Source organism: Adiantum capillus-veneris, chromosome 1 (genome assembly GCF_014529385.1).
Source record: "Adiantum capillus-veneris isolate H3 chromosome 1, ASM1452938v2, whole genome shotgun sequence".
Taxonomy (NCBI): domain Eukaryota; kingdom Viridiplantae; phylum Streptophyta; class Polypodiopsida; order Polypodiales; family Pteridaceae; genus Adiantum; species Adiantum capillus-veneris.
The window spans coordinates 89,032,245-89,176,423 of NC_140931.1; the positions used below are offsets into that span (position 1 = coordinate 89,032,245).

At 42.8% G+C, this 144,179-nt stretch overlaps 2 protein-coding genes across 2 annotated transcripts; one reads left to right on the forward strand and one right to left on the reverse strand.

Moving 5' to 3' along the window:
* Nucleotides 1–30,052: 30,052 nt before the first annotated feature.
* LOC147465156 (nudix hydrolase 25-like) lies at nt 30,053–83,480 on the reverse strand. Its single transcript, XM_086518520.1, has 6 exons — nt 83,152–83,480; nt 83,009–83,059; nt 31,961–32,053; nt 31,730–31,824; nt 30,748–30,862; nt 30,053–30,664 (listed from the first exon to the last, which is right to left on the reverse strand). Exons 1-6 carry the CDS (start codon nt 83,446–83,448, stop codon nt 30,560–30,562), a joined length of 756 nt encoding a protein of 251 aa, XP_086374646.1. The 5' UTR covers nt 83,449–83,480; the 3' UTR covers nt 30,053–30,559.
* Nucleotides 83,481–135,206: 51,726 nt separating this feature from the next.
* LOC147465157 (uncharacterized) lies at nt 135,207–137,541 on the forward strand. The gene is made up of 2 exons (XM_086511170.1): nt 135,207–135,517; nt 136,956–137,541. The coding sequence occupies exons 1-2, from the start codon at nt 135,386–135,388 to the stop codon at nt 137,325–137,327; spliced, it is 504 nt and encodes a 167-aa protein (XP_086367296.1). The 5' UTR covers nt 135,207–135,385; the 3' UTR covers nt 137,328–137,541.
* Nucleotides 137,542–144,179: the final 6,638 nt, after the last annotated feature.

The following is a 144,179-nucleotide window of genomic DNA, read 5'->3' on the forward strand; positions in this document are numbered from 1 at the left end:
CCATAGTTTCCATAAAAATATGAAGGGCTTCAACACGTGAGTTCACATAAATTTAAATACACATATTTGTAATATATCTTGAAGGCACATCAACATCTTAAAACTTTACAAGCCAACTTAGCTATCATTCAATTCCCATGAGATTTGGCCAATCGTCCAAATCTCCCGCACGGAGCTTAATGAGGCACTACACTAGAGTCCACATGAGCTCATAAAAAATGAAATCTTGGCACTAGGATATTTCTTCTTTGCAAGAAAATCAACCAATTATCAAGTTCCTTGAGATTTGGCCAACCGTCCAAATATCATGCATAGTTATGACTTTGTCGTATCAACCCTTATCCCTTGACGGATGTTAATGCATTGAGACTAGATGTCAATGCATCCAACCTATCAAAAATTTCTGAGGCACATTTAAACTTAGTTTGAATTTTGGCATGGCTTCCATGAACATATTAAGGGCTCACATTAGCTCAAGTGCAATGGAAGCTTGGTACTAGCATATTTAATCTATGGAAGCAAAGTTGACTAACGATCAACTTCCATGAGATTTGGCCAACCGTCCAAATCTCATGAAGCATAGCTTTAATTTTGTGCTATATATACCCTCATTTCTAACAAGATCATCAATGCATACAAACCATTAGAAATTGGCGAGGCACTATGTATACATACATTGAATTTACCATATTTTCCATGAGCACATTAAAGGCTTCAACAGAAGAGCACATAAATACTAGTATACATACTTGTAATGAATTCACATCATTTCTAGGCAACAAAATCTTGGTGCTAGCACATTCAGTCTTTGCAAGAGACCCCATCTAACTCTATCAAGTTGCCTGAGATTTGGATGGCTGGCCAAATCTCAAGTATTGTTATGACTCTGTGCTATGAATTCTCATCCTTGTAATATTTGTAATGCGTCCAAATCATTAGACTTTGGAAAGACACTATGTATACTTATGTTGCATTTACCATGTTTTTCATGAGCACATTAGAGATCCAACACTTGAGTTCAAATGGGTTCTAGCACACATATTTGTAATCTGAGTTGAAGCTACATAATAGCACCTTGAACCTTTGCAAGCTAGCCTAGCTATCAATGGATTTCCAAGGGATTTGGCTAGCCGGTCAAATATCATGTTTAGACATTACCATAGCTATCAAGTCTCATCCTTTCATGAGTTTTAAGGCATCCATAGCACTAAATACAATGGAAGAGAAAATGCAAATCTCTTGTATAGTTCCAAATCGGTCCTATCAACCCTAATCTCTTGCATGAATATTAATGAATTTAATATTGACAATGCACTATATATAGCTATGTTGAGTTAGTTATATTTTTCATGAGCACATTTAGGGCTTAGGGTTTGAGGTTTAGGACTCAGGCCATACGGTTTATGGTTTAGGGATTAGGAGCCTCAGTTTGGGGCTCAAGGTTTAGGGTTTATGGTTTGCGATTTGGGATTGGGCCTTCAAGTTTGGGGTTTGGGACTTAAGGTTTAGGGTAGGGTTAAGAGATTAGAGACCAAAGTTTGGGACATAGGGTTTAGATTTTAGGGATTAGTATTTAGGATTTAGGGTTTTGGACCCTAAGATAAGGGAATAGAGCTTAGGGTTTAGGGTTTATGGTTCAAGGTTTAGGGTTTAGGGCTTATGTTTTGGGGTATAGGGCTTAGAGGTTAGGGACCTATGTTTGGGGCTTAGGGTTTAGGACTTAGGGCTTATGATTTAGGGTTTAGGTCCCTATGTTTGGGGCTTAGGGTTAATGATGTAGGGCTTCTGGTTTAGGGTTGAACGCCCTGAGTTTGGGGATTAGGGCATAGGATATGGCTTAGGGTTGGAAGAGAAAATGAAAAACAACACTATATATAGTTATGTTGAATTCATTATATTTTTCATGAGCTCCCAAAAAGAAAATACTTTAAGAAAAAAAGAATTTTCCTCCTCGGTAGCTAAACAAGAGAAGCAAAAGCTTTTTTGGTGAGTTTGGATGGTCTTTATGGCTCGTGGGGAAGACTAACATGAGAGCGGGGCCTATTTGTCGTTATTGCTGTGCGGAGTTTGCTGCTCCAAGACTGTTGCCCAGAGTTTTGAAGCATTACAAGAGATGGGCTGCTAGCGATGTTGTGTATGTATGGAGAAGAAGATGGGTTCTTTTAAAACCTATTGAGGGACTTTCTCTCAGCAACAAGTTTTTGATGTCAGCTTGGTTCAAGGTGATATGCTTTAGATACTCACGGTAAGTGAATGAGATCGATACTTACTTGATGCATTTTAATTAAAGCACCCAGATTGAGGGGATAATCTCATGCTAGGGTGGAGAGAGGAATCTTGTCCTAAAATGAATAAAATAGAAGATGATCTAGTATGTCCCTACGATTTAAGAAGAATCTTCAAAGGCTAGAGTCCACATAGATGCTTTCTACACAATTTCTTAATGTCCACGTGGCTCTCTCTATATCTTTCCACGTCCTTCAAGAAGTGTGTGTATCTCTCTCTCTCTCTCTCTCTACATTTGTCGTTCAAAGAATTGAGTTAGGTGCTACCATCTCTCTCTCTCTCTCTCTCTCTCTCTCTACATTTGTCGTTCAAAGAATTGAGTTAGGTGCTACCATCTCTCTCTCTCTCTCTCTCTCTCTCTCTCTCTCTCTCTCTCTCCCCCTTCAGCACAAGCTTGATTTTTCTCTCTCTATTGCAAGGCATCATTCCCTCTCTCCATCTATCATAAAGAGTATTCACGGTGGGATTGTTAGTCAAAGAATTCTAGGTTATTGGAGCGGTGGGTGGAAGGTGGGATGTAATTCAAAGAGGGAGGAAAGAGTATCACTTTTCTCACCTACGATGGCACCTTTGGTGCCAACAACAAAGTATTGGCCTTCATCCAACAATTTGATGTGGCCTTTGGAGACGAGGGCTTGACGGAGTCCTCCAAGCTACACCATGTAGCTATGCACTTCCAGAAATCTGCTCGTCAATGGTGGGCAAGCCTTCATGGCAATGGCAAGGCCCCAAAGACATGGAAAACTCTACGAGTTTCCATCATGAAGCAATTTCTTGCAAGCAATGCAAAGGAAAAAGTGCTTACCGAATGGCAGAGCTTGAAGTTTCTCTTCAACAAGTCTATCCACAAATATGTAGACAAGTTTTGGGATTTACATCTCAAAACTCTTCCCAAGGCAACACCAACCAACAACAAGAAGGCCAAGGAGAAAGGATCTTACAAAGTTAAAATTAAGCTACAAGGGCATTCAAGCTTACTAGATGGGAGTAGGTTTTGAGAAGACAAGAGTATAGATGAGGCTCACGCAAGGAATATTTGAGGGGAATATCAAAAGTAATCGAATTTTTTTTAGGGAGACCCATGACAACCTAGTTCATGTGTGAACACGGTCTTGAACAAAAGCCTAAAATAGAGCCTTGAGCCTTTGGCTTGCTAATTATAGCAAGAGTCGTTTGTCATACGTTGAAAGGCACAGGGTGGCCATCACCATTGCAGCATGAAGAGAGAGAGAGAGAGAGAGAGAGAGAGAGAGAGAGAGAGAGAGAGAGAGAGAGAGAGAGAGAGAGAGATGGTGAGGCTCAAGGAAGAGCTTCAGTGAGACAGACTTCAAATTCAAGCTTCTATTGTGTGTCGATGAGATTCTCTCTCTCTCTCTCTCTCTCTCTCTCTCTCTCTCTCTCTCTCTCAAGCTTACAGGTTCCTTTGGGTTGATGTGCTAAATCCTTATTTACTGTTTACTGTCTACTGTAAGTTGAACTCCTTACCTCGTGAACTGCATATTCTCGCCATCTTTTGATGAAGGAGCGCGCGCGCGCACACACACACACACACACACACACACACACACACACACACACACACACACACACACACACACACACACACACACACACACACACACACACACACACACACACACACACCATGAGGAGAGGTGCTCAGAACTCTCTCAATTGAGCAGTAAAACCACCATCCAAGCACCATCAACAAGTGGAGGTAGCGGCTTGCTGATGCAAGATATTGTGCCCTGCAGCTTTGTCTTAATGCAACCTTTACATCTAAATCCATCACAAACCCAAATCCCCTTGACCTCTTGATCTATGATAATCCTCACATCACTTATATCCCCATGCTTCCCACCATGTATACTGAAGAAATTCCACTTGATGTGTTTGATTGCCAAACAAAGCCTATGATAGACCATGTATAAGAAAGTTTTTGACTTGAGCCATGGCACTTACAAATATTTCAGCAAATAGAAGAGGGGATGCTCCATCCCCCCCCCCCCCCCCCCCCCCCCCTCTCTCTCTCTCTCTCTCTCTCGCTCTCTCTCTCTCTCTCTCTCTCTCTCTCTCTCTCTCTCTCTAATTTACTCTTAATCTAAATTATTACTACGTACAACTCAGTGAGCTCACTCGCACACACTGACCTAAAGCTCAATCACATACATACACATAGCTGGGTAAGCACTATTTCTAAGCATACTCACACTCATAGACTTAAATTTCAACCAAGCATAATATACAACTCTCTCTCTCTCTCTCTCTCTCTCTCTCTCTCTCTCTCTCTCTCTCTCTGGGTAAGCACTATTTCTAAGCATACTCACACTCATAGACTTAAATTTCAACCAAGCATAATATACAACTCTCTCTCTCTCTCTCTCTCTCTCTCTCTCTCTCTCTCTCTCTCTCTCTCTCAATACTATGCAGTTTAATATATGTACAACATTGGTGTCCAACGAACGAAGATGGCATCGAGTACCTTGAACCCCCCCTCTTTCTTTGGTTGACCGAAACCCTCCAAGGATTCATCCCGCTTTGTGCCTAAACTATAATCTAACATGCTTTTTCATTTGCTGAAATTGATTTTAGTATTAAAAAAAGCTAATGATTGCATATTACAAATTACTCAATTCAACAATGTACTAGAAAAAATATCATGCAAAGAAGAAAACAGATGTACTTACCCGTAGAAATACGTGGTTGGTTTGCCCTCTCAAAAACTATCGTCAGTTCTTCTTTCTATATTCCACTTGTCGATGTTGAAATTTTGACCGAGAAGTTTACACTTCAAATTTGACTCCTAGGTATATATGATTCTACTTGGACATGTGTCTCCTTGTCGACATATGAAAATTGTGGTTCTTGAGTTCTCGCCAACCATTCAAATCTCAATCTCTCCTAAAAGAGTGGCTCTTTAGTGGTGAAAGTGCTATCTCTTGAGATTTGGATGGCTGAAATAAGAAATTTGTGGTTCTTGAGTTCTTGCCAACCATTCAAATCTCAACCTTTTCTAAAAGAGGTGGCTCTTTGGTGGTGAAAGTGTCTCATGAGATTTGAATGGCCTTTGAATGGCCATCCAAATCTCAACCCTACCGGCCCCTCCTCATGAGATTTGGATGATGTTAAAAAAGAAGAGAGCACTTTCAAGAGGATGTCTTGCAAGAAACATTCAAACCTTAAGAGTCTTTTGGTGCAATTTTCGTGAAGGGCTATAAAAACCATGTTTGTCTAGTTATAGCAATTCAAAAGGAACAAAAAAATTATTTCTTTAGGCCTCCTAACATAGAGAGGCTTTTCCTTAGAAAATATCTGCTTTATTTAAAGACCCCTCAACCTAGGGTGACATTATCGTGTTATCTTTCGGTGGACTAAAAATTTTCAAAACATAATGTGGGATTTATTATTAAATCCTAAAATTGTTTGGCTAAAATATTGTCTTAGAGAGTCTTTTTTCAAAGAGGGGGATAGTAGGGTGCTAGCCTTGCCCTTGTGTGACTCTCAATGTTTGACAAGCAGCAACATAGTACCTTGTGCAATGTCTATCAAAAGGCAAGATAGCATGGTGCTACAATTGCCCTTGCTTAACATGTGGCCTTCGACAAGCAAAGATAAAGAGTAGCTTATACAATGTTGAGCGATGCCTTTCCCCCCTTAAATATTAGGATAAAGAGTAGCTCATACAATGTTGAGCGATGCCTTTTCCCCCTAAAATTTTAGGATGAAAAGTTTTGAAATTTGTCACACCGTTGTTAGGACAGATCAATTATGTGTTTCATTTGCATCCAAAAAACTTATGCCGTATAATGGTAGTGTTGTTTAGTAGTCATTTTAGACAAAATAGCTAGGGAGATGTTTATATTTAGATGGCTATCCAAAACTCATGTGCCACCATTGTTTATTCTTTGAAAACACAACTTTATGAGATGTTTAAAGTGGTAGAGACAAAATGCAAGGGAATGGAGATCTTGCACCATCATTATACACAAGATGCATGATATTTGGATGGCCATTCAAATCTCAAGGGTTCTATGGTGAGTTGCTATGTTACAGGTGATAGACGATCATGGATTGAGGTTGTGTTTAAATATTATTTGTCCATTCAAATTTTACTTATAGCAATCGCTGCAATGGTAGTAGATACTCTTTTGGGTGATGGTCTTTAAGGTGGATCTTTTTTGTCTAAATTATTATCTCGACATTTTTACACACATCCAAATCTCATGCCCCCTTGGGTACAATCCACTTGTAAGGAAGTGCTCAACCCCAAGACCCTCTCTATTACTAGTAAATGTAAAGTCTTATAGGCTAGCTAATGTATGTCATAGGAAAATAGGGAAGTTGAGGTTTGGACAAGAATACTTGGAGATGATGTGATTTGGACAACCTTTCAAATCTCAACTCCAAACTAAATTTAAAACTCTTAACATCTTTAATTGATACGAAAATTTATGAGATTAAATTTGGAAACAATCTAAATCTCAACTTTAAAACCGATACATTCTTGAGCATGTGATTTGGATGCTTGTTCAAATCTCATTGACTTGTGACTCATATGGAAACTTAGGAGATGAGTTTTAGGAAATTGTTTAAAATGTGAAACCCAAAGAGAATCCATGCTTGAACATGAAATTTGGGCAATTTTTTGAATCTTAGACTTTTCACCCATTGATTTAGAAGTCTTAGCATCTCTAATAGATACAAAAATCTATGGGATGATCTGGACAACAATCTAAATCTCAATCCCAACCCAAATTTAGAAAATCGTTGGTATGTTAAATACAAGCTTCAAAGCCTCGTAAGTTTGGTGCAACCAAATACCAAATTATCCATTAGTTAAGCTTACTTATGGGTCTTGCATGCGTTATGGTCGGTTATCCATTTCTCAAAGCTTATCTCAAATCCAAGACCCTTGATCCATGTTATTAACATCTTAATATCTGTAACAAATACAAGAAGCTGAGAGGCGAGATTTGGACAATTGTCCAAATTTCAATCCCAAAAAGGTCCATGCTTGAACATGATATTTGGATGTTTCCAAGATCAAGGATCCATGTTATTAACATCATAATATTTGTAACAAATAAAAAAAGATGGGGGACAAGATTTGGATAATCGTCCAAATCTCATTTCCAAAAAGGATCCATGCTTAAATATGATATTTGGATGTTTATCCAAATCTATATATTTAGAACAAGGTTTGGTCAAACGTCCATATCTCAAATTGAAGATTTAGGAAACCTTACATCTCTAGAAAATGTAGATACGTATAGGATGATGAGGTTTGGATAGTTGTCCATATCTCAACACCAAACAAGATTTGGACAGTCATCCATATCTCAACACCAAACAAGAGTTGGACAACCGTCCATATCTCAAACCTTTCTCATTGGATTTGTGGTAACAGAAACCAACATTAGGAAAAATATGAACCCAAAAAGGGCCCTTTAGGGTCAAATATTATTTTGGAATATACTCTCTACACCAATGAGAATGGGCTTGTGGCCACGGTCCCACCAATTTTTTCATTTTTTTTTTAATGGCCATCTTAAGCATTTTAACTTCAAATTTTTTGGACAATAGTGCATTTGGATCGCATTGCCGAGCTCTTTCCATAGATATGTTACATAATATAGTTTTGAGGTATGTAGATATGGGGTATCCATGCTCCCTCTTTTATGTCCCATTGTTGACTGAAATATGATTGGTTGCTCCTACAAGGCCCCTTTGGGGTTCTTATTTTTCCTAATAAATTCTACTTTGTTTGGTTTAACATAAGGGTAATTTACTAGTTAGGGTTGACTGTATAGTTCCCAAGGCTTATCTCAAGTATAAAACTGTTGATCACTAGTCTTTTCAACACCTTAACATCCCTAACAAATACTCAAACCTAAGGAATGACATTTGGACAATCATTCAAATTTCAATCGCAAATGAGTTCCATACTTGAATATGTGGACCCAGTGGATGATGAGATTTGAACACTTATCCAACTCTTAATCCCATATCAGATTTGGATAGGTGGCCAAATCTCAAATTCAAGATTCAAAGACCACATTTCTCATGGGTTTGTTGCAACTAGATTTCAAAGTATCTTTTTGTGAATTTTACCGAGGGGTCTTGCGTTAGTTATGGGCGATTTTTCATTTTTCAATACTTATCTCAAATCCAAAACCCTTGATCATGTTGCTTACATCTTAACGTCCCTAATAAATACACCGGGGATGAGATTTGAAAAAATCCTTAATTATGAATCCCAAAGAGGATCCATGCTTGAACATGGGAGCCAAGCCTCATAGTCTAGTTATCCAAAGATTTAGAACATGTAACATCTTTAACAAATATAGAGGCATGAGAAATGATGAGATGTGTATAATCATCCAGATCTCAATCCCAAGAAAAATTTGGATAATCGTTCCATTTTAAAATCCAAGGATAATTGGTGCAACATGATACCTAATTCTAGTTTTGTTAATTTTAGCTACGGGTCCTGCATAACTTATAGTGGATTCTACATTTTCAATGTTTTTCTTAAATCACAGATCCCTCATAAATCAATTTTGTTGACATATTAATGTCCAAACAAATACACAAGACCCCTCATCACTAATGTTGATATCTTAATATCCCTAAAAACAATCCTAGGGGATGAAATAAATTATAATTGTCCACAGCTCAAGGCAAAATCAAATGGATGCTTGAATATGGGATTTGGATGGTTGTCCAATTCTCATAGCCCTCGGAGGATTCACAATGTGATTTTGTATGGTATGGCATGAGCGGACGGAAGAGGGCTTTTAATAGAAGTACCATAAGTATATAATCGCCACTTATTTTTTATATCTATTGTAGGTGGGGTGGGGGGCGGGGGGGACCTCAATCTTGAAAGTCCACTAATTACCTCTCATGTTTGACAAATGTTATCTAATACTTCCAAATTTCTCTAGAACTTTTCCAAAACATCTAAAATATCCCTTATCTTCAATTTTGCAATTGTCTTGTTAGACCATAATTTTTGCACTTGCTTAATGCAAGAAGGACTTTTTCTTGCTAGAAGTAGATGCTTCATTATAAGGTTTGAACACTCTACCCTCATGTTGCACAATGCTAAAAAACTACCTTTATTGTATTATGTACATCATTATTAAGGCCAAACCCGTATACATATTATGGAGGGAGTGAAGTTGACTATATAAGCACCATACCAAGGGGGGGGGGGGGGGGGGGAGGGGGGGGTATAGAGGGTTTTTTTTGATATGGTTGCACGTAGGTGACATGTCCCCCAAGTATAAGTGAATCCCTCGGGTCGTAGACTTGTCACTCAAAGATTTAAGATTGTGGACGTATATAACAAATATAGAAATCGAGGGGATGAATTTTGAACAATGGTCCAGATCTCTATAATTGAATATGAGATTTGGATAGTTTTTCACCAAATCTCATAGACTTGTCACCCATTGATCGAGGACTCCTAACATTTCTAATAGATACAAAAACCTATATGATAAGAGATGGACAATGGTCTTGATCTCAACCAAATCAAAATTTGGACAACTATCTAAAACTTAAATCCATGCTTCAAAGACCACCTTTTCACATAGGCTTTGTGTAAAAGGATACCAAATTATTTGTTTGTTAATTTTAATTATGAGTTTTGCACTAATTATGGTCGATTGTCCATTTCTCAAAGCTTATCTCAAGTCAATGACCCTTGATCAATGTTGTTGACATATTAATATCCCAAAAAAATAAGCGAACTTAGAATTGAATCTAGACAATCGTCCAATCCTCAAATCCAACTAGGAACAATGATCGAACATGAGATTTGGACGCTGTCCAAATCTAATAGACTTGTCACTCTTAGATTAGGAAACTTAACATTCCTAACAAATATAGATACATATGGGATGCATCTCATAGATGCATTTTGTACTAGGCATGACCTATTTTGCAATTTCCAAGGCTTTTAGAAAGTCAAGGACCCTTCAACACTATTCTTTACATCTTAATATCCCTAAAAAATACTTAATCTTAGCGGATGGAATTTGGATAGTTGTCAAAATATCAACCCCAAACTAGATCCATACTTGAACATGAGATTTGCACGATTTTTCAAATCTCATAGACTTGTCAGTGATAGATTTAAAACTCTCAACGTCTCTAAAAAAGATAGAAACCTAGGATGAATTTTCAAATCTCATAGACTTGTCAACCATAGATTTAAGACTCTCACGTCTCTAACAAACATAGAAACCTAGGAGATGAGTTTTTGGGAAATCCTCCAAATCTCAAGCACAAACAAGATCCATTCTTGAACATGAGATTTGGACAGTTTGCATTACGAGATTTGTCACCTAATATTTATAAAAGAAAACCATCGTTAGAGAATGTAGTGATTTAGCTAGTAGGAGAGTTTGGAATAATGTGAAATCCATGCTCTTTCGCAGGTTACTTTATGCCATACAATCCAGAGACAAAGTGGCAACCAATTAAATTGAAAGAAATTAAGAAGGAAAAGCTTAACTTATATAGGTACTAGATTCTTGGGGGTCAATACTCAATCATGGCTACAAATATTTGAACACGAGCATAGATGAACTTGACATGCAACATTAAATCAATCTAGCAAAAAAGTTTGACAAGACTTGTTGATGATTGACCGCCATAATCTTGTGTCAAGATATCTAGAATGGTAAATTTAGAAAATTAATGTGTGTTGAAGAAAGAATTAGCTCTAGAGCAATTAAAGCATGTGAGAATTAGGTAGTGGTAGAGCTTTCAAGCTCTAAGGGATTGGAAATAAAGCTTCTAACAACAATTAAGAAGTAAGTACTTAAACATTTTTAACTTTGGTATGTTACTTTTTCTAAGTAGTGTGATTTCTTGAATGTTTTTGTGCTCTTGTGCAATTAATGATAGACATTAATTGATAAAATATATTCTCATGCATACCCATAGCCATGTATGTACCATCTCATATTCACATTTATCCTAATTTATTAGTTAATATGTTTTCCATTAGAATTGGATGCCCATCTATTGTTTGCCCTCTCCTAGTCTTTGTGATATCTGAACAGTCATCTATTACATATCATGATCATGATGCTAGATAAGGAAAGGTGTGCATGCATCTAGAGTTGCCATGAATCCTTGAGATATAAATTTCCATCCATTGTTTCATCTCAAATGGATTTTATGAGATTTTGAAAGCCATCCAAAACTCAAGAACATTAATTGGAGAATAAAAAATGCTCACCACTCTCATATTTTTTGAGTGTATTCCTTCTATCTAATTTTTTTTCACACTAAAAAAAACTCCACAAATTAGAAGTTTATAAAATATTCTTCATCAATTTTTGTGGGTGCTAGTTCCGTATTGACATGAGAAAGACACAATCCATCCACAAAAGTAAATTGTGAATACATAAGAAAGTAATAATTTTAATGTGAATAAAAACATGACTTTGTGATCTTCAATGGTGCATATGCATATTGAGTCAACAAGATGTTTTGAGATTTACTTTTCCATCCATTGTTGGCTCTCCCTTAACCTTTATGATATTTGGATGGCCGTCCAAAAGTCAAGAACACTAATTCAAGAATAAAAATTACTTGCACTCAATTTTCAAGTGTATTTCTTTGGTTTGATTTTAATATGTTAGAAATTTTAATTGCAAACAAGTTGAAAAGAACTATGTATCTAATATAAAGGATACAATCCATACACAAAAGAAAATTGTGCCCTATATAAGAAATACCACTATTTGAGCTAAACAAAGGACTTCTAAGGAAAGTCCCATCAAACTATAAATTAAAAGACCTTACTATGTTATATTATGCCACAATTTTAAGATACAAGAAAAAAACACTTCAACATCATGTTGCAAAGAATTACTTGAAACATCTTAAGTGTTATAATATCTCATAGTTCAAATAATATCTCATAGTTCAAAAGATATCTATTTTCTATCTTACTTGGAATGCTTATTGTTTTCAATGACAAGGCTCTATTCAAAGGTTCATATTTGTGTGGTAACATATTGGGAACCAATGTTGTATGTGGGAATACTTCAAGCAATTTGTATGTTAACTAAGGACTAAAAATCACTTGTATGTTAATGAATACTTCAAGTGATTTGTATGTTAATGAAGAACATGGTCTCATGGTTAAATCAATTTTCTCTTTCTCCTTTGTTTGGTTTGCATCTAGGTGTTTATCAACACCATCAATAAGATATGAGAATAATGTCCTCTTTAGTTGTTGGATTTTAAACACATAAAAACTATTCACTTGTTGCCTCAAGGCCTTCACACATGGAGAATAAATCTAGAAGACCTTTTTCTCAACGTGAAAAAATGATAGGATTTTTGGCTATAAAATTCACATTTATAGTGCTATCATGAATACTGCAAGTGACTTGTATGGCATCACATAACATAACCGCATTGTCTCATGGTGTACACACATGGAGAATAGACTTGTAAATAACTTTTTCTCAAGCTGAAAAATTAAATGATTTTTTTGTTAGACAACTCACATTTACAGTGCTATCGTGAATATTGTGTATGTTGGCATCACGAAGGATATGTTTTCATGGTTCAATCACTTGGTGATTTCTCCATTGTTTGGTTTGTATCTCCGTGTTTATCAACACCATCATTTAGATATGAGAATGAATTTCTCTTTCTCTAATGAGATGTACATAACAATTATTTAGTAAGTGCCTCAAGGCATATACACATTTTGGGGGGTGCGTCTTGGAAAACATAAGTATAGCATCTGAGTTCAAACTAAAGGATATTTTCTTTGCAAAAAATTAAAATTTTTGACTAAATTTTTAAACATGGATTATAAATTGAAATTTAAGAAGAAGCTATTAAGTTTTAAGAAAAGGAATCTATTTTACTACTCAATAGCATGTAAATAAAGCGTTTTCCTTATATCCTTTGAATGCATGTAATATAGATGATTTTATGTAAGTGAACCCCTCAAAACTAACACAAAGAATAAACCCAGAAGATCTTTTCTCAACTTACAAACATCAAGTAAATTTTGATTGTGAAAATCAAATGTATAGTGTCATTGGGAATACTTCAAGTGATTCGTATATTTCCATTAGGGAGGTTATGTTTCATGACTCAATGACTTTGTGCTTGATTCCTTGTTTTATTCACATCTTGATGTTTATCAACACCATCAATTAGGTATGAGCATGATGTCTTATTTGGCTATTGGAATCACAATGGACATAATTAGCTATTCATCCATTGCCTCAAAGTGTAACACATAGAAACTCGACATAGAAGTTCTTTTCCTCAACTTGTCAAAAATAAATAAAAAATTGTCATTATGAAACTCACAAGTTCTAAAGTGAGAATTTGGATTTTTCCATTTTATATAATATGGTTTTCCTAGTCTTCTCTCACATCCTTTCACACTTCTACACACACACACACACACACACACACACACACACACACAAACACTCCTTTCCATCCCTCACTCAAACTTGCATCTTCTATGGATTCTTTCACCCTCTTCACCATTACCCTCCCCTCTAACCTCCATAACTCTCATATGAACTCTACATACATACATCCTCTCTATGTCTCTCTCTATAACTTCCAAGTTACAATTTTATCTTACCTCTTCTTAAAATACATAAAATTCAGCATGTAAACCATTCCTAATCTCTGCTAATTGGGGATTCTCATCAACCAAAATCAATATCTTCATCATGGTCAACCTTAGTGGTGGCGACGGTGTAAGAAGAGAAGAAGAAAAAGAGGAGCGGTAGTCATTTTTGAGCATCTACACAAAGATGAATCCAAAACTTCTGCAAAGCTTCACTATCACAAGGATTCCCTCACTTCATTCACCCATCTTCTTTCAATCATTCAACTCATTCTATCCATTTTAAAGGTATTGCTAACTATTTGGTGATTACTAACACTAACCATTAACCTACAACACAAAAAATTCATTGACCGAACCGTACCTTAAAAGGCACCTCAAGACATGTACATAGTAAAAATTCTCTCTCTCTCTCTCTCTCTCTCTCTCTCCCCTTCCTTCCTTAACTCTCTAATTTCACCTTATCTAATAATGCCTTTCCCTTGAGCCCACATTCATGACTCAAGCAGACAAAGAAGGACTACTATATTTTGATACTCAAAAAGATCATAATCTCAATTTGATTAGCTTGTAAAGTAGAATTTCCATTAACATTAATGAGGGGTCTCCAATCTATAAATAGACCCCTCTCCTCCTTTTAATTTGTGAGAGTGCTAGGTGCGAAAGCGATGCACGGTGTGTGTGGAGTGCGAGGGAGTAGAAGACACATGTGTGGTTGGAGAAACCTCCAAGAATGTGGTGAGGAACTCCTTATTTCTTTGTGTATGTGAAGAACACAAATTTGTATGTACATACAGTGGGTGATTGAACACCGGACGTCCAACCTCGGACAAAGGCACAATGTCTTTATCCCAACAATCTCCCACTTAATGGTGATGTGCTGATACTCATGTTAGAATCTGCATGTAAATCCTGCAAACAACTCTGTATGGTTTGCAAAACTCCACTATGCATCATGCTAGTGTCAATCATTGTACGACTAACAGTCCCTGCTGCAAATGCTCCCACTGTAGTTGTTAGGTCGGGCCTTAACACTAGTAGGTTATACATGAGACGCTCAAACACTGGCAAAGTCTGTGCAAAACTTGTTGTCCTAGCCTCCCCTATGCTATCTGCATGTACTACATCATTAGGACTACCCATCACATATGGATGTATCAATGCCGACACTAGGATGGCTACATCCCTCTCACCCATAGGCTGGACTGTGTATCCTGGCACCAACTCCTCAGCCTATAGCATGAGTGTATCAAAGAACTCCATGTCCATCATCTCTGCCTGTGTCTCTAGAAAGTATACCCACTCTACATATGTCTGTACAAACCTTGACAACACCTGTTGTGTCTCATTAAAGCACTGCCGCTCTAACTTTGTCTCTAGAGAGTCTACTAACACGTCTTGCGTAGCTACATGATCTGTCTTGTGAGCATCGTAGAGCTCACCCATGAAGGAGACACATATCGTCTCTTGCTCAAAGCATGCCAACAACAAAACCGAGATTGTGCCATCTCGTACCTCAGATACATGCATAGAATATACCAAGCCACTGTGGGCTCCTCTGGAAATCACTAATGATCTATAATGCATCTGAAAAGAGTGCTCTCTAAGCAATGGCTGACAACCACAATCTTCTAACTGTCTCACTAAGATCAAGCTCTGGCTTAGCTGAGGAACATAGCGCACATGTCGTAGCATTTATGATGCACCACTGGGCAATGACAATCAATTATCTTATGCACCTGCAATGTCAAAGGCAAACCATCGGCCAAGTGTAGACAACCAAAGCTCCGACTAGAGAAGGTGCTAAACCAGTCACGATGTGGTGATATGGAAGACTGCATTCTCATCTAGCAACCAATTTGAAGAAGTGTCACCTCTCAAAGACATGTAAGCAGGAGGATTGCTAAAGGAAAATGTGATATCATTGTCACAGACATATAAAGCCACTTCTCTAGCATGTGTCAAAACCTCATGTGTATCATGCATAGATCTTTGCTACTGCCTCGTACATCGAAAACAACGATGTCTAATGTGCCCTGTGTGACCACAATGCTCTCCAACCACGACATAGAGAAGCAAGAAAAAACCCATGGACCCTGATCAAAAAGCGCATAAACCTTTTTGAGACCAATCCGTCTCAATCACAAATCCACATATGGCATCATATACCATAAGCATGGCAACTGAGATTACTCCTACATGAGTAGCTCTATGGACAACTTCACCTACTCGAAACACCTATATACATGTGAACCTGATACCTACGAGCTATACCTTACTCAAGCTATATCCGCAAATGCATACATAGAATAAATTGTACAAAATCGTGTTAAAACCACTCTCTAGAATGCCCCACACAGTCATACAATGCATACAAAATCGCATCCGGATGTGTAACAATCCGAAAGTCACATTCCAAAGCATCACTTGTATACACAAAAGCAAGGTGAAGTCCCTCTCAAATAGAACCACAATGTCTCATACATAGCCATAGATGCAAACCGCACCAATGCTCTGCAATAATGTACGAATCAAAATGCCAAGCTTAGATATGTCGAGGGTGCTGCTACTGCAGGCTGCTGCAAAAAAATAAGCTGCGTCTGAAATGTACCAAAACCCCAGGATAGACTCCTAGATCACATATATCCAACTCCCGGTGTGAGAGATATGCCAAAAATATCCGTTTTTGACTCAAAAATACAGACTTGGTGTGCTTACTTCACAACAAGATTAACAACATACCACTAGTCCCACTAGTGTGGGACTAGTGGGATTAGCGTGGGACTAACATGGTGGGACTTGGATTTAAGCTATTAGTATACCTGCAATGCCCACCTGTCAATTTTTCCCACCACAATGTATGCTGCACAGTTTGTAAGGCCCCCATAGGAAAAGAAGACAATAGTGCACATATATTTGGTGGATTATAGCTTGCATGTTGACAAGGTATTTATTTGTGATCCTAGATGCTACAAAGAAAATTCAAGAGCTGGACGTGGTTGAAAATTGATCAAAAGTGGCCGGTAGGTGGCCAGTAGTCAATGGTCGATGGCCAGATTTCAATGGCCAATAGCTAATTTCTACTTGGACCTGTCTACACAAGGGCGGCTACAAATGGGTGCATGGATGGATATATCTCATGAGAGAGGGTAGCCCGTAGAGGCCCCCTTACATCTATAAAAGCAGGCCATCTCCATGAGCCATTGTACACACATCCCACATTCCTGCCTACTTGCTCTACCTTGAGAGCGCATGGGTGGATGATGCCATGACTTTTGTAAAAATGCTAATCTAAATTTTTGATTTAGCATTATTCTACTTTGCATTATATCTCTCTGTACTCTCCTTGCTACAAGATCCTATTTTGTTTCGCATTTCTTACATGGTATCAGAGCATTAGGTGCTTGTGATAGCTAAGATTGTATGCGTACTTTTATTATCGTGCAAAACCAATCATGACGGCATTTTCAATTGTTGATGTCAGTACTACTCCACGACACATTTGTCCACCAGCCTTTATGGAAGGCAAGCTTGATGGAACCAACTACAATTTGTGGAAATTCAAAAATTTTACAATTTTGTATTCAATTGAATGCAAAGAGTGCAGAATTCATGGCTTGAATTAGGATTACTATGAGGAGAGTGTGCGACCTTGTGGCTATTCCTTCACCTCCTATGTGCATAGAGCCTTCACTTGCAGATCCTCCTCATGCATCATCTTCACCTTCTCAACTGTTCCACATTCGGACACACATGATATTTGTGGTTTACATCACCATATTTATTAAAAAAAATTATGTTCTCTATGTTGAGCTTGTCGTAGAGTTCTACGATGGTGACAAGAGAAACAATAACCTCTCAAGAAATGAAGACAATAATCGATAAAAAGATATGCAAATTTGAAGATTTATAGCAACATGTGGCATCAACCGAACCTCAATGTTTTGTACCTCAGCAAAATATTGGCAAGTATGTATTTTAGTAGAATAAGAAAGCATTGTTAAAAATATCAAGCATGGAGGTAGTAGTTGAAGCCACCAAAATACCATTTGATGGTACCATCATTAGGTAAGTAATCGATAATTTTGACTAAAAAATGAGCACATTCACCATCAATGGAAGAACTTTCCAAGTACCTATTGCCACATTGTCCCATGTTTTTAGTTACCCTTTGATTTGGAACACCAACCCTGCACAACGGATGCAATTAGCAATTTTTTGAAGGAAACCAGAAGAAATGCAAAGATGGTGGCCAAGGAATTCCAATCTCAATGCTAGAACATAGAGTAGTCTATAAATTTGTTGTTAAAGCTAATAGTATGAAGAACCACCCAACATATGTATTTAAATAGCTATTCAACATGCTTCAGGGTAGAACCATGCATACCAAGGTAGTGATTAAGCTCAGTTCCATCCTCTTCAATCATGTCATGACACAAACATCACTGAGCGCAAACGCAAGTTCTATTTAAAGATTGGAATGTATGGCAATTTTCTTATTGGGCAACCAATATATTAGTGTATGCAAATGTTCAAATTTCTATGCTAAAGATCAATGGCGTTGAATTATCCAAGGAACAAACCACTAGTCTAGAGTCTCAAGCAGAGCAAGAGCAGACTACATTGGTGACTATCAAAACCAAGAGAGATTTCTCTATGGGACAAAACAAGGATCTCGTCAATATTATCATAAATTTGATGCTTCTATGAGGTCTCAAGGTTTTACAAGGAGTGACGAAGATCATTACCTCTATACTAAAAAGGCTATAGATGGTATTCTTTTGATATTGATCATGTATATAGATGACATGCTTATCGTGAAAGATAGATGCATTGAAATCAAAGTTGCGCAAGAACTTTGATATGAAGGATTTAAGAGAAGCCTATTCACTTTCTAAGCATGAGGATTGTCAAAGATAGGTTGCCTCGTTTGGCTGACTTATTTTCGACCAGACATCTGTTACACAATTTATGTCCTCAGTTCCTTCAACACCCAGCCTCGTCAATGACATTGGTAGTATGCCCAGCATACTTTGACGTACATCAGCGGCACCTTGGACCATGGTGTGTTCTATGGTCGCTCCAAGGGTTGTACATAACTTGTTTGGTGCGATTCAAATTGGGCAAGAAATTCAAATACTCGGCACTCCACTACAAGAGTAGTTTTCACACTCAGCTCGAGACCCATTTCATGCAGCAATAAGCGGCAACCCACAGTTGTGCTATCTTCCACAAAGGTGGAGTACACAACAACTTTCTATGCTGCTTGTGAGGCCATATGGCTACGGAGATTACTAGGAGAGTTGTGTTTTCCCCAGACTGCTATGACTCGTCCTTTGTGCGATAATCAGAGTTGCATTGCTATTGCCAAGAACCCTATCTTTCACACTCGGACAAAGCACATTGAGGTGCAGTATCACTATGTTCGAGAGCCGGTTTTGGTTGGAGATCTTCATTTAGAGTATGTACCTACAACGGAGAATGCAACAAACATCTTCATGAAGGATGTACCTCAGTGGACCTTGGCTTCTCACCTTCAACTCATCTGTGTTGTCTCAGCATCCAGTGCTGAGAGGGGGTGTTAGAGTCACACCACCGGTGCTTCACCATTTTGTACGGCTAGTGATTGTCCTGGGCTAGCCACCCATTGCACATCATGTAGATTGCATGAGCAGACACTTTTAGCATGTGTACAACCGATCATTTTTTGAGCCTCTATGGGTGCACACATTTTAGCCATTTATATTTTTTGCACCAGTTACACATTTTGCCCTATCTCAACCTAACATTCTAGAAATAGAATGGTTAGGGTCTTATAGTCATACATTTTGTATTGAGAGCATTATTTGTAGAGCGCTTGTGTTTTGTCTCTCTCTCTCTCTCTCTCTCTCTCTCTCTCTCTCTCTCTCTCTCTCTCTCTCTCTCTCTCTCTCTCTCTCTAGCATTTTTGGCGCGTGTGGCTCACACCCTCTCCATTGATCACTCTCACAATAAAAAGGACAAATGCTTATGATTTGGGAGCAAGGAGGCATGTGTAAAAGGATATAAGTATAATGATTATGCAAGGAATGGTGACAATAGAAGGTCCAGTAGTGGTTATGTTTTCATACTTACTGGGGGTGGTTATGCTTTGGGAGCCAGGAGCAAGGAGGCATGTGTAGAAGGATACAAGTAAAATGATTATGCAAGGAATGTGGACAATAGAAGGTCCACTAGTGGTTTTGTTTTCATACTTACTAGGGTATGATACCATGGAGATCTCGTTTGCAAGGTTGCATTGCTCAATCAATCACTAAGGCAGAATATGTGGCCACCTTTGAAGCTTGCAAAGACGCTATTTGACTTGCTTGTTTAGTGGGAGATTTGGGCATTAATATTGAGATTCTGATATTGCATTGTGATAGTCAAAGTGCTATTGAAATAGCACAAAATCCTATGTTTCATGCAGAGACAAAGCACATTGAGATCGTGTCATTTCATTCGGGAGATGCTTGAGGACAAGTGCATCTAGCTTGTCAAGGTGCACACACCTGACAACCCTACTGACCTTCTCACAAAGGGTTTATCTCCTGAGCATTTTGCATATTGTCGTGACCTTATGGGCACTGGGTAGATCCATCACACTCTCCTTACCCTTTTCTCCGCTTATTGATGCATTGGCCTTTAAGTGGGACATGTTGGGGATAAAGGCCATTAAGAGAATACCACCACAAACAAATTTCTCACTAACCTTAATCTCATTCTTTCTTATTGATATTATAGAACAATAAGAATCTCCCAAATAGTGTGAGAAGAAGCTCCACCAAAACCTCTCTCTCAACCCTAATCTCTCAGTCCTTCCATCCTTTTTGCATTGCGTGCTCATCAACATAGTGTTCATGCCTACATTAGCTAGTTAGGCTTTGATAGAGCATCTACCTATGACATGGATGAAGAGGTAGAAGATGAGGAGAAGAAGCAAGATCACGACATGGGGACTGGGGTGAAGACTTCTGACAAAAAGGATGATGATGATGACCAACCCACTCCACCTCCTCTAGCTCCAGGGTCAGCAATAAGGGGCAACTAGGCTGGTGCAACGCAAGGTAAAGCGAAGGATTCTAGGGACCAATCTAATAATCAAGGATGAAATTAGGGTAATCATACCCAAGGGGATTAGACACAACCTACACCATATCGGTTAGTAGCCACACAGAATCAAAGTAGGGCACTCACCAAGGCAGATAAGGACAAATTTGTGTTAATTGAACCAAATCAAGAGGAGGACCAAGATTATTCTACCCAGTGCCTTAGTTTGATTAAAAGTCTAAGTCAGCAGAAGACCCCTCCAAATCCATAACTTCTTACATTATGACGATGCATGTTCAAATCTAGAGAGGTTCCATGTGCTATTTGTGGAGACAAAGAGAATGATCAAGCAACGGAAGGTAATCAGCTATCATGAACATGCAACATGCAGGCTACTTCCACATTCCAACACCATCCAAGTGCTAGACATGGTTCCAGGGTTTTTACTGACTAGAGATATATGTTGGTGAACCTTCAGGCTCATCAATTGAACACAATAAATGTTCAGGGCCTGGGTATACAGTTAATGTTATTAGGCAGTCGACATTCATATAAATGTATGAAGGATATCATATTGGAGATATAGGCACTATTGACCAAAATGCACATTGTCAAATGGCTGCTAGATTAGAAAGTGAAGATTTTGTTGGAAAACAATGCATCTAGCAACAAAGGCCCCAAGACCAGAACGAGCCTCCAGGAACAGGAAACTATACTAAAAAGTTTGTTCCATCTTGTTTGCATCCTATGGAAAATGGTGATGCAAGAGAACAGATTGTGACGAGTTTCATTGAAGTATTGTCTGACCCCTTTGTGCGCATGTATTCCTTGCCGATAAAAGATGATGAGCTTCCCAAGTTCTACCCTACCTTGTACCCTAAATATAATGAACTTTTTGATTAGCAAAGGAACATCATGATAGTAGACCACACGGTGCAAAGTAAAGCTCTCTAGGTTGCATGGAAAAATGTCCTCAATGACTTAGAATAGAAGACAATGGTGTCATAATTAAAGGATGAGCTTAACCATTTCAGAGGTATGGTGGCATAGTGGAGGATAAAGATCAGCATGTTGATGAAGTATACAAATGAGTTGCTCCAACTGTCACTTGATTGAGAAGGACCTCACCAACAAAGCCGACTCCGAACCCGAATTCAAAGAGATGGCATAAATAATGTTTGAGGCTCGAATCAAGACCAACCAACAAGATCCAGCTGGTTGGATAAACATGGCCGGCCGAAAGCTCATAAAAGAGCACTTGAATAAATATACATAAAATGTAATATCCTTTTGCAATAGCCTAGCTCGGTTAATCCTTTTCCACCTGTCAACTGCAATAAATAATAAATTATATGGCTTCAATATGTCATAAGTTGGCCAAAGCCAGACTCACCAAAGGGAATAAGACATTGTACTATGCTAACACAAAGGCCTAGAACACGCTAACAGCCTACGAAGTGGAAATGATGAATGAGTGCACGGACCAGTTGGAGCAAGAGGCCATGTATTGACTTATTTAGAAGGTGAATGCTAGCTCTAGTGCTTAAGGAAATACTCAACGTGGGACACTTTAGTCCCCACCCTAGATTGTTAAAAAGACAACACTAAAGAAGGCTCCAGATAAGTGAAAACAGAAGCGCTAACATTAATTCAACATGTAGAATTTTAGAAATATGCCAAACTTCAAAGAAAGGGAAGGAGGAATGCAAAAGGTGGGAATAGGCCTTATACATGCGCTTATACATAGCTGAATATGATATTTACGAGTTGTAATTATTGTGGTAATTGTAAAAATGTATAGTCAATCACAACCCAATCTAGGTACCTATAAATAGGACCCGCTACTTCATTGAGGGGCTATCATTACATGATCTATCTAGAGTCTTGTAATCATTGAGTTGTTTCTCTTTTACTTTCCTTCGTCATCTGAATATATCAGCTCCAGTACTTTGCGTCTAGTATCTGACTTTGTACTTTTAGTTCAATATTTACTTTCCTATGCTTGTCTGAACTCTGAATCTGGTTCTCCATTTGATCTGACATTTAACTATAAATCTCCAACCTAGAATAGCTTTCAACAGTGACTAACTCATTCCAATTTGGTGATCATGATGGAAATGTCAGATCAGATGCAGAATCATATTCGGACTTCAAACAAACATAGGAAGTTAGATGTGAGAACTAAAAGTACAAAGTCAAATATAGTTTGGTATGTCTATGTAGGCACCAACCTTATGGGTGAGGACATCAATAAATTTCTTAAGGGGGGATATCAAATAGAAACATTAGCTAACAATTTCTCTCTGGTCCAAGCACATACATTGATGGAAAATTATATTGTCTATGGGTTGTTGCAATGCCAAGAGGAGTGGTTGCTCCATCAAAAGGAAAAGGGGAGAGTATCGCACCTCAATTTTCACCAAAGCTGCATGAAAAATTCGATCAATTGTGGCACTTCAAGACCATGGTGATGGAGGAAACTTTGTTGAGTTTAGGGGGCCCACAAAATTTTGTAGAAAGGCATGGAGAAGGTGTGGTGATGTGGGGATGGATGAGGTGCATATTTATACAGAGCCAGAGTGCACACATGTTTTGACTTCATAGAGCCTCTTTCAAAGAGATGACCTTGCCTTGCATGAAAACTCTTGTTTTTTTGTAGTTATGTGTGTCTTAGGGCTAGCTAGAATGAAATAATGTTCATTCGTCAAGGGGTGATGGACGAGATTTGTCGAGTTTAGGGTGCCCACAAAATTGCAAGGTAGAAACTCACAAAGAAGATGGTGGGGGGGGGGGGGGTATACAATTGCAAATTTTTACAGAGTCCGAGCGCACATGTCATAACTTCTCATAGCATGTGTCAAAGAGGCAGCCCTACCTTGCTGTCAAACACTTGTTTTTGTATTGTTGTATGTCTTATGACTAAGCCAAAATCAAAATATGTTCATTCTTCAAGGGTGGTTCATAAGCGAGGCAAATATTTTAGATGCATTGTTAAGGCAAAGAACATTTCCCATTTTTGAACTATAGAACTCATTTCCCAACATGCATGGGCCACATCGATCCAAAATTGCATACTTGTTGAGATTTCATGTGGGCATTGCATACTTGTTGATATTTCATGTGGGCATTGACATGCACAACAATAGTTTGAGCAAGCCTTGGAGTCCCTTCGGAGATTTCTTGCTGAGATTTCATATGGGCATTGACATGCACAACAATAGTTTGAGCAAGTCTTGGGGTCCCTTTGGGGAAGCTGTCATTAGTTTTCTATGCATTTATCACTTGCAAGTAGAGCCATGGTTGTGAATCGGGTGCTTATTATGACAACTTTGCATACTATTTCATGTTGGACGTTGCCTCCACGAATTTTGTCTCAACTATGCCACCTGGTGTGCAACTTTCTCTAGGGAGGTCATGATCGCTCTAGAGACGCTCGTCCACAAGTAGCCTAGCCTACCATGATTATGTCGAGTCGTTAGGATGGTGGATTGTGTATATTCATTTTAAAAATCTCATCATCCAAGGCGTTTTGTTTTTATTTTTGGTGGCTTATATTGGGAAGCAATTTTTACGCCATGCATTGTCAATGGTGCAGCCAAGAGATGGTACTATAGACATGGATGGGCCATGGAGGCAGACTTTTCGGTTTACTTTTCATTAATTCTCCTCTATGCACAACTCTTGCATCCTCTAACATGCGACCACTAATGTGTATTTGATTGAATATGCAAAGAGAGGATTTATCAACGACAAAGATGTATCGAGGAGATTGAGAGGTAGCCCTTGATTTGGAATGCTTATGTCAAGGACTAGGATGGCCGTCAATTGGTTGAGAGGGCTCATATAGACAAAGCTAGATGGGATTTAGGTATGCCTTGTCATTGCTTCACTGCCAAAGGCTACATACAAGATTGTTGCAAAGAAAGTAAGACCAGTGGCTATACCTCTACCAGAAGGAAGTGATAGAGTGATTCAAGAGGCTTCACGACTGCCCCTATACTCAAAAATCCAAAGACCATTGGACATAAATTCACTAAGGAGACATTGCAATAACTGAAGATTAGAGAAGATGGTTTCCTCAACGGAGAGGAAATTCAAGTGCTTTCAAGGTATGCTCGAAAAACATGGTAAAGCTTTTGCTTTTGAGCCAAGTGAGACAAGGTACATCGATACTATTGGACAAGAGCATTCAATAACTCATGGAACATGCTATGGACACTTTCTCCATGCACTTAGGCTCCTTGATTCATGCAACGAACTAGCCAGTGTCCAAGTCAATGAGAAATAAGTCTTTCAAGGAGGAGAAGAAGGAAAAGAAGCAAAAGAAGAAATCCACACGGCCTAAATTGACAATAGAGTAGTGTGCGAAGTACTTCAAAGAGGAAAATTGGTATGGCTATGGTGAACAAGGCACATCTTGGCTAAGTGTCCCTAGAAAGAAACAAAGGAAAGAGCTGATGATAAAGCAGAATGTTTCGTAGACTCGCGATGATGTGTCGATGGACATGGAGCCAAAGCAACAACCACCAAGTCCTAGGACACAAGGAAAAGAAATAGAAGGGTAAGCTGGTCCACCCATATTTTGGTTAAGAGCATAGACTATTCAGTTCTTAATGAAAAGTGGATGGAGGAGGAGGACCTAGCAAATTCTCCTCGATTACTAGAGTTGTACCTTGAGGCTTTTATTTAGCATACTCTATTCCTTAAGAATCAATAGGTCAAATCTGGTAACGAGATTATGGATCAAGACGTCCTTGAAAAGATCAATGTGGTTTTGATGTGATCGCTAAATAAGTGACAATGATCATAATTTACATTTGAGATTCTCAACGAAGATGAGAATGACATTTGCTTATTCAATGGCTGGTGTGTTTGTGCAAGTGCTAGATGTATGTGCCTCTGTTTTGTTTTGCAAGCGTAGCCGAGAGAGATTACTCTTCTTTCAAGAGGGGGGTATGTCACAATGGTGATGACATGGCATAACCCTAATAGGTGACTAGGTCTAGTGTAGACCACTGAAGTGGAAAATTCCTAAAACCCAAAGCCTATCATTCACGACTTGGCTGAAGATCCTACAAAAAGCGTAGGGAATCATGGAGTCCTAACGTGTGGAATCCGAACATCAAAAATCTGACATGAAGACAAGGAGAGCACGCCCAGATTCAAGAGCCCTTGTATATGGGCCTAGGATGTAATCTGTCGCAAATCTTGCAGAACAGATTGCAGGGCGAGTCTCCTTGGCTGTTGTACTTTTGTGATCATCAAGCAAGAAAGAAATACCGAAATGGAAGCTAGTGCATCTGGAAGTGGAACTTCGGTGTTTCATGTCAAAACTAGTGCATCTAGAAGAGGAACTCCGGCATTGTTCTCCTTTGTCTCAACAACAGACTTGTGCAAGAATGCTCGTGAGGAAACTTTTCTTGAAGTACCTAGGAAGCTCAACGCCATTCACTTTGAAGCTATTGACTGGAAAGATCGATGATGAACTCTGCTAACACTCTATCAGAACATGCGATGTTGGATTCCAGCTCTGTGTAGACCTTCAAAACTAGGAACAAGTCCATCGCCCTGTCGAAAAGGGAATGCTGTGCTATATATATATATATATATATGTGAGAGAGAGAGAGAGAGAGAGAGAGAGAGAACCTTAGAAGTTGGTACATTCGACCCGTCATTTGGCTATCGGCCAATGAGAGGAGTTGTTGGCGCAGGCTGGTAGGGCAAATTATTCGGGGTGCAGGCGGCCAGGTTTTAGGTGAAGCAAGAAACGGGCCTGTAGGTGCCCCTTTCAATGGTGCTCCATGTAGGCTCAAGTCCATGTCAAAGCAGAGAACGACGGTCATCCAGCTGCACATCAGATACTGCATCAATCTCCTCCCCTCAAGAAACACCGGCCAGGCGCTGAAGAAAGGGGCGTGAGTCCACGTGTAATCCACTTTTTTGCTGGCCGGACGTGACCTCCACGGCCTTCGCGTCCACTCAGTGCAGCTCCCGCCTTTGAACATTACACGCGGCTCCCTCCTCTTCGCTGATCCTCACGGTCGCCTCTCCATGTGCTCAAGACTCTGCCACTACCGACCAGCTGCAAAGCTAGCCGAGCGGAGGCAGGAGGGGACCATGTGCTAAGGCTATCTCAGTGGAGGGGGTTGCCGGCCGGAGATAGGTTGAAGTCGGGCGGCGGGCCAGTGATGGGGCAGCGGGAGCTGACCCAGTGATAAGGCAGGGCGTCCGCGAGAGCGGCTGAGGGGGGACCGTTGGCAATCTGGAGACAGAGAGGGAGCTGGACAACAGGCAAACATGTCACACGGGGGCAAAGGAGCAACGCGAGTGCTAGTGTGAGACGAGCAGGACAGGAGCAGCAGAGAGAGAGAGAGAGAGAGAGAGAGAGAGAGAGAGAGAGAAAGGCTAGGGCGGTACTAGAATCCGTAGTCCAATAATGGGATGGCCCCCTCTTTTCAGACGAGCGACGTCGTATAAAATGTATGCTAAAGCTCCACTTCCGAGACAAGATGCCTTGGGAGATCAAGCGGCTACGAGGCGATTCTGATCTGTATTCTGATTGGTAGTACTTGAGCGAGGGTGCAAATGAGAGCTCTAATTTGTAATCCAAAAAGAGAGACATGCTTTCCAACTTGAGCTCTACACATCTATTCTCCTCTAGTGACTTTTTCCATCTGACCTCGGTTACCCTATCCATCCCAGATCTACTAGACCTTCCAACTTTAAATGTAATATCTTGCACATCGGAGCTCCGTTGGATGAGACATTTAGACCGGCTTCTAGAGCACATCAAACACTACATTTCATGGCACTCACTCACCACTTTGGGCACCTTTACCCGTCATCCCATCTGGACCAATCTTGGAGCCTTTTTTGGCCTCTCTGACGTGCTAAATGTCTTATACGTACTTCTCTTGCAATGATGAATAGGTAGCTCAATCCTCACTGTATTCTGATTGGTAGTACTTGAGCTCAATCCTTGCTGGCGCCTGCGTCTAAGATCTCCCCCCTTGCCTCGTTATAGCTACCCCAAAATTTTACACACAAAAAAAATGTCTCCAGTCGCATGCGATGTCAGAGGCGGCATCATACTCGAGATTCTTTTTGCAAGCAGCACTTCTTCCCACCTAACGTTTACGCAAAGCAGATCCCAAATCGCTGCAGCACCCATGAAACGCGACGGGTCCCTCCTTAAAGGTCCTTAAGCTAGGTGTTTTACCCTAGTGTCACCCAATGTTAGAAAAATCTCAAGGGCATAGCCCTAAGAGTCTAGATAATTATGGCCTCACGTAGTTGAAAGGAAACTAGTGACAAAAGTGTCTTCCCTAGGAGCCTGGGTGCATAGTCCTAGTCATTCTTCTTGTGCACTTTTTTGGTGTATGAGGGGAGCGGCCGAGAGTGCCCAATCCGACTCCTAAGCCAAAAGTGTTAGAAAAAAATTGGGGTACAATGTGTTTTAACCGGCTAATAAAATCTAAGATATTTGAGCTTGCCTTCAAGAAAACCGGCAAATTTACACAAGTGTGACAGGCCTCAGCACTATCTGACACGATTGGATCGACGACGAAGGGTGAAGCACACGATTATCTGGTGGGATGACGTGCGAGAAGTGAGACAAGAAAACAAAATAGACGCTCATCCGTTGGATGTGTCCGAGTTTACTTTTTAGGTTTTATTTTACTTTTCAAAATTTTTGTTTACGCTATATGTTTTTGTTTTCCCCACTTGGACAACCAAATGCATGCGTGCATGTGGTTAAAGCACCAGTCTCACGATGGCGCATGGGTTCAAATCCCATTCCATGCATTCACCACTGACTTTTTTGTTGTCATTTGTCACCCTCAAGATTCCCCCCCTTAAAACCCCTCCATTGATCCCACCGCTCGGGGGTCATTAAAGACCTAGTGCAACTTAGACATGTGGGTGGGGGAAAGGTGCATAAAAAAGTCGAGCGAATTATGGGGGGTGGGGGAAGGATACAGAAAAAAGTCAACGCCAGACGGAGACAAGGAGGTGAGATCTGAATCCAACGCCTTGAGGATGGGAACTAACCACGCATACATGGATGAAGGTTTTCCAAAGATGAACCCTTCCTCCATGGCTAATTGATGATGTCCCAAGTTCATCCTCCCAAGAGGCACTTCGATAGGAAACCACGCAACTTGACTATGTATATACCTAGATGAATCTTGGATAAGTCCATATTCACCATAAAGGGAAATTGCAAGGTATAGGCTCATGGTAATCATCCACAAGACAAAAATAACCATCAGCTCGATCATGTTTAGTTTTGAATAAATGCCACAACATTCCCGCTACCATCATCAATGCCCAACAATGCATGTAGAACTAGGTACCAATATATTCTCCTACACTCACACCACACACATGAACATGCATCAATACAAAGATGTATGTATCAATTTTTCTTCACAATTCTAGAGATGCAAGGCTAACTTAGGGCTATGTGCAGAGCAATTCAAAAGAGATCAATGGAATAGAAAGTGTTCCAAGTGCTAGGGAACCATTAGAGTGTATTGGCATGATGCTAAATATCGTTAAGATTACTTAGCTCTCTGGGGTTGCCCTTCTTGCTATCCCTAAAGGGCAGCAAGCTCCACTTAGGTCTACCCGACACTACAGAAGGTGGTCACCTAATTATTTAAAGTTCTTTATGGCTTTTGCCATTCAATAAAACTAATTTTCAGCACGTGATGTTAAATCACAAAATGAGGGCTCCAAGTACCATTGTCATTAGGAAGATTATGCCATCTGACTAGATGTTAACAGATAGCCCTACTTCACTTTTAAATTCTGCTGCTTAGCATATTCCCCCTTGTAAGATAAGGAATGCAAACATGGTACCCAGGGGGAGTACCATAAAAGAGCCAATTTTCTACATTCTTCATGATCACGAGTAGGGTAGAGGAGCTAGGTATGATACATGCTCCAAGAGGGAAACGTAGCCACCCCCAATTTAGGGACAAAATTTGGAATACTGCTTTCGTGTTACTTGGTGATTTGCTATAAAAGTTTACCATTACTATCTTTAATGCCTCAAGAAGCCTCAAAAATTGAATTTTCTAACATAGAGCATTGGTGTTTTAAAGGTGTACTATTTCACCTTTTCTTGACGGATCTAACACAATTTTCACATCTAAAAAATGACCATATCTGCAAGATCCTCCCAAAATTACATTTTGAACCAACACTGGCTCCTCTGCCCTACAAGACATGCTGGAACAACATAGATTTTCCTCCTAGCATGTTGCACCCAAGCAGATGAATTTACTTGACAGAACAGAACCATGAGCTCCAACACCATGAATGAAGCAGGAAAACGTGGTTGTCCCTTCATAACAGCGAAGACGTGGGTTTGAGTCCCCCCTTTCAAGACAACTTTTGCTTGAGTAAAGAATAGTCGTGGAAGTCACATCATTGGGCTCAGTGACATACAGAGAACTAAGAGGTGAAATTTTCACCTGACTCCAAGGCAGGTGCCTCAAGCTATCTGCGCTTGTCGGTGACACCAGCAAGCATGACAGCTCACATACCACTACAATCAATTAATCAAAGCATTTCTGTTTCAATAGAAATTCCCCCACTATCCCATTTCAAGGTTGGTGCAAAAGCCTCCAAAACTTTTTCGTACACCGGTTTTTTGAAATCGACCGCCTGCCAAGTACAGAAAGTATCACCATCACAATGCTCCAAGATCTGCAGAATATTATGTCTAGCTCAGTTGGCAATAACTGTACCCTTCCAAGAACTTCATTAGCTGAAGCCCACTTCCAATCTGAGAACTCCGCTCTTTCGATCCCATCCGCATTCAGATTTATCTCTTTTTCATCTCCTTTAAACCTGAACAGAAACCTGGACAAAAAGAAGTGCTCTTGAAGGATAAGTTCTGTAAGTACATCAATCAAGGATGATAATAAATCACAATAAATACAAATCAATTATATTAGGAAAACAAGAAGTTTCAATCTCAAGCAATTTCAAGCGGAGAAATCTATTGCCACAATGTGGAATTTCTCTGCGCCCTATGCCAATCCTACAAAAATTACAGGTTCTTAGCCCCAGTGATTGCTGTCGGGTGACTACAGGAGTGTTCCTTCTTTTTCCGTCTTCAAGTCGGTGGATCCAAAATTTGATGCAAATGTCAGAGGTTCAATATCATAGACGTTTCGGCCCGGCGTTGGCTTATGTGGTAATCTTTGCTTCCGGTTTCGGTAATATGATGGGTGCCAAGCCCCTTTCTCTATCTTAAGAAAAAAGAGGGGCATAGAGGGCTACCTTCCACAGCCACATTTCTCAGATTTTGGAGAAAGATTTTAGCTGCTCATCACCACGGTTTCCAGCCTCTACCAACACGGACGCCTAGCAATGGAGTGTTGCTATCACTCCTAGGCTTTTTCCATCCCATGTATTAGCTACATACGACTGACAATTTATGCACAGCATAAGGATGCAAAACAACTCCTTGCTCAAAAGAGCCCCATGATATGATCATTCAATTCCTTGCACTGCAACCTCTACAAGATCATTGAATACAAACTTATGCATGTTCTAAAATTATGTAGCTCTAAGCAGCACACTAGAACAATTGAAGGACCTCCACTTTAAAGCATGCGAAGGTAGCAAGGCCATCATCAAAGACAACAGACTACTTTGAAAATACAGCAGCAACCAATTAAAGATAAAGTTAACATTTTAAGAAACAAAAAAACATCAACCTACCACTTTTGTGCTTGCCCAGTCCATTCTTTGCCCCATATCTGTGAAATCTTTATCCTCACGTCTGGAGGAAAATCATATGTGACCCACTCCGCAATCTAGATTGCATATGCATACTAGAACTCAGAATTAATGACAACCTTTTGCCTTAAATCATAAAGAAAATGCTAACTTGTAAGTAAAGCTGAAAATTGCAGTTACACTCAGAACCATGAATAATAATGAATAATATACCTCACCAATGATCTCAGCTGATGTAACACCAGTTTCTTCCTGAAGCTCTCGCAATGCAGCTGATCGAGGTTCTTCATTTTCATCCACACCTCCCTGACACATACAAACAGTAATACTAGTTACTACACCGAAGCAGTATGAAACAAGGGGAACAAGATGTTGTGCAAACATATAACACACATAGCATAAGGTCAAAACCACCCACTGCTGTCCACTACTTTGCTAACCTTGGAGGCTTCAGTGAAGTTGTCCCCCAGAGAAAGCGGCATCAAACGCTAAATAAAGCAAGTGAACACTTCTTGTCTTGAGACCCTCAAAACGTGTCGATTTTAATGCTCGCGCCTCCTTCCTTGTAATCCTTTTGTTCTTCATTGCAGTAAACTGGCCGTACACATTAGAGCATAAGAGTATGCTGCCCCCTGTGTAGAAAGTAGTAGGCATCCCTCTTCCATACATGCCGGAAATCCCACCTTGGTGGAATCCATAAAGATATCCCCGCATGCCAGATTTGGTGCCAATCGTATGAAGCCCCTCTTATTCAATAATTCCCACATTATTGATAAGTGACATGCCCAGCCAAATAAAGTCACGGGGTTTTATCTAAGGTTGCCCTATGTCACTGCATGTCCTATAAAGGTGACCTTGGGATCACCACTTTAACATAAGTCAGTACCCAGTACCAGCACTCTCAACCTCAGCCTGGCGTTTTCCAGAAGCACATCAGCCCCAAGTAGCAGAGACCCTACCATTTTGAAGCACCTCCGCAGTAGAAGACTTCAGCCCTTATCACCATCAGTTTGCAGATTTAGCCCTAGATCCCTAGCGTTGGCAGTTTTCCGCGAAGCATTGCAGTCAGCCAGCACTTTCGGCATACAGCATCAACACCAGCCATACCAGATCAGCCCATTGCATCGTCTAGTTGTAGATCCCAGACAACATTCCTAGCGTTTTGCATTTTCAACCCTTAGCCTCTCAGATCCCAGCATCAATAGCAAGATCCCATCAGCATCTCAGCAGCTAGGACTATTCTATCAGCATTTGTGCAATCTAAAGCAAATATCTCTAGCGATAAGAGAGGGGGTCCCTTGAATGAAGGTTTAGGATCCCATCCGGTGTTAATCTTCTTTCTCTCTCTATCACTCATAGAACCAACAATCACAATATTTCTCTCTCCTCTCTCTAGTCTATTGCACATCTCTCTCATGAAATAAAAGGAACCTTGAGTACGCACTAAGCACGCATCCTGATTAATCGCCATAAACCACTTTCGTTGCACATTACTCAAGAGCTTTGTCAGTGTAAAATATCATCACTCAAGAAAAAGAACCTAAAGAACCACACAAAAATTCTTTTTTGAGCTTGCATGTAACCCAAGACCACTTGGGCGTGTTGGTCTCTCTAGTATATAATTTTAAAGAGTGGCAGGTAACTCAAAAAAGAAGGGCTTGTCTAGCCTCCCCTCATTCCTCTTCTCCACTAATTGAAAGCGAACCTTGCATATTGCAGCAGGCCAATAGACGTGAGGTGGGAAAAAGCAACCTTGGTGTGGGCACAAGGCCGCTAAGGGGTGCACCCGCAAGAACAAGTTGAGCTTGGGTAAGGAAAAGCCTTCTTGGGCCAAATTGCAAGTACCACAGGAACCCCAAGTACACAAGTATCCCAAGTCCCTCAATACTCAATGTGTGGTCATCACCAAAAGCCGAATGGATACTTTGCATGAAAACGATGAGACTAAAGGTGGACAAGAAGTCCCTGCACCAAGATGGCCATTACTCATCCTCCATCCCCATCTACACCACGGATCAATGTCACGGAAAACCCCCAAAAACCACCTCCAATAACATACGAAACGGTGAAACACCACCCTCTTGGCCTGAAACACGTTTCTGGACCCGAAACATTTCGAACTCAGAGGTGTAGCGCCACGTGGAGTTTCAGAAGGCAAGAAACGTTTTAAGTTTCCGTTTCATTTAGGTGACATTAAAAAAGGTCCTTTGAATTCTTTCAAGCCAGAGGAGCCAAAGGCAAATGAGCTTAATGCAACAGATGTCGGTGATCACTTCGTAGAAGTTGAAGAGGAGATCTCCTCATAGATTCATGCTCTCTACGTTTAGCAACAATTAATTGTTTATTGTTCTGATTAAGCCCTTGTCCTTTGAAATTTTATCTTCATTTTTATAATCTATCAAAATTTGTGTTTTTCTAGTATACCCGTGGTCGTATTTATAACATGGGTAATAGAATACCCTGACTGATGTAGCGTTTCCCCGTTTCAACCCTCTCAAACTTTGTCATTTCTGTTTCCATTTCCACGTTTCCTTTTCCCGCAACTCTGCCACGGATTGAACCTCTGTGAAGGCTTTGAGGAAGTCCGTGATGGAGTTGATGCTATAGCAAGAAGCTCAAAGGGCCCAATTGAAAGAGAGAATGGCTCTAGAGAGCGAACATGAAGATCAGTGCATACCCTGTTGAAGAAAGGCGAGACCTACGCACAAGAGTTTGTTTTTCATGTTCTCTCTTCAAAGAACGATCCATCCAAAGAGGCCGGCGAGTCATCACGTAGATCACGTAGAGACGACGACTCCAACAATCCAGTCATGGAAAGGTTGACTTTCCAAAGTATGATGGTAAGACGGATGCATTTGTAATTTATTCTTGGTTCCATCAATTTAATACTTACTTTGCAATAACAATAAAGTTTTGACAACCACCATGCACTTGTTGGGTGATGCCATTAATTGGTATCAAGCGTGGCAAAAGGCACAATTGGCCACGCACCTTGAGCATGCCGCGGATGGCGAACCACTGTCTTATAGTTGGGATGACTTCCAAGTCAAGCTCAAGGATCGTTTTATGCCACCGCAGTACCTTGAACGGTTAAAAGAGGACTGGAAAACTCACAAGCAAAATGGGACTCCCGTTATGTCTTTTTGCAACCGTATTTTGCGAAGTGGTGTTCAATTGCGCGAGTCGAACAAGGATCGCAAGGAAGGTTTCCTCAATTGGTTTGGACGAGTACATCAAATACAATGTGCAAGTTTTCAGCCCTACAGACTACAATGACCCCGTCACAATCGTTCTCGCATAAGAAATGAAGCACAACAAAGATAAGCCTAAGGAGACAAATTCAAGTACCCCACAGAACCCTCAGAACCAAAAGAACGATAAGAGCAAAGACAAGAATCACGGGACCTCTTCTTCTCAATCTTCCACTACACCTAGAGCACAGAACTCTTCACCTAACAGTGATAATAAAAGAAAGCCTAAAACTCAAGAAAACACTAGGTTGACAACTAATGAAAAATCTGCTCAAGAAATAGTAGGGTTGGTTAAGTCTTGAAGAAAGAACGGAGTATGGAAACGAAGGAAGATGTTTTCAAAGACAGCAAAGGTCACATGAAAAGAGCTCGTCTCAAGAAAGAACCCTCATAAATGAGCAAAGAATTGTGCCCCAAGTTTCTAATGGTCATCCTAAGAATCTCTCCGTAAGTGTTATGGTCATGAGAATGGTCAACGCATCGTGATCTTGTTTGATCACGGCAGCATGCATGATGTGATTAGTGATTCTCTTATGAAGAGTGCATGCTTAGAAGCCATTCCAATGGATCCATTGCAGCCTCGATTTGCTCTTGGTGTGTACTCCTCAATTACGCCTAAAGTACAAATCTCAATTCAAAACATAGCTTTTCGTCGTAAGTTTGTTTTGTCTCCTCTAGCTGGACGTGATATGATTTTCAATATTAAGTGGTTTCGTGAGCTTAATCCACAAGTTAATTAAGAAGAAAGCATGCTCACTCTCTCGATCGAAGGGGCCTCTCCGTGGTTATTCGCAATGAGTGGAGCATTCCGTCTGTGTCATTCATCTCTCTCTCTCTCTCTCTCTCTCTCTCTCTCTCTCTCTCTCTCTCTCTCTCTCAAGTTTTGAAAGGACATCAGTCAAGTAGCATCTCTCAGAACATTGTTAAACACGAACCATTCAATGCATAATAAGGAACTTCTCTCTGTCTTTCATTCTCTAAAGCATGAGAAGCATTTTTTATGTGGCAGAGAAATTGGAATCAGTATTGGTCATCAAGCCCTCAAGTGGCTCCATTCCTTGCCAAGGTAGGGCCAATACGTACGTATGGATCCTTTTTGTAACATACGTACGTTCTTTACGAATCCGTACATACAAAAAGGGCGTTTTAGCAAACCTAAAATGCGAAACGGCTGAAACATTTCACCCTACAGGTGAAACACCTAAAAAAAAAAGTTCTCCTTAAAGAATTTTACCATTAAAAAGTTAATTATTTATTTTGTATATAATATTATAAGGTTAACATAGAATGTCTCTATACTTAACTACTATTCTTGGTCCTTTTCTTCCTCGCTCGCTCTCATTCGTGCACACATCACATGCACTCATGTATACACTTGTCATATAGAGGGTAATTGGTGAACAAAACAAGAGCCTTTCTTGTATCTCTGATCTCCCCTCCAAAGTTACCAGGGAACGCTTGTGCATGGCTATGGAACGCCGGATTGGCGTTCCGGAAGGCGGGGATGGCATGGAACGTTCTGGAACGGAAAGGCGTTCCAACAGACACTGGCAAACCGCAACAGACCGGCACGGACGGACCGGTGGCCGAATCGTTGAATTCAGGCCGACGGACTCATTTCCGGCCAAAAGTAAAAAACGCGCAGAATTTTTGGACTTTTTTTTTTCGAAAGTGGGCAAAGGCCTATATAATGCTACCCCCCTTACCCCTTCCCCTCACAACTTACAAGTGAATGCATCATTGCATTGTTCTAACTTCTAGCCTCTTACCTATCAAGCTCTAGCCTCTTGAGGCTCACCGCTCTACCCTCTCTCCCTCCCTCTCTCTTCCTCTCCCAATGCTCAAGCCTCTCTCTCGCTCTCTCTCTCTCTCTCTCTCTCAAAGCTCAAGCCTACATGACGGCATGACGCAGATTTGCCATTGAAGATTCAAGAAGCTCTAATTGCTCAAGTCTCTTCATCTCTCTCTCTCTCTCTCTCTCTCTCTCTCTCTCTCTCTCTCTCTCTCTCTCAAGCTCTCTCTCCCTCCCTCTCTCCCGGGCCCCCCTCTCTCTCGCATTGTAACATTTAATGGCCTAGTAACTTGTGTGTAGCGGAAAATAGCATGAACATAGTGAGCATTTCATTAAAATAGATTCCTAATGAGAATAACAAGAGTGCTTGGGTGGAGAGAGCAACAAAAAGCATAACACCTAGTTAGATAGCATGAACAATGCTTCAAAAGAGAGAGCAATTAAGCAATTGACAACAGTTGAGGACCGGATTTGCATGGAGCCGGTCCCCCCTCCAAAAGGCTTTGTATTATGGTTTCTCCCATCAAGAGCGAAATTTTACAATACAATTCTTTGTGTTCCTTCAATACTAGCTAGTGCAATAAAGATGGAAACTTCAAGCACTAAGCAAAACACTTATCAAACACAACATCAATTCCCTCACGGTCTCAGACCCAAGACCTCACACACCTTCGAAGATGGTGAGAGCTAGCGGGGCATTAGATTGAGAGGAAGAAGTAGTCGTCTTACGAGAAAGATGTACATCTCCACACAATCACTCATAGTAGCATAGCTTAGCTTAGTACTTAGCATGGTAGAGGAGATGAGCATGCATTGAAGCTTGGCTCTTGGTTGGATTTGCATCACAAAGCCAAGAGTTGTTGGTGTAGGCCTCCCTTCTCACAAGCTTGGAGTAGGTGATAAGCCTTCTATTAAAGCTTGAGAAGAGAAAGAGAGTCTACACATGAGCTTGTGTGAATGTGTGTGGATAATTCCCTTTGAAAAATCAGCCCCCTCTCTCTCTTGGTCGACCCCTCTTGCTATTTGCTCTTGCTAGCACCTCATTGGACCTCCTCAAGCTTAGCCAATACGATTTCAGGAGTATAAGTGATAGTCTTCTAACATGTATCCCCCTTTCCCCTTTTGTGAGAGCTTTAGGTAATTAATTGATTCAACTAAACTCTCATTGGACCACTTTGCCTCCTAGCCAATAGGAATCAGGCAAGCCATTGGGCTGCTGAATGCTCATTGGACCCCTTGGGAGACTATCCAATAGTCTTCAAGAGAGCTTAATTCTTATTGGTTCTTTTCTTAAGTGTTTTTAAATTAATTAAACTAGATTTACTCTAGCCTAATTTTCATTGGTCCACCTCCATGGCCATCCAATAGGATTTCAGTACACCTTGTGGGCATCTATCTGGATTCTGGCCTAGGGAGCTGACATGTGTCCCTCTTTCCCCTTGTGTACAAATGAAGCTTGTGAGTGTGTGTGGGTGTTTCTCTCTCATCCCCTACTTCTTGGGCTCGCGCCCTCCAATGTAGGGACTTGTGAAGACATTTGTACACACACAAAGCATCCAAATTTCCTAAGCTTTGACCTTTGGACACAACCTTTGAATTTTGGAAACCTTAGCATTTTGGAAGTCTTAATGGGCTAAACCTTAGGGTCTTTTAAGCCCATTGTTACACATTGCTCTTTTGCAGATGGCCCCTCCCTTTGGATCCCTATTTTGCCTCCTTTGGATCCCTACTATGGCCGGTCTGCTAGCTTAACGAATATTCTAGCTTTTTCTCCCCTAGCACTTCCCCATATTAAATGATCAATTTAACATGAGAAAATCATTTTGGAGAATTGAATATTGATTATTATGACACGCATCATCCATGGCTTCTTCTTCTCGTACAGCCCCCTCCGTTCATGCGGGCAACACTCAAGCAGCGAAGGAATGGTCGTAGTGGGGTGAAGTGACCTCGGAGGGCACCTTGTTGACTGCGGGAGGTTCTCGTGCATGGGCATGCAAGTTATGCTCTTACACGCGGAAAGGGGAGCATGACAAAGTGAGGGCACACTTTCTTCGAGTGTCCGGACATGAGGTAAGATTTTGCACCAACATAAGCGTCGAGAAGAGGAAGGAGCTTGAGGAAAAGGATCGGTAATTCAATCATAAATTTAAGCCCGCACGCAAAGGTATCGACCCAAAGACCCTCTCTTCTTCTTCTTCTACCCGGTGCCGGTGGATCATCGGGTCCGATTCGTCACAAAAGGACCCTTGCCACCTCTTGGGACCCAAAGAAGAAGGAAGAGGTGGATGCCGCCGTGGCCCGATTCTTCTATCACAACCATATCCCGTTTGTCACGGCGAGGTATGCTTTATCGATCTTCTCTCTCATTTCTTCTGTTATTGTCGTTTCTGCCACTATGATCTCTTAAGTTTAAATTACCATACTGACCTCTTCTATGTGTGATCGAAATAGATCGGAGTATTGGAAAGTTATGGTGCAGTGGGGACAGGAAAGTACGGCACCAGCTATGTGCCGCCATCTGCAGAGGCTCTCCGAACCACTTTGCTCGATCGAGAGAGGGCAATCGTGGAGCAAGCAACACTCAATATTCAACGGCTTTGGGCAAAACATGGCGTTTCCCTCATTGTCGACGGTTGGAGCGATAAAAGGAAGAGATCTATCCATAGCCTCGTCGCATACTCGAGTGGAGAGATGTACTTTGTGCACTCTCATGATGCCACCGAGAGTGGCAAGTCTGCCAATGTCCTCTCTGCAGAGTGGACAGCAGCCATAGAAACGATCGATGAGCAACACGTGGTGGCCTTTGTCACAGATGGGGAGACATCAAACAAGGCAACAACAGCTATTGTTGAGAAACACTATCCGCATGTGACAGTGTGCTTTTGCATGGCACACTGCAACCTTCTATAAAACATTGGCAAGCTAGAATGGATCGCTTTAGTTATTGGTGATGCAGTGAAGATTGTTACTTTCATCAACAATCACAACTTGGTTAGGAGCGACTACCTCAAGAGGTCGGGCGGCAAAGTGCTTCTAAAGTATTCAAATACCCGCTTCGCATTCAACTTTCTTCTTGTGCGCAAGATGTCTCAATGTCAAAATGCGGTCCGACGGGTCATTATCAATGATGAGTTTACCACCTCCCCCTATGCAAAGACAGCTGCAGGGATTTTGTGCAAGGAGAAGGCACAGGATCTTGAGTTCTGGAAGGAGCTCAAGAGTCTAGACGCACAGGTACAACCAGTGGTTCATTTGCTTCGAGTTTTAGATGGCATAGACCCTTGCATTGACAAGGTTTATGAGGCGATGAACCGCATGATCGAGCAGCTTGCACAGCTTGAGCCGAAAGCAGAGCGATTTGAGGAGATCCATGCGCTTTGCAGCTCGAGGTGGAATTCATATGCCTCTCCTTTACACGGGGGAGCCTACATGGTGGATCCAGAGTTCCAAGGTGTAGGGCAAGAGACAAATAGAGAACTTAGAAGTCATGGACCAATTTACAAAGATCTTAAACAAGATGGTTCTAAATAGAGATGGTCGACGCATTGTCAGAGATCAATCGAGACAGTACAGAGAGATGCGGGGATCATTTGGCAGTCCAGATGCTTAGATTGATCGCAGAAAAATAGGTTCAGTGCTATGGTGGGAGGACTATGGCTATGATGGCCCTGAGCTTTAGAGATTGGCGATCCGCATTCTCAGCCAGTCAGTTAGTACCTCATGCTTGGAGCAATTGTGGAGTACCTTTAGCCACATTGCTTCCAAGAAGAGGAATCCGCTTGAAGTGGAGAAGGCAAATGATATTGTCTTTGTCAGCACAAATTTGAAAATGCTTTGCAAGAGTGCAGGTAAACAGACGGATCCTTTTACACAGTGGGAGATGGAGCAAGACGCTCCTCAGGCACATGGAGATACAGAGGCACCGACAGCAGGTACTTCATCCATGGCTGAGGTCGAGTCGGGCCTAGAGCTTGATGATGAGGAATGGGAGGAACAAGGGGAGGCCGGACAAGCACTTCGTTCTTGGGTTTCCTGTCAAAAACACGATTAGGAATCAACACACCCAAGTGGACTTGGGTTACGTGCGACCGAACAAGCAAAAGAAAAAATTGTGGTTCTTTCCTTGAGTGATACAGAACATTGTCAAAGCTATGATACCAATGTAAGGTGCAGCAGAAGTGAATGTTGAACTTTGCTCAAGATTAGTGCTCCGAAGTGTGCTCAAGCGTTACTTTAACTTACGGAAGGGAGAGCCTTCCGTTCCTTTAGTGAGAGAGTGCAAATGATCACAAACAAAGTGGCAAAACACTGGGAATAAAGGTGTTGAGACTGAGAGATACAAAACGAAGAATACGACACCAGAATGTTGTCAAACCCTCCTCCGAAGGCCCCACTCTCTATGGCGAGAGCCGTCTACTATTGATTGCACAAATCTCTACAATGCAATGGACTTGCCGATGATGTCGACGACGATGAGGATGACAACACGACGGGCTGAAAACTGAAAACGCTAAGGGCTGAAATCTGCAACTCTTGTATCTGCTGAATTCTGACTCTATGTCGGTGATGACGGCGATGCGACGACGACGTGCTGAAAAAAGAGATGCGGAAAACTGCGAATAGCGGGCTGAATCTGCAAACGCTAACTGATTTGACCGTGCGGCAAGGATCTGCTGCGGGAGGTGAGATCTGCGAGGTTTGGGGACGGAATCTGACTACTGAAAACTGAAAACGCTGATGCTGTGGGCTGTACTGTCGCCGAGGAATTGCAAAACGCTAGATAATCTGCAACTCCAAAAATGCTGGGCTGGACTTGTGCTTGCAAAAACACTAGGCTGAATGCTGGGATCTGCTAACGCCAGGGCTGATCTGCATTTGCAAAACGCCAAGGTTGAATCTATAGAAAAACGCTAGGCTTGATCTGTTGATGAAAACACTAGCTATCTTGATATGTTGGCTGGAAGACGCTAGGCCTCCTGCCGGTCCTGCTGAGAAGGTGCTTGTGAGTTGGACTCCTAGTGCCTCTTCTGCCCGAAAACACTAGCGCTAGCTTTTCTTATATACCTGCTTGGTCAAATTTCCCTACCAATTTCCCAACAAAGTCACTTATTGATAATAAGTGAAAAATGGCTAAAATAGAAAAAAAGGATATGTGCAATGTAAAAATGCTCCTGATGGGTTCTGATGGTAATTTGATGATCACGTTGTGTGCAACCAAAGGATATGCATCTACTCCAAGTGCCTGGACATGCACGGTCTACGAACAGACTCACAAAAATGCCAGAACACTTCCTAAGCTAACTAAAATGAACCCCTGTCATGAAGTAGCTTGTCCACGTACACATAGGGTTCGATGTGCACCTGACATCCCGAAAGCCGTTAGTCTTGGCTATTTCCGCAATTCATCATAGAAGCTTCGAGGAAATGGTTGATCAGTGCGCCACAGATCTAGATTTTTCGAATGTATTCACTCAAATACAGAATGGGGAGGTAGTAGCGGGATATTCTATACGGGATGGCTACTTGATGAAGAAAACGATGTTGCGCGTTACACAACCGTTGAGGGAAAAGGTTCTGATTGAATGCCATTGTCCACCTTTTATGGGTCACCGCAGCATTGACACCACCTTGAAAAGTGTGGAGCGTTACTTCTTTTGGCCGAGACTCAAGAAGGATGTGCACGACTTTGTACACAGTTACTCGGTATGTCAAAAGGTCAAGTTAGACAGGCATAAAGCACAGGGATTGTTATAGCCTTTACCCATTCCCACCCACCCTGGGAAAGTATTGCTATGGATTTCATTTTTTATCTCCCAAGTCACAGAGTGGGTATGATTGCCTTTGGATCAGAGTTATCCGGGAATGCCTAAAATCATGCCTGGAATGCCGGAACGGCGTTCCGGCCGCCTGAGATTGCTTGGAACGCCCCGAAACCGGCTACACGGTTCCAACAATCCGCCTCAAACCAGAACGGACGTGGGGAACGCCACCGGAACGCCGGAACGAACTGAAACGGCCAGCTTCGGCCAACGGTCATAAACGGACACAAAACGGGTAGAATCAAAAGTTGAAAAAACAGCCCCTCCCTATATATTGTGCCACCCCCTCACCCCTTTCCTTCACAAGCTACAAGCTCTCAAGCTCTCTTACTCTCAAGTTGAACCAACTTCTAAGTTCTCAAGGCTCTCTCTCTTGCTCTCAAGCTCTCAAGCCTCAAGGTTCAAGCCTCAATCCCTCAAGCTCTCAAGCTACCAAGGTCTAAGCTACCAAGCTCTCAACTTCTCTCTTGCTCTCAAGCTCTCAAGCCTCAAGCCTTCAAAGTTCAAGGCTCTCAACTTTCAAGCTCTCTCTTGCTCTCAAGGCTTCAAGGCTCAAGCTCTCTCATTCCATGGCCTCTTCCTCTTGTACAACCCCCTCCGTTCATGAGGGCAACACTCAAAAGGCGAAGGAATGGTCGTGGTGGGATGAAGTGACATCGGAAGGCACCTTGTCGGCGGTGGGAGGTTCTCGTGCATGGGCATGCAAGTTATGCTCTTACACGCGGAAAGGGGGGCATGACAAAGTGAGGGCACACTTTCTTCGGCGGGACATGAGGTGAAATTTTGCACCAATATAACCATCGAGAAGAGGAAGGAGCTCGAGGAAAAGGATCGGCAATTCAATCATAAAGCCAAGCCCGCAAGCAAAGGTATCGACCCAAAGACACTCATTTTCCCTTCTTCCTCTCTACCCGGTTTAGGTGCCTGTGGATCTTCATTGGGTCCGATTCGTTGTCGAAGGACCCTTGCCACCTTTTGGGACCCAAAGAAGAAGGAAGAGGTGGATGCCGCTGTGGCCCGATTCTTCTATCGCGACCATATTCCATTTGTCGTGGCAAGGTATGTTTTATGATTTATCAATCTTCTCTCTCATTTCTTCCGTTATCGTCGTTTCTGCCTTTTTGATACTAACCTCTTCTATGTTTGATCGAAATAGGTCGGAGTATCAAAAAGTTATAGTGCAATAGATAGGAGAGTATGGCACCGGCTATGTGCCACCATCTGCAGAGGCTCCGCAACCACTTTGCTCAATCGAGAGAAGGCCATCGTGGAGCAAGCAACACTCAATATTCGGCGTCTTTGGGCAAAACATGGTGTTTCCCTCATTGCCAACGGATGGAGCGATACAAGAAAGAGATCTATCCATTGTCTCGTCGCATACTCGAGTGGAGAGATGTACTTTGTGCACTCTCATGATGCCACCGAGAGTGGCCAGTCCGCCGATGTCCTAAGTAGATCGGTGAGCAACACATGGTGGCCTTTGTCACAGATGGGGAGGCATCAAACAAGAAAGCATCAGCTATTATAGAGGGCCACTATCCGCATGTGACAGTGTGCTTTTGCATGAAATACTGCTTGAACAGCCTTCTAAAAGACATCAGCAAGCTAGACTGGATCGCTCCAGTCATTGCTGATACAGTGAAGATTGTTACTACAATCACAACTTCGTTCGGAGTGAGTACCTCAAGAGGTCGGGCGGCAAAGTGCTTCTAAAGTATTCAGACACCCGCTTCGCATTCAACTTTCTTCTTGTGGCAAGCTCTCTGAATGTCAAAATGCGGTCCGACAGGTCTTCATCAGTGATGAGTTCACCACCTCCCCCTTTGCAAAGACAGTTGCACGGATTTTGTGCAAGGATAATGAGTTCTAGAAGGAGCTCAAGATCCTAGACGCACAGGTAAAACCGGTGGTCATTTGCTTCGAGTTCTGGATGGCATCCATCCTTGCATTGGCAAGATTTATGAGGCAATGGACCGCATGATCGAGCAGCTTACACAGCTTGAGCCAAAAGTAGAGCGATATGAGGAGATCCATGCGCTTTGCAGCTCTAGGTGGAATTCATATGCCTCTCCTTTACACGGGGCAGCATACATGGTGGATCCAGAGTTCCAAGGTGCAGGGCAAGAGAGAGATAGAGAAGTCATGAACCAATTTACACAGATATTAAACAAGATGGTTCTAGACAGAGATGGCCAACGCATTGTCAGAGATCAGTTGAGACAGTACAGAGAGATGGTGGGGTCATTTGGCAGTCCAAATGCTCAGATTGATCGCAGAAAGATAGGTTCAATGCTATGGTGGGAGGACTATGGCTATGATGGCCCCTAGCTTCAAAGATTGGCAATCCGTATTCTCAGCCAGTCAGTTAGTACCTCATGCTTGGAGCAACTGTGAAGTACCGTCAGCCACATCGCTTCCAAAAAGAGGAATCGGCTTGGAGTGGAGAAGGCTAATGATCTTCTTTGTCAACGCAAATTTGAAAATGCTTTGCAAGAGTGCAGGTAAACAAACAAATCCTTTTACACAATGGGAGATGGAGGCAGAGGCTCCTCAGGCATGTGGAGATGCACAACCACCAACACCAGGTACTTCATCCGTGGCTGAGATCGAACTGGGCCTAGAGCTCGATGATGAGGAATGGGAGGATGTGCATGATTTACAGCCAACTACTACGAATTGGGAGGCCTCTCAAGCTAATGGCTCGTGAAACTTGAGTCTTGAGGCTCGAGAGTTGCGACTTTAGAACTTTCATTATCCTTACCTTTTTGTATGGATGCTTGAGACTTTCCCTCTTTCGCATTTGTAGCTACTAGTATCTTTATGGTATTTGTCACCTTCAGTCTTTTGGTATCGTGGTCACTGTTTGGCCCCCTTGTAGTCTTGACTCTCATTATGGTATGTCACCTTTGATTTTTTTTTTAGCGCCTTGGCGGGCATAATTAAGCGAAAAGTGTTATCTTTGACTTCTACTCTTGCAATTATTTGAGAGCTCTAATCTATAATTACATATGTTATTCACAATTGTGTATGGACATTGTGTTTGTTAAATGTTGTGTATGTACTATGTACTCTCGACGCGGTGTTTTTTGTGGGTATTAGAGTCAAAGGACTCTAGTACTACTTGTATTCAAACACATAACGCTAAAAATAACAATATTTGGGTGTTTTTTTAGCCTCCCGTTCTACGCCGTTCCCGTTCCGGACCCCTTCATGTTCCCCCGTTCCGCAGGGAGGCCCATCGCCGTTCCCGATCCGCGTTCCGGGTAACTCTGCTTTGGACGGTCATCAACAGATTCAATAAGCAGGCTCACTGCTCTGCAGTAAAGAAGACAATTAAGCCCGATCCTTTGGCAAAACTGTTCGAATATATGGCATGTCTGGCTCCATTGTTTCGGACAAAGATCCCCGATCTACTAGTTGTTTTGGACGGCAATATGAAAGAACATTGGGACGTGGTTACAGTTCTCGTCCTCGTTCCACCCGGAGACAGATGGGCATTTTGGAAATAGCCAATTCAATGGTTTTGAAGTGTTCGAGGGTGCTAAGAAGCTTCTTGAATTTCTAAGCACCTAAAACAAGATTCTTTTGAAGAAAATTTTTGAAACAAAGTCTAGAAGGCATGGAAGGCCATCTAGTCGTTTAAGGGAGGAGAGGTCGTCCTCTTTTGACAATGACCAGATCAACAAGAAAACCAAGGAGTTCAAGGAAGGGAGTCAAGCCAAGACACCCATCGAGCCCTTGAGTTGAACAACAGTTTGACATCGCCTTCTCTGGAGCGTAGTCCTCAGAACATTCCAGGGAGCGAAAGGCGGCATCTTACTTGAAAAGAACGATGAATATGCAAGAGATGTCATCAAGCCTTGGCATCACTTGAAAACGACTGTGAGAAAGATACATTTGATAACTACTGCCAGAGATTTTGGGAAACTTGTCGAAGATTCTTTTGAAAGACCAGATTGAGAGGTTTTGCTATACTTTGCTAAAGAGATTCAAGACTATGCTTTAAACCAGAAGTCTGACTCCATCGGACATGACTAAGCAGCGAATTGGAATGCATGCCTGCTCATTGATTTATGCGACGGGCAAGATAGTATCAAAAAGGTAAGAGTTTTCCAGTGAAGAGAATGAATCAAGGGAACCAATGATACATCATCACAGGATTCTGGCGAATCGGAGGGTTTTGACAAAATAAGGAAACCTGATGCAAGTTCATCAAAGGATTCCAAAGAAAGAGGAATCAGATGATAGTGTGTCTTAGGGTTTCGATGATCGATTCTAATGTGCCAATGGACAGGGAAGCGGAAGACGCTACCCATAGATCCCAGGGCACAAGGAAAGAACGGAACAAGGGGATCAACTGGTAGATCAAAACATTCCCTAGACCCAAGATAAGATTTTTGAAACCGACCGGTACACGAGAGACTTGGACACTGCTTTTGCCAAGGTCCGAAAGGCTTTAGAGAAATCTCAAGAAGGACATATCAGGCAACAGATCGACATCGTCACGATTTGAAATTAAAGGAGGGATGATTGGGTACTCTTACGTTTTGAGAAGGCACGCCTAAGAAAACGAAAAGGAAAGGAGCGGCTTTTTCCAAAGCTTGGCATGAGGTATTATGAACCTTTCCAGATAAAAGAAAAGATAAATGATGTCTCCTTTAGACTGAAGCTGCCCGATACTCGGAAGATTCACATTGAAGCCTTCTAAAGGCGATGTGCCCGATGATGGGGAGCCTGATCAGCAACCAGAAGTGGAGGAAAGCAAGGAGATAATCGTTCCAAAACAGATATTGGCACACAAAGATAGAAAGATTAAAGGTAAAGTGATTAGGCAGTTCTTGGTTAAATTCAAGAACTATCCTGCATTGGATGCGAAGTGGATGGAGCAGGAAGACCTAGCAGATTCCAACTTTACCTTGAAACATTCGGTTTAGCATAGTCTACTTCGACAGAACCTCGATTTCAGCATGGGTGAATCTAGTGCAGCGGGCTTGCACAAGAGGGGAGTCACTACGCTCCTTTGTCAACAGATTACTCCGATTTTGATATAGAGTCATTGATGTCCCTTTGGGTTTCAGGGATACTGTTGGGCTGACAGTATTCTGCTGTAGACTTTATGAACTAGAATTCTCGAAAATGATATTGATTGATTTATACCTGACTTGTTTGAGTGCAGAAAATGAAAGACGAAATGACTGCGGCATTTCGATCTCATAAATCTCTATAGACATGATTGCAATAAAGATTAGTTAATCAGGCATCTGTGAGGTCCCGACTGGATCTAGACGCAATTACTAAATACGTTGCCGAACAATAGAGGGGGGTATGTCACAAATTGATGACGTGGCAGTGCAACCCAAACACACACACACAGCAAAGTGATGATGTGGCTGACTGCACAGAAATCCCTAATTTTGCGCTGACAACTGACGTGGCAATACTGTACGAAAATCCCTGATTTTGCGCTGACAACTGACGTGCGTTGGCTGTTGACGTGGCAGTACTGTACGGAAATCCCTGATTTTGCGCTAGCTGCTTTTTGCCAGTTTCTGAGGATCAATTGCTTTTGGAACTTTTTCTTTTGAGTTTGACTGATTTTGGGACTCTACTTCTGGCATACCTTGTAAGAATAAAAGAGCCTAAGGGCCTCACTCTAGAGAGCATATGTCACGAGGACGTGGCAATTGCTAACCTTAGTTGTTGGTTTCTTTCCAAAAAATTTTGTTTTACTTTTGAGACCCTCTTTTTGAAGTTGCAAATGGTTCGACATTGTATGGCCAATGTGAACGGTAGTTTCACCCGCAGAGGGGAAGTTGGTCGGTAGTGGAATTCATATAGTACGAGAATGTCTAGGCTCAGTTCAAGATCATGTAGGTCCCCGGTCGCACTTAGCAAGTTGGTGGATACTAGGAACTGAACTCAATAGAGGCATAGTGCCAAGGTGGGTCACCGAGGGAAAGTACCCGACAGCTGGGCCACATTGCATTTTTGGATGTGGTCCCAGTGGTGAAAGATGGTCAAATGACCAATGAGAATCCAATGGAAGCATCTCCTAAAATTTAGGGAACTGCTATTTTGGGCCACGAAATATGTTCGCATCATTAGCTCCAAAATGACAAGAGGAACATTTCATTACTCTGCCGCTAAGTCGACTGAGCAACCGGTTGAGATAATTTTAACCCAGAAGGTCCAAAGCGAGGAATTAATGCATGAGTACCACTTCGCACATTTTTGGGCATTTTCCAACTTAAGCGAGAGAGACGCATTTAAACAAAACGTGAGCTACATTTTCAGCCGTATGATGGATTGTTGCAGGTACCAAAGCTACTATGACTTATGTACAATTGTGTGGGTTCATGCGCGATTGCCGAGGCAAGAGCCTCTTGCACAGGTACTCGATAAGCTAGTTGTTAATCCCTCGCAGGTACAGGTGAATTCGGAGAGGTTTCACGTGTGAAATCTCGTCCGATTCAAAGGGCAAGTAGCCCTACAGGTGTGGGAGCTCGAGGATTTGCTACAGATGCGACCGGCTCGCGAAACAGAGCCCAAAACAAGGAAATACAGCCTAATGTGTGTTTTTGCAGGTTCAGGGTTTCGGCCCTAAACGGTCCCTAATACCCCCAAGAGGTTCACGGATGCGAGGGGGGACCGCTGTACAGGTGAATTGGCGCATTTTCAGGGCAAAAAACAGAGAATTCAGCGTGCTGCAGATTCTCGCCAGGTTTTGCAAAGTGTCCGTATGCGTCGGGAAAGTCATCTATTGCGTGGGGATACCTAGTATAGTTATGCTGCCAAAATCGGGCCAGAACAGGTCGTTTTCAGCTCGGCTTATGCGGGATAGCTTGTAGGAAATCACAGGTTTTATTCCCTCTATTAATACAATAAACAAATACCGAAATGGGTGCCAGTCTTTGGGGCCAACAAGTGTCCGCGTCTGCTTGGTAGCGCTCTAGCTTCCAAGCCGTGTGTGTTTTAAGTATCAATTCCCGTTCCAGGTTTTCTTTTGCAAAGTTTCTCTGCGTCCTAAAGTCTAAAGTAAAGTTTCGGGTGAAAGCCTACGTCTACCGCCCTACAGGCCGGTTTCATGGTTCCGTTGCCGAGACATAAATCACTTTTTCCTCAAGAAGTGAGCCTCGTTGTTTTGGGTATAGACACAGAGTACAGGAACGCGGGATTACACTATGGCTGACAAAGGGAAGGGCATTATGGAAGAGGGTTCCTCTTCGAAGGACAGACAGGAAATTCCTATGGTGTTCGAGATTGGCGAGAGCTCACGGCCACGCCTGTCTGTACCTCCTATTAATGTGAATGTCCCTCCAACACACGGATTTATGATTGGGCAACTTGAGGATGATGGGTTTAGGACTCAGTTAGTTGCCGTGGTGAATGTGTTTTCGCAATTGGTGCAGAACCCAAGGTTTATGGAGTTCTTGCAAGCGCCACCAATGCCCCAGCAAAATAGGCAACCTACACCGCAAACAGAGCTTCTTGAGGCTCAAGCACAAGTACTTCATGCGTCCCAGCAAGATAGGGACCATTCGCATGTTGCGGAATCAGGGGCTCCAAAACAGGTTCCTCCCGTCCTGGAACAAGTGGTTAGGACACCTATGCCGCAGGCTTTGCCAGTTCAGCCCGCCACCTTTCAAAGCCCGCATGCGCCCAAAGTATGGCTGGTTATGTGCCTGGAAGTCAGTCGTACATGCCAAGAACAGTGTTTGGGGGTATGCAAGGCATGATGCCAAACCCCATGTATGGTAGCATCGGTATGCAGCAAGGTTTTCAAAGCAACCAGGGGTAGTTTGGGGTGCCACAGGGTCATTTTGGCATGGCTGGTTTTTCTGGACAGCAGCTAGATATGGCCCCTCTGACGCAAAATGTCGATGGCCAAGACGTGCCGATGATCCCTACTACAGTGCCCATGTTGCAAACTATTCCTTATGACAATTTGGGGGCACTGGAAAAGCTGAAAGCTTACAAAGAAGGTGGTGCAGTTGTAAAGTTTAGCACTTTCAGTGGCTTCAAGGATAAGGCAAAGGCTCTTACTTTTCTCCAGCAGTTTGATACAGCTTATGCAGGAGGGAATTTTACAGAGGCCTATAAGGTCAGGAAAGCTGCCACTTTCTTAAAAGACAGTACGCTTACATGGTGGACGACATTGTTAATGCGACACGCACCCGCCACTTGGGTCTACTTCAAAGAAATGTTTGCATCTGCTTGGCTCTCAAATGAATTTGAAGCCAACGTCATGACAAGCTTACTTCGGCTACATGCAAGAGCTTGCTGGAGTACAATCGGAGGTTTTGTAAAGCGTTACTCTCAATGACCTCCTGAAGATTTGTGCCATTGACAGAGCAGATAGAGAAGTATTGTTGTGGGCTGCCTAAAGGGCTTCGTGGCTACTATACCAAGAACAGAGTAGCTACCCTCACCCAGCTCATGGAAGTTGCTAACACTGGTCTTGCCTTGTTGAAAGGAGAGGACAGTGGGTTTCCGAGCAACGAGAAAGGAGGAAAACATAAGAAAAATTCAGCGAAGAAGCCCTTTGTGAAAACGGCTCCTGAAGCGTCACAGGAGTTAGAAAAGGCCAACAAAGATAAGGATTCAGCCAAGACTTCTCGAGCACACGCAAAGAAACAAAAGGAAGCCTTCTGTGTGTAAGTCGCTCGAGGAAAAGAAGGTCTTAATGGCTGAAAACAAATGCTTTTTATGCGAGCAGCCTGGTCACTTTGCTACCAATTGTCCACAATGGAAAAGATCAACTAACTCTGATGATAAAGAGGACCCAAAAAGAGATTTCACCTTTTAGTCTCTTAAAGGAAAAGTTGACTTCAGATCCAATAATTGTTTTGCCAGATCTCAGGAAGTCATTTGTGGTCCAATGTGAGGCATGTGGCAGTAGCATCGGAGCAATGTTAATGCAAGACGGACACGTAGTAGCTTATGAAAGCCAAATTTTGCAAGGGCTAGAGAAGACTATGCAAGTCTATGAGAAGGAGATCTTGGCCGTGATTCATGCGCTTTCTAGTTGGAAGCACTACCTTTTAGGTGCTAATTTTGTTGTCTAAACAGACCATCAGACCTTGTCATACTTCTTGACACAGTCAAAGTTATCCGAAAAGCATATGCGATGGGCAAACATTCTTTCTATGTTCCGCTTCCAGATTATGCATGTGGAAGGCAAGAAGAATGTTGTGGCTGATGCATTATCAAGGAAGCCACAAATTTCAGCTGTGTCAATTCCTTATCATCATGAGTTGGATGACATGAAGGAACAGTATGTTGCTGATGAAGATTTTGCAAGGATTTTTGAACAGTTGCAAGAGGGGCAACATCATGAGCACTACCTCCTCAGAGATGATTTTATAATGATGCATGGCAGACTTTGTGTCACTAGGCCATTGCGACATAAGGTCGTGGAAGAGAGTCATGTCCAACCATATGCAACGCATCGTGGTATTGAAGCGGTAGTTAGAGCGATAGAGACATTCTTCTATTGGCCTACCTTGAGGAGAGATGTGGATGCCTGTGTGCAAGCATGCATGATTTGCCAAAAGGTCAAGTTTGACAGGCAAAAGGCGCCAAGGTTGTTACAACCACTGCCGAATCCGGATAAGCCATGGGAAAGCATTGCTATGGACTTTATCTTTGATCTTCCAAGAACCCCAACACGGAATGATGGTATATGGACCATAATTTTGAGGTTCAGCAAGCAAGCGTAAAAGACTTGGACACTCCAAGTCAAGAATGTACCGCGACACCACAAATAATCACTTCAAAACAGTTCACAGTACACAATTGATTCAACACTGGCTCAACAGAGTTCCATGCCTAGAGATATTGGCCCCAAAGACTGGCGCCCCTTTCGATATTTCTTTTTGTATTAATCTGTGTTCAAAGTACAAGAGAGTAGGCAAGCGCTCACTCTCAGACTTTGCGTCCAAATGCTCTGAGTTGTGAGGCCCTGCCCACATATTCAAATGTTTACAAGGGATGCTAAAAGCGGAGCCCAAAAGCTGAAAATCAAAAGCTCTTTTAAAATTTGAAGTACCTCCAATTTTCCTCTCACAAGGCTTATTGGTAAAATAAAGTAAAAGCTTTTTCCCCTTTTCTCTTGCATACTGCGTAGCCAGAAAAGCAGCCCAAGGCTTCCGTAAATTGTGCTGCAAAACGCGAGAGTCCGTACGACAAGCCACGTCAGTAATACTCGGTGTGAAATGTTGGGGGGGGGGGGGGTGGGGGGGGTGGGGGGGGGGAGGGATTGTACGGACCATGCCACGTCAGTAGTCTCAGCCGGTTCCCCCGCGGGTCTATCCAAGCCAAAGGGGGGAATAGGTGTGTGTGTGTATACTAGGCAACCACTTCACACAACTGGCCAACCACGTCACCAATTTGTGACATACCCCCCTCTTAAAAGCATTGTAATCGCCCTCGATTACATCTGCAAAACAGACAGAGGCCATAAACTCTCTTAGTAGACACTGACCGTTAGAACTGACGCACTGTTAGTACCGACGCACTAGGAACACACATCTAGCACATGTACTAATCGAAGTCGCATCACACGACATCACATGACAAATCACATTCAACATTCATTCGGATCTTAGACCATGATTTATTGGCAATGCAATTAGCAATCGCATCTAGATCCACTCAGGACCTCATAGATGCCCGATTGACTAATCCCTATTGCAACCATGTCTATCGAGATCATTCAGACCAAAATGCTGCAATCAGTTCATCTATCAATTCTTGCACAAGTCAAGAACAAATCAGTTTCATATTATCGGGATTTCCATTTCATAAAGTCATACAGCACAATACTGTCAGCTCTCAATATCACTGAAGCTCAAGGAGACATCAATGACTCTAGTATTCTAAAATCAAGGCATCTGTCGACAAAGGAGCAGAGTAACTCCCCTCTTGTGCAAACCCACTGCACCAGATCTCCGGCCAATCTGAATTCGGCGTTCCTGTCACAAAGTGATGACGTGGCTACCGATAGCAAAAACCCTAATTTCTGCCAGAAACCCTAAAAATCCTGCAAACCCTAATTTCTGCCAAAAACCCTAATTTTGCAGAAACCCTAATTTCTGGAAACCCTAACCCTAACTGCTGGCTGGAAACCCTAAAATCAGGCGGCCATGCCACATGGCAGCAGTGTACGGATTCCAGAAATCACAGAGGTGGGGGAAAAAAAAAAGCACTAGCGACGCAAATTGGGCTTTTTTTTGGCTACGCAAAATTGAGAGAGAGAGAGAGCTGATTTGCTTTATTTACAAAAGCCTCAAAGAGAGAGTTTGAGAGAGAGAATCTCTCCTTTTGATTTTAAGCTTTCGGGGCTCTGCTTTTGGGCATCCCTTGTAATCTTCATATTCGCAGTGAGGGCCTCACTTCTCAGAGCATCTGGACGCAGAGTCTGAGAGTGAAACCCTAACCGCTCTTGTACTTTGACATTGATTTAAAGAAATACTGAAAGGGGCGCAAGTCTTTGGGGCCAATATCTCTAGGCACGGAACTCTGCCGGGCCAATGCAAATCTATTGTGATCTGTGAATTGTTTTGAAGTGGTTATTTGGTGCTGTCGCAATTGATTCTTGACTTGGAGTGTCCAAGTCTGTTACAGTGGTATCAGAGCACGGCTGATTTCTCTTCTACGAGAAATCCGATCCCCAATTTTTTTTCCGCGGCACCTATGGCTTCACGCAAGGATCAGTCGACTCCCTCTGCATCTGAGATGCGGACAGGAATCACAACAAAGATTCCGGCAGAGAGTATGAGCCGCCTCGGCCTACTCAGGCAGAGCAAAGAGAGATGAAGCGTCGTCAATTGATCGACGATGCAACAAAGATGAATGTTGTTTTGCGAAGGATCCGAAATTGGCAAAATATATAAGCGAGACTTCTTTTCAAGAAGTGCATGCGCAGTGGCAGAAAACCACTACATCACCCCTGAAACCCGCTCTCAAGAAACCTTCTGATCACAAACAGTATTCAAAGAAGGAATTACAAGAGGTGGTCGATGCAAGGATTGCTCAGTTTTTTCACGCGCAAAAGAAAGCCAAAAAGCACGGCAAAAAGCAGAAGAAAGGCACTGACTTCGCAGGATATTTGGGTCGTCAGTCGACATTTGACAACGCAAAGAAACATAAGAAGCGTGTTTGATTTGAAGGAGTACCCAGTTCTTCTTCTTCTTCTTCTTCTTCTTCTTCTTCTTCTTCTTCTGACAATTCTTCTAGCTCTTCAGATTCGAGCAAAGAAGACAACAGAGGTAAAAAGCGAAGCAAGAAACAAAGCTTCGAAAAGGGCAAGAAAAAGGCAAAGAAGACTAATCTCGCCCAGAGACTGACAGTTCAACTGAGGACTCGTTTACAGACAGCTCAGATTCCGATGACGAAAACTTTTATGCGAACAAGAAGAATTTTTACAAAGCCAACCTGTATGACTTTCTCGAAGATAAAAGCAAGAAAGTCCGAGAGTGTAAGGAAGGTGGCCACTCGATCAAGTTTGATACTTTTTCAGGATACACAGATGCTTCGAAGGCTTTGTCTTTTATATAGCAGTTTGACGGATCTTGGAGGATCTGCATCGATTATAGAGCTCTCAACAAAATCACCATCAAGAACAGATTTCCAATTCCTAGGATCGATGATTTACTCGAAATGTTACAGGGATCCTCGTGCTTTAGCACGATTGACTTGAAGAGTGGACATCATCAGATCCGAATCGCGTCGGAGGACGTCTACAAGACAGCCTTTCGGACTACTATTGGATTATTTGAGTTTTTGGTGATGCGTTTTGGCTTAACCAATGCTCCTGAGACATTTAATCGGATGATGGACAGGACTTTTCGAGAGTACAGGCTATTTGTTGGCACTTTCTTTCACGACATCATTGTTTTCTCCAAGAATGAGGTAGAACACAGAGATCATCTCCTTCAGGTCTTTCAGGCATTACGAGATCACAACTTAGTGATTAACGCAAAGAAAAGTGAATTTTTCCTACCAAAGATAAACTTTTTGGGACACCTTGTCTCAGCACCAGGAGTGCAAATGGATCCGGCCAAGATAGAGACTATACGTTATTGGCCTGATTTGAAGAATGTCCATGAAGTTAGAAGCTTCTTGGGACTGTGTTCGTACTACAGACGGTTCATACGAAAGTTTGCAGAGGTTGCTTCCCCTTTGCATGTCTTGACACAAAAAGGAGTCCCTTTCTCGTGGGGATCCACAGAGGTGACTGCCTTTCGGACATTGCAAGAGAATTTGACTACGGGACCAGTTTTGACTTTGTCGGATTTGCAGAAGTCATTTGAAGTATATTGTGATGCTTGTGGTCGTAGTCTGGGTGCAGTCTTGATGCAAGAAGGCCATGTCATTGCTTACGAGAGCCGATTGTTCTCTAGGCTGGAGATGACAGCACAGATTTATGAGAAAGAGCTTTTGGCGGTTATCCATGCTCTTACTCAGTGGCGGCATTCCCTACTCGGAGCAAATTTTATTGTCTTTACAGACCATCAGAGTTTGCGCTACTTCTTGTCACAAAAGCAGCTTTCGGAAAAGCAGATGCGGTGGGCGAACATCTTATCACAGTTTCACTTCCAGATTGTCCATGTGCAGGGACAGAAGAATGTGGTGGCAGATGCTTTGTCTCAAAAGCCGTTGGTTCTAGCTATTTCCGCGATACATCATACGAGCTTCAAGGATACGGTCGATCGATATGCCACAGATACAGATTTTGCAGATATTTTCACACGGATACAAGATGGGGAGACAGTAGTGGGATACTCCATTCGGGAAGGCTACTTGATGAGAAAAACCATGTTGTGTAGCTGTTGAGAGAAAAGGTTATGATTGAATGCCACTGTCCACCTTTTACGGGTCACCACGGCATTGCTACCAACATGAAGGGGATAGAGAGATACTTCGTTTGGCCGAGACTCAAAAAGGATGTCGAAGAGTTTGTGCGCAGTTGCTTAGTATGCCAGAAGGTCAAGTTTGACACGCATAAGGCATAGGGATTGTTACAACCTTTACCCATACCTACCCGCCCCTGGGAAAGTATTGCGATGGATTTCATTTTTTATCTCCCGAGAACACAAAGTGGTCACGATGGTATCTGGACTGTTATTCACAGATTTAGCAAACAGGCTCATTTCATTCCAGTAAAGAAAACAGTCAAGCCGGATCACTTAGCGAGTCTATATGAGGCCTAGATCTTCAGATTACATGGCATGCCTGAGACGATTGTCTCCGACAGAGACCCCAAATTTACGAGTTTGTTTTGGAAGGCAATTTGGGAGAACATTGGCACGCGGTTGCAGTTCTCGTCATCGTTCCACCCGCAGACTGATGGGCAATCTGAGATTGCAAATTCACTGGTTCTAGATTTATTGAAGTCTTATACCTCAGATCAGAAGACTTCATGGGAAAAGTACTTACCTTTGGTGGAATTTGCCTACAATAACACGATACACTCTTCGACGGGGAAGGCACTATTTGAGATCGTTGAAGGTGCAGCGAAGGTTCCACCCTTCCTAAGCACGAAAGATAAGATCTTTGAAGCGGATGAATATACGCGAGATTTGGATACTACTTTTGCGAAGGTTTGCGAGACTTTGCAGAAATCTCAAGAACAACAGAAAAAGGCAACGGATCGCCATCGTCGCGATTTGAAATTGAAGGAGGATGATTGGGTGCTCATACGTTTTGAGAAGGCACGCCTAAGAAAGAAAAAAGAAAAGGAGAGGCTTTTTCCAAAGCTCGGTATGCGATACTATGGACCTTTCCAGATCATTGAAAAGATAAATGATGTCTCCTTCCGATTGAAACTGCCAGATACTTGGAGGATTCACAATGCATTCCATGTGAGTCTCTTGAAACCTTTTAAAGGTAATGTGCCTGATGTTGGGAAGCCTGATGAGCAACCCGAAGTGGAAGAAAACAAGGAGATCCTTGTTCCTGAACAGATTTTGGCACATAAGGATACGAAGAATAAAGGTAAATTCCGAAGGCGGTTCTTGGTTAAGTTCAAGAACTATCCTGCATTGGATGCGGAGTGGATGGAGGAGGAGGACCTAGCATATACTCCTCAGATTGTGAAACTTTACCTCGATGCTTTTGGTTTAGCATAGTCTATTCCAAACGGAACCCAGAATTCAGCTTGGCCGGAGATCTGGTGCAGTGGGATGCACAAGAGGGGAGTCACTCCTCTCCTTTGTCAACAGATGCCTTTATTTAGATACTAGAGTTCCTCATGTCTCTTTGAGCTTCAGGGATACTGAAAGCTGACAGTATTCTGCTGTATGACTTTAATGAAATGGAATTCCTGATTATGATACTGATTGGTTCTTGACTTTTCTGTGGCATATTGGTCGACCATATCGTCGAAGCTCCTATGATGTATCGCAGAAATAGCTAGAACCAATGGCTTCCGAAACAAAGCGTCTGCCACCAAATTCTTATGTCCCTGCACATGGACAATCTGGAAGTGAAGTTGTGACAAGATGTTCACCCACCAGTAGCGTAAACTCTGATGGTCTGTAAAGACAGTAAAATCCGCTCCAAGTAGGTAGTGCCGCCACTGAGTAAGAGCATGGATAACCACGAAAAGCTCTTTCTCATAAATATGTGCTGTCAATTCCGGCCTTGAGAACAATCGGCTCTCGTAAGCAATGACATGGCCTTCTTGCATTAAGATTGCACCCAGACTACGACCACAAGCATCACAATATACTTCAAATGACTTCTGCAAGTCCAGCAAAGTCAAAATTGGTCCCATAGTCAATTTCTCTTTCAAGTCTAAAAGGCAGTCACCTCTGTGGGTCCCCACGAGAAAGGTACTCCTTTCTGTGTCAAGATATGCAAAGGGGAAGCAACCTCTGCAAACTTTCTAATGAACCGCCTGTAGTACAAACACGATCCCAAGAAGCTTCTACCTTCATGGACATTCTTCAAATCCGGCCAATCACGTATAGTCTCTATCTTGGCCGGATCCATCTGCACTCCCGCTGTTGAGACAGTGTCCCAGAAAGTGTATCTCTGGTAGGAAAAATTCACTTTTCTTCGCATTAATCACCAACTTGTGATCTCGTAATGCTTGAAAGACTTAAGGCAGATGTACTCTATGTTCTGCCTCATCCTTGGAGAAAACAATGATGTTGTAAAAGAAAGTGCCAACAAATAGTCTATACTCTCGAAAAATCCTATCCATCATCCGGTTAAATGTCGCAGGAGCATTGGTTGGGCCAAACGGCATCACCAAAAACTCAAATAACCCAAAAGTCGTCCGAAAGGTTGTCTTGTAGACGTCTCCCGGCGCGATTCGAATCTAATGATATCCACTCTTCAAATCAATCCTACTAAAACACGAGAGTCCCTACAAACTGTCGAGTATCATCGATCCTAGGAATCGGAAATCAGTTCTTGATGGTGATTTTGTTGAGAGCTCTATAATCGATGCACATTCTCCAAGATCCATCTTTCTTCAAAACCAACAACATTGGAGAGCAATACGGTGAAGTACTAGGCTGGACAAGACTCTTTTCCAAGAGGTCTTTCACCTTGTTCATAATCTCTTCGTTTTGGGCTCGGCTCCCACGGTAAGGTGACCGGTTCAGTGGTGTGCTTCCAGGTATCAGATCAATAGTATGATCTTCAAGATGAGCGGGTGGTAACTCGTCTGGCAAGCCCTCTAAGAAGCAATCGGCATGAGAGTGGAGAAAATCTTGGCGTTCTTTATCAAGTTCAAACATATTTGTCCTATCCTCATCACTGAACTCTTTCAAAAAGATCGAGTACACAAACAAACTGGATTTCATTTATTTAGAAATGGCTGAAGCCGATACAATAGAGACAGACTCGCCCTTAAGTTTTATATCGAGTACAATGGTTCTGCCCTTCTCTGTAGTCAATGTCACTTCCCTCGCCCAATAGTCGACCACGGCGTTGTTCTTGTGGTACCAGGGAATTCCAAAGAGAACATCACAACCTTCCAAAGGCATTATGTAAAAGTCCTCATGCCCCAAATACCCCTGACAATGCAACCGAAGTTTGCCAATGACAGGTGTAATGGCTACGTCCCTGCCGGGTGTCGCTAGAACTGCCTTTGCTAATTCCGGTGAAATGAAGTTGGCCTTGGCTCCTCCATCAAAGAAGATCAGGGCTTCTTGGTCTTTTACTTTGTCCCAAGCTCGGCAAAGTTCTGTACTCTCGTCCATCGTGCTAGGATCAGTACCCATGCAATCTAAAACCAGTCTTGTTTTCATCTTGCCTTTTTTCGTCCACGTTTCTAAGCTCCTCTCGAACTCTGAGGCCTCTCATCGTCCTTGTCGTTGTGTTCTTTCTGTGCCTTTTTAGGGCACTTCGCAGAGATATGCCCAGTTTCCCCGCATCCAAAGCACTTCCCCTCCTTGATGTAGAGAGCTCTCTCTTGAGGAGTGAGTTTGGGTCGTGCATTCTTTCTTTTTTGGGTTGCTCTTTCTCTTTCTACTTTCATTTGTCGAAGTCTGTTCGGCCCGTTGCGTCATGATTTCATCTGTGGGGTAAATCAAACTGCCTGAGTGAATGGAAAAACCCCGTTTCCCATGACTCATCAACTTCTGAATGGAAGCTGACTTTTGTTCCAAGCACTGATCTCGGATCTCTGTCGTTGTGTTCTTTTTGTGCCTTTTTAGGACACTTCGCAGAGATATGCCCAGTTTCCCCGCATCCAAAGCACTTCCCCTCCTTGATGTAGAGAGCTCTCTCTTGAGGAGTGAGTTTGGGTCGTGCATTCTTTTCTTTCTTTTCTGGGTTACTCTTTCTCTTTCTACTTTCATTTGTCGAAGTCTGTTCGGCCCGTTGCGTCATGATTTCATCTGTGGGGTAAATCAAACTGCCTGAGTGAATGGAAAAACCCCGTTTCCCATGACTCATCAACTTTTGAATGGAAGCTGACTTTTGTTCCAAGCAGTGATCTCGGATCTCTGTAGGAAGACCCAAGGTAAACCGCTCATCTTAAATGAAGAGGCGGGTAGAAAAGAGCTCCAAAATCTCTGACAATAAATGTTCACTATACCCTTCTTGGTCATCCAAAGATGGGTCCAAGCAGTTCGTATGTCACGTTCATACTCTCAAGTCAGCCAAGAAGAAATAAAAAGCCTCTTGAATTTCAATCATTTGATTGGCGCTGTCTTGTTTAATTGAAGCATGGACCACCAAGTTCGAGCATTCCCCTTAGTGTAAGAGGTAGCCCTCCGAATCTTAGAGTGCTCTGAGTAACGCCCTCCTAAGAAAGCTATGTCAAATTGTTGTATAAAAGACAAAGCCTTCGAAGCATCTCTATTACCAGAAAACGTGTCAAATTTAATTGACTGCCCACCTTCCTTAAATCTTGGACTTTCTTGCTTTTGTCTTCCAGAAAGTCATACTGGTTGGCTTTATAAAAATTCTTCTTCTTTGCGTAAAAGTTATTGTCGTCACAGTCTGAACTATCTGAAGACGAGTCCTTTGTAGAATTGTCAACCACCAGGCGAGATTTAGACTTCTTTACCTTTTCTTGCCCTTTCCGAAGCTTTGCTTTTTGCTTCGCTTTTTGCCTTTTCTGTCTTCTTCGCTCAAATCAGATGAACTAGCAGAACTGTCAGAAGAAGAAGAAGACGAACTGGGTACTCCTTCAAATCAAACACACTTCTTCTGCTTTCTTGCCGATTCAAAAGTAGACTGATGACCCAAATAACCCGAGAAGTCAACGCCTTTCTTCTGCTTTTTGTCGTGCTTTTTAGCTTTGTTTTGCGCGTCAAAAAGCAGAGAAATTCGTGCATCAACCACCTCTTCTAATTCTTGGTCTGTGTACATCCTCGGAGTAGGAGGTTTCTTGAGAGCCGGTTTGAGGGGTGGTTTTGTGGTCTGTCGCCAATGCGTGTGCACCTCATCGAAAGAAGTCTGGCTCATATATTTTGCAAATTTTGGGTCCTTCACAAAATTAAGCATCATCTTTGTTGCATCTCCATCTCTTGCAGCTCCGCCGGAGTAGGCCGAGGCGGGCCATACTCCTCGCGTGAATCTTCTTCGTGCTCTCCTCCCGCATCCCCGGATGCAGAGGGAGTCGAGTGATCTTTGTCTGAAGCCATTAGTGTCGCGTAAAAAGAATCGAATTTCCCGGTAGAAGAGAAATCGGCCGCGCTCTGATGCCAATGTGACAGACTTGGACACTCCGAGTCGAGAATCTACCGCGACACCATAAATAATCACTTCAAAACAGTTCACAGTTCACAATTGATTCAACACTGGCCGGGCGGATATCCATGCCTAGAGATATTGGCCCCAAAGATTGGCGCCCTTTTCAGTATTTCTTTTTGTATTAATCTGTGTTCAAAGTACAAGAGAGTAGGCAAGCACTCACTCTCAGACTCTGCGTCCAGAGCTCTGAGTTGTGAGGCCCTGCCCACATATTTAAATGTTTACAAGGGAAGCTAAAAGCACATCCCAAAAGCTGAAAATCAAAAGCTCTTTTAAAATTTTAAGGCGCCTCCAATTTTCTTCTCCCAAGGCTTATTGGTGAAATAAAGTAAAAGCTTTTTCCCCTTTTCTCTTGGATACTGCGTAGCCAAAAACGCAACCCAAGGCTTCAGTGAATTGCACCGCAAAACTTGGGCGTCCGTACAACAGGCCATGTCAGCAATACTCAGACTGAAATGCAGGGGGGTGACTGTACGGACCATGCCACGTCAGCAATCTCAGCCGGTTCCTCCGCGGGTGTGTCCAAGCCAAAGGGGGAAATAGGTGTGTGTGTGTGTGTGTGTGTGTGTGTGTGTGTGTGTGTGTGTGTGTGTACTAGGCAACCACGTCACACAATTGGGCAACCACGTCACCAGTTTGTGACAACAGGCCCATTCTATCCCTGTTACGAAGAAGATAAAAGCTGATCAGATGGCACGCTTGTTCATGTACAATGTGTTTAAGTACCATGGTATGCCACAATCAATTGTCAGTGATCGTGATCCTCGCATGACAAGTTTGTTTTGGAGAGGATTGTTTGAGAACAGGGGCACCACGCTCAAGTTCTCGTCTTCGTTTCATCCACAAACTAATAGACAATCAGAAGAGCCTAATTCTACTGTCTTAGATCTATTGAAATGCTATGTGTCAGATAATAAGGGCAAGTGGGAATAGTATTTGCCTATGCTTGAGTATGCGTACAATAATACGGTGCATTCGTCGACTGGCACGGCGCCTTTCGAGATTGTTGAAGGTGGCAAAAAAGTTCCTGCCATTTTGCATACAAAGGACAAGATCTTTGAGGCAGATCGATATGTTGAGCACATGGATGAAATGTACAAATTAAAGTTGCCTTGGAGAAGACTCAGGCAAAACAGAAAAAGGCTGATGATCATCACCGTCGTGAATTGCTGTTATCACCTAGTGATTAACGTTCAAGAAGGCAAGGTTAAAGAAGATGAAGGGCGAACGGCTGTTTCCTAAGCTCAGCATGCGTTACTATGGGCCTTTTCAAGTGCTTGACAAGATCAGCGATGTGGCTTACAGGCTAAAATTGCCTGATGCATGGAAGATTCATAATGCGTTTCACGTGGGTCTTCCAAGACCCTTCGTGGGCGATGTGCCAAAAGATATGCCAGATAAGGATCAGCCAAAAGTTTAGGAACTTGATGAGATCGTGGTACCTGAGCAAGCTTTGGCACATAAGGACAGAAAAGTTAAAGGACATGTTACAAGACGCTACTTCGTGAAGTTCAAGGACTATCCGCAAATGGATGCAAAGTGACTGGAAGAGCATGAACTGTCAAAGTCACCAAATGTATTACAGCTTTACCTTGAAGCCTTTGGGTTACAACCTACCTATACCCTAACCCAACGTGTGCAAAGGAGGGCTAATGATAAAGTTAGCACATCAAATGTACATATGAATTCGGTGTAATAGATGGAAATGACAAAAGTACGAAGGTCTCATTGAGTCATTTGTATCTATGTGTTATGACCTTTCATGCAGATACATGCGATGATAAAAGAGTGCTAACAACACAAGATCATCAGTGGCGTGTATTTATGGTATGCAATCGAGGATGTTTGCAATTTCAAGAGGGAGGTGTGTCACGAGGCCATGGTAACTGTTAACTATGTCACGAGGACGTGGCAACTGCTAACCTTAGTTGTTGGTTTCTTTCCAATGATTTTAGTTTAATTTTTGAGACTCTTTTTGAAGTTGCAAATGGTTGAACATTGTATGGGTAATGTGAACGGTAGTTTCACCCGCAGACGGGAAGCTGGTCGGCATTGGAATTCGTATAGTAAGAGGATATCTAGACTGAGTTCAAGATCATGTAGGTCCCCCGTCGCACTTAGCAAGTTGGTGGATACTAGGAAGGGAAATCAATAAAGGCATAGTGCCAAGGTGGGGTCACCGAGGGAAAGTACTCGACAACTGGGCCACATTGCATTTTTGGATGTGGTCCCAGTGGTGAAAGATGGTCAGATGACCAGTGAGAGTCCAATGGAAGCATCTCCTAAAATTTAGGGAACTGCTATGTTGGGCCACGAAATCTGTTCGCGTGATTAGCTCCAGAATGACGAGAGGAACATTTCATTACCCTGCCGCTAAGTCAACTAAGCAACCGGTTGAGATACTTTTAACCCAGAAGGTCCAAAGCGGGGAATTAATGCATGACTGCCACTTGGCACATTTTTGGGCATTTTCCAACTTGAGCGAGAGAGATGCATTAAAACAAAACGTGTGTTGCATTTTTAGCCGTATGGTGGATTGTTCCAGGTACCAAAGCTATTGTGTGCTTGCCTACCCTCTATGTACAGTGAAGTGCAAGAACTGAAGCCTTACACAGCATTCACTGCTCTCTCTCCCCTCCGTGCAATGTGATGCTCCACAAGAGGGCTCTTCATTTTACTTATGTATAGTTGTGTGGGTTCATGCACAATTGCCGAGGCAAGAGCCTCTTGCACAGGTATTGGATTAGCTAGTTGCTAATCTCCCACAGGTACAGGTGATTACGGCTCGCAAAACGGAGCCCAAAACAGGGAAATACAGCCTGCTGTGTAATTTTGCAGGTTTAGGGTTTCGACCCTAAACGGTCCCTAATACGCTTAGGAGGTCCAGGAATGCGAGGGGACCGTTGTACAGGTGATTTGGCGCATTTTCAGGGCAAAAAACAGAGAATTCAGCGTGCTGCAGATTCTCGCCAGGTTTTGCAAAGTGTCCGTATGCATCGGGAAAGTCATCTATTGCGTGGGGATACTGTTTGTGAAGCGTCCTAGTATAGTTATGCTGCTGAAATCGGGCCAGAACAGGTCGTTTTCAGGCCGGATTATGCGGGACAGCTCGTAGAAAATCGCCAACAGGTGTCGGCGTCTGCTTAGTAGTGCTCTAGCTTCCAAGCCGTGTGTGTTAGAAGTATCGATTCCCGTTACAGGTTTTCTTTTGCAAAGTTTCTCTGTGTCCTAAAGTCTAAAGTAAAGTTTCGGGTGAAAGCCTACGTCCACCGCCCTACGGGCCAGTTTCAACATCTAGACGCAAAGTCTAAGAGCGGAGGACCCTGTGGAAGTTAAAAGAAATACCGAAACGGGCACTAGTCTTTGGGGCCAATACCTCTTGGCACAGAACTACGCCGGGCCGTGTCGACTCTCTTTTGAACTGGGATTTGAAGTGGTGAAGTACTTTTTGAAGTGAATCTCTACTGTGTCGCAGTAGAATCTTGACTTGGGGTGTCCAAGTTTGTTACACCCTTTTACTACTGGAATTCCAGTGCCAACCAACTTCCCATCTGCGGGTGAAACTACTATTTCAGACTGGCCATAAAATGTCCGGTCATTTGAAACTTCAAAACGAGGGTCCCAAAAACTAAACAAAAATCATCGAAAAGAAACCAACAACTCAAGTTAGCAATTGCCACGTCCTCGTGACAAAAGGTCAAGTATCACGCTACCCACGCAGCAAGGTGGACCGACAAAGATTTCTTCAAAGATTACCCGGTGTTGTTGGTGGACTACAAGACTCCATGCAGCACAGTACGAGTTTCTCACCTTGAAAAGGGGGATATCATGTGCACATCTAACCCTATGTGCATGTAGGGTTTAAAACAGCCTAGGAAGTGTTCTCACACCCTTGTACGCAAGACGTGCATGTCCAGGCACTCTCGAGTAGTTGCATACCCTCTGATTGCATGTCACGTGCACATTTAACCCTATGTGTACGTGGACACTCTACTTCATGACAAGGGTTCAGTCCAGTCCAGTCAGCCTAGAATAGGAAGTGATCTGGCACTTTTGTGAGTCTGTTCGCAGACCGTGCATGTACACTTGAGTAGATGCATATCCTCTGGTTGCACACAAAATGATCATCAGATTACAGTCAGAACCCATCAGGAGCATTTTTACAATGTGCATAGACCCTATTTTAGCCCTTCTTCACTTATTATTATTAAGTGACTTTTATTGGGAGACTGGGTAGGGCAATTTAGCAAGTCAAGTATATAAGAAACCCTAGCGCTAGCACTTTCTGGCAGAAGAGGCAGTAGGGACCTGACATCCACAATGCACCTTCTCAGCAAGACCCCCCCGACGGATGACCTAGTGTTTTCAGCCAAGAACAGCCAACGTTTTCTTCCATTGCAGACCAGCTCTAGCGTTTTGCATTTGCAGGACAACCTAGCGACAACAGGACTCCTTAGATCGTTAGCATTTTTGTAGCAGGACACACATCAGCCCTAGCGTTTTTGAATTTGCAAAGCTCCCTAGCGTTTTTGCAGATTCGTCGCGACAGGACCAAAAAAGCATCAGCGTTTTCAGTTTTTAGCATAGACACACCGGAGTAGAAGTCCCGAACCTCGCAGATCTCACCTTCCCATAGTAGATCCTCGCCACGGGGTCAGATCAACGAGTGTTTGCGGTTTCAGCCCGGAAAACGCAGATTTCAGCATCTGCGTTTTCAGCGCATCGTCGTCGTCGACATCGTCAGCAAGTCCAAAGCATTGTAGAGTTTTGTGCAATCAATAGTAGACCGCTCTCGCCATAGAGAGTGGGGCCTTCGGAGGAGGGTTTGACAACATTCTGGTGTCGTATTCTTCTGTCTCTATCTCTCAGACTCAGCACCTTCATTCACAATGTTTTTCCACTTTGTTTGTATTCATTTGCACTCTCTCACTAAAGGAACGGAAGGCTCTCCCTTCCGTAAGTAAAAGGAACCCTTGAGCACAGTTCGGAGCACTCATCTTGAGCAAAGTTCAACATTCACTTCCGCTGCACCTTACATTGCAAATGAGCAAAGCCAGTGTTTGCTAGGCATAGGGACTCGAGAGTTTGCAGTTAGTACCATGAATACAAGCCTAGGTAGTTATCAACATACAAAGCACCCCTTATTCAATAACTCCATATTATTGATAAGTGACATGCTGAGCCAAATAAAGTCATGAGGTTTGATTGGAGGTCGCCGTACCTCATCTGCATGCCTTGTAAAGGGTCACCACTTTAACAAAGTCAATACCAAGCACCAACACCCTCAATCTCAACCTAGCCTTTCCCCCATGGATTTCCTTTCCTCACCTTCAACCCTGGCATTTTCCAGCAGCACATCAGCCCCAAGTAGCACCTTTGCAGTAGCAAACTTCAGCCCTTATCGCCATCAGTTTGCAGATTTAGCCCTAGATCCCTAGCATTAGCAGTTTTCGGCCAAGTGTTGCAAATACAGATCAGCCAGTAATTTCAGCATACAACATCAGCATCCTCGACATCAGCAAGATCCCATCAACATCTCAGCATCTAGGACATTTGTCTCAGCATTTGTGCAATCTAAAGCGCATACTTCTCTAGAAATAGGGAGGGGGGCCCTTGAAGGGAGGTTTGGGTGTCAAAGCCGACGATGCGGATGCGTAGAGAGCAAGGGGAGTGAGCACGAGAGAGAGTGTGTCACAAACTGGTGACGTGGCTGGCTGCCCACAATTTGACATGGCTACTTGCGTCAACCAAGAAGAAATAAAAAGCTTCTTACATTTCAGCCATTTAACTGGCGCAGTCTTGTTTAAAAGAAGCGTGGACCACCAAGTACGAGCATTCCCCTTATAGTAAGAGGCAACTCTCCGAATCTTGAAGTACTCTGAATAGCGTCCTCCCGCGAAAGCGATGTCAAACTGCTGTATAAAAGACAAAGCCTTCAAAGCATGGACCACCAAGTACGAGCATTCCCCTTATAGTAAGAGGCAACTCTTCGAATCTTGAAGTACTCTGAATAGCGTCCTCCCGCGAAAGCGATGTCAAACTGCTGTATAAAAGACAAAGCCTTCAAAGCATCTGAGTATCTTGAGAAAGTATCAAACTTGATCGAGTGGCCACATTCCTTAAACTCTCGGACTTTGTTGCTTTTATCTTCGAGAAACTCATACTGGTTGGCTTTGTAAAAATTCTTCTTGTTCACATAAAAGTTTCGTTGTCAGAGTCTGAACTGTCCGTAGACGAGTCCTCTGTAGAAGTGTCACTCACTGGGCTAGATGTAGACTTCCTTGCCTTTTTTCTTGCCCTTTCCGAAGCGTTGTTTCTTGCTTCGCTTTTTGCTTTTCCTGTCTTCTTCGCTCGAGTCTGAAGAGCTAGAAGAACTGTCAGAAGAAGAAGAAGAAGAAGAAGAACTGGGTAGGCCTTCAAACTTGACGCGCTTCTTCAATTTCTTTGCCTTGTCGAATGTCGACCGACGACCCAAATATCCCGGGAAGTCAGTGCCTTTCTTCTGCTTTTTGCCGTGCTTTTTGTCCTTCTTTTGCACGTTGAAAAGCTAAGCAATCCGTGCATCAATTATGTTCTCCAGTTCCTTCTCCGTATATTTCTTGGAGGCAGAAGATTTCTTGAGAGCGGGTTTCGGGAGTGGTGTTGTTATTCTTTGCCACTCCATCTGTACCTCTTCCAAAGAGGTCTGGTTCATATATTTTGCCATCTTCGGGTCCTTGGCAAAATTGAGCATCATCTTTGTTGCATCATCAATCAATTTTCGACGCTCCATCTCTTGCTGCTCCGCTGGAGTAGGCCTAGGCGGGCCATACTCCGCGCCGGAATCTTCGTTGTGATCCCTGTCCGCATCTCCAGATGCAGAGGGAGTCAACTGATCATTGCCTGAAGCCATAGGTGCCGCGGAAAAAAAATTCGGGGATCGGATTTCCCGTATAAGAGAAATCGGCCGTGCCTTGATACCATTGTAACAGACTTGGACACTCCAAGTCAAGAATCAACCACGACAGGACCAAATAACCACTTCAAAACAACTCACAGATCACAATAGATCTGCATTGGCCCGACGGAGTTCCGTGCCTAGAGATATTGGCCCCAAAGACTGGTGCCCCTTTCTGCATTTCTTTTTATATTAATCAGTTCAAAGTACAAGAGAGTGGGTCGCGATTCACTCTCAGACTCTGCGTCCAGATGCTCTGAGAAGTGAGGCCCTCACCACTAATTTAAAGGTTACAAGGGATGCCCAAAAGCAGAGCCCCAAAAGCTTTTAAAATAAAAAAGCATAAGAGCTTAAAAGCTCTTCTCTCTCAAGTTCTCCTTTTTTTTTGTTTAAAAAAAAGCATTCTCTTCAAAAGCGAAATTCGCGTCGCTCATCACCTTTTTTTATTAAAAAACTATTTATTTATTTTTAATAGCCTCCGTGATTTTGGGAAATTAGGGTTTTTGGTAAAACTTAGGGTTTGGAGGAAATTTTAGGGTTTCTCGCAAAAATTAGGGTTTCTGTTGTCCGCCATGTCATCACTTTGTGACAATTGACAGCACAGATTTATGAGAAAGAGCTTTTAATGGTTATCCATGCTCTTACTCAATGGCTGCTATACCTACTCGGAGCGGATTTTACTATCTTTACAGACCATCAGAGTTTATGCTACTTCTTGTGAGAGAAGCAACTATCGGAAAAGCAGATGCGGTAGACAAACATCTTGTAACAGTTTCACTTCCAGATTGTCCATGTGCAGGGACAGAAGAATTTGGTGGCGGATCCTTTTTAACCGGCCTATACAACGAGACCGACACCCTGTAGGCCCCAAAGACTGGCGTCCATTTCGGTATTTCTTTATTGAAATTAAGGTAGACGATCCGACCACTTAGCACAAGCTTTCACAAAGCAGTCCAAACCTGGCGAGGGCTGAAAACGCAGGTTCGACCTGATTTCGGCAACATAACGACGCAAAAACCCCTGTAGGTCAAAAGCACCTGTCTAGGACGGATTCCCTCGCTATCTCGAAGCTTTCTGGTGAGCTGTCACAAAAATTCAGCGGGCTGTAATTCGCTGTTTTTCACTGCCGGGTGCCCAAAAGCTTGCACACACATCCCAAGGCTCTCACGAGGCTCCCCCGGTGTTCCCTTGCAGTTTGGGTGAGAAACCCTAAACCTGCAGAAAAACACAGCAGGCTGTAATTCCCTGTTTCGGATCGTTTTTAGCGGAGCGAACACGCCTACGCGTGTCCCAAGGGCTCCCGCACACAATGGGACAGTTTCCCTATGAATTGGACGATTTTCACGCGAGAAAACTCTCCAAACTCGCAATCTTTTGCGATGGAACTGTGCGTACATGTGGGGGATTAGCAATTAGCTAATCCGGTTCCTGTTCAGAAGGCTCTTGCCTTGGCAAACGCACATAAACCCCTAGAACTGTACATGTTCATATGAGTAGCCCAACTAGTCGGGACCTGCATCTACTACTCAAACACACTGTAGGTCACATAGGTGTAAAAATCTAGCCCCCAGCCTCAAATGGGCGCCTCCTCTTTCTGAGGTGTCCTGCAGGCTGCTCTCCTCCTGCCAAGTGTCCAATTTGCCCCTTTGAGTTAATTCCCTAGTTCCCACTGACTTATAAAGTTATAAGTGACTTTCCGAGTGGCCCAGACTTCATTTGGCACATACAGGCTTCCATACTCATTAGAATTCAGTGCTAGTTGGCCCAACCAGTTCCAAACTGACCGACCCAGACTCTCGATGTGAGAAACCAATTCGGCTGCAACCGTTTCACACTGGCCATGCAATGTCCACTTGCACCTTTTCAAGGGTTCCGGGGAAAACAAGTAAAAATAAAAATAAAAATAATTATATAGTACTTATTTATGGAAGGCAACAGGAAAAATACACCTCCTGGTGACACACCCCACCCTTGAAATACTGCAAGCGACCTCGCTTGCATGCCAATAATACATGCGGTATCTCTTGATATCACACATATTCTATGATGGGAATCCAAGGTATACAAGCTTCCGGAAATGTAGCGTTCGACGATTAACAATCCCACCAACCTGGTTACGACACATATATCAAGCATAGAAGTCTTCTAGTATACTCTCAAGCACAGACTTCTCTAGCTAAATTCTGTATGGAAAGAGTAGATACAATTGCTTAACTACTCTCTTGAGCATCATGAACCATGCATGCTCTTGCCTTGCTCCACAAAGGCTACATCAAGTCACTGTGAAAGGCTTCAAGATACAATTGCAAGAGCTGAGGTGAATCAACCAATTCAGACTCTTCCATCCATTTGGCATCCAAGGATTGATAGTTCTTGAATTTCACCAAATAGCGTCTTGCAACTTTTCCTCTGACCTTTCTTTCCTTATGTGCCAATATCTGTTCAGGAACAAGAATCTCATCCAATTCTTCCACTTCGGGTTGTTCCTCATCAAGCATATTCTCTGGCACATTACCAACAAAGGGTCTTAGAAGGCTGACATGAAAAGCATTATGTATTTTCCAGCCTTCTGGTAGCTTTAACCTGTAACATACATCGCTGATCTTTTTTGGAATCTGAAAAGGACCATAATATCGCATATTGAGCTTAGGAAACAAACGTTCCTTGCCTTTCCTTTTCCTTAACCTGGCCTTTTCAAAGCGCAAAAGCACCCGATCACCACGTGAAAATACAAGTTCACGACGGTGACGATCAGCAGCTTTCTTTTGCTTAGCCTAAGTCTTCTCAAGAGCAATCTTTATCTTCCTATATGTTTCATCCATATCTTGCACATACTTGTCTGGCTCAAATATCTTGTCCTTAGTCTGCAAAATGGGCAAGACTTTCTTCCCTCCTTCCACTATCTCAAATGGTGCCTTACCTGTTGACGTATGCACAGTGTTATTGTAAGCATATTCCACCAATGGAAGATGGTGTTCCCAAGTTGCCTTGTGCTCTGACACATAACATTTGAGCTGGTCCAGGACAGTAGAATTTGCCTCTTCTGACTGTCGATCAGTTTGCGGATGAAACGAAGAAGAGAACTTTAGCGTAGTGCCCATGTTCTCAAACAATGCCTTCCAGAAAAGACTCGTCATACGTGGATCCCCGTCACTGACAATTGACTGAGGCATCCCGTGATATTTAAAGATATTGCTTATGAATATCTTGACCATGTGTTCTGGCTTTATCTTCTTCCTCACAGGAATGAAATGGGCCTGCTTACTGAACCTACAAATGATAGTCCAAATCTCATCATTGCCTGTTTGCGTCCTTGGAAGATCAAAGATAAAGTCAATTGCGATGCTTTCCCATGGCCTATCTGGGATCGGCAATGGCTGCAACAACCCCGGTTGCTTTTGCCTGTCAAATTTGACTTTTTGGCAAACTAAGCATGATCTTACAAATTATCAACATCTTGACGCAAAGCTGGCCAATAGAAGAATGCCTCAACCCCTTTCACTGTCGCATCAATTCCACGATACCCAGCATAAGGTGGAGCATGACTTTCCATCAAAATCCTTGGCCGTAATTGTTTAGTAACGCATAACTTTCCATGCATCGTGAGAAAGTCATTCTTAAGCATATAGTGCTCATGATGTTGCCCATCAACAAGCTGGTCATAGATCCTTGCAAAATCTGAATCTTCAGCATATTGTGTCTTCATTTCATCTAGTTCACAATGGTACGGAATTGACACTGTTGTTTTGGGGCTTTCGTGACAACGCATTAACCACCATGTTCCTTTTCCCTTGCACATGCACAATCTGAAAATGGGACATTGACAAGATGTTTGCCCATCGCATGTGCTTCTCAGACAACCTTCGTTTGTGTGAGAAAATATCGCAAGGTTTGATGATTTGTTTGGACAACAAAATCAGCCCCTAGCAGATAGTGTTTCCAACTAGTGAGAGCATGAATTACTGCCAACAATTCTTTCTCATAGACTTGCAAGTTCCTTTCAGTCTTCAAAAGAATTCTGCTCTCATATGCGACTACTTGGCCATTCTGCATTAGAACTGCACCAAGACTATGGCCACACGCATCACATTGAACCACAAAGGTTTGGAAAGATTTGGCAAAATGATTACCAGATCTGAAGTCAGCTTCTCTTTCAAGTGTTTGAACGCTAAAATTTCCTTGGTTGTCCACTTGAAAGTAACTCCTTTTCCTTGCAGTGCATGGAGTGGAGAAGCAATCTAAGTAAAATTTCGGATGAACCTCCTGTAGTAGGAACATAAGCCTAGAAAGCTTCGAATGTCATGTACAGACTTCAAGTCTGGCCATGACCTAATTGCTTCCACTTTAGCGGGATCCATGCGTACCCCATCCTTTGAAACAATGTGCCCAAGGAAGTGAATCTCTTGCAAAAAGAATTCACTCTTCTTCGCATTAATGAGTAGCCTGTTCTTACGTAACTCATTGAAAACTGCAATCAAGTGATCCCTATGCTCCTCTTCAGACTTCGAGTAGACAATCATGTCATCAAAGAAGGTATCCACGAAGTTTCTATGTGGTCTAAAAATTTTGTCCATCATTCTATTAAAGGTGGCAGGAGCATTTGTGAGACCAAATGGCATAACAAGAACTCATAGAGACCAAATGTTGTCTTGAACGCAGTCTTATGGACATCTTCTCGCCTAATGCGTATCTGATGGTAACCACTCTTTAGGTCTATCCTTGTAAACAATGACGCTCCCTCAAGCCGATCAAGAATGTCATCTATCCTTGGTATGGGGAGCCTGTTCTTGATGGTTTTCTTATTTAAGGCGCGATAGTCAATGCACATGCGCCATGAACCATCCTTCTTCTGCACTAAGAGTACAAGCGAACAAAAAGGGGATGAACTGGGCTGGATCAGCCCCTTCTCTAAAAGCTCGTTGACCTGACTCATAATCTCTTTCTGCTGGGCTGCACTAACCCTGTATGGTGGTCTATTCGGTGGACTAGAACCTGGCACAAGATCTATAGTATGATCCTCAGGTCTCTCAGGAGGTAACTCCCCTGGCAAAGAGTTTGAAAAACAATCACTGAAACCACTCAAAAAAGTTGACCTGTCTTTATCTAAGGTAGACAAATTAGATACAACTTCAAGTACTTCCTTTGCAAAGATCAAGTACGCCGAAAGATTCTTTATTACAGATGAAATAGCAAAAGCAGAAACAACTGGAACAGACTCGCCTTTAAGCTTTACATCAAGGACAAGAGTCTTTCCTCTATGTACAAGGGTAATCTTTTTGTTGTAAGTATCCACCATAGCATGCAACCTGTAACACCATGGGATACCCAGTAACACATCACAGCCCTCAAGTGGCATAATATGAAATTCTTCCGCACCCACAGCAGACGAAGCTTTCCCAAAATGGGAGTAACAGGCTCTGAATGACCTGGGCATGCCAAACCTGCTTCCCCTGTCATACCCATCTCCTCTGCATGAATGCCCAACTTTGATGCCAATTCTGGTGATATGAAATTTGCACCAGGTCCTAGATCAAAGAAAACCAGCACTGTCTGGTCTCTAACTTTGCCCAAAGCTCTGCACAGCTCCGTGGCATCTGTGTTTGGCTGGTCTCCAACCAAATCTGGAACAAGTCATGCACTCGGCTTTGGCTTCTTCCCTTTACGGTCTGACTTGTCATCCTTATCCTGTGACTTCTTCTGTGGGCATTCATTTGCAAAATGTCCTTCATGTTCACAAATGTAGCATTTCTTGGCCTCCCTAAGAGCTTTCCTTTCTTCAAAAGTTTTGCCAAAAAAAAGCCTTTTTTGTCCTTGTCCTCGTCCCGAAGAAGATTTAGACAGCTTCTTGGACGTATCACCTTCTTCAGTGGAGGGCTAGTGGTGGGCTTCTTTGTGGGAGGCTCGAAAGCCTTTGCTGCAACATTGCCCTTGGCTGAAAACTGTTTGCCCTAGGACCCTTTCTTGTGACTATTAAATCCATCGGAATCTCCCTTCGACAAATTGCTGGCCACTCTTGCATTCTCAATCAACTGAAACATATTCATGATAGTAGTCTTTGTGCAGTAGTCCCTGATTTTCTTGGGCAATCCACAACAGTACTTCTCAATCTGTCCTGACAATGGGACAAACCTGTAGGAGGTAACTAGCAACAGTGCGGCCCAAAATGTTTATTGTACTCTTCCAGATTCACACACTGTTTAGCATTCAACTCGTACCATTCTGTCATCACATCCACTTCAAAAGTGTTTGTCAGCCATGCAGGCGCAAAAAGCTGTTTGAATTGGACCCACGTTGTTGGGGCTTGACCCTGGTTCAACAATGCGCTCCACCATTGAAGCGCATTCCCTTTCAAGAAAGTGGCAGCCTTGCGTATCTTTGAAGATTCCGTGAAGTTTCCTCCAGCATAAGCTGCATCGAACTGTTGTATGAAGGTCAAAGCCTTCAATTGATCCTCAGTTCCTCTGAAAGTTTCAAACTTCACTTCCTGCGCACCTTCCTTGTAATCCTTAGGCTGACTCAAAGGAGCCACATTATCATAAACAAGAGCTTGTAACAGTGGTGCTCCATGATTGTTCATTCCAACACTCGCATCAACTGTTTTCTTTGTCGTATCTACATTTTGTACATATGGCTGCGAAAAACCAGCCATACCAAATTGTGTTCCAGGCACTCGAAACTGGCCATAAGCACCCCAAAACCTGGTTGGACACCCATGTTCGCGTACATAGGGTCTGTTTGCATTGTCCCGAACACATTCCCTGGCATATAGCCTGTGGAAAGTCCAGCCATAGCTTGAAACACTGAACCACCTCCAAAATAACCAAGATAAGTAATAGGTAATGGAAGGGTCTGACGCATAGCCTGTTCATTACTCCCTTGACCATTCACAAACGGTTCATGTCCAGCTAAAGCAAGTTGCTTTGGATCATTGGACACCGCTAGTTGCTCAACCACATGGGCTTTTCCCTCGAGCATCATGAGTCCTCTACGCATTGGAAATCTCCTTTTCCTGCACGGCTCAGTCATGCCCTGTGTTGGGGGCTGAAAACCCTGTGTCGGAGCCTGTAAGAACTCCTGCATCCTTGGGTTGTTAGCCAACTGCTGAAACATGTCCATGCAGCAACGCAGTTGAGTTCTAAACAACCTGTCCTCGTTGAAGGAATTTTCTCCGTGCCATATGAGGAAGATCCCTCTTCAAGTACTTGGTCTCTCTTCTCTGCCATAACGACAAGCTCTGTGTTGCTTTCACCCAACAATCCACGCTACACTTTTTGAAGAAAAAGTGACTATCCCGGCGATGGAACCATTTAACCGGCCTATACAACATAGAGGGCGGTACTATTTCAATTACCTATTAACTTTACACAGAGCACTGAGAAGGGAAGAGAACACAATTGCGTCCAGCAACTAGAATGTCACTGCGCACACGAGACCGACACCCTGTAGGCCCCAAAGACTGGCGCCCCTTTTGGTATTTCTTTATTGAAATTAAGGTAGACGATCCGACCACTTAGCACAAGCTTTCACAAAGCTGTCCATACCTGGCAAGGACTGAAAACGCAAGTTTTTGACCTGATTTCAACAGCATGACGATGCAAAAACCCCTGTAGATCAAAAGCACCTGTCTAGGACGGATTCCATCGCTATCTCGAAGCTTTTTGGTGAGCTGTCACAGAAATTCAGCGGGCTGTAATTCGCTGTTTTTCACTGCCGGGTGCCCAAAAGCCTGTACACGCATCCCAAGGCTCTCACGAGGCTCCCCCGGTGTTCCCTTGCAAGTTAGGTGCGAAACCCTACACCTGCAGAAAAACACAGCAGGCTGTAATTCCCTGTTTCGGATCGTTTTACCGGAGCGAACACGCCTACGTGTGTCCCAAGGGCTCCCGCACACAATGGGACACTTCCCCTGTGAATTGGACGAGTTTTCACGCAAGAAAACTCTCCAAAACTCGCAATCTTTCGCGATAGAACTGTGCGTACCTGTGGGGATTAGCAATTAGCTAATCCGGTTCCTGTTCAGAAGGCTCTTGCCTTGGCAAACGTGCATAAACCCCCAAAACTGTACATGTTCATCTGAGTAGCCCAACTAGTGGGGCATTACCATATATGCCAAAGGGGAGAAAGAGAGAGATGCACGAGAGCAAATCATCGCGCTACATGAGACAGAGGAGAAGGCAAGCTTTCCATTAAAGCTGTAGACCTGCACCCACTACTCACACACACACTGTAGGTCACTTAGGTGTAAAAATCCAGCCCCCGGCCTCAAATGGGTGCCTCCTCTTGCTGAGGTGTCCTGCAAGCTGCTCTCCTCCTGCCAAGTGTCCAGTTTGCCCCTTTGAGTTAATTCCCTAGTTCCCACTGACTTATAAAGTTATAGGTGACTTTTCGAGATTCCCTAGTCTCGTCGTCTTTCCACCCGCAGACTGGCGGGCAATCTGAGATTGCAAATTCAGTGGTTTTAGATTTATTGAAGTCTTATATCTCGGATCAAAAGACTCAATGGGAAAAGTATCTACCTTTGGTGGAATTTGCCTACAACAACACGATACACTCTTCGACGGGGAAGGCGCCATTTGAAATTATTGAAGGTGCTGTGAAGGTTCCACCCTTCTTAAGCACGAAAGATAAGATTTTTAAAGGCGACGAGTACACGCGCGACCTGGACGCGGCTTTTGCCAAGGTCAGGGAGGCTTTGCAAAAATCTTAGGAAAGACAGAAAAAGGCAACGGATCGCCATCGTCACGATTTGAAATTGAAGGAAAATAATTGGGTGCTCTTACGTTTTGAGAAGGCACGCCTAAGAAAGAAGAAGGGAAAGGAGAGGCTTTTTCCAAAGCTTAGTATGAGGTACTATTGACCTTTCCAGATCTCCGAAAAGATCAATGATGTCTCCTTCCGACTGAAACTGCCTGACACTTGTAGGATTCACAATGCATTTCATGTGAGTCTCTTGAAACCTTTAAAGGTGATGTGCACGAAGATGGGGAGCCTGATGAGCAACCGGAAGTGGAGGAAAACGAAGAGATCCTTGTTCCTGAACACATTTTGACACATAAGGACAGAAAGAATAAGGGTAAAGTAAGAAGGCGATTCTTGGTTAAATTCAAGAACTATCCTGCATTGGATGCGAAGTGGATGGAGAAGGAGGACCTAGCAAATACTCCTCATTTTGTGAACCTTTACCTTAAAGCTTTTGGTTTAGCATAGTCTACTCCAAATGGAACCCCGAATTCAGCTTGGCCGGAGATCTGGTGCAATGGGTTGCACAAGAAGGGAGTTACTCCGCTCCTTTGTCAACAAATGCCTTGATTTTTAGAATACTAGAGTCCCTGATGTTTCTTTGAGCTTCAAGGACACTGAGAGCTAACAGTATTCTGCTGTATGACTTTTATGAAATGGAATTCCTGAATAAGAAATTGATTTGTTCTTGATTGCATGGTCTAAGATCCGAATGAATGTTGAATGCCATTGATGTCCTGTGATGTCTAGTGGTGTGATTGTCGATTGGTACATGTGCTAGATGTGTGTTCCTAGTGCGTAGGTACTAACAATCAGTGTCTGCTAAGACAGTTTATGGCTTCTATCTGTTTTGCACGCGTAATCGAGGGCGATTACAATGCTTTCAAGAGGGGGGTATGTCACAAACTGGTGACGTGGCTAGCTGCCCAGAGTTTGACGTGGCTGCACACATACACTACCCACAGAAAGGGTGACGTGGCTGCCTAGTACTCACACACACCCGTTGCAGCAGTAACGGAAATGAGGCAAAATTGTTGACGTGGCGATGCAGTACAGACAAGTACACGTGGCACTTGTACGGACCCCAGCGTTTCATGGAAAAGCAGAGCACTGCTTTTGGCCTTTGCTTTATTCTACGCAGTGAATAGAGGCAAAGAGAGAGCGCTTTATTTTTTGTGAAAGCCCTGCTTTAATTTACAAGCAAGAGAGAGAGAGAGAGAAAGAAAACCCTTTTTTATTTATTTTTAAGGGCAGATTTTTATGGCAAGCTTTTGATTCCAGCTTTTGGGGCTCTGCTTATGGCATCCCTTGTACTCTTTAAATAAGTGGGTAGGCCACTCCCAACTCAGAGCATCTGGACTCAGAGTTTGAGTGTGAGCGCCTACCCGCACTCTTGTACTTTGAACACAAATTAATACAAAAAGAAATACCGAAAGAGGCACGAGTCTTTGGGGCCAATATCTCTAGGCATGGAACTCCGCGGGGCCAATGTCAAATCAATTGTGAACTGTAAACTGTTTGAAGTGATTATTTGCGGTGTCGTGGTAGATTCTAGACTTGGAGTGTCCAAGTTTGTTACAAAGAGAGAGAGAGAGAGAGAGAGAGAGAGAGAGAGAGAGAGAGAGAGAGAGTCTCATGAACCAATCAACCTTGGCAATGAATAACATAATGTATATACAATGGAGGCAAGGGGTTGCTTACATAGCAAGCCTAGTAAATTGCCCTACCCAAGACTTCAACAAATAAGTAAAATAAACACCTAAAAGCCAAACTAAATAATGGGATCTTATTGGGCAGTTCACTTGAGATGCCTAAACTTTAACACCCTCTCTACACCTCATAGTGGATATCAATAATGAGACCAAGTCGATGAAGAAGCTACCATGGACACCCCAATAGAAGACCTTGAACTACTGGATACACCTCGGTGTTGCTCTCTTCAACTTTGTACCTAAAAGTAATGCCATCTTGAGCATCGGTTGCCTTCGTAGAAACTTTGAATTGTAGACCATACTACGTCCAATAATCCCCATTCGTGAACTGTGAACACATCACGTCCAAAATATATAACTCCAAGATAATATGTTGAAACACATCCTGTTCATAATCTGACCAACAACAATGAATTGGCTAGCCCATCCATAGTGTTTGACGTATGGTTAGTTTCCTACCAGATGCATGTGCATTGAACTCCGACCTACGGGTCCAAACACCCATAACTTGAACTCCAACACAAGGGTTGAAGGGTCCAAATTAATTATAGGGAGCAGTGCTTGCCTATCTCTGCCACTCACAAGCCTCTCTCTGGCTGAAGCTGGTGCTGACACCTGTCATTTGACTAGAAATCTGACGTCGAGGCCACTGTGGCCACCGCCACAAGTGCCATGCCAATCTCCTCTGCCAAATCTTTATTATCGTAATCTCTGTCCAGCTGCCTTTATCCTTGTCTTCCTGTGAGTTCCTGGTTTTGCCTTTTGGCTTCAAACTCTCGAGCCAAACAAAGCGTCGAATCACAATCATGATTGTGGTCGTTCCTCTTAGGTACTGAGACAGCTAACTGAGTACCAATATTACCATCCGTGTCCAACTAACCTTTGTCGTTGTTCTTTAGCGAACTTTGCAAACTCGAGCTAAACAATTTGTCGGGTTCCTTGAGAATTGTGCCGTTGCATACGCCGCTAAATGGATGGTTGACAATCCGTTATCCATAGCTTTTGTCTTTGGTCGATGTTGTCGCGCCTCCAGTAAGGTATGGACATATTGAAGTTGCAAGATCTGGTAATCAGGTACCTTCTTGCACTCCAAAAAATGATCGTACAAACCAAGCCGAAAAAGATGCAAGCTGCATCAACTTCACCGCAAAGGGAACTCCACACGCAATGGGCTCCGCACAATCTGCTATCCCTCTCTGAAATTTGAAACTCTGTTGTCGATATCCGCTCCGCACGTTTACCCTGTGGTAGGCCTCGAACAAATCCAAAGCTCCACAATAAACTGTGCATAGCAATGGACTCAGAATTCCATGCAAGCCCATAAAAAATTCTCAAGTCGCTCCGCACTCGCTGCAATCCGATTTCCCGTCCCTTAAGCTCCAAACAGGTCGCCTCTCCCGAGCCGCAAGATTGACATGAAGCCGCTCCCATGTACAATGCTCGCCGCACCCTCTGCTTCTATTGCCTTCTCCAAACTCCAAGTTGTCCCTCTCTTAAGGCCAAACTATGCCGCTTCATTTCCCAAACCACTCCACAATGTGCCTTTTCCAAGCCGCTCCTAAGGCTCGGCACGACCCCTCTCCACTGCTCAAAAGCCCCGAAGACTCCTAGGGGATAGCGTTTTGAAACGCTGCCACATCAAGGAGAAGGGGGGTGATTGATGAGTGGAGGGGAGGTTGGGCCGCCAGTTGGCGTTTCAAAACGCGCACGGATAGTGTGGGGGAGACTGAAACGAAGGGGAGAGTGACAGACAGTGTTTTAAAACGCAATAAAACTTGGGGGGGGGGGGGAGGGAGGGGCAGTGGCGGCATCGACAGGGCGTCTCAAAGCACACGCAGGGGATGGGGGGAATCCGGTGCCGGCAAGGCAACGTTTTGAAAACGTTGGCGAGGGTACAATATGGAAGCGTTTTAAAACGCTTGGGACAACAGCGACGCCAGGAGTGAGGAAAATGCCCAGCGTTTTGAGATGCTAGTGAGGATGGACGTCGACACGCAAGGGTTCATCTTCTCAAGCGGGTGCTCTCCTCCACGCCAAGCGCTTCAAACACGGAGCTTCACCAAGGGCTCTGATGCCATGTCAAAGTCGACAATGCGAAAGCGTACAGACCAAGGGGAGTGAGCGCGCGCGAGAGAGAGAGAGAGAGAGAGAGAGAGAGAGTCTCCTGAACCAATCAACCTTGGCAATGAATAACTGAATGTATATACAATGGAGGCAAGGGGTTGCTTAATAGCAAGCCCAATGAATTGCCCTACCCAAGACTTTGACAAAGAAGTAAAATAAATACCTAAAAGCCAAACTAAATAATGGGATCACATTGGGCAATTTACTTGAGATGCCTAAACTTTAACATTCGGTGTTAGTCTTATTTCTCTCTCTATCTCTCACATCTCTTCTCTCTCTAGTCTATTGCACATCTCTCATGAAATAAGCATAGAAATCCAAGAAAGGGTGACATCTGCCGCAACTACTATATCAGCTACTACATTTGATTGGCCATTAAGTCAAATTCCTTCTTGTTACTAGATGCTTTGGTTGTTTTTACCTTTTATCTTGCTTTCGCGGTGCAGGTTTGATCCTCCCCTTCTAGTATTTAATCATTGTGTTCATCAACTTGATTTTGATTTGCTTTGCATAGAGTGGATCTTTGGAATAAGTGAAGATGCTCAATAACAAACTTCATTTTCTCGAGCGTTTTCTTCATCAAAAGGATTATGTTTCCCTCTATCTGCCATGCATGGCCATTGTCATCACCAGCTTTATCCTTTTCTTGCTCTTCATCCTCAACCTCTTCTTCCACTTCCTCTTCCAATTCTTTCACATACTGGTACTCCTCTAAATCCTGATGATTAAGAGGTGTTGCTTCCATGGTTGAAAACTACATTTTTGAACCAAAATATTTTGAGGAGAACGATCATCTCAGCCAATAAAACTGGCAAGTCACCTGACAAGGTGACAAAAATCTGCAACAATATTGAACTATTCGGAAAAGGCAAACTCGAACTTAAAAATAAATTGTAGACAAGAGACACAAAGTGGCGGAGTTCCACTAGAAGATTGGCCTCTCAACTAGGTAGGCACCCCAAGCAGTATTTCTATGATGGGAATATGAAAGGTGAAAAACATAAAAATAGGGGGCTAACAAAAAGACCGCAATTGGCACACCGAACAAAATCTGGGAGAAATTCCCCATGATACCTAGTCTCTAGATTAGCCTCACAAGGCTGAGAACAGCCACAAAGAAGTCCTCACTTACAAAATCTAACCCCTCTCAGATCTTGGGTACACAACAAGACTAAAGACCTAGGGTCTCCAAGAGTGAAGAAGGAATGTGTGAGTCTATGCCACCACTGCATCAAGCACACCTCAATCCTTGCTAGAAACCTCACTCAGAGTCCGCCAAGCTCCGGAAGCCCATGTCAACCATATTGACTACATGTCATCAATAGCTAAAGGTTACAGGAAAAGTTAAAGATCGAGCGCGCCCCCTCTGGGAACTAGTTGACCCATCATGCTCCGAAGTCCGGTTCACAATGCGAGAAGCCAACATACACATGTTGTTAGAGTTTCGCCTTCCTGTCCGGTGGTGGTTCCAATATCACCAGCGACATAAAGCTCCCCCCTCAAATTCAAAGCCATCGTCGCATGAGCTCCAACTAGATGAAAAATTTATCCCCACAATGTCGAACCACATTGATACAAACATATTGCGCGGGAATGCTTTTCAAAAAGAATGTCCAGAATTTTGACCAGATACATAGAATTTAAAAAGCGTGTTATAAATGGATACCTGAGGCATTTGCCAAGAATCCGGCAGATCTACTCGGCGTGCTACAAAGATCTGCAAGTTTCCAGAGCATAAGAATCCATCCCAAAATGCAGCACGTTTTTATGAATGATCGCTCAGCTCAAACTACGAAGGAAAATAAAAACCTGGCCGATGTTATTTACAAGGCAAAGACCCACATTGGGCCGATAACCCTCTGGAGGACCATCGGGAGCAATCGACATAACGATGGAAAATGCAGAGGTGGGAGTTAGCGCTTGCGTGGCAGAAAATGTTGCGCTTCTGTGAAAATGGAGGGATCTGCGGGGCGCAGGCGCGCTCGCCCAAGACGGACGATTGCGAAAATTGCCGCGAGAGAATGAAGAAGGGTTACATGCGCTCGAGAGAAGCGCAGAAGTCGAGTTGCAGTACCTAGCTACGGCGACAATGGTGTAACTGGGCATATCGTAGCCACGCTAGAGTTTTGGGGGACATTTCGGCCGTTGGGGCTTTTTGACGGCACCAATCTATACTAGTGTGGCCGGCGGCCTTCGGCCGCCTCTCTCGCTTTCTCTCTCCCCCCCTGCGTGCGCACTATCCTCACTGTAGCCGGATAAAGGAAATTGCGACACGTGGCACTGAAAAACCAGTCTCCTTAATATATAGTTTAGATGTATTATCTATATGTATATGTATATGTATATGTATATGTATATTCTATAACAACAGTCTGAGTACCCTTTACACTTGTCAAAGTCTGCAAGCTGAAGGCTAAATGCCAAGCACGAGATAAAGAGGGGGAGCGAAAGAGAGAGAGAGAGAGAGAGAGAGGCTTCAGTGGGCGTCCGTACTCCTTTGCCAAAGGTCGCTTGTGACTAGGCCTACACCTCTCAGCACACTCACGTGGCACAATAAATCTTTTATTTGAGCACCTTAAAGCATGGGAAGCAAGCAAAAAAGGCATAAAAGCAAGATCTCGAGCATGGGATGGATGCAACACATAAAGAAGTGGTTTGGGAGATGGGATGCATTACACTTACTACATGATGCCAGTGTATTGCGGCTTGGGAGGAATCTGGTGGGTCACGCTTCATATGTTACACCACCCATATTGCCCCCAATTACAAAACCGTGTTCTTCACTAAAAGGGGAAACCGTACTCATCGTTATATGCTTGAGTCTATTCCATTGTCAATGATACGCACTATCACAACCATTCTTTTTAGCTTCCACTCCCTTCGATCCGAGATAGAGCATTAGGGCGATGGAGAAGAGTCAAATTGATTGTGCACATTATGCTCGTTGTAAGTTCGAGAGTCTAAGTACCACACACTACTCGAGTGCTCAGCTTTTATTCACATCCGAACTTGCTTCCCTCACATTTTTAGCTACATCACATGTAACTTTGCTCCCATATGTCATATTTGACCTCAAATAAAATCTATCTATGTATCTCTCTCTCCCCCCGCTTCTCCATCTATCTCTCTCTCTCTCTTCTCTCTTCTCTCTTCTCTCTCTCTCTCTCTCTCTCTCTCTCTCTCTCTCTCTCTCTCTCTCTCTCCCTCCAAGCTCACGGAGAGGTGGGTGTTAACTTGAGCTTGAAGGAGAAAGACAGAGAGAGGAAGGAGAGAGAGATCAAAGAGGGAGAGAGAGAGATAGGCTTTATTATAGTCCTCGAAGGTCAAATATAACCTATGGGACCAAAGTTACATGTGATGTAGTATGTGTGTGGCTGATGAGTGATTCTCAATGCTCCAAAATTGTGTTGATGAGAGTCGCAATGAAGAGCCCACAATGTGGCTAGGAAAGGACAGTGGGTAGGTCTAATTCATGGCTGAAGATGTGAGGGAAGCAAGTTCAGATGTGGCCAAAAGCAGAGCACTCTAGTAGCGGGGGATGGTTACGGAGCGAGCTTTTTTTCCCCCCTCCCATCCCACCACCACTACCTCCCATTGCCGCTCCTTAGAACCCATCACCACCACCACCCTTGCCCACACTGGTGGTTAGTGGTACTAACTTACTACCACCATGTACCGCCCCTACTCCTATCACCATCGCCCATGCCGCCCCTCCCTCTAGTGAAATAGCCAAGGACCTCTCTCTCTCTCTCTCTCTCTCTCTCTCTCTCTCTCTCTCTCTCTCTCTCTCTCTCTCTCTCTCTCTCTCTCTCTCTCTGTGTGTGTGTGTGTGTGTGTGTGTGTGTGTGTGTGTGTGTGTGTGTAAGTGTGCGCGTGTGTGTGTGTGTGTGTGCGTGCGCGCGAGTGTGTGGATAGTTTACATTTCTCCTTCTTTTCTCTCTCTAAAAGAAACCCAATGCCTTGGGGTTTATTAATAATCAAACCCCCTTGCCCCTCCCCCTCTCTCCCTCTCATAATCCCTCCAACCCGTTTCCTCTCTCTCTCTCTCTCTCTCTCTCTCTCTCTCTCTCTCTCTCTCTCTCTCTCTCTCTCTCTCTCTCTCTGTGGATAGCTTCGAACATCGTTAAAATTTGTTACCATATACATGTGGTAGTGATGTGTGTGAACACACTAGGACCGCCGGGGCATTTTTTCCCTCTTTAGGCGGTTTTTCCCCCGTGCATTGTATATACGCCCATCACTCTAGGGCTATCTATCTTTCCATTGCACACTAAGTTATACACTCTCTATTGTGTGCCTTGAGCTTCCTTCATCTTCTCCAAGCTGTGTGTGTTTCTTTGCAACCCTAATTCCAACAATTGGTATCAGAGCAGGTTGCGTCCTCTCGGGCTTAGTCGCCAGTCGCTCTAGTACACGCCTACTCACTTTCTCCGATTTCAGTGAGCTTTGGTGAGTGTTCGCAGGTCGACAACTACTTTGGGGGTACTCGTAGAGCTTGGTCTACTCAGATTTTCGATCTGGGCTCATTTCGGCCCTCGTTTCCGCTACAGGCAGGTTTGCACAGGCAATTTCGTCATTTTGTGCAGAATTTCAGTCAGTGCCGTTTTCTGCATAACAGGTGGTTTGTGCTATATAGCACGTGTTGTTCTTGCTCCGTTTCTCCTATTTTCGGGCAATTTTCACATCAGGTGCAACATTTACCATGGCTGACAACAACAACACAGATGTGTTCAAGATGTTTGCTGTTGAGGACAGGTTGGATGGGGACAACTACCCTATGTGGGCTTATATGATGCAGCATGTGCTTGTGTCAAAGGGCGTCTGGAACATTGTGCAGGGCATTGATGTACGTCCTAGTTCTGAGGATGTAGGCGATGTTGAGGATGTTGCAGGTCTTGTTGCAAGGATTGCAGCTGTTAGAGTTGTTTTTCCTACGGAAGAACAAGCTCGTTGGGATGTTAAGGATACGCAGGCTCATGCATTGATTGCGTTGTCTGTGAAGCACACCATTGTTCCTCACATCCATTCAGCAAAATCTGCAAAACAGGCTTGGGATATTTTAACAGGTCTTTATGCAAGTCGCAATGAGGCTAAAATTGCTTTGCTGCGTAAAGGGTTGGAGTCGAAGATTATGCATGAGGACGATGATATGGACACTTTTCTTGCTAGTGTCAAGGATATCAATGAGCAACTTATTTCTGCAGGAGAAGTCATTTCAGACAGTTCCCTTGTGCAGACTGTTCTTGATGCCGTACTAGATTCTTACCAGACTTTTGCTAGTACTTGGAGACTTATGACCCAAGGAAATCCTGAAGTTGTCAAGTTTGATGCATTATGCACATTGCTGTTGCAAGAGTCACTTTCCAGAAAAAACAGGACTAGGCAGCGTGCAGTTGAACAGGCTTTTATTGCTTCTCAAAGAAAGGGTGGTAACAGCAATGCAGCCACTTCTTATGGTTCTGCTGCTGCGAGCGGCAAAAATACTGTTCCTAATGCTTCTGCTGGCAGCACTTCATCTGGCAATTATGGTGATAAGGGCAACAAGAAGAGGCATTGCCATTATTGTAAAGCTAATGATCACTTGATCAAGCAGTGTCCTAAGTTGAAGGCAAAAGAGGCTAAGAAGAAAGAGGGTGGTTCCAGTGCAAATGCCGGTTCCACTACAAATGTAGCCATTGTTGAGTCTTCTGTAAAAGGAGACTATAATGCTGATGTTGATGCAGAATGGGCTTTTAGTGCATAGTGCACTTACAATCTTGTTGTCCATGATGCATGCTTGTCAGTTGCTGCAGATTCACATGTGTGGTATTTCGATAGTGGTGCTACAAAGCACATTACCTCACATCGTGAATTGTTTACCTCTCTCGAGTCTGTCCCTCATGGGAATTCAGTCACTTGTGCCAGCCTCTTATCCAGTTCAGGGAGTTGGAAAGATTGTGCTTACTGCTGCCAATGGCAGTTCTTTCACACTTGTTGATGCACTTTATGTACTTGGGATCAAGAAGAATCTCTTGTCTGTATCCGCACTTGCTAGACTTGGACTTGTACTCAAATTTGTGGATGACAGATGTATAGTTCATGATCTCAGTTTTGGTGATGAAATTGTTGCATCTGGCCTTTTGTGTCGTGGGATGTATAAGCTCACTTTGTATGACAAGTGTGGACAAAATTTTGCAAATGCTGTTGTTGCAGATTCAAGGGCTATTTCAGATGCAAAACTTTGGCATGCACGTTTTGGTCATCTGAATTTTGCCAGTTTGCTGCATTTGCAGAAATCTGATATGGTTGCTTCTTTGCCACCTCTTGAAGCACCTGTCAAACATGTTTATGAAGGCTGTATTTTGGGTAAGATGCAGCGTTCTAAGTTTCCAAAGGATGGTTCAGTTCGGGCCACATTCAAGTTGCACCTTGTGCATAGTGATGTTTGTGGGCCCATGCAAACTCCGTCCTTGGGCAATTACCTGTACTTCGTGAATTTCATTGATGATTACTCCAAGCATGCATGGGTATTTCCGCTTAAAGCGAAATCCGAAGTTTTTATGTCCTTCAAACAATTTATGGTTATGGCTGAAAATGTCTCGAAATGTACTATGGGCACCCTCCATTCCGATCGAGAGGGGGAATATATGTCTCATGAATTTAATGCATTTCTGGCTAGTCGTGGGATAAAACACCAATGTACAGTGCCTTATACACCTCAGCAAAATGGCGTTGCTAAGAGGAAAAATAGGTCACTGACGGAAATGGCACGATAGATGGTAAAAAGTCAAGCTTTGCCACATTCTTTTTGGCTTGAGGCCATCATGTGTGCCACTTATGTACTTAACAAGTGTCCTACGAAAGCTTTGCAGTCTATTACTCCATATGAAGCATGGCATGATAGAAAGCCTTCTATTGAGCACATGCGTGTTTTTGGCTGTTTCGCATATGCTTTGGTGCCACAAGTGCAGCGCAAAAAATTGGATGATAAGGCTGTCAAATGTATTTTTGTTGGTTATAGTGCTGAAAGCAAAGGTTACAGGTTGTATCATCCGCAAACAAAACGTATTCTGGTTTCACGGGATGTAGTGTTTGTGGAAGATTCTGTTCAGCCCTTGCTGTCATGTACTAGAGACAGTAATGTAAGCTCACAGGACATTTATGACACTTTGTTGCCTCTTTTCAGTGGTGGAAATACGTATGTAATTTCCAATGAGGCAAATGTACAACCTATGGGGGTTTCTGAAAATGTTACAGATCAGCCTATTACCGATGCAGATGTACTTGATGAGGAAAGAGTCAAAAATGAGCAGGCTAGAGGTATGCCAAAATGGCTGGTGCACACTTTGCGTGACAGTAAATTGGATGCACCTTTGTCTAGTCGTACTCGTTCAGGCTCTCACCATGCATCTTATGTATCAGATTGTTATGCTTTGGCTGTGTGTCTAGTTTACATGATGTTGAGGAGCCTCTGTCTTTTGATGAAGCACAGAATTCATAAAATTGGATGGCTGCCATGCAATCAGAATATGATGCACTTATAGAAAATGACACATGGACTTTATGTGATTTTCCTCTTGGCAAAAAGGCCATTGGTACGAAGTGGGTTTACAAGTTGAAACGCAAGCCGGATGGTGAGATCGATCGTCATAAGGCTCGACTTGTTGTAAAGGGTTATGCACAACAAAAAGGCATAGTTTATGAAGAGACTTTTGCTCCCACTTGTCGTATGACTACTGTGCGCTTTCTATGTGCATTGGCAGCTCGTTTTGGTTGGGATGTACATCAATCAGACATTGTTACTACTTTCTTGATTGGTGACATATTTGAGGAAGTTTATTTAACGTAGCCTCGCGGTTTTGTCATAAAAGGACAAGAGGACAAAGTGTGCAAATGTAAGAAGGCTTTGTATGGGTTGAAGCAATCTCCTCGTGCTTGGAGTGAGAAAGCTGACACTCATTTGGTTAAACAAGGCTTTCGTAACAGTCCAACAGAAAGCACATTGTATGTAAAGCATGAGGATGATGTACTTCTCATTGTGGTTCTTTATGTAGATGATTTCTTTATGTAGATGATTTGTTGATCACTGGACCAAATGAGAGACATATTGCTGAATTTAAGGCTGATTTGAATGCTATTTTCAAGATGAAAGATTTGGGGCTGTTGCATCATTACTTGGGTATACAGTTTAAGCAGTGTGATGGTGGTATTGCCTTGTGTCAAAAAAGTTACATAGAGACATTGCTATGTAAGTTTAGACTTGAGGATTGCAAACCTATTGCCACTCCCATGGAAACAGGTTTGAAGTTGAGTCTACATGATGTTGGCGATCTTGCTGATGTCACTCTTTACCAAACTATTGTTGACTGCCTCATTTATGTATGCAACACGAGGCCAGATATTCAGTTTGTAGTCTCACAGGTCAGCAGATTCATGCATAGCCCAAGGTCTAAGCATTGGTAGGCTGTCAAGAGGATTTTCCGCTACCTTAGTGGCACTTTACACCTTGGCTTGTTTTATCCCAAGGGGGGATCATTGCCGCCAGACTTACATGCTTTTTCGGACTCAGATTGGGCTAGTTGTTTGACACGCGAGTGTGCACAAGTGGTTTTTGTTTCATGCTTGGCAGTTCATGTATATCATGGTTGAGCAAGAAGCAACCTATTGTGGCCACTTCGAGTTGTGAGGCTGAGTACAGGGTAGTCTTCACAGCTACGGTTGAGTGTGTATGGCTCAGACGCCTTATGGCTGATTTGTGTGTTGGACAGGACACTACCAACTCTATCTACACTGACAGTCAGAGCGCATTGGCACTTGTGAGGAACCCAGATTTTCATGCTCGCACAAAGCACATTGAGGTGCATTACCACTATGTCAGGGAGAGGCTCTCAGCAGGAGAGATCAGCTTGGCTTATGTGCCAACACAGGACAACCTTGCAGATCTTTTCACAAAGGCATTGTCTCGTGAGAAGCTTGAAGCTTTCCGCAAAGCTTTGGGCTTACTCCCCTTTGTGGACTGATCATGTCCTCAGGGCATGGCACTTCCCTTTACTCATGTGCCAGCTCTCGTTCACCGCATCACTCCAGGGGGGATTTGTTACCATATACATGTGGTAGTGATGTGTGTGAACACACTAGGACCGCCGGGGCATTTTTTCCCTCTTTAGGAGGTTTTTTCCCCCGTGCATTGTATATACTTCCATCACTCTAGGGTTGTCTATCTTTCCATTGCACACTAAGTTATACACTCTCTATTGTGTGCCTTGAGCTTCCTTCATCTTCTCCAAGTTGTGTGTGTTTCTCTGCAACCGTAATTCCAACAAAATTTATCTTCTTCTTTTCTCTCTCTAAAAAAACCCAAGGTATTAGCGATTTTGCTAGTGCCTTGGGGTTTTTTAATAATCAAACCCCCTCGCCCCTCCCTCTCTCATGATCCCTTCAATCCGTTTCCTCTCCTGCCACCTTCTCCCCCTTCTCTCTCTCTCTCTCTCTCTCTCTCTCTCTCTCTCTTCGTCTCTCCGTCTCTCCGTGATGTCGACAAGCACATAGACAAGGCTTGGTGGAAACCCCCCCCCCTTAGAACACACCCCTCTCAAAACATAACTCGACCCACAAAAAAGGGCCTTGTAAAAAAACACCTCCTACAAAGAATGTGGGTGGAAAGAGAAGAGTGGAAACCTCATTAAAAGGGGGATCTATAACTGACCACTCCCACTGCCCTCACCTAAAATACAATAAAGAAAGACCTCCCACTCCTCCCCCCTTTCTTTGCATGGTTAAGTTTAGTCGGAGGGAACCAAGACCTTGGAGAAACCTATTGTAACATTTAATGGTCTAATAACTTGTGTGTAGTGGAAAATAGCATGAACATAGTGAGCATTTCATTAGAATAACTTCCTAATGAGAATAACAAGAGTGCTTGGGTGGAGAGAGCAACAAAAAGCATAACACCTAGTTAAATAGCATGAACAATAATTCAAAAGAGAGAGAACTTAAGCAATTGACAACAGTTGAGGACCGGATTTGCATGGAGCCAGCCCCCCCCTCCAAAAGGCTTTGTATTATGGTTTCTCCCATCAAGAGAGACATTTTACAATACAATTTCTTGTGTTCCTTCAATACTAGTTAGTGCAATGAAGATGGCAACTTCATGCACTATGCAAAACACTTATCAAACACAACATCGATTCCCTCACGGTCTCAGACCCAAGACCTCACACACCTTTGAAGATGGTGAGAGCTAGCGGGGTATGAGAGTAGATTGAGAGGAAGAAGGAGTATTCTTACGAGAAAGATGTACATCTCCTCACATAATCACTCATATTAGCATAGCTTAGCTTAGTAATTAGCATGGTAGAGGAGATGAGCATGCATTGAAGCTTGGCTCTTGGTTGGATTTGCATCACAAAGCCAAGAGTTGTCGGTGTAGGCCTCCCTTCTCACAAGCTTGGAGTAGGTGATAAGCTTTCCATTACAGCTTGAGAAGGAGAGAGAGTCTTCTCTACTTCACACATGAGTTAGTGTGAGTGTGTAGGTGATAATGCCTTTGAAAAATCGCCCCCCTCTCTCTCTTGGTCGACCCCTCTTGCTATTTGCTCTTGCTAGCATCCTATTGGACCTCCCCAAGCTTAGCCAATGGTAATTAAGCAGCATAAGTGATAGCCTTCTGACATGTGCCCCCCTTTCCCCTTTTGTGAGAGCTTTAGGTAATTATTTATTTCAACTAAACTCTCATTGGACCCGTTTGCCTCCTGGCCAATAGGAATCAGGCAAGCCATTGGGCTGCTGAATGCTCATTGGTCCCCTTGGGAGACTGTCCAATAGTCTTCTAGAGAGCTTAATTCTTATTGGTTCTTTTATTAAGTGTTTTTAAATTAATTAAACTAGATTTACTCTAGCCTAATTCTCATTGGTCCACCTCCAAGGCCATCCAATAGAAATTGGGTACACCTTGTGGGCATCTGGGCTAGGGAGCTGACATGTGTCCCTCATTCCCTTTGTGTAAAGGGAGCTTGTTGTGTGTGTGAGTTTCTCTCTCATCTCGTACTTGCAAGGCTCTCCCCCTCCTGTGTAGAGATTGCCAAAGACTTTTGGGACACACACAAAGCATCCAATTCCCCCAATATTTGACCTTTGGACACAACCTTTGAATTTTGGAACCTAAGCATTTTGGAAGTCTTAATGGGCTGAACCTTTAGGTCTTTTAAGCCCATTGTTGTAGATGGCTCTTTTACAGATGGCCCCCCCTTTGGATCCCTATTTTCCCTCCTTTGGATCCCTACTATGGCCGATCTGCTAGCTTAACCAATATTCTAGCTTTTTCTCCCCTGGCACTTCCCCATATTAAATGATCAGTTTAACATGAGAAAATCATTTAGGAGAAGTAGATATTGATTATTATGAAACCTTTATAAGGACGAGACTTCCAAAAAAATCATCGCTAGAGGATCTTATACTATCTCACCAAGTGTTGTACTTCCTGCAACGCTCCAAGCCTACACCATGGACCCTCTCAACCAGGCGTTGTCTCATGCATGATTTATTAGAGTGACATCAATAACATGTAGGCGTCTCTTACGACACCTGCCTTCCACCTTATGAACTAACTTATTCTTGTTTTTTATGGGGTGATGGTTGCAGGTAACAGGACTCTCCTCTCTCTAATCCATGTGCATGAAAGACATACATTACCAATAACATCAAAATCATTGTAAAATTTCTCCAAGTTGCTCTAAAATAGTCTCACTTTGCTTATGGATGTAGATTTTTTAATTACATGTCTGCTTATATGGGCATACATGTGTGATACATTCATCTCTACTCCCCTAAATTTCCAAGAAATTTTGAATTGTTCAGTTTAGTACTCTCTCTCGTGGCCTAGAAGGCATCGTACCCTCGGGCTACGCAAGTCTACCTAGCATCTGTAATCCTCAAAAAATTCAAAATCCTATGATTTTAGGCTTAGCCCCACTGGGCTATGACCTTTTTACTTGGCCCCTCTCGGTTGTGAACTGTTGGGTTGACCGTGGCCTCTCTAGGTTACTTGGCCTCACCTCTTTGTTTTCCTTTTTTCCAAGAGATCCTTGGGCCCCACTCGGCATACTGAAAGGCCGTAGTAGCGCGTGAAGAGATATATCATATCACACAGCCGTGAAGCCACCTATATCCCACCTACCAAAAGTGGTAGTCTAGGATTATGATGACCCCTGTGGCCCGAGTCTGCTGACTCCCGTGGCCCCTGGCTCATCCTCACTCGATGTCTCTCCCCGAGAACTGCTCACTCTACCTGCGTTCTTCTCGTAAAGACCAATACACCCTGCGCAATCTTCTCTGCTGCACATTTAGGTTTTTTGCAACCAGCCCTTGACCGGAGCTTGTAGACCCGCTCGTATCTCTCCATAGCTGACTATTGCAAGCTTAGGCACGGAGGAAAATAGGCCTGCACTGGCTATGAAGGCGTTATCGCTCTCTTTATCCCTCGAACGCGATGCCGAGCTTGCGAAGCAAGAAAGATGCGCGGTTTGGCAGTTCCTCTCTAACAACTTGAGATCCCTTATATAGTATCCCTCTAATCTATGTATCACTCATTCGACAATTATAGCACGATAAGGATCTTTATTTCCTATGCGCTCTTCTCTGCAACTTGAGCGCCCTTCTATGTAATATGGATCCGCTCTCTATCTCCTCTACAGCATGCGGGTGGGTTCTATTCTATACTATTGTAATGAGGCTTGATAAGGCTATGGTACAGAGTATTATGGTACCACCGCCATATTGTCTCTTCATGCTAAAATATTTGCTCTCTACTATTGTATGAGGTTTGATAAGGCTACGGTATAGAGTATTATGATACCACCACCATATTGTCTCTCCATGCTACAGAGTAACTTCTTCCTTGAATTCATCAATGTGTGTCTCAGTCATACCAATATTTAACAAATCATCCACATCACCCTCATGTTTGATGTACAAACTGCTCTCAATTGGACTATTGCAAAAGCTTTGTTTAACCAAATGAGTGCCAACTTTCTCACACCAAGCACGAGGCGACTGCTTCAGCCCATATAAATCTTTCTTATATTTGCACACTTTCTTCTCTTGTCCTTTCTTGACGAAATTGTGAGGCTGCATATACAGATACTTCCTCAAATATATCACCGTTCAAGAAAGAAATGCCAATGTTTGATTAATGTAAGCTTCCAATGCACACAAAAAATGAACAACAGTCATACGGCAAGTGGGAGCAAAAGTCTCTTCATAGTCAATGCCTTTGTGATGTGCATAACCTTTTTTAACAATTCTAGCCTTGTAGCGATCAATCTTGCCATCCGACTTATGTTTCAACTTGTAAACCCACTTTGTATCAATGGACTTTGTTTCAAGAAGCAAATCACATATGTCCATGTTTCATTTTCTATAAGTGCGTCATATTCTAATTGCATTGTAGCCATCCAATTTTCTGAATTCTATGCTGCATTGCAAGAAAGCGGTTCCTCTTCATCATGTAAACTAGAAACAGCCAAAGCATGACAACCTGACACATAAGATACATGGTAAGAACTGAACGAGTACGACTAGACATAGGTGCATCTAGTTTACTATCACATAAATGCACCAGCCATTTAGGCATACCCCTACCCTCTTCATTCTCAACCCTTTCCATATCAAGCACATCATGTACATCTGCATAAGTAATAGGATGATATGTGCCTTACATCAAGTAATAGACATATCAAGGATTATAGGCTCACATTTTTGTCTCTGAAACATGAAAACAAAGGCCGAAAAAAATCTTCCACAAATACAACATCTCATGAAACCAAGACATGTTTTGTTTGCAGATGGTATAACTTGTAAACCTTTGCCTAACATCCTTATCATCTAATTTTTTTCGATGCTTTTGTAGCACCAAAACATAAAGCTAAATAATGAAAGAAAGAGCATGTGATCAAAAGATGTCGTCTTATCATGTTGCGTTTTGTAAGGAGTCGTAGACTTTCAAGGCTTTGGTAGGAGACCTCTTAGGTACATAAATGGAAACTTTGAACATTGCATCTTTCCCAGAATACAACCTTCACAAATAAGCTTAGAAGGTGCTTTAAGAGGCGATAAAGAAGTGACCATATGAGATTTCTGCAAATGCCCGCAAACTGGAAAATTTCAGATGGCCAAAAATGTGCATGCCAAGTTTGGCATCTAAAGTAGCCTTTGAATTTAAAATTGCATTTGCAAAATTTTGCCCACACTTGTTATACAAAGTGAGCTTATACAAAACATGGCACAAAATGCTAGATGCAACAATTTCATCACCAAAAATGAGATCATGAAGTGTACATCTTTCATCCACAATTTTTTGTATTCTTGGTATACAAACTGCATCAACAAGTGTAAAAGAACTCCCATTTGTAGTAGTTAGCACAATCTTTTTAACTCTCTTGACCAGATAAGAGACATTGTTGGCAGAAGTGATTGTATTCCTATGAAGGACGGCCTTGAGAGAGGCAACAAGTCACGATACAAAGTAATGTGCTTTGTATCACCACTATCAAAGTACCAAACATGTGACTCCGCAACAATTGACATACATGTATCATGGACATAAGGATCATAAGTACACTCTGCATCTACATCAACATCACAATCTCCATTACAAAAGCTTCTAGAATAGTTGCACTAGTAGTAGATCCAACCTTTTTCTTCTTGGCTTCTTTTGCCTTCATCTTAGAGCATAGCTTTATCAAGTCATCATTAGCCTTGGAATAATGGCAACGCATCTTCTTCTTGCCTTTTTCACCAGAATTCTCGTATGAGTTGCTATCAGTAGAAGCACTAGACATAGGTGATTTGCTACTCACAGAAGAACCGCCAAAAGTGATTTCATTTTTATTACCCCCTCCTCTTTGAGCAACAAAAAAATCATGTTCAACTACATGCTATTTGCCCCTGTTATTTTTGAAAGTTACTCTTGTAACAAAATGCGCACAATGCATCACTTGATAGCTTGAGGGTTTCTTTGGGTTGTAAATCTCCTTGGGTCATGAGTGGAAACACATCGAGTGAACTCACAAAATAACTTCACTTGCAGAAACGAGTTACTCATTGATATCCTTGATACCAGCAAGAAAAGTGTTTTGCATAATCTTTGACTCGAGCTCTTTATGTAGCAATGTAATTTTAGCCTCGTTGCAACTTGCATAAAGACCAGCGAGAGTATCCCAAGCCTGTTTTGTTGAATTTTTTTTAGCAACTGTGAGGAGTAATACTGTGCTTCATAGATAATGCAATGAATGCATGAGCCTATGCATCTCTATTATCCTAGCAAGAGCGTTCAATTGTATGCAAAACAACTCTAGCAGCAACATATCTGTTAGGACCTACAACATCCTCAACAAAGCATGTATCCATAAAAGACAAACGTACATCAATGTCTTGCACAACATTCTAGATGCCCTTTGACACAAGAACATGCATCATCATGTAAGCCCACATTGGGTAGTTATCCCCATCCAAATTTTCCTCAACAACTAAACATCTTGAAAACATTTGTATCGTTGTCAACCATGGTGAGTGTCTACACCCGATGTGAAAACTCCCCTAAAAGAGGAAGAACGAAGGAGGACTAACATCTTGAAAACATTTGTGTTGTTGTTGTCAACCATGGTGAGTGACTGCATCCAATGTGAAAACTACCTTGAAAGAGGAAGAACGAAGGAGGACTAACACATGCCATATAGCACAACCCAAAGAGGACTATAAGGACCTATTCTATAGAAATCGCACTGACAAAAATTATGTATAAAAGGAAAACATTTCCTATGTAGTATTGCCTATAGTAATCAATATTTTTAGCACACCAAGCTCTATGAGACCTCTCAAAATACTAATTGAACTATTGACCCTCACCAGAGATTACCCAATTTCGAGAAAGTGAGCAAGGGGTGCTCGCTATGAGTGGTGATTATGCCCGAGAGGACACAACCTGCTATGATACCAGTTATTGAAAATTAGGGCTACAGGGATGTACATACAGCTTGGAGAAGATGTAGAAGCTCAAGGCTTAGTGCATAAATAAAAAGATAAGTGAGCCCTAGAGTGATGGGAATGCATGAGGGGAAAACCCTCCTAGTGAGGGAAAAAGTGCCCGACAATCCGAAGTGTGCTCACACACATCACTACCACACATATGATAGCATTCTGCTCTATGAACACCTGAATTGGGAGAATCTTCCTTGCATAATTTCAAATATGACAATAGTGGGATACTCATTGCCTTCCTCCCCTACATATCAAAATGCTACAAGACCTTGTGGGTATAAGATTCCCAAGACAACTCAAGAATTCCCTTTTTCTTGGCTCTCTTGATACACATACCAAGAAAATGATTTGTTTCACCCAAATCCTTCATAGAAAAGGTTTTGCTCAATATTTGCTTCAACTTGGTAATCTTTTGAATGGACTTTCCAGCAATGAGCATATCATCTACATATAATATGAGAATGAACAACAAACCATCATTGAGTTTTTGTGTATATAAGTAATGATCCTCTTAACTCCTTCTAAATCCTTGAGATTGCATACAAGGATCAAATTTATGATACCATTGCCTTGAACCCTGATTTAATCCATAATGAACTTTCTTGAGTGTATATTTAAGCTCCTCCCTTCTAGGCTATTCAAAACCTTCAAGTTGCTTCATGTGAACATCCTCTTCTAAATCCCCATGAAGAAAGGATGTCTTCACATCAATTTGGACAAGCTCCATGTCCTCAATGGCTACTAATCCAAGCATTGTATGTAGTCTATTCATCTTGACCATGGGTGAGAAGCTTTTATCGAAATCAACTCTCTTTTGCTACTTGAATCCCTCAGGAACCAATCTAGCCTTGTACTTAGGCTTGGGATCATTAGATGTAAACTTTTTTGTAAGCCCACTTGCAAGGTAAGACCTACTTTCCTTCTGGTTGAGGTCCCTTGACCTTGACCTCAAGCTATATCCACTTGACCTTGTCATCCATTTGCATGGCTTCTTTATAACAAGATGGCTCACTACAGTCTGTCAACATGACATAGTCCAACCCTAGCAATTCTGTTGAAATTGCTTAGGTGGATGTAAGATCTATTAGATCATCTCAAAGCTGACTGCTGCTCTTTGCCATGTCAATTGGAGCACTACTAGAGGAAGGTACATCTATAGTATTTTGAGTTTTCACAGACGCTGAGGCAATGTCCTTGAATGTGACTTTTCTATACTCGACCTCCTTGATAGGTTTTTTGTGCTTCTTCAACTCATTGAAGATAACATTGAACTACTTTTTAAGATTTTTGATACAAGAGACGATAGCCCATCTCTCCATCTGCACTACAATGAAGGAAAATGCACTTATGTGAGTTTGGGTGTAGCCTTTTTCAAAGATCTTTGGGCACATGTGCATATTCCTTGCATCCAAAGACAAGAAAATGATCATAATGTGGTTTCTTTTTGGGCCATAGCTCCTTGAAAATCTAGTATTTCAATGGAATACTAGGTGAACAGCTCCTTGAGAATTCAATATTTCAATAGAATAATAGCTGACCTGTCAATGATGTTTATCGTTGTCATTACTATCTCTACCCAAAAACCTTGACTCATATTTTCCATAGAAAGCATGGTTCTGACTCACTTGTGAATCGTTTGATTCATCCTTTTTGCAAATTTATTTTGATTGGGTGTGTAAGGTGCAACAAGCTGCCTCTTAATACCTCTTTTGCTACAAAAATTCTTGAATTTCTGTCATGCCAAGGGCAATGCCCGGTGGTCAAGGACAAGGGCCAAGGGGCCGACTGCAAGTGTGGATAGGGAATGAGGCCCAAGGGGCTATTTAATCGGAGGTTCATTCTCAAGGCAGTTCCACCTCGGGCCTTTCACTGGTATCAGAGCTCCGGTCTATTCTAGGCAAAGTGGGTCGTGGACCTCCACTTGATGCATGTTCATGCAACCTAAGGGCGAGATTTGGAGGCGGGCATGGCCGCTTAGCAGAGAGGGGGTCGAGGACGAAGAAGGAACTATGTGAATGGCGCCCTTAAGCCGGGGAGGAGAAAAGGTCCGACCTTTGCCAAAGTGAGTGAAGAGGAGCGCAACAGGATTGCGCGACCGAGGGGAGTACAACTCGACCTTGGGGCGCTGCAAGGTGAGCACCACACAGTCCGGGGGCGGCCTTTTTCTCTCTCGCGGCTGCTCTCTGTGCACCATGGCCGACTTGGAACTCGCTTCTTTTCATACATAGGCGCCCATAGGCCTTTGGCCTTAGGGCAATACATTTTTTACACTAAGGGTTGGTGCCCACAAAGTTCACAAGCAGGCGCCCCAAGTTGGGCACCGTAGCCATAAGGTACTTAGTTGCACATCAATGCAAAGCCCTTGGGGTTTCGTAGCCTCGGCAAACCGGATTTCCAGGTTTTTAGTCGCAGATACAAGAGATGTTGAAGCCTTTGGAATGGTGTGGTTCACAAAAACAAGGATCTAAGCTCGGCCTTGTTGACTCGAGCAACGATCGCGAGTGCAGCATTGTGAAGGTTTTGCGGTACCTTACGATATGCAAGAGATCTATCAGTTATGTAATGTTCTTGCGACTACCCTCAGCAAGGCCGGTTGGGTGGAAATTCTACTGTTTACATGGGTAACAAATTACAAGTTGAACAACGGTTTCTAGAGGAGTCTCAATGAGCATTTCTTGTCTTGTGAAGCCAACCATGAGCATGACCATGCTGAGATTGGCCTTGCATGGAATTTTTGAAAATACTCGTCATGGCCATGCGGCTAGCAAGGTAAGTCGACACAAGTCAGTAATGAGGTATGCATTTGTTTTTGAAGTTGTTTGGCAAAATTTGTTTGAACATGATGAGTGATTCTTGTCCCAGCAAGGCTGTTGTACAAGTGATCAATCTCCATTCATTTGCATAGTTTTGCTAGCATGAATGATCATCACTTGCACATGCAATTGAATTATGCCTATGATGTGCATGTTGCATTGTTACTTTGAAATTTACATAACATTTCAGGCAAGCAAGGCTTGCATTGCCTTCTAGCGAGGCTCACATGCAATCGAGGGGATTGCACTTTAGGCACTCCAAGCACAAGCACGGCTTATGACAACTGTTTTAAGCATTACAATTTTGTTGGCATGAACCAATGCTTAACCTGCCAACATGACTCAAGCATGGCAGCCCTGATCTGCTGCACGGGTCAATAGTAGTTCACTTTTGATGCCCACGGAATCTCAAGGAGATTCTGGCCGACTTCTTGTCACTGCTTCTAGAAGCCGGCAAAGATGCTCGCCACACGACACTAGCCAATTTCAGTTGAAATTGCTTGACAAGATCAATTCTTGTTTACCATGATCTTTGTATGTCGGTACCATCATCTGTTGACTACAATTTGTGCATCTTGCATTGAAGATTCCCGCAATTGGTCTATGCTATGAGCATACAAACTTGGCACGGGAATTGGCAATATGATTGCAGGTTATTTCATTATATACCGGACGGGCGTATATGATATACGAGGGTGTATATGATGGGTGTATATGATACACACAATAATTCTCTCTCCCGCAACGGATAGGGCTATGAGCTGCATTTGAGCGATTTTTTCTTTGACATCTCAAGACAACTGGTTAGAGAGGACAGCCAGGTTAGCCAAATTTATGTTTTGTTTGTTTTTTCATGAAAACATATTTACGTTGTTTGTTATGCTAAGCAATGTGCTTTGCTAGTTTCACATGAAGCAAGGCTTCTAGATCATGCTAAGATAATGCCCATTGACTTGGCACACAATTTTGGGGAACTAGTACAATCAAAAATTTGTTCCCATTTTAGGCGTAGTGACATCACGTTATGATGTATCAGTACCACTGCAGAATGTGCAAGGCACTTATGGTTTTGGCTCTTGCACTTGAGACCGTCACAGTAGCCAAGGGCTTACAACCTTACATTCAAGGCATGCTAGCCAAGTGGACTGAACTCCACCACATCATGGATTATGCTTCCGCTATAACACCAGACACTTTATCCATGACAAGATAAGTTCTGGATTGTTTCACATAATTTTGGTTACCGTCAACGCACAACAACACTAAGAAGAACCTAAAAATTGGACTTGCTTCATCGGCAAAGTGTCACTGCTACGTCATCATCATACAATCACGACCCGTGCCGGGTTGGTGGGTCAGGATATGTTTTGTGTTTTTCTATTACCTCTCTCAATGAGAGAGTCATACCAGAAAACAATGGTATGCTTATAGGATACGCTGCAAGTCAGGCATAAGATGCCTAAGAGCACACACGAGAGAGATTTAAGGAAAGTTCCTCAGCCCAGCATGCTCTACTTCTCTCTCTTTCTTATTCCTCTCAAAGAATAATGAAAACTTTCTAAGAGTAATGTCATGCCAAGGGCAATGCCCGGTGGTCAAGGACCAGGCCCAAGGGGGCGACTGCAAGTGTGGATAGGGAATGAGACCCAAGGGGATATTTAATGGGAGGTTGGGAGAATCATTCTCAAGGCAGTTCCACCAGGGCCCTTTCAATTCCTTGGAGACAAACTCTCCACCATTATCAATCCTCAAGCTTTTGATCTTCTTGCCAAACTGATTTTTTGCCAATGCTAGGAAATTGATGCAAAGGATAAACCCACACCTTTCTAGTGGAATCGTCTATAAAATTCACAAAATAGCTAGCTCTCCCTAGAGACTTGGTTGTCATAAGACCACAAGCATCCCTATGAATAAGTTCTAGTGACTGCAAGCACTTCCTATTCAATGACGATGAGGTGTTCCTAGTTTGTTTACCATAAATATAATGCTCACACATAAAACATCAAAATAAACACATGCAAGTAACCAAAATGAGCTAGTGTTTTCATTCCCTTTTGGCTCATATGGCCTAGTGAACTATGCCACAACTCAGTAGATGATAGCTCAACTATGGATATACAATCTTTTACACACGAGACAAACATAGAGTAAAGTGTTCCATTTTTTTGACCTCTAAGAATCATAAGATTTTCCTTTCTAATTGATACCATTCCCAAAGGTGGTCGTGTAACTGAAGTCATCAAGCTGACTAGCAGATATCAACTCTTTGCTAACTTGGGGACATGTATGACATTTTTGACTATGAATTCTATGTTATTGTGCATAACTAGCTTGATGTCTCCAACGCCATGTATCTCAAGCTCATAGTCATCAACGAGCTTCACTTTACGACAAAGGTTTTCATATGTAGAGAACCATTCTCTATGAGGTGTCGTGTGAAAACTGGCTCCAAAATCTATGACACAATAATGATCAAAGTTAGCATCTTGTGCAATAAGAGCATCTAAACTTAGATTTGCAATAGAGATTATAACATCTAAAGAACTTTGGATCTAAGATACATCTGCAATCTTAGGAGACTCTAGCACATTGAGCTCTTCAATCTTAGCTTTGCCCTTGCCACATTGTTAAAATTCTTATCGTCTTGAGACTTTTTCTTGTCTCTTTGCCATGCATGACAATCTTTCTTTAAATGCCTTGCTTGTGGCAATGATAGCATTGTAGCCAAATAACTATAGCATAAACAAGTTCAAAAGACATTACAAATTCTTCTTGAGGTTTAACTTTGGATTCGATTTCAGATACGTCATTACATGACACACATAAGATAAGTTCATGCATGCCTTGCATGGGATGATTTTGTGATCATATGTTACTTTGACCCCTCCTATAAATTTTGCTCTCTTTTGATTGTATTGGTTCTTGATTGCATAAGCAAAGGTTAAGGATCCCTCAAGTTATCCTCTCAAACGTCCTTTTAGATTAGCATAACAAAAGAGTCAATACAAGCACCTTATGCCACACTACAAGAGCATCTAACACAACCACCCAAAAGAATAATAAAGGATCATATAAGCTGCTCACATCACAAAGCAAGAGCATCTAGCATCCATAAAAAAGAAATACAAGGGATCATATGAAAGCCACTAGACGCATCAGGAGACATCTGATACAATAAGGCACATGAGAGGAGACATACCGCCACATATGGGGGGAGCCCAAGACTCCATCACTAGACGAGGAAAGTCAAACCAAAGTCGAAGAGGTGCAATCAACAAACATCGTAGGATTCATAGGGGAGCCTCACCCCTACCACCTCCATTTGACGATGCCACCTCTCCCATTAGCAAGAAATTGGGGGGGGGGGGTGCATATATGAAACTACCTTGGATGAGACTATTGGACCCTCCCTCTAGAAGCCCCTTGGGATCAACCCTTTCCCCAACATGCCTCCAAACCCTGATATGGCTGCACGACACATCCAGCCTACCATAGACATCCTTGAGCACCTTACTCGTGTGCACCTTGCAGACATCAGATGACCTGTCATGCAAAGCCCCCCCCCCCCCCCCCCCCCCCCCCCCCCCCCCCCCCCCCCCTCCCCCTCCCCCTACAATCGATTCCCTCCTCGTGAGAATTTTGTGGCTCGTAAATAAAAGCCTCTTGTAGAATTCAATTAGAGTCACCCCTATGTCAAAGAACTCTTCAAGGGTTCTACACAGAGAAGAAATACTAGCTCCCCTTCTTCGTCAACAAAGTTGTCACTAGGTCATAAAGGAGGGAGATTACAATGGTGTTGATAGAGGAGATTGATCCCTGTAAAGGGTGGAAAGGGGCTTGACCCATTTACTCCTTTGTTTTGGTGGAGCGCCACATGCACACATTGTGAGGAAGAGTGTTCAATGATATCACCAAAGTTCTAGATATTGTCTTTAGCAACCCATCCCATACAACAAGAGCCCAAAATCGTTCAAGCTTAAACTACAGCCATGCAAGAGGTAAGAAGCATCTTTAACACCCTCTTGTCACTTTACATACATGCATATGATAAGCAAGAGAGATTGAGCCTAGGAAAATATAATCCCATTTATCCCCTATTTCTAGGCCCATATATAGGGCTGCATCTTAGCTCCGCACTAGGGCCATTTTCTTGATAGAGCTTGTGGTGACCAGAGAGTTTTGAAGGTTAGGGAAAATTTAGGTTAGTACTTTTTTTGAGTCTTCTTCGCCAACTGAAATGTATAAGCACAACATCCAATCTTGGACAATGCTAGATCCTTTGTGATTCCTATCACTAATTCTATGATAAACATTAAAGCGTCTTTGGACACTTTAGTATAAAGTGCCCCATTTTCCCACCAAGTTGATTAGATGATTTCCTAATAGAAAGGATCACATCGAAACTAGAAAGAATTATTTGACACGTTATTGCTTATCTCACTTTGATTAAAACCGTTTCTTCAAACGGCTTGCACATAAATGCTATTGAGAGGCTAGGGGAAGTGAAAGTTTGTAGCTCATGAGTTATTTGAAGCCTTTTAAAAAATATATATTTATACTATACTAGTACGGCTAGCCGCCTTCGGCGGCCTCTCTCTCTCTCTCTCTCTCTCTCCCTCTCTCTCTATCGCGTGCAACTGGGCTTGTTTTCATTTTGGACTTTAGCCTTTAGGTCGCAGATTGTGACACGTATAAAGGGGAGCCCTTCCGCCATATTATGTTAGTAGATATTATGGAGGTTACAATATTCAAAGAAGGAGAGGACCTCCATGCGTCACGCACTGCTCACTTCAAAAAAACAAGGTGAGATTTCACGATGGCTTTCCAAAAAGGAAATCAAGATATGAGGGAAATAAAAATTATATATATATATATATATATAGAGAGAGAGAGAGAGAGAGAGAGAGAGAGTCACAATCGCTTGTTCTTGTGAAAAAAGCTCTTTACTCTTTAAAAGCTTTAAAAGTAAAAAAGGTACACAAAATAAAAGCAATGTAGTCCCATCCTAAGAAAAAAGAACAAGTATAAATTGTGTGTTCATGTTGAAAATAATATAAGACGAGCAAGGACAAAATAAATAAATAAGGCAAAGTCTTAAAAAGCCCTGTAAGGCTATAAAATGAAAAGGACCCATTTGACAAACTCCATCAACATTTAAGATGAGTCTCCATCGTTGGCACTGAAAACATTGGAAGAATGCGTAACTCGACTCAACACTAAGGCTTCTTTTAAAAAGCCAATAACTTACAATACATCTAATCTAAGCTGCAAAAAGTAAAGGGTAAGTTTATTTTATGGAGGTTACAATATTCAAAGAAGGAGAGGACCTCCATGTGTCACTCACTGCTCACTTCAAACAAGGTGAGATTTCACGATGGCTTTCCGAAAAGGAAATCAAGATACAAGGGAAATAAAAATATTATATATATATATATATATATATATATATATATATATATATATATATATAGAGAGAGAGAGAGAGAGAGAGAGAGAGAGAGAGAGAGAGAGAGAGTCACAATCGCTTGTTCTTGTGAAAAAAACTCTTTACTCTTTAACACTAGAATGGTAACATGACACTTTTATGTCCTTTTAAGTGACCATTTTGCTTGAATTATTTGAAGAGTATGAAAATGAATTTCTAGGTGCTATATATCCACAAAGTTGCCTTATGAGCTGAAAAAAACTTAGCATTTTTTTTTATAGTATCGATCTCACCATTAACCTAGCTCTTGCACAACATTTTTGAACCTAAACTGTGTGAGAAAACGGGTCCTGTTTTTGGCTTTTTTTTCAATTTTTGGCAACTATACCACTCTAAACTTCATGTTTGTGAGGTTTAGATGGCTAGAGGTTAGGCCTTCATAGTTCTCAACATGTTTTGATGCTTGTAGGGAGAGCTAAGTGTTAAAATTGAAAGTTATGACCAATTTACAAGAATTGCATAATCCTGTGTTTTGGCCAAAATTAGCACTTTTATGATTTTTTTGGTGGCTTTCTTGATATCCAAATTCAATTTTGATTGTGTAAGTGTAATGTATAACATAAAGCTAAACTTCCTTAAGTTTTGGGGGACCTAATATGCTATATAGCATAGTATACGATGATGGTTGAGTTTTTATTGTTGAAGAATACGATACATTTTAGAGTAGCAAGTATAACTTTCTCAATATTGCTAGTTTCTTAGGCCAATTGTGTGTATTTTGTAGGTAGTAACCATATCTAATCATAGACTACAAACTTGGCTAGATATTGAGTAGTTTCTATGGGTTCCTAGAGGTCATAATGCTAAACCCAATTTTTTCATGTTTGCTGTATTTAGCACTTTATCATTGCCCCCAAGGTTCCAATTGTAAGAGATCCAATATCCTTTTGACATGCTCCATGGCTCCTTTTGAATCCAGAGGCCCAAAGGGAACTAAGAAAACATGTATATAGTATCTGTATTGAGCGTGACTATAGAAACTTTGATGATAGGTCCGCAAAATGACAAAAATGCAACTTTTTTGTACCTATTTTTTTTGCCCAAAAAAAAATTAGTGAGGTAAAAGCAACCATATGTTTTGGTCACCAACCCATTGAAGTTAACGGGGCATTTTATCTCATGTCCTACAAAAATCTCCACTCTTATTTATATGCAATCAACCGTAAGAAATTGCTGTTTTGGACAAAATGCAATGGTCCATCAACTTTGGAGGCTTGTAGTGACCACGGGATGAGAAAAATTACAAGTTTCTCATTTTTTCCATATGTAGTAGTTATTGAACTATAAACTCATGAAAGGATTTTTTCAAAATGAGTGGATCTACTATGGTTTTGGAAATTTTTCCCAAAACCGTGAAAGAACACTTTTATGTCCTGTTAGGTTACCATTCTAGTGTTAAAAGCTTTAAAAATAAAAGGTACACAAAATAAAAGCAATGTAGTCCATAAGAAAAAAGAACAAGTATAAATTGTGTGTTCGTGTTGAAAATAATATAAGATGAGCAAGGACAAAAAAAATAAACAAGGCAAAGTCTTAAAAAGCCCTGTAAGGCTATGAAATGAAAGGGATCCATTTGACAAACTCCATCAACATTTAAGATGAGTCTCCATCGTTGGCACTGAAAACATTGGAAGGATGCCTAACTCGACTCAACACTAAGGCTTCTTTTAGAAAGCCAAAAAAGAACTTACAATACATTTAAACTAAACTGCAAAAAGTGAAGGATAAGTTTTAAAATGCAAAAGTGAAGGGTAAGATTGTAAGAAATGAAAAGACTTTTCAAAATGTGAAGTCGAAAGACTTTCTCTTTTACATAGAATAAATGTACCAACCTAAATACACATAATAAAATAAAGAATTATTTTAGTGAAAATTTTGTTATTTATTCAAAAATTCATTTTCGAAGATGTTTGGATATATCTTTTCAAGGGGCTTTTCTCGAGATCAATATTGATATTTTATAGAAATTTGTGCCAGTTTTCATTTCTTTAAAGACATTGAGAAAAAAGAAAAGTTCGCCCATCGATGCGTCAACTTGGGGTTGTCCACTTTGACATGCATGCAAATGAAAAGATTGTTATCCACGTTATTGACCATGACAGAGAGAGAGAGCACGGACTCCGTCTCACTAGGGTTACCCTTAAATTTTCAAGATATAGTGTAATTTTTAAGGGTAGCTATCATTTTTCACCCATAGAAAACAGACAAAATACCTTAAAATGGGTAAACTGCCCAACAACAACCAACCTTGACATTGGCACCCTGAATGGCAAGAGAGATTGCTTTGTTGACATACCTTTTGTAAGTTTGGTGATGTTTTTTCATTTTTATTTTGAGAGTTAAACTATGGGCCACATTGAAAAATCTATTCACATTAAAAGTTTCCTAATGCTTGACTTATTCACACATAGCCCTCACATTCTACCCATGCATAGTGCCAACAAGAGAGGATGCTCACATCCCAACATATCAACAAAGAGTGGTGGTTGTGTGTGTGTCTCACTTGACTGGTAATGTGCCTCTCTCTCTCTCTCTCTCTCTCTCTCTCTCTCAAAGCCCTTGAGACTCTTTCTAAGAAATACACAAGGATAGAAGCAAGTAAGGGAGTGGACAAGGGACATTGAGCTTAAATAATGGAGCTTATATTATATAATTCTATACTATATATGAAGCAACTTAAATTCAAGGAAGGTATCCAGTCAGCTTGATGAGAGCAGTAGCATCTATCCATCCGGGTGGCAGTGCGGGCATACTGAAGGCTTGTGTAGGTGAATCCAGGCATGCTGTTCCATGGGCCCACTTCCCACAAGTCAATCAAAGCCCACTTCTCACGTAAGCTCAGCCATTTAGACTTTTCTGAGCCAGCCAAGTAGACTGGCGGAGCCTGTTCTGTCCTTGCTTTTCTCTACCATATTGAAATCTCCAACCATCAGCCACTCCCCTTCGATCGGAGTATCCCTGAGCTGCATCCACAGTTTAGCTCTATCCTTTGCGTTGCAGGGGCCGTAGACATTTACTATGGTGATAGGTTGATTGTCCCATCTGATTCTAACACCAAGGACTCTTCCGGAGGGGTGGTTAAGAACCACCTTTGGCTCCAACTCTCTGTCAGCAATGAACAAGACACCACTGAAATCGTCGCTTCCTTCCTCGTTTTTTCCTATAGCCTGTTTTCTCTTGCACTGATCACATGCCATTACACTTACAACTCAAGAAAGAAAAAGAGAGGGGGCAATCCCTGAGAGGGGCAAAGACCCTCTCTTCAGAAGCATCACCAAGAAAGCGTTGGGAAAGCTCAATAAAGATGTGGGAATGAATAAACCTAGGGCTTGGAATGGATTTGTTTGGTGTATACAGAAAGCTATAAACTTCGGGTCCTTGGGTAAAAAAAGCCAATGAGGCACATATCAAACATCTCAAAGAGGAGGTAGCGCAAGTAGCCTCTAGGAAGGCTGCCGGACTGGCTACCGAAGATGAGCATAAGCGATGGCTCGAAGCTAAATCTCACCTGGCCAACGATCTAGGGAAACTTTCCTGCAACCAAAGCCTTCTAACCAAGCACATTTTTTTAGGGCTCTAAGAGTGAGGAAAAGTCGAGGCCGCGTGCAAGCGCTCGATGATGAGAAAGGGAATACAATTCAAAACCAAGATGAGATGGCTGCACTTATGCTCAAGTATCTCAGCCAAATTATCGGACAGCCAGAGGCCCGATCTTAGGAAGTGGAAGAAGCCCGGGTGTCTTTACTTGGAAGTGTTGAAAAGAAGGTTCCCCAGGAGGAAGCCAACCGCATGGAAAAGGCCTTCTCTGAGGAAGAATGCTCAGCGGCACTAAAAGCTCTTGACAATGAAAAGTCCCCTGGCTGGAATGGACTGACGGCTGAATTCTTCAAAGAATTCTGGGATGATCTCAAGGGTCCAATCAAACGGATGGCCAATCTAGCAGTTTTCGAAAAGTTGTTGGATGTAAGTGTTAAGAGAGGGCTTATCAAGCCCATCCCCAAACAGATGTGCTGCTCTCAACTTAAACATTGGCGTCCCATTACGATGATGTCAGTAGCATACAAAATTATTGCCAAGGCGATAGCTCTCAGACTTGCCCCCTCGTGAGTCGAATCATCTCTCCCCATCAACACGTGTTCATTAAAGGGAGATCTATATATGACAATATCTTGGCAGCACTGGTAGGAATAGAGTATGCATCCTTCTCCAAGCAAGAGTGCATCCTGCTGCAGCAGCTGGAACTCAACAAAGCCTATGATAGGATAGAATGGTCCTATATAGAAGAAGTCATGAAAGCCTGTGTAGCCTCATTCACACACTAGGCAGTGGTAGCCAATCAGAGCTCTTATTTAATGACAGAATTGTGGGATCTTTTGAGGTTAAAAGGTCTATTAAGCAAGGATGTCCCCTGGCCCCCTTGCTGTTCGCCATCGGGTCGCATCCTCTCATTACAATGCTCGAAGCCAGTGCTGCGCAGGGAGAGATTCAAGGTTTGGCACTGTAGGGCAACGACAAGCTACTAGCCAAAATGTTCGCAGATGATTCGCTCCTATTCTTAAAGGCGTGCCCTCAAGTTGTCAGGAGAGCTTTGGAGATTGTGCAAACATTTGCCGTGGCCTCGGGATCCAAGTGCAATATAGAGAAGTCAAGACTAATCTCCCTGTCGAAGAACGACTCTTTTGACCCTGTAGTATGGACAGGAGAGATTATCTCAAAAGGGTGTATATTTAGACACCTAAGAGCCCCCGTAGGGGTGGACGTAACCCACAAGCAAAGATTTCAATGGGTCATGGAAAAAATAAGCGCCAAAATGAGAAGGTGAGAGTTTGTTCTCCTACCTTTCCAAAGCCGGATCAGAGTGATCAATGCTTTTATGATCCTGTATATTGCTTTCCACAGCCCTGTGCTCAAGATGGCTAAGTGTAACTGAAAAGAATTCTTAAAACCAGTGAAAAGGTTTCTTTGGAAGAATAACACAAAAACCTCCCGGCCGTGGCAGTGGGCTAGATGGGAGGTAGTCGCTCGCCCAGTTGACCAAGGAGGGCTCGGCATTCTTAACCCTGTATTTCATGCTGAGGCCCTTTGTGCCAAATTTATGGTCTCACTGGCTAAATAGGACCAAGCTTGGGCTATCATGACCAAGGAAATGATTGATGTAGCAAAATTGGGATCGAAAGGGGGAAAGTGGAAGGGGGTTGTGATGCACGACAAACTGCTCGCCCCGAAGTGGCCTTATCTTAGATCTGGTGGACTCTCAGGGGAGCTGATGAGGAAGTGTAAAAGTGCGGCTAGGGTGTTGGAATGGGGGGAAGCAACCAGATACTTTAAGAACTCCATTTTGCATTGGTCCCCTTGGCTCTCTAAAATAGTGGGGCCTCCGCAAAGCCCCTACTGGATAGATATGGCCAGGAAAGTGAATAATAAGGGGCTCGTTCGACTATAGCAATTTTGGGATGGCAACAAGAAGTGCTGGAAAACTGCTGACTCTTTAGCCATCCAATTTCAACTGGATGGCCTTGAGATCTTACTAGTGTATACGGTGATTAAAGAGCTCGATAAGGTGGTGATGCCAATTTGTGAATCCAACTTTGAATGGGACGCTTGGAGATGGTCCGTGAGTAGCCTCTTTTGGAAACCACACTCTAAAGGCATCTACCATGCATTAATGTACGAGGCTGATTGGTGTAGCCCCTTAAACAAATTATGGAAGAGGCACTGGACCGAAAGACGGTGGGAGGGAGTCATGGAGAACATCTAGAAGCCAAGATGGCCTCAATATATATAGATATTTCTATGGAAAGTGATGTGGGGTGCTCTACCGCGACAGGCGTAAAGATACAAGAAAGAGGCATCGGATCCGATCGGTGCTCGGGGTGCAGAATAGCCAGTGAAGACCTAGCCCACCTGTTCATGGGATGCCAGGCAATTAGGGGCATGGCTGGGAAAATATGCAAGTGGATTCAAAGCACATGGCAAATTAAGTTCTTCAAGAATGATCTGTTATTTGGTAGTAACAGGATGGGAAGTCCTGCTCTTCTCGTATGCACTCAAATAATCAGGTACTACTTTTTCCACCATATTTGGCAAGCAAGGAACCGTCGCGTGTTTGAGGGGGATCTTGCTATGGCAAGATTTTGTGAAATCACGCAAGAGAGCAGATTGATGATCCACATGATCGGATGCAAAAAAGCCTCAGAGGACTGGTCTAGAACAATACATAACATATTGTAATGAGTAAAGCCGAGAAGTAGGAATGGTTTCTTTGCCAAGCAGATAACTTGTAATCCTTTGACCCTCAAGGCTCGATATGAGCTAGAGGATTGGTGTATATTTTTGTTCTTAATACTATTCGCTCACAATTGTGTGCTTTGCAAAAAAAACACAAGGAAGGAGAGACCCTCCATGTATCACTCACCGCTTCACTTAAAGAGAAAATCTCTCATTTCTTTGAAGTTTGGAATGTTGGATTGTGTGAACCTTTTCAACCTTTTAACTTTTAACCTTTCAAGTAATTAAAAAAAGGTTTGACTCTACTTTTTTAGACTTTCCTTCTTCTTTTAAAGCCAATTGAAGGGTGACTCAACTTTGTTTTTGGAAAGCCAATGGCCATAAAACTTTAGAACTTAAGAAATTATTCGTATGTATGCTGCCAAAATTTTACCGATTTACTTCAAGACGATTTTGAAATCTGGTTAAGATTTTGGAATTAATAGATTAAACCTCTATTTTAATTGAATATTGGTCTCAAATAGCCCCAAAATGGAAATACAAAATAATTTTTCTCAAAAAACTTAGAAAATCTACATACGATTACCGTAAGCATACACTCAAATACATTTCTAGGTGTGATTGCACTAAACCTAGCCCTTTTCTCTAGCATTGGAAGACACAAAATCAATGTTACAAGAGATGAAAGCTTTGAGACTTTTAGTAGAGAGAGGAAGGTGTCAAAGTGCCTTACACATTATTTGTTGAAGGTGCCATTGATCCAACATCTAATGATGATGGTGAAGAGGAAAATTCTCCCTCATCTAGACCTTGCATGATGGCTAGGGTAAAGGAGCCAATAACGAAACGAGAGCTAATACTGGAACAGCTTCAAATTAAACATCAAATATCTTTAAGAATCTTGACAATCATGATGCAAATAACATTGGGAACATGGAGTGCATTAGGTGAGCTATCTTTTCATGGCGCTTTTGTTCAAAACAAATCATCCTATCCCAAAATTGAATCATTTCAATTAAAAATGTCCCACTATTAACTCTTACGTTTTAAAGGTTTTAATAGTGGGTCCTTTACCCTAATACATTAATGGTTTTTTGAACTATTGGTTTGCTTGAATGTGGGGTGGGTATGGAGATGATCCTTTGAAGGCTAGCAGCCCAGCAACATGCTTCGATGTCTATAAACCATTCTTCGTCTCTTCCTACGTCAAGTTAGGGGCCAACCCATGGACTCCAGAATGTCGAGTCTCATGTATAAGTCATCCAATGAGCATACATGAGCTATGCTTCTTTTCATCTCTTCTAAAGGCTTGGAATCATTCATTTTTATCATACAACCTCGATGTGAGTGCAACCAAGTGGCGATAGTACTCCTCACAAGATGGCTCATTGGGTGGCGATAGCACTACACTTCTACACGTACATGGCCAATTGCATCTCTCATATGTGTTACACATATGCATAATTGTCTTCCATCTTGGCCAAAGTGTGCAACAGCTCCTTGGAAAAGATATTTTAAGGTTAATTTCTCCTCCATCATGGAGTTAGAAAGTTAGATGTAGCTCTTTTTTTCCTCAGACAATTAGACTCTCTCTCTCTCTCTCTCTCTCTCTCTCTCTCTTTGCTCTCTTCAATAGCTGTAAAGCACTCCTAGATCCATTGAATAAGGGCTAGATAATCCTACGTAACATGTGAGAACCTGTCAAGCTTGGTATTAAAGGAATATTTATTGCCTCTTCCATGTATAATTTTTTTTAAGGATCCATAGAGAGATGTTGTGAATCATTTTTTTGAAACGCAAAAGAGTGTACATGTAGAAAAATAGTATCTATATAATTTTTCACCTTTGTAGTTGTAAGAATAGAAGACATGCATTTTCTAGGCGCGGCAACGCGCAGGTCACATACTAGTACTATATAATGGAGCTTAGAATTTTCGCAAGCAGCTGCCGTAGAAGCAGTAGCAGAGAACTTTCCATGGCTTAATAGCATGGGGAAACACTACAAACACTGATTTTTGACTTCATCCCATTGAAGCGTTTAGTATATTAATCCTTCTAATGTAACCCCTTCCAGTATTTTCATTTTCACGTCAACCCCTTCAGTAAAACTTTGGTTAGTTGGACTGATTTCTACAAGTAGCTTCTAAGATAACTTATGACCAAAATATGGAGGTTGTGATAATCTTGCAATGTTGAGTGTAATCTTAACAAATTGGTGGCTTGGAAAAACAAGACCCCAATTATCTTACCCTTGTCGTGAACCCCCAAGGAATGCACTTGATGTCTATTGACCATCCAAAACCTTCCTCATCCAATGATTGAGGCTCCCTGCTCCCTTGGACATCTAGCTTGACAATCCTTGCCCATGATACATCAAGCTAGACCCAATAGTGCCAAAAATCTAGTCTATCAAGATAATCGAGTGCCATTAGATCAAGAAATCTTATTGCAATTTGTGGCAATATAGCTCTACCCCGAATTATCAATCCTCTTGCCCTCCTTGGTTGTAAGTTCCATAGTATTGGTCAGTCGCTTTTGATCCTTCAAAGCTGCAACTCCTCTTAGATTTTAAATTTCTCTGCCACATGCTTCTCAAAAGGAGCTGCCTTCGCCATCACCCCTATGGATATACATAACACATATGTTGTTCAAGAATTTTTTGTGGTCTTCATTCTAGTCCTTTTTCTCCTTATCATTGAACAAAAATACCTTTTCTTTCGCAAGTCCCCTAGCCATTGGCATCTTAACTATCTCTATAAGCCTCATGGTCTCTCCCCTTTACACAATGTATACAAACCACTCTCCTAGTTTTAGATCCTTTTACTTGTATCCGGACATACAAATGTACCCATTGGTGAACCTCCCTGTGCATTCAAAGATATAGTTTTTCTAAATGTGTATCAACCAAACCTCACAAAGACTGGCTTGACAATAAATCCCTATGTGATTGGACCCATAATGGCCATGTAAGGGATAACCCAAAACCTTAATGAAACATCCTAACCTTGTACATTCCCTTACCTATCCTAAAAACCTTTTACCAAATACCAAATACCAACTGTATACACCTACCACTTTCCTTCCTCTTATTTTAACCTAACCTTAAGTTTGGGAAACCTTGTACATCCATTGCACTCCTCGCCTCATAAATGTGTTGTAACTTGACCTAAGATAACCTTGTCCTCATATAGCATTAATCTAAACTGAAGCAAACTTTCCAAATACCTCAACCATCAATCAAGAAAATCATGTGTTCAATGTGATCTTTTCCCTAGAGCTAACCTTGTCCTCATAATCGCTGCATGCTTAACCTTCGTTAAAATTTTCACCAAACCAAAATTTGGCCATATACACCTACCACTTTCCTTCTTCCTTTTTTAACCTAACCTTAAGTTTGGGTAACCTTGTACATATGTGCGTTCCTTGCCTCACTGTCGAAGCAAGGGACTTGCCAATACACCGTATGCGAGCCACAAACGGCTCCAAGCACACAACAAGCCTAAACTAGCAAGCTCAAGAAAACAAAGGGTGTGTCACTCACCGCTCTACGCTCGCCTTCGTGGTGGATTCCTTGCCGCGATGAAGAAGAAGCTGCAGTCATGCCGCGCTCAACCGCTTCGCCGCCGTCGTGCCTTCGTAATGCTCGATCGCACACACACTCTCCCTCTCTCTCTCTCACACACACACACACACAAGGAGGTGAAGAAGAAGAAGATGGAGATGGAGCAAGAGCACTCTTCAATTGCACAAATGAGAGAATGAGTAAAAATTAGGTTTAGTTGGCTTTTATAGGAGCTCACCCCATTCACACTTGGGCGCCCATGCTTAGCCAACTAATCCCTTGAATGTCCAAGTTAAAGTGCGCCTCTCATCGACGATCACTCTACCTTTTCCTATTGGTCCGACAAGCCCGGTACCTGACTCTACCAAATACATAATACGCGTCCATCGTAGGTGATGGGTGTCCGTGAGCCGTGAGGGTTAACATGCCCCCCTTCCTGATGTAGATTCCGTCCTCGGAAGCTATTGAGTTGAAGCAAGTTCGTCGAGGTGGAAGAGCATTTGAGATGAATGTCCTTAGCCTTCTTCAGTCACTGCAAAATCAAACAACATTGGCACAGTAATTGCATTCTCTTAAAAAGCATATGCATTTTTAGGTAGACAAATTGATTGGTAAAAGAATTTCAAAAATTTGGTAGCAATGAACATTAAATTGCAATGTAATCAAATGCATAAACAGATGTACAGGTAGAAAATTAAACAAGTCTGGGGTCGCTAATTTGACGGTCGAAAAGCACTAGAGATCGAATATTAATACCATGGGTAAGCTTCTTAATTTTCTGTGGTCAATTAAGTTGTTTAATCGCGAGAGCCAAGTATTGATGTTCGAGGGCTGACTAGAGGCTATATCTAGAAAACTTTGTAGTTAAGCTACCATAAAAGGAATTTCTCATGAAATCATCGCCTGACTGATTACTTTTTCTTTGACCCCCCAAGGTCTTTTCACATTGATTCAGTTTTGATGTGTGTGCTTATTTTGTATGCCTTGGGTTTTTTGCTTCTCAAGGAAAAGCGCCCACACTGGGAACCTCTAGGGCTCTAGTACCATAGGCGATACATGTGAGTGAAGTACCAAATCAAGCCGAGATTTCTTTTCCAGCTTAAAATTTTACATTGTGGCACTTTGATTTTTTGTTTGTTCATTTTCAGCATTTTAATTTTGTAACTTTGGGGGGTCATATAACACTGTTACCCTCCCCAGGCTCATCACATTAGTAAACTCCCTTTATAATACTTAAGCTAAAGGTCACTAGTGTTAAGCCCACTAGAAAGCCCTAGTACATTTCATACAATGCTGCCTAAATCGGATTAAGAACCTAAGTAACCATTGTTTACTAGGAAGGCATTCCCCATGGTATTAAGAGAAGATTTGTAATACCTAGCTTGGTCAAACTAGCTTAGTCGGACTGCTTGATTTTTACACCTAAACAAGTGATTATGACAAAAGATTGCATTGAATTAAATGTTGGATACTAAGCCAATGCGCTGAATAGTATGCTACCAATCACAATCAAAGCAGACAAACATGGATGCAAAAAAGATAAGGGCAATGCTAATGGACAAGAAACACCTGTTTGTGTTGATGGTCGCGCTTGATTTGAAGGTTCCATGAAGGTCCAAATCCTATTAATAGCAACACGCTCCTGTACACACTAGGAAACAAAAGGAATACCTCCAGGAGGCACATTAGTGGGAAAAGAGAACTTCGCTAATCTCTCAACTCTAAAACAGAAACACTCCTATCGTACCAATCTTACCTACCCTCCATCACTCAAGTGATGAGGATCGAAGGTGTTTTATGGCATAGGTTTCTGTTTCACTGTACCAGATGTGACATGTGTAGGTCTGAGTCAATGTTTTGACTTTTAATGTGCATACTCGTTTGCTAATTGCTCTTGCTCTTTTTTTTTTTTTTGAGTATAAAGCTTTATATGTACATTCCCTAAGATCGGAATTGAGAGGTCAAGGAAAAAGGTTGAGAGGGAAGCAAGTGAATGATGACTGTCAGCAAACACAACCCCCTTCCTTGGGTAGATCATACCGTTTGAAATGAGCTTGTCACCCTTTGAAACCAATTATTCCAGTTGGTAATAGGTGAGGATTTTTGCCAGTAGTTTTCTATTACCCTAGGTGCCTTGTCAAGTTGCAACGGTGGTAAGGTACTCTCCCAGGATTGAACTTGAAGTGGTTCATCAGGTGATTCTTGAACACTGGGAGGTGTGGATTCTTTTGTAGCTTCATGGAGGTCCACTACTATAGATGGAGGCGGTGTAGAAGCTTTTACCTCTATGGATGTATTACATGATGAGCTAGAATCTTCATGGGACTCCCCCCTTCCTGAGCTAGGTGGAACAAATCGTTCTTTCTTTGGTACCCAAACTAGCTCTGGACTAGGTGTGTAGCATTCTGTGATTTTTTTCTTTCCACGATCATTGATTCGTTTTGGAGCTACGGGATTGGGCTCACTTGGGTCAGGTGATAGGTAAGAGCACAATCTACGTTTTGGCACCCAGATTTGATCATTTCCTTGATAGTAGCCTTGGGCTTCCAATAGTCGTTTAGGGATCCATCGCAACATTTTCTTACTTTTCTTGGAGGGAGTGGTACGTTTCTTACAAGGCTTCTGTTTTTTAGCACTAGCTATGGTCACTAAAGAAGCTTTAGGTACCCACTTGTATGTTTTCTTTGTTACCTTAGGATGAGTCTTGTCGGAAGCGATATGCATTGCTTGTAGCATATTTAAGGGTACAGGCATTTCATCCCCCTCAGGTGTTACCCAGGTCATTCCCCTATTTCCCCAAGTGTCTATGGTTGATGCTAGGTGGACCCAATCTACGTTGTCCGACTCAGTCATCCCAGGTAGGATATCCATATAAGGAGAATCTTGGCCAATGTCTGTATCCTTCTTACAAGTGTAACAATATTGTAGTGGGGCCGAGTGAACTGTGGTGTCAGAGCGATGATCAATAATGGTTTTACTCCCTAAGGGGTGTACCTTACCAGTCACCAAATCGACTCTAAGGACAGAGTCTTGGAATTGCAAATAGACATGATTTTTAGACCAATCATGAACCATTTGTGCTTCCCTCATGAATGGTCGTCCTAAAATCATTTCATATGACATAAGGTGTTTAGAGAAATCCATTACAATGAACGTATGTCGTACCTTGTGTCCTAGAACTTTGATCTTAAGATCCTTGAGCATCCCCATAGGTTTGGCTATGGTACCATTTGCCATCTTTACCACAATGTTAGTAACACTGAGGCGGGGTTTTCCCATGGATTCCCAACAATCTTTTGTAACGATGCTAACTCCCGCACCACCATCAAGAATTCCCTTTATAGTTAATCCCTTGGTAGTGATGGGTAGGGTCGCATTAGACTCGTCGCCTTCAAAATACTGCCCTAATTCGTTAATGGGTACCTCGATCACAGACTCGTGTCCATCTAAGTCAAGTGATTGCACATGATTTTCCTCATCAATCATAATCGAGTCAGGCCTATTTGGTTGCGCAAACTGCGGTAATCCCGTTCGTAGCTCTCCGTTAAGGAATGCTCGAAGTGCAAGGAATAACTCAGGATCTCCATACAGCTTTGCTATGATCGTGGTTCGAACCTCAGAAGACATGAAGTCCACTAGTTTGGCAACATTCATTGGCGTTTTGCAGGGTGTAGGTCCTTGACTAGGAACTGGTGAGGATGGAATCTCATATTCCTCAATGGGATCAGGTATTCCTTCGTTAAACATCCTTTCCAACAAGAAGGGTGTATGCTCACTTTCTGATGTCCCGTCCTCACTCCCTTCTTGGATGATACTAGATATGGCTAACGGTCTATGGTTCATGTGGGGTGGATGAACTTGCGTGGGAAACACTGTGTCATGAATTTTGACCTGCATGGGTTCTGGTTCTAGTTTCCTTTGAGTCTCCTCCACTAAACCTCTTAGATGTTTCACCTGCTCAATCTCGTCTACTGGGTTTGGGTACGTCCCAATCTTCTTTTTACGATTCTTCCCTTTTTGCCCCTGCGGTTTATCTTGGGGGTCTTGGATTGGATTTGGAAACACTTGTGGTGTTTTCAGAGGCTCTTTATGGTTTTCTCTTATTCGGTTTTCATTTGGTTCCATGTTACGGTTTTCTTTGCCGGTCTTTCCCTTTGTGGTATTGGTTCTAGTCTCCATTGTCTCGACTGAATCTGAATCATCCTCGAGGTCATTCATATACACGGGGTCATCTCCTGTTCCTATGTTTGTTTTGGAACTTGGCTTTGAATTTTCCGTATTCTGCGACTTCTTCCTTCGTGTCTTCTTTTTCTTTGCTTGGATAACTGACGTGGTATCTCTCTCTTCGAGGATATGTCCTGGCCCTTGAAGCATGGACCGTGTAATCGCATAAGCGGGTGCGACGGGTGGTATTGGCGATGTCACACTAGCAATTTCGACCAAATTTAGGGGTGTGATTTTAGGCGCATTTGGGTTATAGGGGCATTGGGCAATCAAGTGATCTATGCCACAACGATTAGGTGTGAGTATTGGCATTGCAGACGTGCTCCCTTGATTCACTTGCATCTGTGCAGCATTCTTTTGCAGCCTAATAGGGCACTCCGCTACTCGATGTGGTCCACCACACTCGTAGCATTGAAGAGGTGGCCTCCTAGCTTGGGTGTTGATATTTTGACCTCTGGATGCGAGAGCAGCAGCTTGATAAACCGGCTTGACTTGTTCCCAACAATCTTCCATGTAGTATATAGGACACTCTTCCAATGTATCAAGTCCGTAGGCAATACTAGTGTCTATTTCCTCCTCACAGCCATCTGCATAAGCATTAGATGGCTCGCAACCCACTTGGTTCATAGGGGCGACTCTTGGATGCGGGGGCTGCGGTCCTAGCACAGGAGGTGGTAGCGGTGTAGCTTGTACAACATTTTGAGATCTAGGGACCATGTGTTGCGGTAGTTGCTCAACAGGTGGAGTAGGCATCAATACAGGAGCTCGAGGCGCATCCGTCCAGGCTACAGGTGGTCTATTTGCCATCATACGTTTGATCATTAAACAATCCTTAGCTTGGTGACCATACCTACCACATGCGTTGCAAGTTCCATTAAATTTTACTCTAAACGTAGGGCACTCACTAGTGCTATGTGGACCTAAGCAAATGGAACACCATTGTTGCTCCCTTCTTGGATACATGTGACTATTTTGAGGGGGTCGATTATCCTTAAGAGACTCTTGGATTGCCTTGGTGAGGTCTGTCAAGAATGTCTCAAATACCTTTGGCTCATTGGCAATGGGCTTTGCAGTCATGGGTTCATACTCAATGGCTTGTGAGCTAGTGGATCTCGTGTCAGTAGACACCCTCATGCCTGCTATCATCAAGTTGTCCTCTAATTGGATTGCATTGGCAGTGACATCTTCCCAGGTTGTGATACCTCTAATCACTAGTCCATTATAGATTCCTTCATTCCTCAACCCTCGAATGAATCGATCAAGCAGTTGGTTATTGTTGAAGCGCTCATTTACAGGGCAACGAGAGTTTAAGTGCTTTAGACGACTAATGAAGTCCCTTACTAACTCTCCTTCCTTACGTTCGGCCTTCTGTAGCTGAGATGCTACACCCCAAAGCACACCTTCTCGTATGTACTCCTTTAGAAACAACCTTCGAAGGGTAGGGTAGATTGTTTTCTCGTCCACCCTTAGGGTCCTATACCAATCTCCAGCCTTCCCACTTAATGTCAAGCTTAAGGCATTGCACTTATGTAGTTTGTTGCGTTCCCCTAAGGAATCACATACTTGTTCAAACACTTCAATGTGTTTCCTAGCATCTTCGTCCCCATTGAATTTTTGCATGAGTTTGGCAATTTGTACTGCCTTACTTCTAGGCTCTCTATCAGATGCGTGACGCATATTTTCCGCGATAGATCGACGTATGGTTTGAGCAAACGCTGCCAAGTCACCTATGTGAGGAGGTAGGGCCGGTGGAGGTACTCTTGGAATCATATGTGGGAGAGGGATGGGTGCCGGTCTTGGCATATGTGTGGATGATGCAGGATATGGAACATAACCGGGCATAGGTCCACTCGGATAAGAGCTAGGGAGCGGCACTCGAGGAGCATAAGCAAGTGGTACAATTGGAGGTGTGGGGGCCATGTGTGCATAAGGGGCTAGAGGCACATATGGTCGAGGCCCCATATTAGGTACTACGACACTAGGTAGTGGCACTACGCTAACCGTAGATGTCATCGGTACATTCTCTGTCAGGCTTATCCCTGGAGTGAGCACTGTGTTTTCCTTGATAGAGGGTTGAGCCAAGTTAGGGAAGCTAAAGTTTTCACTCGGAGGCTCAGATTGCATAGAGACCCCAGGTGAAATGACGTAAGATGGGTCCATGGGACTCATTAGAGGAGTCTCCATTTGTGATAGAGTAGGCTGTTGAGCCTTGCTCGTATCCAGAAATCTCATGGGGCCAGTTGAGAGTATATTTACCCCTCGGTTTTGCCTTTCTGATTGAATAATGCCATGGATAACATTACAGATCATTTTCTGTTGATCTTCGATGCTCGTGGCACTAGAGGTGGATTGTACAATCTCTATCCATCCTACATGGTAGGCGTGGCCAGAGTGTAGATCCGTCAACACCTCAGTGTGGAGGTCGTATGTCCAATGATCATTAATGAACAATCCTTCTAGAGTCGACGTGTTAACGGTTTCTTGTGAGGTAGAAGCAATGTTGCTCCCCGTGGTTTTACTTGTCACCAACGGTACTCTAGAGGGAACTTCTGAAGGAGGCAGCTCAACAGGGCCTTCTTGGTAAGAAGTTGGTAGGATATCCACATGGACACTCTTTGGGGGTGTGGGGTCCACGTGCGATGTGAAAGGAGAGTCCACTTCCCCACCCCCTTCGTGTGCTTCATTTGCATCAGGTTCCGAGCGAGTAGCTCTACCTAATGTTTCCATGAAACGGCTAAACATACTAGTACTAGGCTGTGGAGCTTCGGGAGGTGCATGGCCTTCTCTCTCAGTGTTTTGGGTAGGGTATGCTTCCATGATTTCTGAGTCGGAGGAGGAATCACTAGCGGCTATTTTAGGGTCTTGGGTGGTGCTACCTTGTGTCCCCGCTGAGGGTCTAGAGCTTATCGTGGATGGGTAATGGGTGTCCGTATGAACAGAGGCACCCTCAATATGCTCGTGTTCTAGCACCCGCCCAGAGCGTAAGTGCATGTGCTTTTGATACCCTAAGGTGTCAAAAAGCTGCTCTAGGAGGCCTTGTGACTAGTTTTTAGCGTGTTTTTTGTTTGTTTTTTTTGCTAGATTTTTTAGAGCGTGTCGTGGAATGGGCCGTGTGATAGCTCGAAACGAGCGTATCGGTCAGAGGGTCGTGTCGTGCTTTACAGCCCTCCGTTTGGTCACTCTATGCCCTCGGAATCCCTAAAACTGTCAATTTCCAGTAGGGAACTAGGCCCAAACTAGAAAGTCTAAGGGTGCAAGTGGGAAGAGAAAGGAGGAGAGTGGAGGACTTGTCCCACATACTCTCATTCTCTCTTGAGGGAGTAGGGTATATATATAAGAGTGAGTTTAGTACATATCATAAGATTGAGGACTGAGGCTTGGGCTTGGGTTTGGGAAAATGATCCCGATCTATCTTTTATACAAACCAACCCGTCCGTTTTAAGAGTCACGTTTTTTATTTTCAAAAAATTTAGCCGCCCGCTCGCTCGCGTTTTTGATTTCCGATTTTTTTTTATTTTTATTTTTTTTTCAAAAAATTATATTTTTTTTTTTGGGAGAAAAAATAAAAAAATTTAAATTTATTTTTTTTTTGGGTGCAGAAAATACAGAAATTGAAAACGCAGATATGCAAAAATTGCAGAAAACGCAGAAATTGGAAAAAAAAACGCAAGAAATGCAGAAATTGCAGAAATTGAAAACGTCTAACTTGGAAATGCAAAAATTGCGGAAATTGAAAAAACGCAGACAATAGCAGAAATTGAAACTTGACAGCAAATGCAGAAAACACAAAAAACAGAAATCTCCACACTCCTTCCCTGCCTTTCCTATGATAGAAATTGCACCACAAGGAAGCGTAAAGTGCTAACCGAGCTTAGTGTAGGGCATATCCCCGGCAACGGCGCCAAAAATGTGCGCTCCTTGCCGCACTGTCGAAGCAAAGGACTTGCCGATACACCGTGTGCGAGCCACAAACGGCTCCAAGCACACAACAAGCCTAAACTAGCAAGCTCAAGAAAACAAAGGGTGTGTCACTTACCGCTCTACGCTCGCCTTCGTGGTGGATTCCTCGCCGCGATGAAGAAGAAGCTGCAGTCGTGCCGCGCTCAACCGCTTCGCCGCCGTCGTGCCTTCGTAATGCTCGATCGCACACACACTCTCCCTCTCTCTCTCTCTCTCACACACACACACACAAGGAGGTGAAGAAGAAGAAGATGGAGATGGAGCAAGAGCACTCTTCAATTGCACAAATGAGAGAATGAGTAAAAATTAGGTTTAGTTGGCTTTTATAGGAGCTCACCCCATTCACACTTGGGCGCCCATGCTTAGCCAACTAATCCCTTGAATGTCCAAGTTAAAGTGCGTCTCTCATCGACGATCACTCTACCTTTTCCTATTGGTCCGACAAGCCCGGTACCTGACTCTACCAAATACATAATACGCGTCCATCGTAGGTGATGGGTGTCCGTGAGCCGTGAGGGTTAACAACATCCATTGCACTCCTTGCCCCATAAATGTGTTGTAACTACCAAACAAACTCACCTGTTACTTATTTAATAACACTAAGCCTTACAAACTTATTTTTCTTATCTCTAGCCCACCTTACCTCTACTAGATTCGTACCTTCAACTCTTGCTCTCTCACTCTCTCTCAAGCCCCCAAGGTAAAAGTCACACAAACTTCCAATTTCCATGTTGCAAAGAAGAGTATACCATGCTCCTCTGGGCTCCCTACAATCCTTTAGAAGTAATTCCAACAAGTCACACCTTACACCCTTCTAACCTTGAGGTTTGTCTCAAACAATAAAATCCTTCGTAAAAAATCCATCATGTATGGTAACCTTTGCCAAACCTATAAATCTTCAGGTTGCAACATCAAGACGGACTTTTTTTCCTATCTTATACTTTACATACATCTCAAAATTTTCGAGACACTGAAAACCTGTGCCTCCCTCCCTAATATTGCCTTTGGACCCTTTTTTCATGAAGTTTACCTTTAACCACTTTAATTATTACTTCTCACCTAAAGAAACTCCTTATTCACATTTCTACCCCACCCTCTCTTTTCCATAAAACCCTCCTCTCAAAATTGTACTCTGGTACTTTGGATTTTGACCTACACCTAAAATCACCTTAATTCCCCTTAACTCCTCTCCCTGTACCCCGGTACTTAGTCTTAAATTCCACTCCTCCCCATGCACTTTGGTACTTAGTCTTCAATTCCACTCTTTTCTAAAATATTGTTAGCCCTCAAAACTTTAACCAAGCACCCTTTATAAACCCTACCTCCTCCTTCTCCCTTACAAGCACATTTTACCTATACCACCACTGATGAGCTCTTAAGAGCGAAACGCGTTTGGTGGTATTTCTCCTAACCTTACCAACCTTTTTTAACACCCATCAATTTTTTCTAATCTTATGCAATCGTTTCGCACGCTTGAGTATTGTCATTTTTTACAAAAATTTTAAAGAAGGAGAGGGCCTCCATGTGTCACTTACTTCTCACTTAAACAAGTAAAAGGGTCACAGTGGCTTTCTAAAACAATAAGAAAGTGATAAAATCATTAGGTTGAATCCAACTAAAAATTTAGCGTTCGAAAAAGGAATGCCTCAGCATAGCCTTAGCCAATTGAAATTCGAGACTAGCCGATTGCGAACCATTGTAAAGGGAAGAAAACCCGATGAAATAAGGAAATAATTCAACAATCATGGAAATCTTAAAGTTTTGCTAGTATTTCCAGTTTGCTTCTCTATGAGGAGGAAACTTGACCAACGGCCGCTTAATAAAAGGGACTTTCCCAAATATTGACTAGAATTAAGTTATAGAATGCAAGAAAAAGTCAAACCATGTGAGGCTGTGAAATGAAATGTGAAATAAAAAGAGCTCATATATATATATATGTGTGTGTGTGTATGTGTGTGTGTGTGTGTTTTGCGTGAATATAAGATGTGTGTGTGCGTGCGCATGTGCGCACACGTGTGTGTATGTATCTATAGAATTTACTAAAATTATGGAAGATGAAGCTTTCGCTTTAACAAGGAATCACCGTGTGTTTGAAGGAGGTCTTGAGGTGCAAGCTTCGCAGAAATTATACAAGAAAGCAAAGTACTAATATGGATGCTCGGACGCAAGCAACACTTGGAGGATTGGTCTAGGACTACTTGTGCCTTGTTGCAGCAGAGGACATGCCTTGGACGGGGAGAAATATTGGCCATCAGTAATTAAAAGATCTCATAAGAACATGATAATGGACCTTATGTATCAAGGATAAGGGGGTGAGTTGGTAGGGATGGCTGTCCCGATACCCGATGTAATCCCTGGATGATGTCATGGCTCAACACGAGCATGACAAGACCTTGTAATTATTTGGGACGATTGTGAGTTTTTCACAACAAAAAAAAACGTTCTAAAAAAAATAGAATGCAGAAAAGTCAAGACATGTGATATGTGAAAGGAAAGGTGAAATAAAAAGATCCATTTACTATTTTATAACTGAAATCACATTTAAGGTAAGTCTCAATCATCCATGAAAACATTGAATGTATGCCTAGCTCAACTCCCTTCTAAGGCTTCTTTTAGAAAGCCAAAAATATAATTTACAAACATTTAATCTTGCAAAAAGTGAAAGGTAAGTTTTAAAATGCAAAAGTAAAGGGCAAGATTGTAGAAAATGAAAAGACTTTTCAAAATGTAAAGTCAAATCACTTTCTCTTCTACATAGAATAAATGTACTAGCCTAAATACACATAACAAAAAAAAGGATAATTTTAGTGAAGATTTTGTTATTTATTCAAAATTTGATTTTTAAAGATATATTTGGATTATCTTTTCAAGAGGCTTTTCTCAAAACCAATATTGATATTTTTTAGAAATTTATGTCAGTTTTCATGTCTTTAAAGAGATTGAGAAAAAAGAAAAAGTTCACCCATTGATGGGTCGACTTGGGGGTTGTCCACTTTGACATGCATGCAAATGAAAAGGTTGATATCCGAGAGCATTTCATTGCATGTGTTTGTGCACCTACATATGCTCATGAGAGAGAGAGAGAGAGAGAGAGAGAGAGAGGAGGGACTCCGTCTCACTAGGGTTACCCTTGCCCTTCAAATTTTCAAGATATTAAAATTTTATTGGCATTATAGTATAACTAGTATGTGACCCGCGCGTTGTCGCGGCTACATGTGCGCCAATTGAAGCAACCATTGTTCTCTTCCCTTCACAAGGAGGGCAAATGACTATGATTCTCATGTGAGCTTTTATAGCTCTTTAATACACTTGTGCATCAACCACCACTATAACTACTTTCTAGATGACAATGTATGACAACACACAAGGTCTAAGTGCCCTCCACATTCACATCAACCAAGCACAAATCTATCTTTGGATCGACAATATGTCTACCTTTTTGAGTGTAAGATCGAACAACTAATGAAGTGTAATTACTCTCCACATTCTTGTGGAATGAGCAAGGACAAATCTCCTTCTAGTTGATCATGCCAAGCTCCAACATTCTCCTCCTAGTCATGGCGAGTTTGTCCCTCCCTCCCTCCCCTTTGTCTCTATATGTGTGTGTATGTGTGTGTGTGTTCAAGAATCATCAAGTCAATTTGAGGTCTCTTGGGAATGAATTAAGTAATGGGCTCCCTTCGCATGATGTCTTGTTTTAACATCTGATGTTTCTCTCTAAGGAGGCAACGAATTTGCGATTAGGCTAGAGACATCCCCCTCACACAATTGATATGGGACCATGTTGAGTGGTAGTGGCCCTCTAAATAGACTAATAGAGAGCTGGTATCCTTCTATGATTATAGTGTTTGCATTGAATGACGAATTCTTTAGATGCATTAGCATCTCCTCTCACCATCCTTACCAATTAAGGCATTGGTCATAATAGCAACTCTCCCATGCTTCTCTCGTGTAGTTTTGGTCTTGCATTTGAGGCATCACATTCAGCTAAATCATGAATTGCTATTTGTTGGCACTTAGGATGCATGTACCAGCCATGAACCAACATGCCAACATTACACCACATAGTAGTAGAAGAAATGTTGCCATTGGTATGCACAACTGATTTGGTGAGCAGTGTGTCGTTCGCTTATCAAAGGAAATATTCATGATGGGTGTGTGACTTGGGAGTGATTGCATGGCTATAGCAACTTTGTCTCTATATGTGGATAAATTTTAAAATTTACAGGTTGGATTGCACTCAATCTAGCTAGCATGTAAGGCGCATATTGTTTGTTTGTGTACATTTGGGGACCATTGGCACCTTATAATGTGAGAGCAATGAAAGCAAAAAATTTCACTCAATCGTTTCTCTTTGCAAGAGATTTGGGTATCATGCTAAAAGAAAGGGCGTGCTATAAAACAAACACACACACACACACACACACACACACATACACACACATATACACACATGGAACACACATGCATGTTCGTCTTTGAAAGAGAAGATTGTATTCAACCATTCACATGCTTGCCCTTACCCATCTTTTATACCATAGCTGCCATTTGGCTTAGCTCCCACTCCCTTAAATGTGAGATAGAGCATTGAGGCACTACATGGAGGAGAGTCCGTTTTTGTACGCGGATTATATCCCTTAACTATTTGAGAGTGCGATCATCATACCCAACATGAGTGCTCAGGTTTTGATCACATCAAACTTGCTTAACCCACATTTTAGCCCATACCATGGCCTACATACCTTTCTCTCCTAGCCACCTCATGGATTCAACTTGTTAGTGGCCACCCTTATATCCATAGTCTTCAAGCAATTTACATGTTGTACTTGGTCCCATAGGTCAATCTGACCTTTAAGGATAATCTCTCTCTCTCTCTCTCTCTCTCTCTCTCTCTCTCTCTCTCTCTCTCTAACTTTTGAGGTCACTGTGATTGTTTCTATGATACTAAAAGTTTATGTCCCCCTCTCCTTGTATAAGTATGTGAGTATGCAAGTCCTTGAGTTTAAGAATCAACGTTCATCGGCTAAATTTTTTAGGTCTCTTGTGATCTTCTTCTTCTTCTCTTTTCTCTCTCTCTCTCTCTTTTACATTTCAAACCTACCCTTCACTTTTACATTTCAAATCAAATGTTTCTTAAGATTCTTGAAATGAAGGAGAGAGTGACACATGGATGCCCTCTCCTTCCTTGAAAATTTTAAGCTCAATTATATATAGTATAGATTCTTAAAGGGTAGCTAACATTTTTCACCCATAGAAAATGGACAAAATGCCTTCAAATGGGTAAAATGCCCAGCAAAAACCAATCCTGACATTAGCACCCTGAATGGGGAGAGAAATTGCTTTGTTGACATACCTTTTGCCAGTTCTGCGATGTTTTTTCCTTTTTATTTTTGAGAGTTAAACTATGAGCCATGTTGAAAAATCTACAAATCCTCTAAACTTTAAGAGGCAATGGTGCATATCAACACACACACACACACACACACACACACACACACAGAGGAATTTTTTTAAACACCAAACAAATGATGCACCAAGGACAAGGGGGGAGAGAGAAAGAGAGAGCAAAATGTTTAAGGGTGTAGGAACAATGTAAAGAGATAGTAAAGTTCTACACGACAATTCTTTAGCAATCAAATACCTATGGCGGTGTGTGTGTGTGTGTGTGTGTGAGAGAGAGAGAGAGAGAGGGGGGGGGGGGGGGGGGGGGGGGGGGGGGGGGGGGGGGGGGGGGGGGGGGGGGGAAGAAGAACAATTGAAAGACACTTTTTATGCCATAGAAAAAGTCCCAAAATATATATCTGACAACATGGGTGAGAATAGAGTTATTCATGTTTCATTTTGTGATTCTCCCTCTCTCTCTCTCTCTCTCACACACACACACACACACACACACTCACGTGTGTGTGTAGCTGTTTTAATTATAATAAATACACACCAATGAACAAGAAGTTCAAAAAGACACCTGGCTAAAGATGTCTAGGAAAAGATAAGTACAGAAACAACCGAGTTTTAGGCCAGATATCAAGAACTAGAAGTAACCGAGTCATCCAATAGTCTGCAACAACAGGGTATGCACATTTATCAGCACTACACCATATTCCATAAAGAATTCCCTTTGAAATTAGATGAACTATCAACCCAGAGAAGTACCAGCTAGAGCGAGAAGTATCAGCCAGAGCTAGCCAAAACGCAGGCCACCTCAAGTCATTCCCAGAGACCAGGATTTAAAAATACCATGATTCTAATACATTTGTAGCACGTATGGACATTCATCATCATTGCACCATATATAATAAAGGATCTCCTTTTGAATAAAAGCTGAACTATTAACCAAGGGAAGTGACAACCCGAGTCAGAGAAGTATTTAGCCAGAGCCAGAGCTAGCCATTAAGCAGGCCACCTTAAACCAATCCTAGATATAGTAGGATCAAGCTGAGGGAAATGACTAGCCATATCCAGAGACCAGGAAAAACCAGAAAGACGTGTTGTAGACCAGACCACTTAACTCGACACAGCTTAGCAGAAGACACCAGCTATTGAAGTATGGATATCCAATCAGAGTTAGCAACTCAAGGCCACCAGGCCTCCCCATGTTACAACACTATACCTATCTCGGTCAGAATCTTAGTTTATGCCAAAACTTAAGTAGTAAAGCATAAGAAACCAGAATATGTATGTATATATAAGGATTTTATTTACTACCACCAAGAACTAGATGTAGTGTATATATAAAAAAAGAAGACCAGATCTAAGCCAGATATCAACAAGCTGAAGGTCAGATTTATTGTAAGTCAAAGCAAACAGTCTCTCAGTAAAGTATCAAGACCAGAAAATGCATACAGTTTACATATATTTTACAGTAGCATCATCGCTAGATGTAGTTGAATATGAAAAAAACCAGATCTAAGCCAGACATCCAAGCAACCAAGTGTATGTCAGATTTTTTGTTTAGTTAAAGCAAATAATTTCTTTCATATCACAAAATCTTACCCTACTCAGGTAGTAAAGCACCAAAAATCATGATCAGTATCAAATCTAGATTTGTACAAAAGCCATAATGTTTACATATATTCTATGGCAACATCACCACCAGGCTTTGAACATCATACTCACCATAGGTATCAAATCAGTATCAAAACCAGATTGGTACAGACGCTAAAATGTTTACATATATTCTATGGCAGCATAACCAGCATTGCCACCAGGCTTTCAACACCATACTCACCATAGGTAGCAAGTTTATGCAAAAACACTAATCTTTCATAAGTTTTCATGATAGGCACTACTTTAAATATTGCATAGAAAAAATTCTCAAGTGAAGTGAGCAGGATTGAAGCCCTCAAAAAACCAGTTTTATTATCAAGTCAAAAGACCAACAGAAATTCAAATGCTTCCTGTATTGTGTCCAAGCTTCAGTTTAACAACTTTCCTTGAAAAAGGCTTTTCTCACTTTCCTGGGAAGAGAAAATAGCCCTATGAGAATAGAAGCGATGTTTCTTTGGCCGAAGCTACTAGTTCTAATTATGTGATAACAATTTTGGACAAAGGTTAATTAGAGAGTATCTCAACGAATACCATGCCAAAAAACGAAGGGTGAAGAAGCAAAAGCTACATACCTTCTTTCTCTATTGAGTACTTGATTTGATTTGTTTGGTTCATTCAATAAACATTGGGTTTTATTTTATCAAAATTTTCAAAGATCCTCTGTACTTAGTCGATATTGGAAATAAAAAACCATTCAATCTCTCTCTCTCTCTCTCTCTCTCTCTATAGAAGGTGCTATTAATGGTTGGCTGTCTCTCCCTCTCGAGACAGTTGGCTCTCTATGTTTCCTACAAAACGCTTCTCCGATTGGCAAGCATGTCGTCTCTATGAGTAGAGATATGTGCGTGCATGTGTATGCGCATATGTTTTTGTTTTTTTTTTTTCTATGGTCATGGAGGCAGATCTGGACGTGAAAGGACAAGGCAAAGATGGAAGGACGATGAGACAAGCGAGAACACGTGCAAGAGCGCCTTTTGGGCAAGTGTGTGTGTGTGTGTGTGTGTGTGTGTGTGTGTAGCATGCAATATGCCTCAATTGGGGGGCTCTTTTTGTGTGAGCATGGCACACGAAGAAAGAGCAGGGGGAAGTGGAAGGATAGGGAGGGATGCCTTCAACGACGGATGCAGGTCTATTGTTGTTTGGTAATATCTATGTATGATGCTGCTAGACATGCCATGTTTGGAGGTAATGGGGATGGAGGGCGGTCAATGTGTAAGGGAAGGACGAGGGAAGTGACCTTTTTTTCCTTGGTATATTCAATGCTAATGAAACACATACGAAGGTGCCTTAATGTCTCTAGCTAGGGGATGGCTTTGCTATCTCTCTCTTCTTTGTGTTACCTTTGCTTAGGCACGATTTAGTAGATTGGGCAAAAAGCACGTATGGGCAAGGACGTGTATCCCTTGTGGCATCACCTGAGTGGAGAAAAAGGTTATGCTAGCTTTTCCAAACGTACAAGAGTTTGGGCAACCTCCCACCCCCATACAAGTTGACCTCCGAGCACTTTTGTAGCATGAAAAGCGGGTGAACTTCAATCTCACGACTTGCTCATCTCGAGTGGCACAGGCTAGCTAGAAGGCCACACATCATTGGATGCCTATGAGACACCACTTTTTATTCTTATGGTTTTCACAAGCAATGTGAACGGGCTTTCTTTAGAAGGGGCTTGAATGCAGGTGTGCTCTCATGTAATCCGAATGAAGCCTTACTTTAAAAGCTTTGCTTATAGCAAAAGGATAACACGTTTCAACAACATATTGATATGATCCATCCACCCATCTCTCTCTCTCTCTCTCTCTCTCTCTCTCTCTCTCTCTCCCCCCCCCCCCCCCCCCCCCCCCCCCCCAGTGCCTTTGGGTCGCACTAGTAGAGCGTAGGTTGATCGTTGAAGTACTTGGTGTGTGAGCTTAAGGAGTTGTTGATGTGTTGGGTTGTGAGCTTACGGCCTCATTCAGATTGCACAACACATGAATATGATCCTAAGGGCAACTCTCATTCCTCTTATTCACATTGTGCAAGTCTTGATGAAATGTCAAAGCTTCCAAGGTGGCATCGGGCCTATGATGGATTTGGAGGGCCTGGAAAAGGATCTCTTTCCATGACCAATGTGCGCACGTCAAGGTACTTTGCAAGTATTTGAGGAAGACACCGGGCCTCTAGCTGTGAGAGTTTGTGAGATTAATTGTGGAAGGCTTGTTGACTAAGATAGCAAAGAGATTACAATAGAAATAAAACATAGATAGAACAACACACTTGCAAGAGATTAGAGACTCAAAATAGCCCAAAACCAATTCTTGATTAAGAAACCTTGCTTTCAATGAATCTCTCGTTCTAACTTCTGATAAGCTACTTATATGGAAAATGCGACAACTTTGTTGGTTTCAAAAGGGGGTAAAACTTGAGGATTCCTAGCTAGAATTCTCCCAGTCACTCCTCATCTAATTTTATGTCCAGAGTTCCGTTTGATATCTTCAAGATTGCATCGTGAGTGACGTAAACTTAAGTGCCTTCATATTCTAAAAGTGGTTGAAAAGGAACTTGCTTTCTAAAGGGAGCTCTATTCTAGTGGTTTGAAGGGTGTTTTTGGATTTCTTCACAAAAATAATGCTTTAAAAAGCAAAAATTATGCCAAACCTCTTGAAAATCCTAAAAGTTCGAACCATCCATATTGTAGCCACAATAGGCTAAACTAACAACTTTGATCTTATAATAATAAAGAAGCCACAAGGACATGCTTTGAATAGGTTTTCACATCGTGTCTGCATAGCGGCATGACAATGCATGCCCCTTTCATATCGTTTCATTGAACATTGCCTAAGAGCCGTGTCTTCCCATTGCATTAAGGATATTAGTGGTATGATTGCGAGAAGCATGGGAAAAATAATCATTTTTCAACTTACAAAATACACCAAAAGGGATCATGCATGTTGAACTAGACTATAGGTTTCATTCACTCTAGTACATTTAACAAGCTCTTCATACAAGTAGTTGGGCCACAATGTCTCGTTAGACTAAAATGTAAGAGGACCTGCACACGATGAGTTTCGAAACTCACCACCAAACTAACCAAACTGTGCTAAAAGGTATCCTTGAGAATAGGGTCGCCTTCACACTAGTTGTTCCATCAAGTGGTTTTGACCTCTAAAACATGTCGTGTGGAATAAAAACACCAAAAATAAGCTTGTTGACCTTTTAGCGCAAGTAGATAGGTGAAACTATTCCAAGTCTTTCTTAACTTTTGCTATTTTGCAAAAGTTTATGGAAAGGAACATTAGCCTCTGCTTATGTGGAATTGCTTCACAAGCTCACCATGTGAAGGTAAAATGCAAGCAAAAAGCTCCTTTGTTCCTTTTCGAAATGCATTGTGTGAAAGCCTTCTAAAGTCCCACAAATTTGAAGACGAATATTAGGAGTATTTAGGTTGCCATTTCCTCAAAACAAGGAGGACCTTTTTGACTTGGAAGTTATAGACTTGTAAAGAACATTCCCTACAAAGAGGGCCAGCCATTGAATTTAAGTGTATTTGCTTAATATACATCATTTCTTTTGAATTAGGAGCAAAAGAAAGGGCAACTTGTCATTACTTGATTTGGAGTGCTTCTTTATCCCACTAATCATATTAATGCCAAGGGGGACCGACCCGAAGTAGTTTTACTACGATCCAACATGTTGTGCCCTTAGCACTCCTAAACTTGTGGAAAAGGTGGGTAAACATATTTTAGTTTCATCTAATTAATCTCACTAATTTCATTAATACACCGTGAGATTGGGTTCTTCATGAAAAACTCCAACCTTAAGTGAGTATTGGGACTCCTAGGGTGCGTTCAGATTGCGCACACAAGCCAGCCTCGTCGTCCCCTTTCCATGTTGCGGTTATTCACACTGTCGAGACGCATAAAAATAAAAAGAATTTGCAATTCAGCGAGCAACGAGTAGCGATGGGGTTGTTGGTTTAGCCCTCGGTTTAGATTCAACGGATCATCAGTTCGATGCACATCCACATTCCTAGCTGCAAAGACTGAAGGACAAGTTTTGTTCCGAGGGTTGGAGGCCGTCCACTCGGGTGGTGGGTCCGGACTAGAGTAATCTCTTGCCACGTGCGTAAGATGTCCAAGTCCACCCTCCTTACTAATTGACACCTCCTTTTGGGAGGTGGTATCAATGGCTCACGATCTTTCGGTTGATTGTGATCGTTGGATTGCTTATGGAATGCAAAAGATTCCCGCTTTCTTGGATCCGGGTCTTGAACCCGCTACCCTCTCCCCCCACGGAATTGACTCTAACCACTAGGCTAATGCACGCTTGTTGAAAAGTGTGTGTGTGGTAAGTTTATAGATCGTGGCGTCGCGGACAAGTTTACACCTAGTTCACACCAAATTTGTTGTGGTGTGCAAACCTTCCCCAATTCACACCAACCTCACACTTTGTTCACGTTGAGTTTACACCAAATTTGGTGTGATGCACATATGTCCCGAAGTCACACCTAGTTCAAACAACGATCGGATGGCTCGGATTTCACCCGCCTCGAGACGGCTACTCTGGGCCATTGATCCCACCTCCCTAGGAGTCCACCTACATCTTCGAGGCAGTCTGAACGCTGTCTAATCGTGATTTGGTATTGATCCTGCACCAACTCGAAAGAGATAGTGCACTAATTCTGTCAGATGGCGATGGTGTAGGGTTTTAGGCAAAAGGGAGACAGAGGAAAACATGATAGGCAGGTGCGCAAGGAGATATTTCTCTTCCAAGGCGGCTGCTCAACGGCGCCCCACAAAGGTGATTGAGAACCTGCTTAAAGAGCATGGTCCACAGACCGTCAACAACTGTTGGAAACTTGCAGCGGTAGGTCATCTGTACTCCGTCACTTTTTCTTGTGGGAAATAATGAGAAATCAAGTGGGTTCGCCGCATTTGTGGAGATTTCTACCTGGAAAAAGAAAGAAGAGTAGTGGTGAGATGGCTGGAAAGACAGGTTTGGGATCCTACTGAACCATAAGATGCCACGTTTTGAAAACAGGGACCTTTGCAGAGTGCTCGAAAGAATTTGTTTGTTGAGTAGCAGGAACCTTTGTAGACGTTGTATTTGGTAATTGCATGTAGACTTTTGTAGTGAGTCGTGACAGCTCATTTTAACACAGCGCAATGATTGCTATTTTTGTGCACCCATGATTGTGCCTCAACTTATCACACATTTGTTATCACCATGAAACTAGATCTTAAAATATCTCATGACTAGTTTCCAAGGTGATTTATGCAATGGGCATTCACCACATGTGTCTTATAATGCTATTTTGATGAACTCACAAAATTTTGAGGCCTACTATGTATCGCATACTCTTTTTTTGGATATCAAGTGGTAAGATGTGTCGGTTTCTGTTTTTGCTGGACTTCTATAAGCTATTGAACACTAACCCATTTTCTCAATCATGGAGAAGTTTAAAAAATGGTAGGCGGGGCAGTGTTCAGGAGTGGCAGGAAGGTATAGTTGTGTGCCGGAAGATGTTTGTCTACTATTGGGACTGTATAACGAGATTTCTGGCTACAATTGTGGGGTTTCTTCACTAAGGCTAACACAAGACACAAGGGGCCCTAAGATCACAATCCTAGGTAAGGATTTCATTAACTAGGGTGATGTGTGCCCGACAAACTCGTAAAAAGACATGAGAAAATAGGCGGTGTGCTTGATGAGGGTGACCCCCCTCTGGGGCTGCCCTGTAGAGCAGATACATACAATATGGCAGAAGGTAGGAGGCATGGGCCTCCTATATAGGGCTAGAAAACTTAGGTCCGCCAGCCGCAGAGAGAGCCCCACAATAGGATAAATGAGTGAGGAAAACCCTAAAAAGGGTGCTTGGACAAAGAGTGTCCGGCCGGCCAATGTGGCTTGCAGAACGTACAATGCCGTGCATGTGGGGGGCCAGCCTGGGAGCAAACTAGCCGCACAAGTAAGCTAAACCCTAGGTGAAGTAGCATGTGGTGTCAACTGTAACAGAGGGCTCTCTTTTTGGTTGCTTTGGTTATTTCCTTCGTGATTTCTTCTTTGATGGCCACCTTGTTGGGTCCCAGTCAGACTCTTGTTGGTACCCCTCATATTATAAACCACAATCAATTGATAGTACCTTAGAGCCTCCTTGTAGGAGTGATTGGGAGGGTGCCACTGGAGGCTGAATCTGAGTGTTGAGATACATTGCTTCTATTAGCATTCTGTTCTGTTCTGCAATAACTTTTGAGAGGAAGTTTTTTGTAAGGGTCTGATCATTGTGGAATTTTTGGCCTTTCAGCCAGCTGGGATCAAGAGCAAGACACACATGAAAACAATGCTACATTGGCTGGTAGAAAGGGACCGACTTCAGATTAATTGTAATCATTTGAAACATCCAGGCCAGAAAGTTGTCACTCAGACCAGGGGTGGGAAGCAGCTTAAAAGCGGTCAGGGATTTAAGGAGTTTCTCTTTGGAATCAGACAAAGGAAGACAAAAAAGAAGGAAGAGGGTGAAGACTCTGCCAAGGTAGGTGGCGAGGATGACGACTCTGCCAAGTTAGGCGAGAGTGACGAGTCTGCCAAGCTAGATAAGAATCAGGAATCAGCCAAGCTAGACAGGGATTCAAACAGCACAGAACAAATACCTGAGGAGCAAAAATTGACAGTTTAGAAGTGAGAGTCAAATCTCATTTATTGGGCGCAGGGCCAGTTGCAAATGCTGTGCACAGGAAGGAGGACAACTCGGAGCTGTGTCATAATTCTCTCAAAGGTTCTCCTTTAGTGTATACTCAAATACACAGACGGCTCCATTTCAAATCACAGCATATAGCATGTCTCCTAAGGTGTATGCAGTTCATATCAATTGATTGAATGTGTTATGACCACCTTAAGATGCTGAATGTTTTCTGGAAAATTGAAGCTCCATTTCATATATGTGGAAGTCGAAAGCATGTGATAGTGGGCATAGTCAGTTTTGTAAAGAGTTGTTTCATGGTTAGTGTGCAGAGATGATTGCTTGGCTAAAGAATAAAAGACCTTGGGGCCACTGCTCGCTGCCTCTCCCCATCCCCCTCGTCCGCTGCCTTCCCCTGCCCTTGTGTTGCAGCTCCCGCCATCACCATCACCAACCATCCCCCCCCCCCCCCCCCCCCCCCCCCCCCCCCCTCCTTTCGCACTGCCTGCCTGCCACCCCCTCCCTTCGTGCTTTGTGTTGCCGCCACCCCCGATCGGCCGCATCCTTATCTTCTAGCCCCTATCCCCCCTTCGCACTCGCGAGCTGTCCTTTGGCTGGTTTCAACCTGCTGGTGGCCTACATCGACGCCCCGGTCCTCTTCTTTATAGCAACAGACGAAGAATGGCGGCCCTTGCTCCATCTCAGAGGGACTCTACTGAAGCCCCCTTGTCCAACACCACGGAGCGGACCCTTCTACTTGCTCTTTCGCCAGAAGAGCAAGCGAGCTTGATGGCCGAGGTGGAACGGCTCCAAGCCACCTCGGTCATTTTCAATATTGTTGGCACATGGCCAAGCAGAGGCGAGGTTTGGGACTTGCTCCAAACCCGACTCCTCATCGAAGTGGGCAAGATCATTGACGTGTAGATTCTTGGGAGAGGCTATTACCAGATAGAGTTTGAGTCTCGAGACATGGGAGCCAAAGTGATATTGATGAGCCCGCTACGTATGTGGGGGGCTCGAGCTTACTTCAGATTCTTGGGAGAGGCTATTACCAGATAGAGTTCGAGTCTCGAGAGATGGGAACCAAAGTGATATTGATGAGCCCGCTAGGTATCCGGGGGGCTCTAGCTTATTTCAGACAGTGGCACCACAGCTTTGACTCGACTTTAGATGTGCTTGAGGAGGCCCTATCTCAATCTGCTTCCCAGGCCTGAGGCGGGAATATCTGCGGGAATATCTTCCTTCACTTTCCAAGGTCGTTCCATGATTGGGACAGTCTTGGAGACCCTGCGCACTTCAGCATCAGTTGTGGCCAAGGCCGCAGGGTTACCCACTATGCGGGTTCTTGTTCAAGAAACACACACTCTCGAAGGTGGTTTTAGTGCTTCGGGTGAGTGGTGGTTGGATCAGACAGAGTGTTGAGTATTCAAGCCTCTCAAACTAGTGTTTCATTTGCAAACAAATTGGCCAACTCCATAGCCATGCGCCCCTAGGGATGGCTCTCCACCGAGTTCTGAAGTCCCCTCAACGAGGGCTTTGGAGACCTCGAGAGATCCTGCTTCAGCAGCGACAGATATCCACAATGAGGAGGAATGGCACAAGGTCCGTGGGAGCCATCGTCAGGGCCATGCATCTCGCATGGGTAGCCGTCCTACTATTTCTCGCCAAGAGTGGGTTCCTATGGGAAACTACTTCGGACCTTTGTAGCAGGAGACCGCCCTAGACCCCTCCCATCCCTTCTGTGTAGGAGGATCTATCCCATCTTCACCCCCAAAGCCTCCTCCAGCCCGCCCCCCCCTTCTCCCCCCCCCTCTCCTGTAGTTGATGGATCCGAGTGCATTTCTGCTATACGCTGCTCCTTGGGTAGCTCTTTTGTTGCCAGTAGTCTGGTTCGGGAGAGGCAACCCTTCCTTCGACCTGCCCTCTTGGTTGAGACCTCGGCCTTTGGGTTTATTCTAGGGAGCCTCTCCAATTTCGACATCAGCAGACGGTGGGACCCCTTCACTTGGTTTCTTGGTGACCCCCATGCTGACTTAGAGGCAGCTTGCTTTCGGTTTCATGTCCTGTTTCTTGCCGCACACGGTATAGATGCTCTAGACTCTACAATGGGATACTCTTTTCCATTGTGTGGTCGGGACCAACAGGATTGGAGCTCGGATTCGACACTTGGTTGGCTTTAGACTCATTCTCCTATCACACGGGGGACCTTGGGATTGCTGATTTGGTGCAGACCTTATGGCCGCTGGCCAAGTTCACAGTGACATTGCCTGATGCCACAGGCTACGGACACATTATTGGTCACTTTTTGTAGATTTCCAGTTCTCCCCTTGCTATGTATACACTTATAAAAACTCTTGGGCCGAGGATGTGGCTCAGAGAACTTCACAATGATCTTGGGCCTTTGTGGACATGTGATGCAGACTCGTTTGTCCCAGGGTTGTTCGGATGCGGATTACTCCCCATCCAAATTGGCCTCGAAGATTACTCGCTTGGCTGCTGCAACAACATCAGTTTTCTCTCAGTGACCCCATGAGGATTGTCTCATGGAATATCCAAGGCCAAGCTTGGAGACCCATAGTTTTTGCACCATCGGGGTCGGTTGAGATAGGAGATCCAGAGATGCCTTGTGGGTGGACCTATTGATAGTCTTATGTTACAGGAGCATCATTTGTGTGAGCCGCATTTGGTGTCGTGGACATGTTTTGCGTGCTCGATATGAGACATTTTGGTCAACTACTTTTGGGCCTGGTGGCGGTGTATGTATGGCTATTACGGACTCATGGCAGCAGGCCATTGTGGGTAGAGGTATTATTGTGCCAGGTAGGGCCCAGGTTCAAGGTCGCTTGGTGGGCTTCTTGAACATTTATGCGCCCAATCATGTGAGTGCATGTGTTCACATTTTGTGGAGTCCTTGCCTCATGTAGACCGGTGGTGCATTGGGGGGGACTTCAACATGCTGGAGGACCCCTCGGGTAGGATTGGGAGCAACCATCCTACTGTTCATGGGGTTGAGTTGGTTGCTTGGGAGCACCTATGTATGACTTTGAGGATTTCGGATGTTTGGCAGCATGTAGGCTTTGTACGGCCCTTGATAGCCTTTCTTTCTCTCGGTTTGATCGCAAAGTAGGAGACGTGACCACATCTGTGACATGGGAGAATTAGTTTCCTTTTTGGCAAGGACTATTTCCGATCATTTGCCAGTGATTCTTACAGTGTCAGATTGACAGAGGAGGGGAAGTATCATGCTACGCATCCTAGAGAGGATTTTGCTGGAGAAAGAGCTTGAGAGCAAATTGTGGTACTTGGGACAAAGTGTTGGGACACGCACGGGGACCCTCTCGCTAGAGTGGCCACTTGGAGCTCAGTCTAGGAGTTTGCAGCTCGCTTTGCTGCGACGAGGGGGTAGGAGAAACGGGCATTGCCTACTTACAACAGCGGGTGCAGGAGTGCCACCCAAGCAGCGCGTGGATGGAGGAACAGATGTAGCAGGCTCGATAGGAGTTGATCACCATTGAGGAGGAGTGCTAGGAGTTTGCCTTTCATCGTTAGGCTTCTCAGTGGACTTAGGTGGGCGACAAAGGTACTGGTGAGTTTTTTGAGATTATGGGTCCTCGCCATGTGCACTCTGTTGCTAAATTGGCTTTATCTTATAGAAAAATAATTCTAAATGAATTATTGGATTTATAAGTGAGAGGGTTTCTCTCTTGGAAGTTGGAACACCAAGGAAAAATAATTCTAAATGAATTATTGGAATTTTAAGTGAGAGGGTTTTTCTCACTCGAGACATCCGAGTACAGAGTATTCCTGGTGCCTCATTCAAAGTAATGACGGGAGCACTATGAAAGGGAATATTTGTAAGGCCACCAGGAACGGGTGCTTTTGATGCGTCACATCGGATGGGTGACAGGGAGCATCGGAAAGAAGTATCCGACCGGGAACGGACATCTCTGATGCGTCATAAGATGGGTGACATAGAGCATCGTGAAGGAGATTGTACTGTAAGTTTGGTAGGAAAGGACTAGGTGATGGGTATTCCTGATGTGTCACAAGGTGGGTGACGGGTGCATTGGAAAGGGGATATCCATAGTCAAGAGGGAATTCCGAACTGTGTTGGAATTGTGCACAAGGAAAAGCAAGCACTTGAATGAAGATGGGTTCAGAGGGAACTTTGAGGAAAAACAGATGCTTTCTGAGAAAGCGAGATTGCTTTTCGGGAAAGCAGATGCTTTCTTGCGAGGAAGTCTATGTCTGCATTGCAACTGTGTGATTGCATCCAGGGACGCCTGGGAAGTGCCGTGAAAGCATTGTTTTTAACTTATAAGGTTTTATTGAGTTTTTGGGTAGATTCAGACTATTTTTAAAATACGCAGGCCGCCCATTTAATAAGTGTGCAGTCATCTGATAAATAAGGCAACAGATCACCCAACGTTTTCTCTCTCTTTTTCTGGTAGAACCAAAAAAAAAAAAAAGATTTTTTTTTCGAAAAAAAATAAAAAAATAAACACGGCCGCGATCTCTACGCAAGCAGCTATTCGTGCCCGTGGCTCGGAGCTATAAAAGCATCACATGCCCTCACTCAGAAGGGAGGATCAGTTTTTGCAAGAAGGAGATGCTGCTGCAGAGTTCACCCACAAAGAAGACGTTTGCCGGTGATGCCCACGACTGCCCCAAGTGTACCCAATGTCGCCGGGACCTAGTGCGCGAGTTCCCTTGCGAAGAAGTGCCTACGGAGTGTGTTTCCATCGCGACAAGCTACTGTTTTTCTCTATTTTCAACCCATAAATGTCGTACACGGGGCTGATTTACGAGAAGGAATCCGAGAACACACCTCTTTTGTGTGTAGGATTGAAAGAGAGGATTTTCTATGTAGAGATCTCTTCCGGGGAATTGCTTTTTGAGAACCGAGTTGCGTTTCGAGCATGAAGACTTTGAAGGTAACGATTTTCATGTTATGATCTCTTAGTATTTGATTGCAGGTGTACTTCCTCTTCGTGAGGGAGTAGGAGCAGAGGAAGGCATGAGCTTCTGCAAGAGAAAAGCGCTCTGAGGAACTAGAGCCAGATCAGCCCAAGGGTTTCGTACCCAAGTTTGGGAAGCAGATCCATGGATCGAAGAGAGATAGACTCTCGAGATGTGATCCGGAACTTGAAATTCCCATGGAAAGGACTTTGCAGGAAGAGGACTTTGGAAACATAGTTAGAAAAGAGCTGCAGGGATGTCATGCCCCGAGTCTGGAAGGTGAGATCCAGAGGCGAGAACCTTGGTTCTCAAGAATTTGGAATAAGGAACGGAAGTTCGTTGGAATAGAGTTTTGCCCTAGGAATCGGAAGCCAAGGCTTTTGGGAACCATCAAGTCTTATTCTAGAACGAACGTGGTAAATACGTTCGGTTCAAGTGCTTGTATAGACTTCTCCTCAGTAATAAAGATACTATTACGGGGGGGGGGGGGGGGGACCAACCCATCTTCTGGTCCCCAGTACTGTGTCGATCTTCTCACTCTCTATCTCTCTCTCTATCTATTTCTCTCTATATCCTTTGGCTTCAGTAATAAGTGATAAATTCTATTTATCCGAATGTATTTTATATTGTTATGCGCTCTCGTTTGTGACACACACCAGCGTTGGCCAACCGAGGAGGCCCGTTCGGTCTATTGCTACCCGAGGATATGCATGCAGTTGCTATTGATTTCTATTGTGAGTTGCTTTCAGCTGAGTCACAGTTAAGAGTGTCGAGATGCATGCAGAGAGCAAGTATGGGCAGATATGCCTTGTTTAGTCACTGAGGAGATGAGCCAAAGGCTTGAGAGCTTGCTCCAACCAAAGGAGCTACTGGAGGCCCTCAAGGTACTTCCCAGGGGTAGCTGCATAGGGTAGGATGGCTTGACTCCCAATTTCTTCTTGGAGTATTGGGAGGTGCTTGGTCGAGACCTTTGTAGTGCTTACCAGCACATTCTGCACACTTGGGAGATACAAGACAACATGAGTGAGGGATTGATTATCTTATCCCCAAGGAGGGAAGCTCCTTGGATGAGATTCGGTAGTGGCAACTTGTTTTGTCCTGCTTACAGGAGAGGGGGTCTAGCCTAGACGCCGTCAGGATGGGCGTCCAATCATCAATGTCCTGGCGGACGTAGTGTGAGCGCAAGCAGACGGGAGAGATCAGCAGTGGGAGAGAAACAGGAGACTTGAAAATGAACTCCGTAGAGCTTTTCTACTCTCTGTAAGTGAGTTCTTAAAATTTGCAGGTTTCATACTCTCTCATTTAAAAAAAACAAAGTGACCACATTTAAAAGGTCCTTGGCCTTGCTTAAAAATAACGCCGCCGAATTTAAATAGACTCACCTTAAGAGGCATAGCGTAAAAAATTGTTGACAGTGCGGGTCATCGAAGAGAGAAAAAGAACCTAGCGCCCTTGCCACGTGGAGACACAGGAGGCAACACGTGTGCAAATTGAGGGGGGGGGGGGGGGGGGGGGGGGGATTTCGCTTGCGCACAACCGTGCCCCACACGCGACTAGCACACGTTGGCTTTTCCCCCCAGGTCAGCAATTTCATGCTTCGATTCGTCCCCTGTGCAAGAGTTCAGCCTACGTTGCTAGAGAGAGGGAGGTCCCTCTCTCTCTCTCTCTCTCTCTCTCTCTCTCTCTCCGCTTCGCAGAAAAGAGCACACAGAAAGATTCAAAAAGATACCGTATGCTGAAATTTGCTGCCAATTAACTTAACTCTTTGATTTTCGTCGAAAATCAGCAAAATTAATAAAAATTAACTATTAAAAATTACGCGAAATTGAGTTTATCCGACTCGAATCGTTCCGTAGGTGCAGCCAAGCCGGCTTTGATACCATGAAACGA

Coding starts and splice junctions, on each gene's coding strand:
- LOC147465157 (XM_086511170.1), top strand. CDS start 135,386: ATGATAGGCAGGTGCGCAAGGAGATATTTCTCTTCCAAGGCGGCTGCT. Junction 135,518..136,955: donor ACTGTTGGAAACTTGCAGCG/GTAGGTCATCTG, acceptor TTGGCCTTTCAG/CCAGCTGGGATCAAGAGCAA.
- LOC147465156 (XM_086518520.1), bottom strand. CDS start 83,448: ATGCCCAGTTACACCATTGTCGCCGTAGCTAGGTACTGCAACTCGACT. Junction 32,054..83,008: donor ATTCTTGGCAAATGCCTCAG/GTATCCATTTAT, acceptor TGTATGTGTCAG/GGAGGTGTGGATGAAAATGA. Junction 30,863..31,729: donor ACTGGGCAAGCACAAAAGTG/GTAGGTTGATGT, acceptor CTTTTTGTCCAG/GTTTCTGTTCAGGTTTAAAG.